This window comes from Talpa europaea (genome assembly GCF_964194135.1).
Source record: "Talpa europaea genome assembly, chromosome: 2".
Taxonomy (NCBI): Eukaryota; Metazoa; Chordata; class Mammalia; order Eulipotyphla; family Talpidae; genus Talpa; species Talpa europaea.
In genome coordinates, this window is record NC_140068.1 from 21567338 (window position 1) to 21689233 (window position 121896).

Consider the following 121896-nt stretch of genomic DNA (forward strand, 5'->3'; position numbering starts at 1 on the left):
GAACGTTCTCGGTGTGATGAAACAGTGGCTGGGCAAAGGGTCAGAGAGATTGGGCCCCTGTTCTACTTTGTTCCAATCTTTCATTTTTCAGGGCCCCAGTATCTTCGTTTGTATAGTGATTTTTTTTTTGTCCTAGATCTTCTGGCGGTTTGGGGTTTTTGTTGTGCTTTGCTTTGTTTTAATTGCAGCAGCAGTAAAGACTTTTTAAAAACTTAAATGGGAGGAGGGATGATAATAGATAAAAGGGAGCTGTCCTGTGGGAAGCGAGAGAATGGGCCAGAAGCTGGCCTCCTGATCATCCTGCTCCTCAGCAGCCCTTGAAGCCTTCATGGCTTGAAACCTGGGGTGGCTCCTGGGAATGTACTGTGAAACCATTCAACTAGGTCAGGGTTTCCTAAGCTTCAGGCATCCACATACCAACTTATGATCTTGGACAGAACCAGCATCTACTGTGTGCTATTTCTTCATTCCTCCACTCAACGGGGATCTATTGAGTCCCATTCTGTACTGGGGGTTCAGCAAAAACACAGCCCTTTCCCTGGGGGCAGGGAGGTGGTGATGGCATTCCAGACAGCCAAATCTCAGGCATTAAGGAGTCCAGACCTGAGTTGCAGGCAGATTCACGTTTGTCTGGCTGTAGATAGGTCTGCCCCTTATAATTGTGAATTTGGGCAAGTTATGCAAGTTTTCTTTGCTTCAAATCAGTTTCCTGTAAAATGAAATTCTACTTAGGACGATTATGGAGATGCAGTGAAGAACTTCCCACAAAGTACTGACTTCATACAAGAGTAGGCAAACAGAACTTGGTAATAGCTGCTATTTTTCTAAGGTACTTAGGTTTTTAACTTAAGTCATTTCTGGCCTCATTCTAACCAAATCAACTTAATCTATGAGTTGTGTATTTCCAACATATTGAAGATAAACACATGCAAATTCCATTTCAAAAGGTTCCTCACACCTACAGCCATTTCAGTACACATAGCCCATGTCACGTCTGTAACGCCTTGGAGAAACATCCCCATCTTCATTTCTTCCAGCCTGACCAGTCTGTTGAATGCAGTGGCAGGACTTCATTTCCCCTTGCTCTGCTGTCCTTCCCAACCATCCTCAGAAAGCAGTCATTAAGTGCATAATTGTTGCAGTGCTGCATATCTAGGGATGACCTCATCCATTTCTTCATCATGAGGATGATGATGCTCCCAAGCCACAAAGGTGTGATGCAAACACATATCACCCAGGTCATACAGGGACCTCAACAAAGACAATCAACCAATACACTGAAAGGTGATCAAACATTTAGAAATCACATCCAACAGGAGAAGGAGTTTTCAAGAATAAAATCAAGAGTGAAGTCCCGGAAGTTGGCAAGGGGAGCACCATGTTCAGACCACAAGTTACCTGTCTTCCCAGGAGCCCTGTCCCTCCCCAAGGGTGGGGCAGCTGCCCAGAGAAGGTTGGGATACTCCTTTCTCCTGTCTCCATTTCCCCTGAGACAGAGACTGGGAACTCTGGAAGGCCAAGGGCTCTGGGGAGCTTACTAGCCTCCCACCTAGTAGGCCAGAAGATAGACACAGCCTTTTTTGGCCACCAGACCTTTCCAACCCCACTTCTTCCAACTACACATAACTCTCAGTTACCATGAATTACCTGTCATTTGTTTATTGCAAGACTACTATGGCAACCACATAGAGGTGGAGAATCTCAGATGTGAAAGCAAAAATGTTCCAGTGAGTGGGCTGTGGTTGGCCCCTGAGCATTATATGAATGCTCCCTAAATATATCCAATTTATACTGCAATCTACACAGGGACCACCACACCCCACCCCCAGGTACAGCTTACACTCAGATTGCTGACCACATTGGAAGCAGTCAAAGATCTATGATCTGGCTCCGTTCTGCCAGTTACCAACTAATTGTGTGACACTAAGCAAGAGTCAGCCTCCCAGCCTTATTTCCCCTTTGGGAAAATCAGAGTGCTGGGTGGGAATTCTAAGCGATCCTCCATAAGTAGCATTTAGTCTGTCTGATTCCAACCATTTCTCTTTGCCATGACAGTCCTTCAAATATTTAACTGCAGCTTCACGTCATCTCTTTCCCAGCAAATGTTCTCCTTTCCTCCCACACATCCCTGTCCCTGTCGCGCCTGGTTTCCAGATCCCTCTCTGCTCTGGTCACCCTCCTCTGGAAGGGAGCCAGCTCATCAGTGCGGTTCAGATAAGGGGCACAGCAGAGCCTGCCTGGGACCTCTTCCAGAGCACCTGCTCATTGCCAGAACCAAGACTGTCTGCCTCAATTAGAACATCTGGTCACCTTCCCTTGTCCCCCTAATTCTATTGCAAAACCACTGGCTTCACAGATACAGAGGATTAGATTTAAAAGACTGGCTGTTAGGAAGTCAGAAAAGGTACCCACTAATGCATAACCTCCTATTTTCTCAACTGTTCGTTTAACAAAAACTCCTTGTAACTAGTCATGGGAAACTCCTCAACTCCTCTAAGAGTAGCTTGCTTTGGGAAGGATTAATGGGGAGCAAACCATTAATTCCACAGTTAAAGGAAAAGCGCCCACTTGGCCAAGAAGATACTGCTGCCACCTTGTGGTGGAAGTTGTATTGCATGTCTGTCCATCAACAGGGCATGGTGCTGAAAATAGGGCATGGACGCTAAAATATGGTAGGACTTCTGAGATAGAAGAAATTAATGGACATAGTCACGTAACAGAAACTTCCCCTAGTCATTCCCCTTTCTTCACTCCTCCACTCACCTTGTTTCTAGTCCTCTTTCCTATCAGGAACCAGATGAGCTTTGCTAATACCCAACAGCGTGATGCCCATCCGCCCTAGGAGAGTCAGGTGAGGCAGCATCTGCTCTGTGGTAGCAGACGTGGCAGTGACTGCCCAGCTCTGGCTCCCTCAGAATGTGGCAATTTCTGAGTCATAGTGACTTGCTCACTCTCGTTGACTTGCTCCTGCCTGAAAGGGGGGAAGCAGGGGCAGATTTCTCTCTCCTCTCCACATTCCTTCCAGCGACTAGAACCAGAGCAAATGTCTTTGTCCACAGTCTGCTAAGTGTGTCAAGGAAGCCCCTGGGGTCTGATTTCTATCTGTGCAGAGAAGGTGGGCTGTCTCCCCTCTTAGTACTGGTTGGTAGCATGCATGGTCTCCACCCCAAACTCTGCCTCAGGGCCTGCAGCTTGATGGGGGCTGTGGGATGCATGGCCATGGACTCCTATGGACAGTCCCTCCACATTCCAAGCTCCATGTGCCGGTCTCCACAAGGGTCAGCAATATCAGCTCCTCACTCAGCAAGGTGTTCCCGTTCTTCTCAAGTGTCTTTCTACAGGGCTATGGTCAAGAGGTCCAGGAGCAAGGATGACTGTGCATATTTGCCTAGCGATAATTCCCCAGGCTGATTTCAGGAAGCTTGTCGACCTTAAAATAACTTATTTTCCCCATCACTAGTTCACAGGTTTAGTAACTACACACACAAAAAAAGGTGCAAAAAGGAAGGTGGTAGTAAATTAATCAGTAGTGGGAGAGTGTGATATTAAGCTTATTTACAGCACAAACTGAAATTTACCTAAGGACCCTTTCCAGAGAGCTACAAAAAGAACTGTTGCTAACTTAGAGACAGAACTTGATGGTTCTGGTTAAAAAGTGATGAGAAGAAATCATGAAAAAAGGAGGGGATGGAAACAAGCAAAATGGAACATACCAAATAATTGCTGCATAGTCTGCTGGTGCACCAGGTCGAGAAGCCTCTGCACATCATAAGCCTATCGTTTATGAGGCAAAGGATTTGCAAACCAACCAGCTACCAAGTGGAGATGCGTAGCAACCAACCAGGTGTGGGGAGGTCATCATGTGTGGGGACAGGGTCCCTGCCTGAGAGCTCTGTTTTTGTACTTACAGTACAGCAGGGCACAATTAGCTGTATCATATACCTAGAAAAAGATCTGGAAAGATCCATGTGGAACCGCAACAATGGTTACCTTTGGAAGGTGCAGGTGGAAGAATAGGACTAGAGAAGAGTGGTGATGGGAATACTCACCTGAGACATATTTTTTATTTTTTGCCAAAAGAATGTATTCATTTATAACATGTGTGATTTAAAAAACATGTTAAGACATATTAACAAAAGTCCAATAGGAGGAGCATGGGCATTGGCAGCACCACTGGTTGCGGCGATAGCTGCACACACATCTCACTAGCATCGCATTTTGGGCAAGTCAATAGCACTTGCCCAATAGCCTCTGTTTCCTCATCTGTAAAATGACAGTGTTAACACATAACTCACATGGTTGTTGTGTCAATTGAGACTGTAGCAGGAAGTACCTGAAATTCAGTTGGTCCTCAATATTTACGAGCGAGATCATTACCCAGACAGGAATTGAGGCAGGCTGCTGAGGATGGTGGCAGACGAAGAAAAAGAAAAGAAAGATGGAGAAACATTGCAGACACATGAGAAAAAAAGATGACTTGCCAACAGGATTGAGGGATAGGACCTAAAGCCCCTTCCCTGCGCCCTTGATCACCACTAAGCTATCTTTCTGTCAACCTTTTCCCTTTCAGTCCACCAGAATGGTGCTATATGTGAGAATCTGAAGGAGACTGTGAGAAGAGAATGGAACAGGATGAATTTAAGACCAAATAAAGCTTGTAGTAATTCTTTTAAATATTTACATGTTGCAATACTACTTATGAAAGAATTTACAATGCCCCTGCTTCTGGAAATGAGTAGGCGCCCCCGAGAGAGATCCTAATCATTATATATCTCATCACTCCCTCTAAACACTCTCACTGGAGGTGTATCATCCCTAAGGAATCAAAGATTACTTCTTGAAGAACCAAAAAATGTTCATGTGTAAAAGACAGGTAAATGCATAATAGATACACAGATACAGAGAATTCTGTTGTATTACTTCATGGGGGACATTAGAAAGAATTCCTAAAAAAGGAATTCCTTCCTTGGGTGGAAGGTGACAATGAAATAAAAGTAGAAGGCCTGGGCAACTCTGGGGCCCAGGATTCTGAATTCGTGTGCATTGTGGAATCTCCACACTGAATAATAATAATACCCATGAATAATAACACCAACAGCAATACACTGAAGGGATGAAGGCAGAAGAAAGGCACCTGCCTCTATGCATCCTTTGTGGGCCACAAACAAGGGAAATCATCAATGGGCTTAAACAATAAACACCACTCACTGGTTCCATTGAGAGTTTAGCAGTAGGTAATGAGATGTGAAGGCAGGTCTCAGTTCTGGTCTCAGGAGGGAGGACATCCGGAAGCTCCCCGCAGAAGCCTCCAGTAGCCTTCCCCTCTCAGCTCAATTGCATGACTTTTCAGAGCCAATATAGACAAGGTGCAGGGGGCAGGCTCCACCCAAGACCTGTCAGGACCAGCCCTGAAGAAAGGGATGGTTTTGTTTCTGCTGAGACTGGGGATCTGCATGCTGGGAAGGAGGTCCACAGAAACCCAAACATAACTGAGGTCCTGAGAGGAAGAAAGATGAAATGGATGGACACTGGGCAAAGCATGGAGCCACTTAATTACTGGCTCAGATGTTCATGAGCCATTTTAAGACAAATGGGCTTCCTCCATGTTGGCCCCATGTTTTACTGTATAGCTCTTTGCAAACCAAACCATTTCTAAATTATCTTGATCACATTTACTCTGGCTAGCTATTTAGTGCAGACACATGCAATAAAGCTATATCTTTTCATGCTGTATGTACAATTAACAGTTCATTGTGGTTGCTTATTTAAGTGATGTAAGATATCTTTAGCTTAGGATTTTTCTGAGGGACAGAATATGGTAGTGTTACAGGGCAGGGAGAGGGGCACCCCAGACCCCACAAACCTGCCTGCTCTAAATAGGTTCTGCCATCCGCCACATCAACACAAAACATATGAGACGTTAATGGGAAGGAACTTTAACACAATTAGGAAACAATACAGAAAAGACAAAGAATATAGTTTCTAAATCAAGCACCCAAAGTTACCCGGCCCCTCGTGGGTAAAAGTCCATGCAAATGGGATTGGCCCAGACAAAGGCCCCAAAGCCTGCCACAGTCTAAAGCACCTTCCAGTGAGGACCCACAGAAAAGGATCAGAAACAACCAGACAAGTCTGGAAGGAAAAGAGCAAAATCAAAAGCAAGACAAAACTGCCATTGTCACCTCCCCACGGGTCTCTCACCCACATCTGTGTCAGCCAGTCCACGACCAAAAGGCAAGAGCAGTTTCTTCATGTGTGTCTTGGCTCCATGTGCCTCCTCCAGGTCTCCTTCTGGCTCTCCCTGCTTCCTTCCTACCTTAGTCTCCTCTGCAGCTTCTTCTCTCCCTGCTCAGCTCTACCCTCCCTTGGGTGGGGCAGGAAACCTGGAACCTCCCCCTTTCCTGGGGACCACCCTGTTACAGTGTCAGAACAGGCACATGGATCTGAGAAAGTGGAAAAGACAAAGATAGTGGCCTTAGTTAACTGTTCTGAGCTAAGTGGGTGACAATGGGCAAGTCTTCCTTCCTCCAAGCTTTGATTTTCTTACTTATAAATACGAAAAGATTACCAATGACCCTGCCATCCCTCAGATTCTGTGTTTTGAAACAGGCTTCTACTATATTATCGATTATAGAGGTTTGTGGCGTTTCCCTCCTATTGTTGCTTTTGCTAAATATTTTGGATCCAATTTATAATTTTTCTGTTATTTTAAACAGAAGCAAGCCCTTGATTACAATGATTTCTTGATAGGAAAATATAATTTATTTAACCATAAACCATGTCAGCTCACTGTTTCCAAGATGAAACATTTGTACCAACAAAAGAAGACTATTGTACATAGTTTCAGACAATCAAGCAAATTTTGGATGGATGCATGGATAGATGCATGGATGGATGGACAGATAGGTAATGAATAAATGTTCTCTCTAATATTAGGTATTATTCACAGGTGACACAGGAAATGAAGAGGCAGGTGCATGTCTTTCAGCATTTAAGGGTGCTGGACATGGGCCCTATTTTAATAATTGGCTTATGGATGGCTCTGCATCTTGTGTTCACATTCACAGCACATTCTATTTGCCAGCATCCCAAAGGACTTACTGGCATTTTCATTAGACTATCTGCTTTCTTTCTATTAACACACCTGAACTGAATGTTACCCTTGCTGAGGGGGACCACGTCGAGGACTAGATGGCAAGAATAATCTGTGGTGGCAACTGCTTTTCCTTTCTCCCTTTTTTCTATGGATTATGAGCTTATAAAATTGCTATAAAAGAGTCATAGTGTTTTCTTTGTATGTAATCTCTGATGTAAAAGTTAAATAATAATAATGAAAACACTACACTTTGAACCACTTACAAAGTCTCTAAAAAAAATAGATTATTAAGAGCAATGGCAAACTGTTGCTGTTTCTAAGAGGACATTTTAATCTAGAGGGACATTTTGGAAAGCACTTTTCCATTTTGTTCTAATAAATCTATATAATCAAATAGCTGTTATTTTTATTATTTAAATGTTCCTAGCTAGTACATAAAGGCTCCTTGACAGAAGCAAATTCTAATACTCAGACTCAGAGCCGCCAGGGCATATGCTTCCTCATGTTCCCCATTCAGTTGAAGTCCCACTGTCAACACTCCGGTGTGATTGTTGCTTTAGTAGCCACTTCCTGCAGCTGCCATCTGGCTGATTAGAAGGGGTAAGGCCTAGGGTGACAAGTCCTCAGGGCATTCCTCCAACCCTTTGGGAAGCAGAAGGAAATGCTTGGGACTCTAATTAGATACCCAGGAACCACTAATAAATAGCTCAAGCAGCCTTGGAGAGAAGAGGGTATGGGTCTGCAAGCTGATCCCTTCACGTGCTGTCTTCCACACACTCTGCATGCTCCCCTTTCATTTAAGGAGAATCTTTGTGTTTTGGGTCCCATTATTAGGAATAGAAGAATTTCCACTTTGCATCAGGGCTATGAGCTATAGAGACATTTATCTGTGAGTGTCCGTTATGCACCAGGTGTGGCATTAAATTCTGGGAATACAAGACAAGTAGATAAAATCCTGACCTGCAAGTGTTTAAAACAGTCAATTCCATACACCCTCCTACCCTTTCTTTACCTGTATCCCACACCCTGTGTTGCCGGTCTTTTTTTTTTTTCCATTGGTGTGCTTTAAATTTTGATCCAAAAAATAAATAAATAAATAAATAAATTTTGACCCATCTAGTCCATGAAGTACAGACTGTGAGCTCAGACTGGACTGGAGTCCCAGATCTACCTTTTATTAGGATGTGACTTGGCCAAGTTACTTAGTAATACCTCCAGATCTTGGTAGTCTACTCATCTCCAAAGTGAGGGAAAAGGATCACTTCTACTTTTTAGAGGTGCCAAGATGTTAAATGAATAGGACCTGTTAGCTATCATGAATAACACATCATTTTCTCTTGTGTTATCAACAGTGGGTGTTGTCTTATATTTCAATTCCTTAAAAAAATCATAACTGAGATCAGAAGACAGCAATGGCACAGTCATACAGTGTCAGAAGGAGCTGAAACACATCAGTTGGTTTTCTGATCATTGTTTATTAATAAAGAAGTTGAATGTTTCTTTACAGATTTTTTTTCTCCCTTGTGTCAGGGTCAGACTCTCAGAATCCCTGGATGTGAGTATTTCTTAGACATCTGGGGATACCCCAAACTATGTTTTTAGAGAACAAGAAGTTTGTGCTTTCTTTAAAAATGGAATTACTGTCTGTCACTGTTTCCTGTGATTATAAGACAAAAGCATGTTCATTATATAATTAAAGTCAGCAAAGTATAACAAAAATGCAAAAAAAAAATTCATTCAGTATCCCAACTGAAATAAACACTAGGGACATTTTCACATCTATCCCTCCATACACTTCATGCACATATATTTCATAAAATGGTAAAGATAAAGCCAACAATTGTTGAGAACTTACCATGTGCCAGATACTATTGTTAATGCTTTACATATATGTTCACAACCACCTTGTGAGATAGGTGGTAGATACCAATGCTACCCAAGTCCAGCTGAGGAAACCAAGCACAGAGATGGTAAGTAACTTAGTCAAAGTCATACAGCCTTGGGCCTCCCCGGTGGCACAGCGGGTTGAACACTGCTCTGTGAAGCTGTCCGCAGCCTCTGCAGCACGGGTTCAATTCCTTGCCGGCCAGGGAGATAGCCGCATGGCACGGCACGGCAGACCTCTCTTGCCTTGCTCACTGCTCCCCTCAGCAGTGTCTTCAGTCTGTCTGCCTGTTCTGTTACTCGCTCTGTCTCTGGTGAATTCTCTCACCCTTCCGTGCCTCTGACTGTACCCCAGTTCTTGTATAAATAAATAAATCTTTAAAAAAAAAAAAGTCACACAGCCTTTAAGGAATGGAGCTAGAAAGAGGCAGTCATGATTCAAAGCCACACAGTGTGGCTTCTGAATCCAGGTACTAAACCACAACATACTGCTTTCCCAAACAACACGTGCTTTTTTCACTTCAAAGTATAACATAAAATTCTTTCCAGGTTTTTAATATAAATCTATGATTTCATCACTTAATGATCCTAGTAGTAGTCTATCACTACATGTATTTATAAACATATTTATAGACTTCATTAATTTATTTCATAATAGTATTTATTATTTCTATCCTTACAAATATATACTTATATATTTAACTATTCCCCTTTTGTTGAATATTTAGGACCATATGCAATTTCTTGCCATTGGAAAGAAATGTTACCATCATCTTTATAAACATAGATATATCTGTGTCTTGTCATTTTCTCAGAATACCTCTAAATAAAATGCCAAAACAGTGAGTATCCACCTTTTAATACTTCTAACTGCTGGTGCCAAGTTGCCCTCCAGGAGGCCTTCCGGCAGCAAGGCAGGGGACATGTGTCCCCCACTTTTCCAACACTGATAAAATTTTTGTCAAACATAAAAGTGAAAACATCATTACTTTTCAAATTTTTGTTTCTTTTGAGTAATAGTTGAACATGTCTTTATTAGTTCAGGGCCAAGAAGCCTTCTTTTGAGAATTTCCTGGTGGAATTTTAACATGTGTCATATTGATTGTAATTTTATTTGATTATTAAATCTTTTGTCTGATATTACATGTTGATATAGTTAATGATCATGGTAGGGAAGAGTTTTTTACCCAATAAAAATTAGGAATCTCTATATAGATGACTGTAGGGTAAATGGTTATCAGACTTTTGCTCTCCTGCCATTAGGGTTGATGATGGATCTGCAGTCCTGAATGCATGTCTGATGGTGGACACCTGGAGTAGGGTGTGGGCATATGTAAGTGGGTACACCTGGGCTGAGAGACTGGCCTTAAAAGGGCAGCGTCATGGGGACGCCAGCAGAACAGAGCATTCCAAGAGCAGAACAGCAGAGAGCAAAAGAGAGGGAAAAGAGCAAAGAAGCAGAGGCCACGAGAGAACACCAGAGAGCCCAGAAAAGTGTGAAGATTCACTGGGGGCTAGGAGGCCTGCCAGCCTCCTGGCCCCCCAGCACCGCTGCCTGCCATGTACCTGGTAAACTCAATAAAAGCCTGAAAAACCCACTGAGGGCTCCAGGACTCTCCTTGACCAGATCTGCTTGGATCAGAGAGAACGAGCACTGGCGCTTCCTGCTGCTACAAGGACCTTTCAATCTATGATTAATGCCTTAATCACCACATAAAAATACTAATAAGTTGAAGCCCCGGCTTTTATAATAACATTAAAGGAAAATGTTAGAGGAAAAGCAAAACACCAGTGTAGGGTAAGGTAAAAAGTATCAGGCTTTTCTGCCCTCCCGCCGTTAGGATAGATGAGGGAACCCTGCGGTCCCGAATGCAGGCCTGACAGCGGGCACCTGCAGCAGGGTGTGGGCATAGGTAGATGGGATTCACCTGGGCTGAGACTGGGCATTTTTAAGGGCGGCGTCACGGGGATGACAGCAGAAGCCCAGAGAAGAGAAGCAGTAGAAGCTGAGAAGCAGAAAAGCAGAAGCAAAACCACGAGACAGCCCAGGCAGAGTAAGTAGTAGGCAGGTCTCCCAGGCCCCCAGCGCCCCTGCCTGCCATGTGCCTGGTAAATCCCAGTAAAAGCCTGCAAAAGCCACTGAGGACTCCAGGACTCTGACTTCTCTCTTACCCTGTCTGCTGGATCAGAAAACCTGCCCTGTGTCTTCCTGCCACCACAACCAGGTTGATAAACAATTTCACAGGCAAGGAGCTGCAAGCTTAGCACCTCGGCTACATCCTTTAACTTCTCTGAAACAACTGAGTCCACTTTTCCCAGTCCCCCAGCCCCAAGGTGCTTGCCTCACTGTGGCTTAACAGCCATCATGATTTCCTCCTTGTCCCTTCCTCTGGCCAGAGAAACTTTGGGTTCACCCGTGAGTGGCAGCCTCCTGGCCAGCGTGTTCTGGTCATCTGGGTAGCTGGTTTCGCTTGGGGCTTTTTGATGAGCATCAGGCTTCTGTGGTGTCACAAAGCCCTGGCTCAGGGCCAGCTACTTCATTTGCAAAAGGAAAATATGAGGCCCCTTGATTTAAAAAAAAAAAAAAAAAAACACAGAGAAAAAGTTTGACCCTTTTGATTAGTTTGTCTCCTGACCTTGGGTGGTGTTTCTTATTTGCTATTTAATGACACACCCCCACGAGCACAGGGACACTCACGGGGCCAGAACAGACGCTCTAAAGCGCGGGGACCTTGTCCCCCGACTTCGCGCACTAAACTGAGCGCAGCACCCTAAACTCCCGGAGCCCAGGCTCGGCCCAGGGTGGGGCATGGGGCGAGGAGAGGCGCCGGTTGAGACAGCCAGGGAAGCGAGGAGGCGACTGGAGGCACTCCACTGTCCCTTGGGACTTCACTTGAAATCATTCAGAATTGCAAAGGCGGCGACTGCAGAAATTGGGGGGTTCTGGGGGCTTCTGGCGTGCGGCCGTGGCGCGAGCGCTGGGGTGGCCGTCCACGCGCCTGGCCCGGCCTCGGCTCCCGGTCTTCGTCCGAGCTCCGCCTTCCTGCCCGAGCCCGGGTGTGCGTGCACGGTGCCACATTTATCTTACTTCCTCCGCCTCGCCACCACTGAGCTGGTTGAGATAAGCAAAAGCAGCCACAAGGAAAGACAAGATGCCCTTCTGTGTGAGATCGGTGAGAGCACGAGAAGTGCATTCCACTTAATTACCAGGAGAAATTCTCTGGAACTGCTTTCCATACTATTCCTGGAACCAATTAGCCAGAACCGTTCATTTAGATGCAACTTGAAGATGCAAAAACAAATAACTGTGGTACTGTATGTTAACAGCTTAAACAGCTCCATTTGTTTAGCTTAAACAGATGAATAGCTTTCCAGAAATACACAGAAGAGCACTTTGGGCCTGATGAATGCATAACAATGACAGCTGCAAAGTCACAAAGGAAGTACCATTTAGGTGGCATTTGCTAATGGGTTGTATTTGGGGAGAAAGAAAAATAAGTTGTTAAAATAATGTGAAGCCAAAGCCAAAATAGAAGCCATCTCTCCCTCTATTTTATTTTATGAATTAACAGCTGGATTACCAGTTTGGATTAGGACCTGGTGGAGAAGGATCATAGTATTTAATAAGAGGAGACTGTCTCTACTTTGAGTTCACATTTAAAGAAACCATATTCACAGCATACTTTTATAATTGTATGAATATAACATTTGCTTTTTCTTTTGTAAAGCTATATGCTAATGATGAGATAAATACTTATGCTTAGAGACATGTTTTTATAAATTCCTGCAGAATTTCTACAAATAGGCAGGTGACTTGCAATTCCATTGAACACAGATATAAGCAGTACTAAAAAAATGAAACTGGTTTGCAAATATTTTCTTCACTTTTAAAGGTGGGTGTTCAAAATAAGTTAGCAAAAGTGTTTGATAAACTTTCGTTGAAGGTTGTTAAAATTTTATTTCATCATTTTGTTTCATCTGTTTATTCAAAGATGATTTTTAAAAATTAACTTACTGTTTTTATACCTAAAGAGTCTAATCTTAATGCAGGTGATTGTGAATTATGTTGATGACAGTGTAAGCCTGATAGCAAACGTTTCTCTGAATTTATACAGACCTGTCAAGTTGTGGATGAATAGACCGACCAGAAAAACAGCCTGATTCTAAATCAACTTGAAATGTTCTTATATGTATTGCACGTAAGATAAGGTTTACACACAAAATAAAGACTCTTAGCAGTTTTGAAAGTGTGGAGAGGTAATATACTCTGGTTGAAAGATAACAACCACATTATTCCAGCTCTAAGGACATTTAAATTTAATTTGAGAAGAGTACGCAAGATCTGCTGCCAAAACAGTGCTAATGTCAAACCAGGAACATAGAATCAACCTGCCCAGTCTCTCTCCTAAGTCCTCTCTCCCTTCAAGTTGCATCCTGTCTCTCTTCTAATCTTGACCTGTTTTAAAAACTTCTCATTGTCATCTTAGCCTTCATTTTGTTGGGGGGAAAGGATGACCTGAATAAACTCCACAAATAGGTTTAATGGACTCCACCCCCACTCCAGACCAAAGAGAACCACGACACCAAGGACTACAAATCCCATAATGTCATCATCACCGAAGGGAGGATTGCTGGGAACTGAGGGTGGAGTTAAGCAGCCAGGTTTGTTAGAACACCAGACCATGGGGGTCTCTTGATTTTTCACCAGTTCTCAGTGTGCTATTGGGATTCCAGCTCAGCACAAATTTATCTCCTTCTCTTTCCCTCTGAATTACTCATTTCTTCACTTCCCCTTCTTTTGTAAATAAACCTTTTATTAACCTTTTTGTGTGAGCCTGCAGTTGAGTCCTGTTATAAGTCGCTTTTCAGTGCACAGGTGAGGACCCAAGTCAGGCCACCGATCTCATATCAGGGTTGCCCTCTAACAAATTCTCTTTTAATTGAAATCCTGAAAAAAAAAAATCAATCCATCCAACACACACAAGGCAAAAACTCTATGTTCTAGAGCTATGCTCATAAGGGTGAGTCAATGCCCAATTTACAACACAAAAGAGGAGCCAGTCATGGTCAAAACATGAATTAACTCTTCTCCTGCCATTTCAATTCACCCCTGGTGACTGGTGCTGCTTTCTTCCTCCCCATTCCTTCTCTACACCCCACTCGCACCCTTGCCCATCCCTGCTTTCAAGAGTGCTCATCACACGCTCATCAATGTCCAGCTTGCCCTATTCCAAGGGTTCAGGAAAGTGCTAAGGGAATGAGTTCCCAGGTCCTCCACATCTCTATTGGCCTTTTACTATAACCATTCTACTTGAGAAAGCACCTGTGGTCCACGTGTCCTTCTGGCTCTCTGCTCCCATCTCCTTTTTCACAGGCATCTCCCTTCTCTACCTAAAAAAACTGAAGGCACACCCTTCACCTATCCAAGACTTACTACTTTTAAAACCCCTTGAGGCGCTCACAATAAAGTCAATCTGAAATAATACTGTTGGTGTTGAGACTGCAAATGACTCTAACGACTGACCAACAAATATTTTTTTTTAAGATTTATTTATTTATTTATTTATACAAGCACTGGGTACAGTCAGAAGCGCAGGAGGGTGAGAGAATTCACCAGAGCCAGAGCGGGGAGCAGAGCAAGCAGAAGGACCAAAGCACACTGCTGAGGGGAGCAGCGGGCATCAGGAGAGGTCTGCGCGCCATGTGGGACCCTCCTCTGGTGACCGGGGAGCAGCTGGGGATCTAACCGGCGCTGAAGAGGCTGCGGGCAGCTTCGCCCCTGACCAACAAATTTTTGCAAGTGCTTTCCGATTCTTTTGAAAGAAAAGCTGATTGACCATAAAACGGATAGATAGATAGATAGATGATAGATAGATAGATAGATAGATAGATAGATAGATAGATAGATAGATAGATTTTCATGATAGATCACTATGTGACTTTGTTAGGATAGATCTTAAAAGAAATGAATTTCCTAAAACAACAGTAGTTTCATTAGCAACTACTCATTCAGTGATCAAAATGTCTCAATATAGCTATAAAAATGACAAATATAATGAGAACTGGAGCTGAATCCTGTCTCTTTCTGACCATTAGTAATATTCAACCATGAATACATGAAACATCTATTAAATGCCTCATTTATCTCATCATAGATACAGTTCTAATAGAACTATATTTTTAAATTTAGTAACTATTAACATTTGTAATGTAACGAGGACCTATTTGGTGCTACTAATAATTGTAATGATAATTTAATTCTGGAAGAAAATCTTTAAACACTGTGGATGTGGTCAAAAAATTAATTATAATTTATATGCATATTTTTGTTTCAGAAAAAACATTTAAGGCTTTCAAGCATAGAAAACACTAGGATAAAATTCTATCTGGGGGGCCTCCCCGGTGGCACAGCAGTTGAGCGCTGGGTTGCGAAGCTGCGCTGGTTCGATCCCCGGCTGTTCCCAGGCCACCAGAGGAGGGTCCCACATGGCGCGCAGACCTCTCCTGCCACCCGCTGCTCCCCTCAGCAGTGTGCTTCGGTCCTTCTGCCTGCTCTGCTCCCCGCTCTGGCTCTGGTGAATTCTCTCACCCTCCCGCGCTTCTGACTATACCCAGTGCATGTACAAACAAAAACAAACAAACAAGTAAATAAATAAAAACATGCCTCTATTAAAAAAAAAATCTTTAAAAAAAAAAAAATTCTATCTGGGAATGGGATATAAAGGCACCAGGTTGAGGCAGATGAAGAGCCCGGGATGCAAACCTTAAAACACTCACTTCCAGGTTCATGAAGCATCAACCTACACTGCATAAGTCTGAGGCTTTGCCTTCAAGGTTACACTCTATGTATTTCTTTTGCTTCACCTAGTCTTCTGATTTACTACTGAGGCATCTGTATATTATTTAGCTTCTCTGAACTTCAGTGAGCCTAGTAAAAAATGGGGGACACAATGCTGCTTTACAGACTTGCATGAAAGGATTGAAGTAGAGAACGTGCAGAGGAGTTAAAGTGCCCGCCTGTCGTCACTCATCAGTCAATGGCTCTGCTATTGTTTGACCCTGAGGATGGTATCTGATAAATAAATACAAAATCAGACAATAATCACTAAAATACATGAAGGATTATCATCCCCAGAATGTTTGATTTTAGAAGAGTTGTAAACAGGCCATATTTTATCACATGTATGCACACATGCCACAATCACACACATGTGCTCATGCATGCACACACATAGAGCAGGGTGTCTCACAGGTGGAAGTTTTCCCTGTTTTCCTTTCCCAATGCCTGTCATCTTTGCTGACACTGAGATGTGACCTCTCTGTGCTCAACAATGTCCGTGTTTTCCAAACAAACCTGCAAATGGCAGAGAACGTGCTTTCCCTTTGCAATAATCATAGCTATAAGCACTTAGTCATAATACTTTAAGCATAATACTTTAAGAGATGAGAAGACACAGTTTAAAACTGAGAGCATATATTTGATTTCCTCTTTTCACTGCTTACTTAATCTTTTCTAGTCTCACAACACCAAAACTGATATTTTTCTGTTTGTTGTTAATAATGTGCTGAGTCATGACCAGAGTCACAGCGAAACTGAATGTTCACCCAAACCTGCTGTGTAAGATAATTTTATTCACTCAAATATTTATTCATCCATAAATGTTTTGGAGTGCCAGGCAACTGTGGTGGGTGCAGAGGATACAGAAGAAACAAGTAGGAAAAAATTCTCTGCTCTCAAGATTTTTTTGAGACGAATAGGATAGATCAGTTTTCTTTCCATAGACTAAAACCCAAACTGTCAAGGCTTAGACAACCAGGGAGAGGCCAGCAGATCTCCTGAACCACCTGCTTCTTGGGCTTCTCTTGCTTCAACTATTTCTATCACCATTTACTTTGCCCCAAGGGATGAATCATCACCCCTTTACCTGTCTACAGAACAGGTGAACCAAAAACATCCTGTCAACTTTTTGTAAATAAAGTTTTATTGGAGCCCAATAAAACTCATTCATTTATATGTTGCCTGTGGCTTCTATTGAACTGCAACAGCAGAGTCGATGGTTGTGACATAGGTGATCTGGTCCCCAGGGACTAAAATATTTATTATTGATAGCAGATCAAATTGATAGCAGACCAAACTGTTAAGAGGGGGAAAAAAAGCCATGATATCCATTCTAAGGATTTGTGCCACCTACCCCGCCAGGCAAAGTAACCAGACTCTAGCGTGCTTGAAGGTCTTTAATCCGTAAGAGGTTCAAAGGAGAAAATGAGGTGGGGAGAGAAAGACATACTCCTAGTCTAACTCTGAAGTCACGCAGCCAAGGAGGCCAAGCCCAGAATGAGGTGGCTGAGGCAAAAGCTCACTCACCCACACTTCCCAGGAGGAAGGTAAGGTAGAACCCTGAGTTCTGGAAAAGAAGAGGAGCTAAAATGTACCACCCAAGATGAATTCATGAGTGAGCCAGAATGGTGGCTGCCATTGTCTCCAAAGAGAGCTGGGTCTTAATGCCAGCCAAAGCCCTAAAAACTCCCAGTGAAAAAAGACCGGAAGACTTGTCCTCCTCCACCCCATGTCTTCCTGTTCCTCTCCCTGTTCCACTTCGGCCAAGCCACTCCTTCCCAGAAGCACCCCCAGCCCCAATTTCAGGAAATCAGGTCCATAACATGCTGAGAGTTATAACACAATGTCTCTGGGATGCCTGCAGGCAGGAAATGGGGGTGGATTCGGGAAAGCTCCACCTTCACTACAACCTTCTCACCAGGCCTGTCTCTCCTAGCACTGTCTGTCTAATAATAATAAAGACCACACCTGGTCTAGAGGTGTGACCCCAGCCTGCACCATCCCTTAGCTCCTCTTAGAATAACTGAAAAAGGGTCATACTTTAAAAAAATATTTTACTAAATATTTTCAGAAAACAAACCAGAAATGAATAGAGAGAATAAAAAAGCATATAAACATTTTGACACTGGACTTTGGCATGGGACCCTGTCATAATTGTCTTAGCACAGCATGTTCCTTGTGTCATTAGTTTCTGTTTTCAAATCCAGCCCCAAATGCCAGGCCAGAGCTGCAAATTAATGAGCTCTTCTATTCCCAGTCTAGTTCTCTGTGGAGATCACCAACTTCAGATCCAACGTGTGAGAGCTGCTTTCTGGATAACTTGAGGCCCTTTGGTCAAAACCCCAACAGATTTCCAGTCTGGGTCCCTCCTAAACTCTTTTCTCTCAGCTTCAATAAATATCCAAGTGCTGCAGAATTTTCTCTAATGACTGAACCAACTATTGAACTCACCCTTCAGAAAAAAAGCATGCTTGACAAAGAAAATCCCACAGTATTAAAAATTAATGGTGTCGGGGCACAGGGGGAAATACACTGACCTCACTGGGGTTCCTCTGCAACTGGGCAGATGAACAAATTAATATCAGATAGGTTAGGGAAAAAATAACACGTTTGGAGAATTTGCATGGCTGTAATTCTAAAGAAAAATGAAGCAGACTAGTGATATTTATCCTCTGGTTAGGGACCTGGGGCACTCAGCAGGGGCAGGGAGACATAACAAGCAACAAGATCACCTCCTTTTTACTCTTGCAGTATAAATATTAGCTTCCCAGAGAGGACATATTTACTGATAAACCAACACCTGATGATACCCCCCCAAACTATATTCTTCTAGGTTTCAAAGGGGAAGCAATGACTGTTTGCTTCTTCAATTAGGAAAAGTGACAAAGGTCAAAAACCTTTTAGGGCCGTCACAGCTCTTAACTTAAAATAATCTGCCTTCTCTTAGTAGTGGTGATAGATTTCCCCAGGCTCCCAAGGTCTTTATGGACCTTTAGTTTTTATCAAGGTGACAGTTATTGGAAGAGACAGACCCATTCTGAAGATACTGACAAAAACCCATCTGACCTTTCCGGGAAGACCACCCCACAATGGTCAATACAATATCCTAAAGAAAGGGCCACCTTCATGAAGCAGCAGAAAGTTGACTCTATTTCTTAACTCCCAAATTAAGAAATCCTGTGTCCTAGAGAATATATAAATTACCCGAGGAAATCAAACTTACTGAAACACAATAATCTGAGAACACGAGAAAAGTGCATAAGTAAGTGTAGTTATCAAGGTAGCTAATGGAGGGCTATGAAACATGGTCAGAGGAGCTGGAGAGAGGGAAGGGGAAGACCCCTCTGAAGGGGTGAAGCTTGGATAAAATCTGAGAGGGGCGACCTGTATTATGACGAGGACCTCTCTGCTTCCACTCCCAATTTCTCCTCTTTCTATTTCCTCCCTGGTAAATTACCTCAACAACAGTTGCCCAGCAACTAAGGTATTAATTTTGCTCAAATAATCACACTTTTATTCCCATTTTACTAGTAAAGCATCCACTCAAAATGGAGGGAGTCTGACTAAATAGTAACTGTGAAAGGCTGTCTCTCACCTAGGCAAATGAATTTTTATAAGTCTAAGGTAGCTGCTTTCAGATATTGATTTCCACATAAGGCACAAAATTTCCTCAGTATTGCATACTCCCCACCCCCCCACCCACTCAATAACTATTTTTTAACTCAACAATTTCCCTTCATCACAGAGAATAAATATTCTTTTCCTTATAAATTAAGTTGATCTAGATTTTGATATAAAATAACCTGAAGAGACTTCTTAATAAAGATAAGATTACGTGTAATCATTTGCCTTTGGATTTTATCTTCTACTCTATATTAGCACTTTGAAGGGAAAACAGAGGAGGTAAAAACATTTTATAACTAGTATTTACTTCATTTCAAAAGAACAAAATCTTTGTTTCTATGGGATCATTCGCTGCTGTTTAGCATCCATTTCATTCTAATGGACACTTTGTTTTGTTTTACAATTTACATTTGAATTCCAAATATTTTACTTTGATGCATTTCCAAAGGAAAATTCAGACACTTTGTCTGGTTTTTTCTTTTAAGTGTAATATTAAAATCTCATTCTATGCTATTCCTCTAAGTGCCTCAATAAAATTTTCAAAAAGTCATCACCTTTGTTCTATCCATGGAGGTTTATTGAGGGGGGGGTGGGGATGTAAGAAGAAGATTAAGGGAATGTTTTCATCGCAGAATTGTTCCAGGATGAAAGACTCATAGGAATATAAAATGTGTTTCAGAAGAATTAGAAGGAAAAAGCAGAGGTTGGGAGGAGCCTGATGCTGTGGGTGTCAGACCCACAAGAGCCTGCTCACTCATGGCGCGCGCAGATCATCTGACACGGTCATGCGAGCAACAGAAACTTACATGGTTTTTAGTCTTCCAGGTAGCAGAGAAATGATAATGTGGGCGGATCAGGAAAAAATGAACTCATTTTTTTATTTAAATTACTTTTGAGCTAGTTCTAGACCGTGGGGGAGTTGATAAGCCACCTGGTTCACACACACTCACACCTCCCCACTCCTCCACAGCCAAACCAGTTTTTCACAGACTTCTGGTCAACACATCACTCATCAAATCACATTTATGGCGGAATCGATACATGGGGGTATTGTGTTATGGCCTGGAGCGACAGAGGAAAGAATGCATTTCCTGGCCCTAATGGAAAAACCAGAGAAGTGCACAAATAATCACAACCCAGGTGAGAAATCTACTGCTTGAGCGGGAGGCCCTGAGCCAGGCACCTAACCCCGCTGGGGATGCAGCGTGGGGAATGAGGGAAGCCTTCCCGGGGGAGGTGCCCCTGACTATGTTTTGAAAGATGCACAGGAGTCACCCAGGAAAGGGAAGGATGTCCCTGCCAATTCCACTTGCACAATCTGAGGACGTGAGACATGGAGTGGAAAAGCTGTTTGGAAAAGAAAGCAGGGACAATTTCACAGGGTCTTGGGGGCTATATGAAAAGTTCAAACTTCATCTGAAGTAGATGGGGAATGATGACGAGGACTGGTAAGAGGGGATGATCCGATTCACACGCCAGCATCATCACTGTATGTAGGCCGCACCTCCTCTTCAGGTGGCTCGATCAGGAAAACCAACTTGAACAGAAGGCAAGGCTAGAGCAGTGAGTGGGACAATAAAGAACCATGGGATTTCAAAATATTTGTAAGGAAGGGACATCTAGAATACTGGATGTGGTTAGTGAGTGAGAGCTAAGGTGACAGCAAAGATAGTGCAGTTTAGGGCAAAGGAATAAGAAGCTGCAGAGAAGGAGGCAGTGGTGTGAGTAGCAATGGTGAGCACAGTTGAGATGAGCTGAGTTTAATCCATGGAAATATTCCATGGTTAATTGATAAAGATAACTGACACTGGAAGACAAGGCAGGGTAGAAAGACACATTTGGATGCCATCCAGGGATTGGGAGACAGTCAAGGTGTAACAGGGTGGTCCCCAGGAAAGGGGGAGGTTCCAGGTTTCCTGCCCCACCCAAAAGGAGGGTGGAGCTGAGCAGAGAGAAGAAGCTTCAGAGGAGACTGAGGAAGGAAGGAAGCAGGATGGAGCCAGAAGGAGACCTGGAGGAGGCACATGGAGCCAAGACACACATGAAGAAACTGCGCTTGCCTTTTGGTCATGGACTGGGTGACACAGATGTAGGTGAGAGACCCGTGGGGAGGTGACAATGGTGGTTTTTGTCTTGCTTTTGATTTTGCTCTTTTCCTTCCAGACTTGACTGGTTGTTTCTGATCTTTTTCTGTGGGTCCCCACTGGAAGGTGCTTTAGACTTGTGGCAGGCTTTGGGGCCTTGCTCTGGGCCAATCCCATTTGCGTGGACTTTTACCCATGAGGGGACGGGTAACTTTGGGTGCTTGATTTAGAAACTATATTCTGTGTCTTTCCTGTATTGTTTCCTAATTGTGTTAAAGTTCCTTTTCATTAACGTCTCATATGTTTTGTGTTGATACGGCAGATGGCAGAACCTATTTAGAGCAGGCAGGTTTGCGGGGTCTGGGGTGCCCCTCTCCCTGCCCTGTAACAAAGGGGTCTTATGAAGCCCTGGAGAACACCTACATTTCAGGGCCCCTGAGAAAGTCTGAGAAGGAAATAGCAGGTGGATGGAATGAAGGCCGTTAGAGCCGTACACAACAAGGAGAGGAATGTGTCTGAGAGAGAGAGAGTAGTCAAAAGGAGCAGATGCCACAGAAAAGTAAGCACGGCATCTTTGAGGATCTCTGCAGGGCAGTTTTAGTGGAATGATCAGGTTGAACCCAGATCTCAAAGACAAACTAAATGAGAGTGAGAGATGGTTACACAAGAACAGCAATGCACATTTGAATTTCAAGAGGCCCGACATGGTAAGAAGAAGGGACAGAAAATAGAAGGATATGGACGTTATGGAAGGTTAGGGAGGGGAGGAGAAATAGAAGGGGAGAGGGAGAGAGAAAACATGAAATTGAAAGGGAGAAAGAGATTGGCAGAGAGTGAGAGTGGGGTAGAATGGGGAGTGAAAGAGAGGAGGGAGGAAACTTGAGTTTTGTTTTAAAAAGACATCATATTCTATTTCCTGCCTGGTGAGAACTCATACTAATCTAATCAAATTCTTGTGTCTTAAGTCCAAAAAGAATGATGTGTTTGGTACAGGAGTTAAGTATGGAACACATACTACATGTCAGAAGTTTTATGTCTTTGTTCTCTTTAATCATTCCAGAAGTTCCACAACATTTTTATACTGTCTCCCTTTGAATGATGGAGAAACTGAGCCACAAAAGCTCAGTGGTTTGCCCACCACCCCTGTAGGTGACAATCGAGCAGGAGTTTGGCCCCTGGCTCTCTAAAGCACTAAAGCTCTGGGAGTGAAAGAGTCAGCTACCTTCGGGTACTTTCAATTCTAGCATTCTGTTTCCTTCTCTGTGAAGTGAAAATTTGGACTGCAAGGTCACAATCACAACTTGTTTATTCCCCCTGGGGCGCCATGCAGTCAAGGCCCAACTGTTCCATTGAAGAGGCAAACCACTTGGTAAACAAAGCAAGTGAAAATTCATCTATTTATCTTCTTGCCATTTGAGCTCCCCTCTACACTTGAGCACACAATTCTATTATTTTCAAACTCTAATTTAAGTATAGGAAGAATTGAGTTAGTTTTAGCAGCGAAAGTGGCTGTCTCAGCATGCTGAAGACCCATTACATTAAACACAAATGCCCTTCCTGGGTAGTTTCAGAAGAGCTAGTCTGGTAAAAGAGATCTTTCTTTTTCCTCTTTATACCAGAATTCTTTATATATATATATATATATATAATATATAATATATATAATAAATAATATATATAATAAATATATAATATATATAATAAATATATATATAATAAAAAGAATTATATATATATAATTTCTTGAGAGAGAAAACTTCATTTTATATATATTATATATATATATAATTTTAACTTTTCATTGATATTTAACATAGTGCATATGCCCTAAATATTTAGCTTGGTGAATTTTCAAGATGAGCACATCCATATAATCAGCACCCAAATGGTTGACTCTTTTTAAAAATTATTTGTTCTTTGTTTCCACAGTTATAAAGCTTACTTGGTAATTCAACTCTCTACCTCACAGTGAATTTAGAAGGGCTAGCTAATTATAGCTTTAACTGTAAAACACTTTGACAAACTTGAAGTAGTTAGAGAGCTACTTAAATTGATTATAATGTCACATGGTTTCTACTTAAATTATTTCACCTGGGAGAATGTCAAACTGTCCTCATTAGCAGATCACGAAGGAGAGAGATTTGAAATTCAACTTAATGGAGACTTGAGAAATTTTTAAACTGTTGGTGGCTTGTTACCTGAAATATTCCTGTTTAAGGTTTGAGTCAAACTCCTTCCTCTTCCAAAACTCTAGCATTCCTTTTTCTGTAACAATGGGAAATTTTGTGTTTGAAAGTAATGGTGGTGCCCCAAACCTCCATGACTTATATGTTGGTGTAAGGTACATGAAGATTGCTCAGGCATTTGCGCGGTTGGCTTCTGTGGCTATTACCTGTGGCCTGATGCAGGAGGCATTTGGGAGCATGGCCTTGGGGTACGCATGCCTCAGGGTATACACCTGGAATATGGTGTGGGCATGCGTAAGAGGGCACACCTGAGCTGAGAGACTGAGGCTAAAAGGGCAGCGTCACAGAGAATGGTGTGTGGCAGAGGACAGTACACAGAGAGCAGTGAAGAGAGCATGAAAGAGAGTCAGGGAGAGCCCAGAGTGAAGATTCACCAGGGGCTGAGAGGCCTGCCAGTCTCCTGGCCCTCTGGACCCCCTGCCTGTCCTATACCTGATTGCTCACTACAAGTGGTGTAGAAAGATCATTAAAAGCCTGAAAAAGCCACTGAGGGCTCCAAGTCTCTCTACCCATCTGCCCGGATCCATAGAGAACCTTCCCTGTACCTTGCTGGCACCACAGTTGGTCATTGTCATTAGTTTTTACTGGTTCTCAGCCTCCTTCTCAATTCTTGGTTTTCAGGCATTGGAAATGATGTTTTATACAAAGCTCCATGCAGATTCCAATCTTCTACAGGCTTCTACAGGCTTGGATGGCCTTTCTGAGCCTGCTCTTGCTCTAGGTCTTTTCTAATGTAGAGAGGCACAGTGAGAAACAGCTGGATGTAGGAGCACTGAACAAGAAAACAACAGGCCTATTCTGGGGACTATGTTTCCACTGCTTCAAGAGATGAAACTTCTGGGCCTCCCCGTGGTGCAGCGATTGAGCGCCGGGTTGTGAAGCTGCCTGCTGCCTCTGCAGCACCGGTTCAATCCCCGGCTGCTCCCCAGCCACTGGAGGAGGGTGCCACATGGCATGCAGACCTCTCCTGGCGCCCGCTGCTCCCCTCAGCAGTGTACTTCAGTCCTTCTGCCTGCTCTGCTCCCTGCTCTGACTCTGGTGAATTCTCTCACCCTCCCGTGCTTCTGACTGTACCCAGTGCTTGTATGTATGTATGTATGTATGTATAAATAAATAAATAAATAAATCTTAAAAAAAAAAAAAGAGATGAAACTTCCGTGTGATAAGGACTCTGATGGTGAAATCTAGAGAATCCCAGAGTGAACAGCATGAAGAGAAGTCAACTACATTGGGCGATATTTTGATTCCAGAAAGTCTATAGCTCATCAGCCCTTGGAGTTATGCCCCCAGTGCTGTGAACTGAAAAATTGTGCTGCTTCCTGTGTCCCATGAACAAGGCTCTCATTAATAGTGTTTATATTTCCTCATGCTGTTTGTGTCCAATCATTCCAGCATGTCTGGGAATTGCTGGAATGTTAAGTCCCCTTCCCAATAGTTTGATAAAGCTAACACTTTTACATAATCTATATGGAATTAGTTATTCTTGCTACCTTTCCCCAAGATCTGGCTCCCAATCCAGGTTTGTACTCACTGTGGACAGATAGGTCTGGTGCCTTGTCTTCCATGTTTACAGACTTAACCAACTGAGTGAAATTTAGCCTAACTTGAGTAGTTACTTTATTTTTTCTTGGTACAAGAAAACTTGCTTGAAAACAAGTTAGTTTGCAAACTGAAAGTGTGTTGTTTCTTTTCTTTCTTTCTTTTTTTTTTTTTTTTTTTTTGCTTTTGGTACTGACCTGTGTACAATTTGGGATTGTTAGGTCATTTGTGTACATAAATCTTATCTCCCCAAGGAGAATGTTAGTGCCAAGGAACTAAGTCTAACACATAATCCAAAGTACCTAACAGTATAATGTGCAAGAAATATTTGTTAAATGGTTGGTTGGTCAAGGGAAAAGATCTAATAAGCCATATTAATATCTCATTTTTTAAAATTGAGGAATATGCTACCTGATTTTGATCTGTGATAGTACTGTATATATATTCAAGGAGTCTTTTTCACCTGTAAGTACAGCTTTAGACAAAAAAGCAAATCAGCCACTAGATAAGGTTGAGACCACTCAATAGCTTCCTTTAATAATTCTAATAATAGCTTCAGATGAGAACCAATCATAATACATTTTAGAAAAGGTAAGACTTCCCCCCTATGAGCAGCCCTCTAAAACCACCCCTCTAAGGCCACCACATAAAAAAAAAAAAGCTAAATGTTTTGCTACAAAGTATTTTAGATTATATTCTTATTCTCAGCTTTTCCCATTTGCACAATGTCAGGAAAACATCACTGAATATATCTCACAATGAAAATTATTTCTCAGCAAAGGGCAACACCTCTCTTAGGCAAATACACGAGAATGACATAAATGGAAGAAAATAAGAAAGGTAATTTAGGCTGCATATAAACAAGCAATGTATTAATTTCAGTGACCTTAGTGAAGACAGTCTTTATAAATCTTGAATAGTGGGATTATTATTAAATGCAAAATGTGGATATATCTGTTTTGCTAATTAAGATGTCTGTTCAACACAAGTATCGGGCATCCTCATTTAAATAATTATCTCTTAGGCTACACTTCTATGTTGTATATTAAAAGTGTTCAATCAGGAGAAATTCTAACCTGCTTAGGAATGTTTGTTAATGAAAATGTAATGTTAATGAAAAGATTTGGAGATTTAATTGGAACAGCTCCAGTTTTTTAGAAAAATCCTTAAAGTGAAGCCAAGTGTAATTATAACTCGTATTGTTCATCTAGAACTAATAACATGCTCTGGCAGGTATCTGAATGCATCCTCAGTGTACACAGAAGCAGATCCATCCAATGACCCACCTTTACTTACCCTCCCAAAGCTGGACTCTCTATTTGCTCCCACTTTGTTAGTCTCCCCAAATATCTACATCTATTCTGAACCTAAAACAAAACAGTTTGTAACTTTTCAGTTTACATAATAATGACTTGCCTAGGAGGCTTGAGGACAACAAAATTTGCAAGTAAGAGATGAATAGCCAACTTCACAAAAAGGGAAAAAGAATTAACTGGATATCTCTGGTATACTTGGTTTTAATATTTTGATGACAAAACAAAAGCAGGAAATTCAAGGAGGATCTTCAGTCTTTTCTCGTGGTCTGCCGCCATTGAAGGACCTGTGATCCCTGAGCAAAAAGATGAGTGGTTGCCCACGCCAGGGAAGGGATTAAATAGGCAGAATTCAGAGGATTTTTAGAGAAATACTCTGATTATATCATAATGATGAATATGTGTCATTATACATTTGGTCAAACCCATGGAATGTATAACAAGAGAGAACACTAATGTAAACTATGTTTGTGTCAATGCAGACTACTTACTTATAACAAATGAATCTTGGAAATTGGGGAGGTACTGCACGTGTGGGAGCAGGCACAGGAAATCTCTGTGCCTTCCTCTATGAACCTGAAATTGCTCTAAAAATGTTAACTTCGAGCTTTATGCTCCTTAAGCTTCTTCTGTGGCTCCTTCTCTCACTCATTTGTTTCACTTTCTTGTTGTCTTCTTTTTCTTAGTGTTGTCTGTGGATATTGCCCCACTTCTCTGCCATAACTCAGTAATAACTTAGCTGCAAACTGTTCTCTTAAGACTTACAGTTCTTAAAACTTGGGGGTGACTGGTATCCCACGATGTCTTTTATTGTGGGGCCTCATTAAGGAGACTATTGGTTTCCAAGGGGCTCAGTCATTTCCTGCTTATTAGTTATATTGATTACCGCCTCCAGAGAACTGTCAGAAATTCTGCACAGATATTAACTCCACAATACAGAGAAAATGTGTTCATTTGCCAAGAGTGATTCCAAACACTTCAAAAGATTAAAGTAAGCCCAGGACAACCTCACCCTTCATTTTTTTTGGTCTGACCTATTTCTACCTTCCCTGTCTGAACTGTTAACAATGTTCTATATTATTTTTTCATGACAAGCATCCAAGCCAAAAAAAAAAAGTTTTTAATGAACATTTTTATTGGATTGAGTCAAAGCAATCTCCTAAAACCTGACTGTGTAGAGCCCCAGGGCACCAAGAGTGCTCTTCTCACTGAGCAGACCTCCAAACAGCCCTCACCATGCCATCCTGTTTCTCTGCCTTTATGTAGAATGATTCTTCATCCAGCAAATTCAATTTATACCATTTTATTTTCCAAGAATGGCATTATATGGAAATCAGGCTTACCAAGTGAGCTATTTAAAAGGAGCTTATCATCCAGCACAGTTTCCCATTAAATGTAAAAACTGAAGCTGTGTTTTGATTTCAAGACTTTGATTTCTTTTTTTTTAAGTCGGTCAACAAACGTTTAGTGGTATGGTAGACCAGATTCCAGGCACAGTGTCGGGCAGTGGGGAAGAAGAGAGCAGATAAGCCAGAGGAATTCTTGCCTTTGTATGATGGCCTACTGTCTCTCTTTCTATAATCAGCACTCCACATAGTTATGGAATTAAAGGGGATGGTATTTGTTCACAAAGTCATTCATCAAATGAGAGAGGTCGTGCCAGCCTGCGATTGCAACAGGGCTCTGGAAGGCTTAGGTAATATTAGGCAAAGTGAATTTCCCTTTCTACCATTACAATGACAGTAAGTGACTATGGAAATGGCCACTTACCAAGTCAGTAATAGTGTCAATAAAATGTATTGCAAATTTTGGAAGACAGCCACCAGGTAAATTGCAAAATGTGGGAGTTTTCTTTATCTGCCTACCCAATTCATTTCAAAATTGGACATCATTCTTTAAGAAAAACAGAGAACTAGCAATTTGAGTTGGCTTCCTTATTATGGGTTGTTTTAAGTGTAACTGGGCATGGCTATTATTGACGAGAAAGACTGGTGACACTCTGGGGAATTGGGCAATCAGTGTGAGAGCTCCCCATGTATGCCTGGAGTTTTAAATTTCAGTCATGACCTCTGTAAACTCCCACTAATCCAAGACAGGGGTGCTACGTAGAAGAGATTTATAACTGGTGGTGTTTTACTAAATCAAACAATAGATTAGCACTCTAGACTCATTATAATTGTATGGAAAGTCCAAAAGCAACTCTCATTCATTAAAAGAACTTTAATACAAGGAGACACACAAAGACAGATACACACATACGCACATACACACACTCTCATTTACTCACTCAGTGTCTGCATAAGCCAAATAGCCCAACTAAAAGCAAGAAATTAGGCCACTGTCCAGATATCTCTAAATTGGGTACTCTGCATTGAGACACAAAAATATCAGGATGATCAGAGTTTTGGAAATTTTTCAAGCAGGTGTTTTGGCATTAAATGGTTACATTCAAGCTTCCTCTCTTCCATCACACCAGAGAAGAAAGTTGGCCCCGAGGCAGGAAGGGATCAAACATGTTTGGAATGACATCATGTTGGAGGAACAAAACTCAAACACAAGCCTTTTGTTTTTTTAATAAGTAATGCTTCTTTCTTTTGCATCAAGTTTATTTTGCAGATTATTTTCAGAACATATGACTGAGATTAATTTGCTATTACACTCTTGTGAGCTTTGAAGATCTATCCAATTAGTTTGCAATAAAGGAGACACTTGAGAATAACAATGGTTTCTATCCTTTTGTTGTCACATTCTAAATTGCTTTCTGTAGTGAAATAAAAGGAACAAATAACAAATGAACGTGACTCAGAGAGGAAAAAACTGGTTTTGTTCTTCTAAACATAGTTGATACATTCAACTGACCCTCTGTTGGCATAAGGCACGTACTATTTCTTACTTGAGTTCTACTTTAGTGTGTTGTCCTCATTGAAACTATCAGCTGTTGATGAAATCAATTTAAGAAATTGCTTGATGGCATCTTAACTTATATACAGTTGTGTGCTTTGGGGAGTTCTGCAAATTAAAAGTGAAATTACACAGCAGATACAGAGGATGTGGAGTCCTGGACTAATCCTGGTTGTAAATTGAGAACTGGCAGGATGTGGGAGGAAGGAGTAGAAACAAGAAGACAGGAAGAAGTTCCCCATTCCTGTCTCTTGCTTTGCAAAATCATTGTCTTCTCACTGTGAGAAGTGAGCTTGGGACACTAGCTAAGCTGCTGAACTCAGATTAACCCTGAGCACGAAAGCTCCATAGACGCATGTGCCTTTCTCTCTCAGGAGTCTGAAAGTAGGGGTAGGGCCTGAAAAGCAGAAAGCCTCACTCACAGGATTAGTGAGGCTCCCAGTTTTCTTCTGTCTATGTTTTGACGTTCCCAAGCTCTGTCACAGCCGGGTCAAATGTGCCCACAGCTGAGCCCTGAGGCTAAAAAGAAAGGGAGGGAAGGGCGAGCAGGTATCTTTAATGTTTTTTTAAACAGCTTTAGTGCCAGGCAATTCACATACCATACAATCACTCATTTGAAGTATGCAATTCAATGGATTTGGCGATTACATTATAAATCTCTTAAATAAAAATATAGCCATAGGACCTGTATGTGCCCTCCTCTCTCCCTTTCCCATGTCCATGATGCCTTAATCCCCAGTGTGGTGTTTGGAGGTGGGTTTTTGGGTGGATTGAATTAGGATCAGGTCAAGGGAGTGAAGCCCAGGATGGGGTCGGTGCACATATAAGGGGAAAAAATAGAGCAGATCACTGCGTTGACCATGAAGGGATAGCAAGCGGGTGGCTATGTCAAGCCAGGAAGAGCCTCTCACCAGAACCCCGCCATGCTGGCGCCCTGATCTTGGACTTTCAGTCTCCAGGACTATGGAAATAAATGTTTGCCGCTGAAGCCATCCAGTTTATGGCATTTTGTTACAGCAGTCTGAGCAGACTAAGAGATATATTTATCACAGAATTTGCCATTTTAATCATTTTTATGTCTACAATTCAACGACACTAATCACATTCAATGTTATGCAGCCATCACTACTATCTTTTCCCAAAACTTTTTCATCAATGAGCGAGCTTCTTTTAGGCAGTGATATGGACATTGTCAACATCCTGTCCATCCACCTTTCCTGGCTGCAACTAACTGTGGGGAGACTTGGGAGCAGAGGCCGAGGTAGGCAGGTGGGAGCAGAGCTCCCTAGAGCACAGGGCAGTCTAGGAAGAAGGGAAAAGGTGCACCTGGGGAAATCTGCAGTTCCCACTGGAGACACTCGTTGAAAACAAGTTCTTTGTCTTAGCCTGAGATTTTTGGGCTGGTTTCACAAAATACCACAGAATAGATAGCTTAAAAATGACAGAAATTTATCTCTCACAACGCAGGAGTCTCAAAGTCCAAGGTCATGGCACTGATGTCTTCGGGTAAGAGCTCCCTTCCTGGTGGCAGATTTTTCACAGGGCAGGAGGCATAAGGGATCACTGTGGGGTCTCTTGTATAAAAACAGCAATTCATTCATGAAGACTCCCCCCCCCTTCCTCACTTAAACACCTTCCAATGGCCTCACCCACTAATACCATCACAACTGGCATAGATTTCAACATTTGAATTTGGTGGGGAAGGAGTACAGACTTACAGATGCTAGCAGTGGTGTAGGGCACAATCACATATTTTGGATAATATTCTATAAATTTGTTTATCCTCTATAGATTTTGGGGGCGGGCTATATTAAGGAGTCACCAAGCCCTTGGTGTCTTTATTAGTGGGTTATCATACTCAACAGCAGCAAAAAATATACCATATTTATCAAGAACTCTTGGAAAAAGGAATTTGGGAAAAACAGAGGCTTTGTTCTTCTCATGAAAGAATGTAATCATAAGCTATTATTCTGATTTTGAAGAGGCAGTTCACAAGACAGAATCCATGATACCAAAGTGCACACAGTATCTTCCTCTGACCCCTGACTCAGCCCCTGACTCCCCTCCACTGTGACAACCATTAGTGCCAATTCCTTGTGCAGTCTTCCAAAGATATTCTACACGTATAAAAGGATGTCATCCTTTTCTATAGATACATGGTAAGATACAATATGTACGTTTATATATACTTTTTCTTAACATATTTTGAAGATCATCCCCAAACAGAATGTTGTCTTTGTTTCTGAATAGCAGATTTAAGCTAGACCATAAATTATTTAACCAGTATCCTTTGAATAAAAATTTAGGAATTTTGTAAATTTTGGTAGGGCAAACAATGGATTGTGCCTTTTACATACATTGTTTTGCCCACATGCAATTCTATCTCTGAGAAAAATTCCTAGAATTAATTGTTGGATAAAATGTGTCTGGGTTTGGCTGTTATGCCAGAACACCATAAATGGGGTGGTTTAAACAACAGAGTTTCTGGCTCATTTTTAAAACTTTGGTGAATACAAATACATTGTCAGGTATGGGTTTTCAGACAAATACTGAAAGATAAACCTCAGAGCTTATATTGCACTTTCAAAAATGTTTCACTGGTTTTAACTGCCAAGCCAGCATTTTTGAACATAACCTTTCACGTATATAAATCACTAGTTACATTAACTATAAAGAAATATTAAAAAGACAACAAACCACTCAGAAGTTGACACATTATGCATACTTAATGTTTGTTGAATCAATTAATAAATAACAATGGATGGATGAGTGAACACTGGTGTTGCAATTTAAAAAAATTTTGCTTTTCAAGTATATTTTCTTTTTGAAGCAAAATTAATTTTCAAATTTCAAATTTAAAGGACAGTTTGTTTCAATTGGAAGAAAAACAATGCTAAACTAAAGGTGACATGAGAACAGGAATTCAGTCTCTCTTGCTCTGCCAGAGAGAATGAGGTGGGCAGCCCCAGGCTTGTTCCCTCAGCAGCACGATGAAGGAAGGAGAATACAAGTTCTTTCCCTCCTCCTTGGTTGCCATCAGCATATGGTTGTTCATCCTTAGGATTGGCCATTCATGGCTGCAAAGCAGCTGCTGTCATTTCAGACATCACATCCTCGCCAAGTGTGTGTAAAGGCAAGACAAAGGGAGTCTCTTCTGAAGAGCTTCTTGCTGTCATAGAGAATGTGCCAGAACCCTCTCCTAGCACACTTACTCATCTCATTTACTGGGTGAGTCACAAGCTCATCCCTAAACATCACTCGCATGATGGCATACAGGTCCACCACAACTGCTTTAGAAAAATGATGATTAATCAACGAGTGAACCTGCCCACCTTCCCTGAAGGCACTGCTGCTTATATCTGTGCAGGGCAGAGTCGGGGATGGGTGTGGGGATGGCGGGTGTGCCACCAACCAACCTTGTACTAGTTATAAAATTTTCAAGAAATTTCAGAAAAGGTGATGTTTTAATAATTGTGACTTTCCATATTCTAGGACGTGGTAAAGATTATTATTGGAGAACAACTATTCCTTTGTTAGAGAACCTTTCTGTTCACTTCTTGAGAGTATGAGGAACAGAGGGACTTGAGTGCTAGAGCCAGGGAGATGGGAAAGAGAGTCTCCTGACGTGGAGCAGGCCTTGCCAGGTCGCAGGAAAAAGGAACATGTAGAGCCTCTGAAGGCGGGGATGTATGACCTTGGCTTTCAAGTTTTCCATTTTACATGGCCATGCCCTTATAATAGGTGGCTTCAAGAACCTGATAAATCTTGTCAAACACATCCTACTGTCAACTTTTCATTAACAATACCTTATGTAAGAAAAGGGAGTACAGGAGGAAGAGCTGAAAAAGCAATTGCAGAATAGCGAGAAGCAATGAGTCCAGAAAAGACAAAGACTTAGACCCAGAGGGCAGATTAGTGTTTGCCAGGTGCAGGTACAATGGGGAAAATGGATAATGACTCCTAATAGGAACAAGATCTCTTTAGGGGATGATGGAAATGTTCTGCAACTAGATGGTGACAATGGTAGCACAGTTGTGTAAATATACTAAACATATTAAAGACTAATGAGCACTTAAAATGAGGGAATTTATGGCAAGTAAATTATATTCTAATAAAGCTGTTGTTTTCAATTGACCAGCATAGGAGTCACAGCAGGAAGTAATTAGCAACACACAGCATGAAGGGTGAATCCTCAGAACTACTAGTAAAGGTCTGTACTCCCAAAGGCTGTAGAAGGAGAAAGAGTTAAATTATTTTATTTGAATATTAGAGGAGAGATTAACCCAAAAGCCTGGAGAGCTTGAGGGTACTTGGTATATAGTACTTTATAATACTACAAACAATAATAATTAAATAAATATAATAAAGGGTCCTTTATAATAGTAATTCACCCCTTCCTCTACTCTGCTTTTCATGGTACCTCAACTGCTGTCTCCATCCCTTAGTGCTCACAAACAGAACTATGCACACACACACACACACACACACACAGCTTGCTTCTGAGGACATAAAGTATTAGCCAGGATTGGCTCACTGATTTGCAGGATTAATAAATACTGGAAATGCCTACCTCTGCTCCCACAATCTCCAGCTTTATGATATCAGAGGAAAGGCATCTCATGAAAGGATAGTAGTAGAACAGAAGGGCACTGGGGCCAGACTATCTGTGTTAAATCGCACCCCAGATCTACAGGTTACCAGCTTCAAGACTCAGACAAGTTATTTAACATCTTCGTATCTTGTTTTATCCTGTGTGTGATTGGGATAATATTAATACTAATCTATATGAATGCTTTGAAAATTAAATGAATTAGTTCATGTAAAACATAACTGCACCTTGCAATAGAAACACTCTTAATAGTAAACATCAGATATTATTAGTTATAATAATATGAAATACAAAGCATTTCTCCCATTTCTAGTGAACTTGTGAAGCCTGAATGTGGGAATCAACTGATTTTTGAGCTGAAGAGAAAGGTGACAGGTAAAAACCATGGTTGTTTAGACCATAGGTGATACCTGCTACATGGTAATTTGCTAGAGACCAGAAAGGCCTATCTAGCTGAAATACAAAAGGAAATCTTCAATCAGTCAAGCACTTATAAGTCTCACCCAGCTTGGTCCTCATGAAATAGTGCTATTTATTGCACAGACTATGTGCCCTTCTGACAATAAGTAACAACTTTTATAGGACAGTTTCATCTCTGCTTAGCAAGCCACAGTAACATGCCCACACCCTCTCACCTGCACAGCTCTGGACAATCATTTGCCCCAATGTTTCTGACTGGTCTATGCTCAATTAACAACAGAGGGCTAGGCGACATTTAGAGCTAGGACTGCAGCTGGGCCAGCACTGAGATCTATCTGACATCATGCTGTGCTGAAAAGGTGAGAAAAGGCAGGTGAACACGAGCCAGGCCTTCATCTTGAAGAACTGATACAGGAACAGATTGTCAAGGCAGGAACCCAACACCTAGCTGGGTACAGAGTAGGAGTATAATCTCAGGTGTGTGGGAGAATCTGAGCTGTCAGCTTGACTGGCTGGTCAAGCAATAGTGGAGACTACCCTCCTGCAGTGATGTGGTAGAGGCAGAAATTTCCATTCTGCTCAACTTAAGGTCTGGCTGAAGTCCAGAGGTCGGGGTGGTCCTGAGTCCATATCTGGGCTCAAGTTCTGCTGGCAATGGAAGGAGGTAGAAACCAGGCAAGGCTTGTGACCTGCTCATGCCTTCTCTGACTGATTCCTAGGCAATCACAGCCTGCCCTGCAGGTTTACTTTCTTGCCCCATGCCAAGACCCCCACATCTTGCTCAAATCGGTGGATGTGACAGAGCTTTCACTTTTGATCTTCCTGAGTTCTTCTCATTCTTTCATACTCATACTGTGCCTTCTTACCATAGGTTCCTGTGGTTACTTTTATGTGGCAACATGGCTAGACTGGGACATCCAGTTGTCTGGTCAAATAGTAGTCTACATGTTGCTGTGAAGGGGATTTTAATGTGATTAATATTTACAAAGTAGACTATGAGTAAAAGGGATTGCTCTCTAGAATGATGGTAGGCCTTATCCAATCCATTGAAGGCCTAATGAAGAAAAGACTGAGTTTTGCAGACAAAAGAGGCAATTCTGCCTCACACTGAAAACATGAAAACTCTGCCTGAGTTCCCCACCCGCCAGTCTGCCCTACAGATATTAGATTTGTCAACTCCCATAATGGCCAATTTCTTAAAATCCCAATCTCTCTCTGAGATCCATATACATATATGCATACCTATATCTGATAGCTATCCCTTTCTATCTATAATCTATCATCTATTCATTCACATATATCTTGTTTCTCTAGAGAATTCCAAATCTCTACAGGAGCTAATTTTTGGCAGCAAATGCAAACACATTTTTAACCAAACAGGAATTTTTTCAGTGAAAAACATTCTATCCATTTATCTGACAGAGTTATTTAAAAATATATACTTTGTTCAACTTTGCTGCTTTTCATTAATTTGCAGCTTCACAGGTTTGCAACAGGGTCTTGCTTTCTGGTACGCTGACATTAAAATGAATGTTTACTTTTAAAGAAGTCATTACATCCCTAGCCAACCATTGCTAACTGCAGCCATTCCAGGTCTCCTACATCTTAAATGGCTCAAAGAGGTACCTATGGAAACAATCAATCGCCCATTAAAACCAGTCACCGGGACCTGTGCAAACCAGAATAATTGCACTTGTTCATCAGCTTGTGATGCCCAACTGAGGGAGCCGGAATTTCATTTTTACTTCTGCTTTTTCTTAGTTTTGGCTTTTGGAAAATACAGAAAAACATAGGATGCTACCATCAGCCTCAGGAACATGCTGCAAATCCTAGAGCATCTTCACTTTCAAAGAACCTCTCCCAGAGGGATTTGAAAGCCAGGCATCTCCTTTGTGTACCCTACTTCACACCCCAAACTCCAGGCTAAGGAGTGGCAGCTGGGGGTGGTTTTCAGGCTAAAGCACAAGGCAGGGTTTTCCTTCCTTGGAAAATGAGAGTGTTTTGTTGTTTTAAACTTCACGTCCATGCTCACATAGGACACTTCCCTTGCCTGCCTCCCAGACAGTGGGCACATTGAAGGCAAACATAAACTAAACTTAAACGCCTATGAAACAAATTTCTAATGACCACCCTTTAGTAGATAGACTCATACTTTATTTTGACAAAATTAGGATAGAAAAATACCACAATGTGAATATAACCTTGGCTCTTTTTGTAACATGGGTTGTGATGTGCAGGGCGACATGGAACAGATTGTTTCTGTCTGGGCTTCAGTTCACACTGAAGTAGAGCTCAGTCACTGCGTTTGCTTGAGCGACTATTGGACATAGCAAAACTGGTTTTAGACAGGGCTGTGGCATTCAATAATATATATGACAAACCAGTGAACCCAAAAAAGCTTTTTAAACAGCTTTATAATGACTAAAAGTCAACTTCTTGATTAAAGCTACTTAGATTTTCAAAATAGCTTTAACACACTAATAAATATGTAAGAATAATAGAGCACATATTGAAAAACAAGTGAAAATCATAGTAAACATGATATATCAATGACTATAAACAGTAAACATTGATTCAGTGTGTAGATAGATGTCATTTCAAGAATCTACTCTTTACCCAGCTGGCCATAAAAACTGCAGTTCTAACTATCATCAAAATGCACCCTGTATGTAACCTCTGAGCTTATTTCAAGCTGTCATTTCTATACTCCATCTTTGGAAAGAGGGGCGCTTAGTACATGCAGATATTTGATTATGGTTATACGGACAAAATAAAATGTGCCAGGAGTCTGCAGCTCAAACTGCTGCCTTACATTGTGAAGCACCTGCACATTCTTTTGTCTCCGTGATGCTTCAGGTAAACTCATGCTAAATAATTCATGTCAGTGCTAATTTTGTTGCTGTAGTCCCTTTGAGCTTCTATCTTTGCTTCCTTTCCCCACTCCTCAAAGAATAAAATCGGATGGCTCCTCATTAAAATACGTCATCTGTAACATATAAAATAAGTGTATGTACATATATACATTATATGCATTTCCTTTTCAAGGACTGGGTAACTCCTCATTTTCTATCAAATATTCCTTCTTCATATACTTGGTTCCCCTAACTAACCTCCACACTTCGAGGTAGGCGTCCTTCAAGGACTTCTTGCTCATTTCTTCTGAGGTCTGAGAGCTCCTAACGGCCAGCGGGACTCCGCTGGGGCTGCCCCCTGCCTCTCGCCTGCCCTGCTGAGAGGAGCCACCTGCTGCCTTCCCACCTTCTGACCCACCATTTCCACCCTCTGCTGGCAGCTCCTCCATGACAAACGGCAGCTGGTCTCCACTTGGCTGAGCCTCCTCTCCCCTGGGCTGCGTCTCCAAGTCCTCGTACTTGCTTTGCTTTCTGGTCTCCAAGAACTTGGCCACACAGTAAATGATGGAGCCCAGGGTGTTCACCACGACGCCGGCAATGAAGAGAGAGGTGGGCTCCACGTCGCTGAAGGCCACCATGCCCACGGTGATGGTGGCGATGCTCTTCACCACGCCCACGAAGCTGGTGGTCACGGCGGAGTTGATGTAGGTGCAGTGCAAGGTGGTGAAATTCATGGCGCAGCCGATCAGGATGCAGGCCAAGAAGATGCAGACCATGGCCGGGTCCTTCCAGCCCGGGAAGGTCCAGGCGTGGATAGAGTCGGTGCTAGCGAAGGAAAAGACTATCAGCAGCGGGGTGGCAGAGACCGCGATGACATACTGCGCGGTGAGCGGCCCGTGCTCGGTGTCGGCGCTCGCCTTCTGGATGAGCACCAGGTAGGCGGCGTGCACCAGCACCGCCAGCACGCCCGTCACATACCCGATGGGGTCGCCGGTCAGGTCGCCAGCTCCTGGAGCGCGCAGGAAGACGAACACCCAGGCAGGGAGGAGAAAGAGAAGACAGCGAGTTGAGGGGTGGGGGTATCTACTGCGGGCAAGGCATAGGCTTGGAGAGTGGCCCTGGTTCGCGCCCCTGTTCTGCCCACTAGTCAAAATCGGGAATGCAAGCCCAGTCAATGCCCAGCGCAAGGCAGGAGAAGAGGCGCCTTCTTTGCCCTGTCCTCGGGGCACCCTGCCTAGCTCTGGCCGCAACAAGCCCCCCCCCCCCAGAGAGCAAATGCCCTCGGGGCAGGTGCGTGGCTTCTCGGGGCTGGCACAAAGGTCCATGAAGGGCCCGTGGGACCCCGATACCCCCTTCCCGTCGGGGGACGCCGGAAGGAAGAGGGAGCCCCAGCTAGTGGCTTCTAAGCGCGCAGGGCTGACCGAGGTTGAACAAGCCCCCCGTCACCCCGCCTCGGAAAGGTTCCCCACCCGCGGGCTTCCATCTCCCTCAGTTTCGCCCAACCCCGAGCGCAGGTGGGTCTCAGTTCGCCCCCTTCTGCCTCGCGCCGCCACCCGCACCCCCGCGCGGGACGAGGGACCCCAAACTAGCTCGGGCGTCCCAAGCCGTGTTCCCTCCCCCCAACTCACACCAGCCCCGCGTGACCCCAGGAAGTTCGCGGCCCCCCTCCTTCCGGCTCGGGCTAGGTTCGAGCCGGGAGGACTCCGGCCCGGGCTCGGGCGCGCTCGCCACCTCTCTCCGAGGAGGACGGAGTGTCGGGGGGTGCGGGAGTAGAGCGGGACGGGGAAGGGGTCCGCGGTGCGGCTGGGGTGCGGGTGGAAGCCTGGCCCCGGGTCGGGGAGGAGGCCAGAGTGCCGGGAAGGCTCGGCTGGGTCCCACACGTGCCGTTGGCGAGCCGCGCGTTCAAAGCTCTCCGCCTCTGCGCCTCCGTCTCCCCTTCTGGAAGTGAGGGCGTTGTCCTAAGTGCCCCCCGCGGTCTCTGCCCGGTGGGGAGGGGTGGGCCGGGGGTCGGCGCGGGTTCCGCTCACCTGCCAGCGCCGCGCCGCAGGTGGTGATGAGCACGGCGGCGAGCACCCCCGGCGAGGGCGCGCCGTTCTTGAGCACCAGGACGCCGATGAGCATGGTGACCAGGGGCAGGCAGCGCTTGAAGACCACGTACATGGGCAGGCTGAGGCCGCGCAGGGACCAGAGCGTGAGGCTGGACTGCAGCGTGGAGAGCACCGCCACCCCGGCGAAAGAGCGCGCCAGCCTCAGGCCGAAGGGGGGCACGGCGATGAAGCCCAGGCGCCGCAGCAGCTCCAGGCTCAGCGCCGCGGTGGAGCTGGTCAGGCACTGCACCAGGGTCAGGAAGGTGAACTGGTAGCGGCTGATGAGGAACTTGAGCAGGATGTTCAGGGAGCCCGAGAAAACCCCGTGCGCGATGGCCACCGAGATACCCAGCACGCGCCCCCGGCACAGCCGCCGCATCGCGCCGGCCCCGCGGCCCCCGGCGGTGGCGAAGCTCGGGGATCTGCGGGCGGGAGCGCAGAGGGGAGCCGGGAGACGCCGAGCGAGGGCGGCGGGGGTGCCCGCCCCACGCCGCGGCGAAGGGCAGGGGGCGCCGGCTCGGCCGCGGAGGGCAGCTCCAGCCGGGCGTCCTCGCTGCCAGGCGGCTCCGCGTCCGACTACCCCGCGGCGCGCGGGAGGCAGTGACGGGGGCGGGGGACTCCGAAAAGTGGCAGGGGTGGGGGGGCTGGTCTGAGAGGAGTGGCGGGAATCCTAGCGACAGCGATTTGTAAGTAGGTGACGAGCCACGATGGGTTGTGTCCCGCGCGGCTGCACCGTCAGGGAGGCGCCCTGCGCAGGGAAGCTCCGACGACCGCTGCGCGCGGGCCGGACCCCGCTCCCGCCACGCCAAGCGCGCTCCTTGGCCGGCTCTCGGGGCAGCCCGGTGCTCCAACAGCGCCGGCAACCCTTGCTTGCTCCCCTTCCTTCTGTTTCTGAGTCGAGGGGCGCGTTGGTTGGCGGGGTGGAGAGAATCCCCGCCATAGCTAAAGATTTTAGAAACCAAAGCGCTCCTGGGACAAGCACATGTATTAGCCGCAACCAGGCAGTGCCCCCAGCCTCCCTCCTCCGAGTTGGTCTTGCAACCCACGGTTCCTCCCGCCACCCCTAGTCCAGCTGCCAGGGGAGGGAAAACGCTGGTGCCGGGAGAGCTGAGCTGCCGGGCGTGTTCCTGATTCCGGCGCCAGCGCCGGGACGTTGAAGGAGCCCACGGTCCCGGGCGTGCACGGGCGCAAAGGCCAGCCCCATAGTGTCGCCAGCACAGGGCGCCCCTGTCCTAGAGCCTTCTAGGAAGGAGCCTGGGATTACGCCCCGCCGCTCCGGGGGAGCCCCCCGGGACGCCAGGGGCTGGTGGGGTTGCGGAGCCTGGGGGTGGCTGCAGACGCAGACGCTTGAAGTGCGGCAAGGATGGGAAATAAGCAAAAGGGCAGAGACCACGGTCTGGACTGAGGAGCCTCCACGGTCCCGGAGTTCCAGAGCAGCGCTGCCGGCCGGGGAGTGAGCCCGGAGGAACTGGCGGCGTCGCGGGGCGGGGGGAAGCAGGAGAGGCGGGTGTGGCCGGGGTAGGAACTCCCGGCCTAGACGGTGTAGACTCGGGGCAGCGGTCTCCACATCCTCGGAAACCTAACGCAGGCTCCAGGGCCGTCGTGGGTCGACTTGGGGGGCAGGACAACCCCTGCTGGGAAGGGGTTGACAACCTTCCTCTGGCTAGGGCACGTCTGCGCCCCATTTTACTTCCCATTTAGCTAAGAGAGCAGCTCCAGCCAGGCGGAGCTCAAGACTTCGGTGACCCTTTCTTTGATCTGAATATCGTTCCCTAGAACGCAACGCCCGGATCCGTAAATTCAGCATCAGCAACGGGGTTCCATCAGCCGAGGTCACCGCCAGAGCTACAGTTTCGTGCTACCTAAAATTTGGGGGAGAGTTATGAGGGGGAGAGATATGAGGGAGAGAGTTGGAGAGTTGGAAATAACAATTTCCAACAGGGATGGCAGCATAACTGTTGCCTTTCTTCCCGGCCAGCTTGGTAGCTGCTGGTTGCACTCTTTAGCGACCAACCCGCCAGCTCGTGTGCAGAGCGCCAGGCAGGTCCACTTCCCTGTCCCTGACTGGTGGGCATTAAAGAAAATGCTTTGGAATTGGCCCACAGTGCCAGCTTTCCAGGAATGACACGGAAAGCATCCTGAAAACCCATGCTTCCCTTTCCACAGGGAATCATGGTTTTTGTTGCTAAAAGCTGTAATTGCACACGATTGACTATTCCGGGGACTCTTTTTTCAAGTGTTGATGTTCTTCCTTTAGGAGATAATGAAATCTGAAGAAACAATTGTAATTATGTGTATGTAAGTGTGGTGTGAACATACATTTAAAATATACTCACAAAAACCTTGAAAATGAACTTTTTAAAGACATCAGCAAATAACGTATCTGCTTCTGGGGATCATTCCAATTAGAGCCATCCTAAGTGACTATTATAAAGAACTGTCTGCACAGACCTAGTTTTGGAGTGATTCATTTCTACCAGTAATTATAATTGCTTCCATTTGTGATACTAACATTAAGTAAAAGATTTGGGGCTGATTCAGCTCTCTTACCCTTCTCATTTAGGCAAGAAATTTAGCTTAATATTTGAAACCTACACTGGCATAAAAGAGTACATTTTCTATATTTTATTGCATATAATTTTTTCCCATTAGGGCTTTATTTAAAAAAAAGTTAATACTTTCTCCCACACCAGTTACTAGATAAGTTCCTAGGGAAAAATCAGAAAAATAAAGATACTATGTTTAGCAAGATTAATGGAACAAGAAGATAGACATGACGGTTAAAAAGCTATTTGATCTACAGGCAACAAGATACTAAGGGTCTACACTCAAGCTCCATTATCTTTGGAGCTACTCAGTAAATCTGGATGGTATTCAATAAATCATTTAGTTCATTCATCCAGCAGAGCAAGTACTTTGTGCCAGGCAGTGTGTTAGCCACAGAGGATTCCAAGATAAGCACACATCTTAATTGTTAAGGGTTCACAGTGGAGGTGAGATGACTTGATGAGCTCACTGGGGTCTTGTAGCAGAAAAGGGAACAGCAAGGATAGCAATAAAACCATCTTGAGGGGCTACAGAGGAGGTTTCCTGGACAAGCACATGCATTGCAGCTAGGTTATCTCATTCAAATAAAGGCCTATTAAATAAGAAATTATTGAGTTCATTTTTGAATGAGCCAAATTATAGTCAAGACTTACAGTTGAAAAGGTGCCAAAGCCAGAAGGGACTGCTGGCTCTCAGTCTGGATCTTCTGGGACCTGTGGTAAGGTCACTTACTTTTTAGCTCTGTAGACTTGGAAACTCAATTTTATTAATACTCTTAGGAATGATCAGGATCTAGTCACCAGAGTTCCACATCTTTACTAGCCCTCAGTGGATCAACTTTTATTGTTTCTAAGAAAAGGAGGCCTTGTGGCATGGCATAGGTTTACTCACTCACACAGATTTCAAATGCCAGCTCCATTACTTCCCAGATATTGTAACTCCTTAGAGGCTGTTTCCTTGTCTGGAAAAGTGGGTAGGCTTCCTTGCAAGCATATTATAAAGATGAAAAGGGGTATCATGGGCCTCTCTGGTGGCGCAGGGGCTAGAGACAGAGCTGTGAAGCTCTCACCAGCCAGTGCAACATGAGTTCGATCCCTGGTCAGCCAGCCAGGGAGCAACCCTCATGGTGCAGCAGACCTCTCCTGTCTCCCCACTGAGCCCCTCATCTGTGTATTTCAGGCAATCAGCCTGTTCTGCTCCCCATTCTGTCTCTGGTGAATCCTCTCATTCCCCGCATCTCTGGTCTATACCCCAGTTCTTGTATGCACAAATAAATAAATCTTAAAAAAAATAAAAAGGGATAACATGCAAAAAGCATCTCACAGGGAGTCCAGACCCCAGAAGATGCTCAGGGCTGTAAGACCCTTGCAGATGGGGGAAGAACTGGGAAGATGACAGGAGAGAGCTCAGAACTCAGCAGCCTGGAGATTAAGGCTGGTTTTCCAATCTGGAGGGAATGACTGGTTGTCCTCTTAAAAGTCCAGAGGCTGCTTATGAACTACCAATATTAAAAACCTTGATCATTCTCTTTCAGGATCATATCCATTTCCCTTTTTTCTAGTTTCTCAACCTTAGCTCCAGGGAACCCAGTGAGTAAGTGTTCACTCACACTCTTTCACATTGATAGACTTTAAGAACTTGAATTAAGTATTATGAAGTTAATATCTCCAAACATCTCTGTCTGAAAAAGAGGGAAAAAATAAATCAAGGAGATACTAGTTTTTAAGTCACAAATATTTGTTTCAAAGCATATATGATAGGTTATTTTGTTAATAAAATCTCTTGCATTCTAAAAAGAAAATGTTATTTTGTTTCATTGTAAATATGATCTGGGTTAAGTATTTTAAAAGATCTATTAGAAATCCCATGATACAGAGAACACCCACTGTGAACCTGCTTTTACTGAACTGCACTGGGGGTGATGCCACCAGTTCACATGGAGGGAAACAACAGAAACAGCTCTAGGAACCCATCATTGTGACAGCTCTAAGGATATGGTGAGATCCTTGTTCCTTACAATATACTATTGTTAAGAAGTGTTTTATTTTGGAGGGTTTCTAAATAACAATTAAAATTGATGACCTCAGAACTAAAAAGAATTGCATTTTCCCTAAGATTATTCATTTATTCATTCAAAAAATATTTATTGAGCACCAATATGTGCTCATGTGCTCCAAAGGTGCTAGGGCCATGCCTGTTTGGCTCTAGGACAAAGTCCTCAACTTCAGGTCTGGGTATGAACTCTGTGCCTCACCAAGCATCCCAATTAACCTGCCAGTAGCCACTTTCTAGGACTCTGAGGCCTATATTTTCAAACCTCACTCCCAGCTCTACTTCATGTCTCCTGTTCTATTTTTTATAATGATTATTTTTGTACTTTCTCTTAATTGTTTCTAGAACAAATAAAGAGGTATATAATATGCAATTTTCTTCGTTCTGATTAAAATTCTCAAAAACTTGTTAAAAATTTAATAATTTATGTTATTTTTCACAGTGACTAGTCTTTAAAAAGTATGATAGAAAGGTGAGAAAAAATATAAATATAGGGTTCTGGGTAGAATATCTAAAAAGCTTTGAATAACTACGTATGCTCTTAACTTATCTTAAAGAATGGCACCACGTTCTTGAATCATCAGTTTTTCTGTCAAGCATATAGTAGATGCTCAGTGAATAACTGCTAAGTAAAGTAAATTTATACTAGAGTCTTGTGTTCATACCTATACTATATTTTAAAAGTAATCTTGTTGGGGATGCCACAAAATGATAAATGATTAAGAGATGTAGTTTATTTTTCTCAATAGCAGTTATTATGATTTACATAAAAATGACAAATTAAAAATGAAATATTTCACTATCAATATAATCTGTGGGTCTTCCATAATTTAATCCATTTTACAATACAGAGATTAACAGACACTACAAGATAAACCATAACATTAATTATTTCTTAGGATTTTAAGACGTATGGCTTAAGTATCAGGCTTAAATAGTGAAGAAAGTCTTTATCAGCTGCCTCAAAATGGATTGCAGAACAAGTTTTTAAAATTTTAAATCTGAATAGCACATAAAAGCATTATGTCTCTATTATCAATAGTTAATTTATTTCCTGTAAAGTAGTTTCTTCAGTCAATAAGCCTCGTTTCTTTGTTTCTTATAATGTATCTCAGACAGGCATACTGAGACAAACAGGGTCATATATCTTTATCGTTTCATCCCAAGCACAGTCAGCCACCTAGAAAACAAACAGAAGAAAGAAACATAACCGACAGCCACTCATTACAAGAATTATTCAATGCCAAAGGGATAACTTTATACAAAATATATAGTCATTCTTCATATAAATTTTTTTTTTTAAAATACCGACCTTCAAATAAACCAAAACATAAGATTTAATCTATAGTTTTCTGCAGGCTTTCTGCAGCTGGTTCCCAAGCTTTAGCGGGCGTTAGAATCACCTGGCGGGCAGAAGGCGGTCCCAGTCTTCACAGTATCAGCGTGACTGGTATCACCTAAGGCTGATCTACAACCTGGGCTCTTTAAACCATCGCACACAGACAGGAGTCAGAAAATCCATTAATGAAACATTTTGTACACATATTCATTTTGGGAAGAGTCAAGAAAGAATAATATCCTTCAGATTTATCAATTCCCAAACTCCCCCAAAGTTAACCTAGAGCATTTACGAACTGTGAAATATAATCACCTAGGGAACTTTCTAATACGCAGCCAGAATCGAAAGAGAACCTTTTATAAAAAATTTTTTGATATATTTCAATTTTCTCAACTGGACTTTTGTTACATGCACTACGCTGGAGAATTTTTGAAGTATTTTAGGTGCAGCAATATTTTTGCTGTTGACTAGTAAGAAATTTAAAATTTAGCAGGATCCAAGTATTCTCCTTTAAGAATGAGGGGAAGGAGAGACATTTGTCCATCAATATAATGAAAAATACGTTGTGCCATATTTTCACATTTTTATTTAAAACCTAAGTTTCAAATCTGGTAGACTGCTACGTGGTAGGAAAAGAGCATGAGAAAAGAACTAAAAGAGATGAAATATAACAGAGCCATCCTTTAAGAAAACTACTACCCCTACCTGAAGTATTACAAAACCAAAAGTTTAGTTTCTTGATTCTATTCTACTAAGTCATGTATCCAAAATTTCTACCTAAAATACATGAAAAGAATTTATTAAGCTGTTTATTAATTTATTAATCATTTAAGCTGTATTTAGTAACTATTTTATTTGAGATTTGCATGCTGCTGAGTTCCAAATAGCCTGAAGTGGTTTGTAGGTTAACCCACAGGATCAAATAAAGCAAGTTACAGATTAAAAAAAAAAATCTCTTCTAAAAGGAACAAATGAAACTAAAGCTTCTGATGCTCAGCATCAGAACTGAGCATATTATCATACTCAAATAGTAACTGGGCCCTACACTGTATGATAACTAAAGAGAGGACAAAAGCAAGCTGGGTTCTATAGCTGTTTTCTAACAACAGACACATATGGATGTAACCACTTTCGTATACCTAAATCTGGACAGGATCTTCTCTTTTAGAGTCAGGGATTATATCTTGATCAAATCTATACTGTTTTATAAACAGAAAACCTTTAATAAATGCTTGCTGAATGAGATAATCCATGTATGAACAGTTTTTTTCCTTCCTTACTAGGGCTAGTTGAATAGAGCCTTGTTGATAAACAGCACCTAAATGGGTGTGTGGTCAGAAATCTGGGTCAAGGCAACAGGTTTTACAGGACTTTCGCATGTCATGAACATTAGAGAGGCTTCAGAGAGCTTTATTCTATATCAAATATTCCTCTATACTAAAAGCTAGTTTAAATGTAATTTAAAACAAAATTCGTAGATAGATACATCTTTATATTCAGTCACTTATTCAACAAATATTAACTGAGCGCCTCCTTGTAGCGTAAGGTAAAAGTATCAGGCTTTTCTGCCCTCCTGCCATTAGGATAGATGAGGGAACCCTGTGGTCCTAAACACATGCCTGATGGCGGGCACCTGAAGTGGGTACACCTGGGCTGAGAGGCTGAGTTTATAAGGGCGGCATCACAGGGACTCCAGCAGAAGCCAAGAATGAACGGAAGCAGGAGAGCAGAGAAGCAGAGAGAACACGAGAGAAGGCCAGAGAGCCCAGATAGAGTGAAGACTTGCTGGGGGCTGGGAGGCCTGCCAGCCTCCCGGCCCCCCAGCACCCCTGCCTGCCATATGCCTGGTAAATCTAAATAAAAAACCTGCAAAAGCCACTGAGGGCTCCAGGACTCCTCCTTTACCCGGTCTGCATGGGATCCTGGAAAACCTGCCCTGTGTCATTCCTGCCTCTACACTCCTTTATGTCAGATGTATGCTGAGGATTGTCCTCAATCCTGTATGCTGGTCTCTGTCCCGACAGATCTTGGCTCTAGGGGAGAGACGGATACAGTGCAAAGTGATGAATATGATCACAGGGGTATTATGGTATGGGGTCCGGCAAAAGCATGTAAGTGGTCATTATAGCCAAATGGGAGTAAAATGCATGCTTTCAGAAGGAATTATTATCCAAACTGTACCTTAAATAAGGAGTGTGCCTTTGACAGCAAATATTTGTTGTTACTATTTGTGGGGTGGGGACATGATAAGGAGAAGGAAAGTCTTCTAGCCAGTGGAATAAAGGTAAATGAAGAACTAATAAGTTCTAGCTGTAGGACAACTAAACTGCATTGTAACTCCTCTGATGAAACAATCTTTCGAGAGAAGGCTTTTTTTCTAACTTCTGTCTAGGGTTTCTTGAAGACTGGTGGCCAAGGAACATCTTGTTTGAAGCTCTTCCCTTACAGTAAGTGTGCAAGTGGCTCTACCTCATTCCAGATTCTACCTCTTTGGCCTAAGGATATTCAGGTAGAAAATTTCTTAACCTTCAAGCCCCATTTGTAGTACACTTCATCCCTGTGCCTATTTGGCTTCCTTTAATCTAAAATTAAAATGCAAATCTTTTCATTAAAACTCAAAAGTAAAAAAATCAACATTAGAAGAAAAAAATAGTTTGTGAAAATGTTATATTTCTTTACTTAATGTAAAACTCAGGGAAATCAATCTTCTTCATTATTATTTTTAAAACTGTCATCTTCTAGAGTAGTGAAAAATAACAGGTTAAGATTCCATAGATGTTTTAGTTATTTCATTTTGATTTTTTAATAGCAAAATAGATCTAAGTTTTAAGAATCAGTGTACTAATTAGAAGTAGACTTTTTTTCTATTGTATTAATGTGTCAATTTCTTTAAAACATAATGAAGCATTCTTTCTTGAAAAACTGAGTAGAAATTGATTATCTACCAATATATGGCCTATTAATGTCTAAATATGGCTATGGCATATACACCATTACAACATCCTACATGGAATGCTTAAGAGTGACTGTATTGACACAACAGACTAACACCCAGTGATCAAAAAAGATAAACTCATGCCATTTGTGGCAACATGGATGGAGCTGGAAGGGATTATGCTAAGTGAAATAAGTCAAAAGGAGAAAGATAAATATCGAATGGTTTCACTTACATGTGGTTATAGAGAAACAGACAAAACTTGTAAGCAGACCATAGATCTGAGGTATACAGCAAGGGAAGGGGAGAAAGAGGGATCAAAACAGGACAGGGAAGAGCACAAGGCACTATGGTGATGGGAGAACTATGGGGACTACACTTGAGGGGAGAAATCAAATACTGTACAAGAATGAACAACATGGGCCTCCCCGGTGGTGCAGCGGGTTGAGCGCAGTGCTGTGATGCTGTCCGCAACCTCTGCAGCAGGGGTTGATTCCCAGCCGGCCAGGGAGATTCCCACATGGCGCAGCAGACCTCTCCTGTCGCACCTGCTGCTCCCCTCAGCAGTGTATTTCGGTCATCTGCCTGTTCTGTTCCCCACTTTGTCTCTGGTGGATACTCTCACCCCCCACATCTCTGGCCTGTACCCTAGCTCTTGTATAAAAATAAATAAATCTTAAAAAAAAAAAAAGAACAACAATGTAATAAAAACATTTAAAAACAACAACAAAAAAGAGCAACTGTATTAAATAAATATTTCAGCATTTGCTATGTGCAAGGTACTGAGCTAGATCCCATCACAGACCCAAGATTACTAAAGAAACAAATCCAGTCAATAAGTAGTTTATTATAAGAATTTATCATTAGTGGAGCCAAAAAACTTGTTTATAAAACATCATCAATGATAAAGGTCTTAATAAATGCAAATTTTGGAAAAGGAAGCACTTCATAATGAAATACTAAATGTTAATACATCTACAATTTATAAAATCATATTCCTTAATCTTATCAATTCTTTTCATTTTATTAAAATGTATACACATGCCACGAATAAGGTTAATTATCAAGATTGATTTACTGTGGCTGTTAATATAACAAAGAATTCCTACTGACTCATTAAGAGATTTATTTTTTTAATATTTTATTTTATATAATTCTTGTATCATTTTTCATTTTTGCGCAATGTATGCATTTTCATTTTGGTTATATTCCCCGTACAATTGCCACCCCCCTTATTTTGGCCCCGATCCCTCCTCTTCTCCCGGCTCCCCCCCCCCCCATTAGTCTGTCTCTGGTTTATAGTTGCTTGTTGATTTTGATTTTTTCTTTATTATAATTAGTCTTTTTCCTGGTCCCTTATTTAGGTTTTCTAAATTCCTGCTATGAGTGAGATCATCCGATAGTTTTCTTTTTCTTTCTGGCTTATTTTGCTGAGCATGATCCCTTCCAGCTCCATCCATGTTGCTGCAAATTGCATAAGTTTATCTTTTTTGATTGCTGAGTAATATTCCATGGTGTATATGTACCACATCTTCTTGATCCAGTCATCTATTTTTGGGCATTTGGATTGTTTCCATAGCTTAGCTATTGTAAATAGTGCTGCTATAAACATAGGGGTGCAGGTGCCCTTTGGAATTAATGTTTCTGTGTCCTTTGGGTAAATACCTAGGAGTGGAATTGCTGGATCATATGGAAGCTCTATCTTTGGTAAGTTGAGGAACCTCCAGACAGCTTTCCATAGTGGTTGGACCAGTTTGCACTCCCACCAGCAGTGCAGGAGAGTTCCTTTTTCTCCACATCTTCGCCAACATTTGTTGTTGCTAGTTTTTTTAATATGTGCCATTCTCACTGGTGTAAGATGGTATCTCATTGTAGTTTTGATGTGCATTTCCCTGATTACAAGTGATATTGAACATTTTTTTCATATGCCTGTTGGCCATTTGCATTTCCTCTTCAGAGAAGTTTCTTTTTAGCTCTTCTGCCCATTTTCTGACTGGATTATTTATTTTGTTTTTGTTGAATCTCATCAGCTCTTTGTAGATTTTTGTGATCAGTCCTTTATCATTAGTGTTGTGTGCAAAAATTTTCTCCCAGTCGGTGGGGTTTCTCTTTGTTTTGGTTATTGTTTCTGTTGCTGTGCAGAAGCTCTTTAATTTGATGTATTCCCAGCTGTTTATCTTTGCCTTCACTATCATTGCTTTCGGTGATGCATCTGTAAAGATGTCTTTGAGGTGCATGTCATGTAGTGTTTCACCTATATTTCCTTCCATATATTTTATAGTTTCAGGTCTTATGGCTAGTTCTTTAATCCATTTTGAGTTGGATTTTGTGCATGGTGTGTTAAGAGATTTACTTTACTGACAAGTTTTCTAATTCCTATTTATCATTATATGCTTTTCTCTTCTTGGACAACTGCTTTTGTTCTTGGGAAACAATCTGTTGTAATAATCTGTATGACATTTGGCCACTGTAACTAGAAAAATAGGCAGAAAGATGTAGAAAGAATGAAAGAAATCACTAGTAGTTAATTTCTAAATTTCTAATTCTGAAAAAGCAACCCAGTAATTATGTTACAGTTGCGGTATAGATTAAAGAAAAGACATGTTTTACTGATTCAACCAGCTTACAATAGAAAGTGAATATAGAGGAGGACATGGTTTATTATGTTACTCAATGAAGCTTATGTAAAGATACAAGTTGATCAGTATACTAAAAAGTCCTTTACATTCATTCACTCAATATTTATTTAATTGATATATATCAGGTAGTTTGTATTAATCCACAATTTATGCAGCTCCTGCTACATAGTTGGCACTCAAATATTTACTGAATAAAAAAACAGGAGGGAAAAATTTGTCCTGAACTTTGAAAATCTAGGACTTTATACAGGCAGAGGTGAAGGACAGTAAGAGAAACAGCCAAAAAATCAAAAAGACTTCAAAGCAAAGTCGAGTAGGAACCAAGAGCCCAAATTAGGTTTTTTTTTTTTTTTAGATAATAAATTTTATTGTTATATTCCCCATACAATTGCAGCCCCCACATTCTGACCCCAATCCCTCCCCTCCCGCCCCCGCCCCCCTAAAAGTGTCTCTGGTTCATAGTTTTTTGTTGATTTTGATTTTCACTTTCTTATAGTTATTCATTTTCCTGGTCCCTTATTTAAGTTTTCTAAATTCCTGCTATGAGTGAGACCATCCGGTATTTTTCTTTTTCTTTTTGGCTTATTTCACTGAGCATGATCCCTTCCAGCGCCATCCATGTTGCTGCAAATTGCATGTGTTTATCTTTTTTGAATGCTGAGTAATATTCCATGGTATATATGGACCACATCTTCTTGATCCAGTCATCTATTTTTGGGCATTTGGGCTGTTTCCAAAGCTTAGCTATTGTAAATAGTGCTGCTATAAACATAGGGGTGCAGGTGTTCTTTGGAATTGATGTTTCTGTGTCCTTTGGGTAAATACCTAGGAGTGGAATTGCTGGATCATATGGAAGCTCTATGTTTAGTAGGTCCAGAAATCTCCACACAGCTCTCCATGGTGGTTGGACCAGTTTGCACTCCCACCAACAGTGTAGAAGAGTTCCTTTTTCTCCACACCCTCACCAACATTTGTTGTTGCTAGTTTTTTTTAATATGTGCCATTCTCACTGGTGTAAGATGGTATCTCTTGGTAGTTTTGATTTGCATTTCCCTGATGACAAGTGATGTTGAACATTTTTTCATATGCCTGTGGCCATTTGCATTTCCTCTTCAGAGAAGTTTCTTTTTAGCTCTTCTGCCCATTTTTTGACTGGATTATTTTCTTTGTTGTTGTTGAGTCTCATCAGCTCTTTGCAGATTTTTGTGATCAGTCCTTTATCATCAGTGTTGGGTGCAAAAATGTTCTCCCAGTTGGTGGGGTTTCTCTTTGTTTTTGTTATTGTCTCTTTTGCTGTGCAGAAGCTCTTTAATTTGATGTAGTCCCAGCTGTTTATCTTTGCCTTCACTATCATTGCTTTGGGTGATGTGTCTGTAAAGATGTCTTTGATGTGCAAATCACGTGTTTCGCCTATATTTCCTTCTATATATTTTATGGTTTCAGGTCTTATGTCTAGTTCTTTAATCCATTTTGAGTTGATTCCAAATTAGGTTTTTTTAAAAAGTAGTTTATGGTATGTAAATCAGCTTTTTAAATTGATTTGCAGAAGCAAATATATTTTCTCTATATTCTTGCTATATTCAAATCCATATACTCTATATTCTAAAGCAAGGAACATGAATGAGAAAATAGATTACTCAGTAATGGAAGCCCAGAGACAAAGGCTTAGTTGCATAAATCTGGAAGCTCTCAATGCAAGAGTGTTCCACAGAGTACAGAGGTAAAAATTACACAATTATGAAAGCATCAAGAAGGAAACAGCAGAGACTAATGCCTGAGGACATTGGATGCTTCTGGCACATGTTCTTTCAACACTAGGCTGTGACAGATGCAGAAGATATCACCTCAGATAAAAGGTGAACAGGATACAGTTATCCTAACTACCAATAATGCTAGTCCTCTTCTAAAATCTAATCTTCCAACCTCATATTAAGAATTTTTAAATACTTTTATTAACTATAATTGTATAATTTTTACCTTAAAATTATATAAGTACTTGTTTTCTCCTAGCCATAACATTCCCCAGACACAGCTCTGAAGGGTCGGAGTGTGCTCCTAAGATGGGTGTGTTAGCCTGCGTCTACTTCCCTCTGTACTCTGGACAACACTTTCTAAAATAGTGGTATAGGTAAATCTTTACTCCTTCTTCTAATTTCCCAATTTAATCATGGGAAAACAATAAACTTTATTAAATATATAAAGGTTATATAATGGGATAAACTAATAATATCTATTTTGAAACTAATAATATCTATTTTGAAATAACAATCTCCCAGGGCCTCCCCGGTGGCACAGCGGTTGAGCGCTGGGCTGCAAAGCTGCCTGCTGCCTCTGCAGCGCAGGTTCGCTCCCCGGCCACCGGCAAGGGTCCCACATGGTGTGACAGACCTCTCCTGTCGCGCCCACTGTACCCCTCAGCAGTGTATTTCAGTCAGTGTGCCTGTTCTGTTCCCCACTCTGGCTCTGGTGAATTCTCTCACCCTCCGGCACTTCTGACTGTACCCAGTGCTTATATAAATAAATAAATAAATCTTAAAAAAAAATAAAAAAATAACAATCTCCCAGAAGGAATATATAAAGATATGTAAGCCAATACCCAATTTATAAATGCTTAACTAAACATCAATGAGCATTTGAAAAAGTAGAGTTGATACTGCAGAGCACAAAGTCAGGAATTCTAAAAATACAATAATATGGAAAATCCCATTATATAAATGGGTATATCTCAGGTCCTGATGCATAAAACTAAAAACAGAATAAAAGGTATCCAATTTAGAAATAGCAAGGATAAGAGGAAATGCCATGACTATACAAATCATGATCAGAGGGGCAAAAAAATCAAAGAAAAAAATTTTTCTAAAGTGAAAGGTAAGGTTAGTCTGGTTAACAAAAGTGGGCACAGAGTATTTCTCAGCAATTACCCTTAAAGAATGACCCCAGACACTTATTTGTCAAGTTTTAAACCTTTAAAGATAAGATCTTACATTTTGTCAAGAAGAAAGGAGGTATAATAAGAAAGCTTTTGGATCTCATTTTTCAGATCTTTAAGAAGGAGAAAGTTAAAAAGAAAAAGAATTATAAATATAAGAACTCAGATAAATCTCTTTTAAGGCAGAGAATATATTAAGATACAGAAGCCCTAAAATAACGTCAGCAAAGACCTGCAGCTATTAACATCACCACAAAATCAACAGGTTTTTGAAAGCTGATGAAAAGGCACTTTCCAAGAGATGAGAGAAAGAAACATTCTAAGAGAAAAAAACTATGAACGAGGGTGAAATTAAATTAATATGCAACCAGTAACTTGACTACATAACATGTGAATGAAGGATAAATATGTTAAAAATAACTTAAAATTACCAGCTCTCCAACAAAAGATTAGTATGGTAGATTTCTAATGATCACAAATTCTTTGCAGCTACTCCCATCAAGAGGTATCCATCTTTCTCACTCTTAGAATCTGGGCAGGCCTCATGACTTACTTTGCAACAGAAAAGATGCCATGTGATGGCCAGCTCTAGTCCTAAAGACACCTTGCAGCGTTTGTCCCTACCCTCTTGGAAACCTACAGCCACTAAGTGCGAATCCTGGGCTCATGAAGTCAAAGAGCACCTTACCTTAGACATGAGAGGCCATCTTGGATTACCCAGCTCCAGTGAAGCTACCAGATAAGTGAGCCAGAGGCACATTGAGTAACCCCAAGCAAGACCAACAGAAGAACTGCTCAGCTGAGTCCAGTGCAAATGGCTGACTCACAGAACCGTGAACAAGTAAAATTGCTTAGGCCGTTATGTTGTAGGGTAGTTAGTTATATAGCAGTCGATAACTAGAGAAAAATAAATGAGAAAAGTAGGGAGATACCCCAAGAACTTCATTCTTATCTCCTTCAAAAGGAGCTTAATGTTACTTGATATAAACATGTTAATACAAAGTTTGTATTAAAATGTGTTGAGGATATGTAAAAAATAACCAAAATTTTTGTTTTGAGATTATCATCTTAGTTTAAAAGGTAAGAAGAAAGTTTAAAGTTCAAACCAGAGGGGCCTCCCTGGTGACGCAAGGGGTTAAGTCTCAGCACTATGAAGCTATCCGCAGCCACTGCAACATGAGTTTGATCCCCTGACCTCTACTGTCTTGCCTACTGCTCCCCGCAGCAGTGTATTTCAGTAAATCCGCCTGTTCTGCTCTCCACTCTGTCTCTGGTGAATCCTTCTTTTTTTTTTTTTTTTTTTATAAATTTTATTGTTATATTCCCCATACAATTGCAGCCCCCCCATTCTGACCCCAATCCCTCCCCTCCCGCCCCCGCCCCCCTAAAAGTGTCTCTGGTTCATAGTGTTTTGTTGATTTTGATTTTCACTTTCTTATAGTTATTCATTTTCCTGGTCCCTTATTTAAGTTTTCTAGATTCCTGCTATGAGTGAGACCATCCGGTATTTTTCTTTTTCTTTTTGGCTTATTTCGCTGAGCATGAACCCTTCCAGCGCCATCCATGTTGCTGCAAATTGCATGTGTTTATCTTTTTTGAATGCTGAGTAATATTCCATGGTATATATGTACCACATCTTCTTGATCCAGTCATCTATTTTTGGGCATTTGGGTTGTTTCCAAAGCTTAGCTATTGTAAACAGTGCTGCTATAAACATAGGGGTGCAGGTGTTCTATGGAATTGATGTTTCTGTGTCCTTTGGGTAAATACCTAGGAGTGGAATTGCTGGATCATATGGAAGCTCTATGTTTAGTAGGTCCAGAAATCTCCACACAGCTCTCCACAGTGGTTGGACCAGTTTGCACTCCCACCAACAGTGCAGAAGAGTTCCTTTTTCTCCACACCCTCGCCAGCATTTGTTGTTGCTAGTTTTTTTTAATATGTGCCATTCTCACTGGTGTAAGATGGTATCTCATGGTAGTTTTGATTTGCATTTCCCTGATGACAAGTGATGTTGAACATTTTTTCATATGCCTGTTGGCCATTTGCATTTCCTCTTCAGAGAAGTTTCTTTTTAGCTCTTCTGCCCATTTTTTGACTGGATTATTTTCTTTGTTGTTGTTGAGTCTCATCAGCTCTTTGCAGATTTTTGTGATCAGTCCTTTATCATTAGTGTTGGGTGCAAAAATGTTCTCCCAGTTGGTGGGGTTTCTCTTTGTTTTTGTTATTGTCTCTTTTGCTGTGCAGAAGCTCTTTAATTTGATGTAGTCCCAGCTGTTTATCTTTGCCTTCACTATCACTGCTTTGGGTGATGTGTCTGTAAAGATGTCTTTGATGTGCAGATCACGTAGTGTTTCGCCTATATTTCCTTCTATATATTTTATGGTTTCAGGTGTTATGTCTAGTTCTTTAATCCATTTTGAGTTGACTTTTGTGTATGGTGTGAGGTAGTGGTCAAGCTTCATTCTTTTGCATGTAGCGACCCAGTTTTCCCAGCACCATTTATTGAACAAACTTTCTTTGCTCCAATGCATATTCTTTGCTCCTTTCTTTTTAGAATTCCTGACTTTGTGCTCTGCAGTATCAACTCTACCTTTTCAAATGCCCCCATCTCTGGTCTGCACTCCAGCTCTTGTATGCATAAATAAATCTTTGGAAAAAAAAAAGTTCAAACGAGAATATAAATAAAATGGAGAAAAAAAGATAAACTTTTAGAAAAAAAATCTACGGGGAGAATAGTAAAAACTCATCATTGAAAACAAAAAGTAGATCCAAAGACTCAGATTTACAAAACCCTTTCTTCAAATAGGTCCCAAATCTAAGAGGTCACAAAATCTTGATCTAGTGACCCTCGATCACATATCTATCACTTTTAATCTGTTTTTTAATTTGTGTGTTTTGACCATTTACTTTTTATATAATTGTTGAAATGACTGGATTTAAAGGTTTCTACATATTAAGATCATGTCATTTGTAAACACAAATTTTTACTTCTTCCTTTCCAATTTATTTAGATCCCTTTTATTTCTTTTTCTTGCCTACCTGCTCTGGCTAAAACTTCCAATATGATATTGAATAGAAGTGGTGAAAGAAAATATCCTTGTTTTTATTCCCAGTTTTAGGGAAAAAAAAACACAACTTTCAGTTTTTCACCATTGAGTACAGTTGGCTGTGAGTTTTTTCTATATGGTCTTTATTACATTGAGGTAATTGATTACTTTTTATAATAATCTCCACTACTGGCATATTAGTTATACCTCTTTTACTGTAACTTATTAGTAGCTATTATATGTGTTATAATATACATCTTGAATTTATCAAAATCTGCCTTCATATAAAGCTACATAACTTCACATGCAGTAGTAATTTTACAGTCTAATTCTCCCCTCCCCCTTCTATTATTGTTATACATTTTACTTTTGCATATATTATACAATCTCTTTTCACCCTAGGTATTTATTTTTTAAAGTGATAAAATTAAGTTCTCTCTCTCTCTCTCTCTCTCTCTCTCTCTCTCCCCCAAAAACTTCCTTTAACATCTCTTGTAGCAGAGTTGTGCTCTCAGCACAACTTGCTTATGTCCAAAAATGTCCTCATTCTTTATTTGCTAAATGAGGGCACATCAAAAACTGCCTATTACATATACTCCCTAGATAAAAAATGAACTTCAATTACTAAAAAAAGTCTCTAAGTCTCTTCCAGGCCCTATAGGCTTTGCAAAGAGCTTAACTTGGTCATCCATACTTATGAAATGTTACCCTGGCTTATACCAACTTATAGTCTAAGAGCCAAAATAAACTGTAAAAATTCCTTAGATTTCTCAGGAAAAAAATTGATCAAATAAATGTTCTTATATTAAGAATGATCCCCCAGAGCCATCTTTGACATCTTCCTCAAAATTATAGACAGAAAAAAAAATTAACAATGCACTCAAAGATCTGAAAAGAATGTGCTTGATTGATTTAAAAAAAATTAAACAATATTCAGGTATAATCATGTAAGCTATAGTAACTTTTCCCTGTTCAATTCTTCCTTTGATTAATGGGCTAGAGGAAGAATTTGCTCTTTTAGTGACATGGCACCAACTTAACTACATCACCCAGGCAACTCATGATCAGGTGAATTTGATTGAACAACTCTGTAAAGCCCTTCAAAAAGCTACCAAGAAGATGATGACACAAGCTCAAAATGTACAAATCTAGGCAAGACAAATTCAAATGCAGCAATTAACGAGTAAATTACCCTTTCAAAAGGACATATTTCCAAGCTCATTATAACAATAGTGCTGTTCCAAGGAAATACAGGCAGAACTTACTGCTTTAACCCTTGTCTGTTACTTGGCTGAAGAATAGGTTGCTAATATTTATACATTTATACTGATAGCAGATATGCCTATGGAGTTATTCATGACGTTGGAATGCTTTGAAAACACAGGGGGGGCGGGTTTAATCTCTTCCAGGCAACTAATAAAAAAGACCTATAAAGTCCATTGGACTTTATGGCTCTTGGGAATACAAAAATATTATCAAAAATAATATCACAAGAAATAGTATCAAACAATATTATTGGAAACCACCTCCCCAAATTGCCCATAGGTTTATCACAGGTGCTTTATCTGTCCACAACATAATCTGGGTAAGCCAATTCATCTCTGTGGGCCACTTTCCCTTACCAACAAGCTAAACTGAGAGATGGCAATCGGATTTAACCAACAGCTACCTCTGAAAGGGTAGAAATGAATAAAAGGGTCTACATATTTTCTCACTGGGTTGAAGCATCCCTGTCTTCAGAGTGACAGCACACAGAGTGATTAAAATACACTTTAGGGATTTCCTTTAAGCTTCATAATGACTCATTTTACAGGTCAAATCATACAATTTGTTTGGAAAATCAACTAATCTCACAACATTTTAACATTTTTGTTGCATTTTTCCATCCTTAATCTTCTGCATTGGTCAAAAGAAGAAATGGAATTTTAAAGACTCAACTGGTAAAACTGATTGAATCCTTCAGCCTCCCCATGCCAAATACTCTGCCTCTGGTTTTGCTTACCCTTAGACCAACACATTCTGGCAAATATAGACTATCATTGTTTGAAATAATTATAGGCAGGACTGTGAAATTAGATCAAGGCCTATGCAACCAATCCTTATAAAAGGGGCTATTCTAACTGACTGCAAAGAACACATCTGAGCACTTAAAAAAGTAATTTGAATTTGGCAACACAGTCATTCCACAGTGCATACCTGGGAGAGGAAGACCACCGCCATCATGTCCTCCAGCCAAGAGACTTCATATACTGGAAAAGACATCTTCAATTCCTTTTGGAAGGGACCCTACCAGGTATTGCTGACAAATCCTTGTGTGCTAAATCAATAAGTACTGACTCATAGATTCAAGTTTTTCATCTTAAAAAGAATCCTCCCCCAAATGGATCTCTCAGGTTTTGGACCCACTAAAACTAAATTCATTACCAACAGAGCTCCTCATGGAAAGGAAGCAGATGACTTCTGATAGAGACAGCTAGCCCAAGACTCTGGACCAGGCCTGCATATCTTTCTTTCTCTACAATGAAATGCCTCCCTGAAACCCTTAGGCTTCTCGTCTAATAATTGGAATACTCTTACTTTTAGTATTACTTCCCACTACGGATAAATTATCCTGATGGTTTTACTAATAATACCTTTGAGACCTCATTAACCCTCCCCCTCATTTCACTTTACTCTTGGTGCTCATAGTAATTGATCCTCTAATAAGAACTGACAATTTTTCTGAACTAAACTGTTCATTCTTCACATTAAAAACTGCACTGATGTCATTTGGTCTTTTCCTGAATTCAAAGCACAAGTCACTATTTATTCTTTAAGATATATACTTTTAATTTTATTTTTATGTATGAATCATTCACTTTTGTCTTATTTTTCATACCATCATCCCTTACATCTCTTTAACCCTTTTTCTTTCCTCTTCCCTCTTAAGCTCAAAAATCTCAATTTGTTTATTAGCACCCACAAGTTACTCTTTAAATCAACTATCTCAAATTTTCTAACTCTGTCTCAGAAATTTCTTACTTTTATATTTAGTGCTATTGTAATACAGAACTGCTTTGTCTGAAGGTAAAAAATTGCCTTTGTTCAAATAGCCCCCAATTTGGCTCAGGCAAGGAACCTAATTGCTGGATATGACACATATCCCTGACAACTAGTGAAAAGCCTACTTTTGATCCTATTTTCACCCTTGTCCCAGATTTCCCTTCTTAATCACCAATACATGTGCCCTTCATCATTTCTCTCCTATCAAGTAAAATTATACCAACCCAGGCAGCCTTTACCTTGCCTTTACTTAACTCCCCATGTAGACTAATAACTATGGCATTTAATTCCGACTATAATGACACAAATGTTTATAACCATAATTTCCCCATCCTTCCGAATAGTGGAAAGATCCACTTACTATCCTCCTCCATCTTTGTTTTCCTGCTTCTCTTCCAACATGAGGGTGACAATACTGAGAGGGAAATTAGTCCATCGTAGCATCCCAACTACTTAGCAGGAGCTGAATCTCAGACTACATGCTCTAGAAGTGTATCAACCATTTCATTCTTCAACTGTCACCCTTTCCATGGGGCAAGGTCAATGTGAAAACTTCAACATGTTAGGCACAATACTTTTGGGAAAGGTTCATTGAAAAGCCAATCTTTCATGAGAAGAGAGACAGGGCCAAGATTCTGGATACCTTTTTGCTCCTAGTATTTCAAATGCTCAAGTTCATATAATAAGAGAGATCAGACTGATTAATGTACACTGTTCTACCCTAAAGCTAACAATATTATTCATAAAAACAACAATGCCATACGGATGGCTACTTGTGAACTGTATGGGTTAAAAAAAAATCAGGTGATCACACACATTACCTGAGTAGGACTCTGAAGACTAAAATCTAAACCACAAGTAAACTCTGTATGATGTTCCACTGTTTCAAGAAGAGGATCAGGATTTGAAAAGTTCCAGAATCTGTAGAGACAAAAAGAAATAATTTAAGCTAAAACTGCTTAAAATATTTGGTCAAAACAGGTTCAGTCAATTCATAAATGCAGAGCCCCACTATCCTATAGGAAAAATCTAGTAAAACTACTGGATTATGTAAAAAATGAAATTATTAGTCAATCTACCATTATAAGAGATTATTATATCCCCATCAGTTTACCTTATAGGATGATAGCTTAATAGCTTTAGGTACATTTTTTAAAAAAATACACTGCACAAGTCATTTGAGATGAGAGACACTAGGCTTTTGTAGCAATGTCTTATGGCACTCATGACCATAAAATAAAGATATTAGATTACATAAACTCTAACATTTTATAGTTTCAAATACTACTTCATTTCTCAATGCTGACATGAAAAGACCTTGGGTTTTATTTACATTTCAACACCAATTCAATTCTTTAAAAAGAATCTGTTTTCTCATGAAAATCTCTTTAATGCTAAAACTTTTTTGAGGCACTGCCTCTCTTATAGATTCCAGTTACTATAATTCCTAGAGTCAAGAGATACTGAAATACGTTTTCCTGGGCCAATATTAAGTGTCCTATTTATCTCCTAGAGGCTGGGGGTTGTAATATTTACCACAATATATTTCTGATTTCTACTATACAGAGAAGAATTTGATGATATTTTCAACACACAAATGAGTATTTTATTTCTAAAGCTTATTTGCTCATCAACTTTTTTACCTGACTCCAAACACACCATAAAAATGGCACATTCAGAATCAGAGTCACACCCCAATTCAGATTCTCAAATGATCTATGACATGGAACTGAAGGTTTAGCAGATCTCTTTGAAAGAGTAAACACACAAAGCCAACAGTCACAGTTTGTTTAACCTGGTGGTATTATTTCCCTAATAAACACAGAGTTGGCATTATTAAGTTAGAAAAGGACTGTTGCTATGGATAATCCACTATGTGGGTACCAGAGAAACAATAAAATGAGTAATTTGCTGATCATTTAAACTGAAATTTACAAAATATTTAAGAGTGACTTTACTTTTCAAATAGATGAGGTCAAACAGATGAGGGAACAAGCTGCTGTCCTCAGAAGTCATAACAGTGGTCTCCACTATGTTTGTGTATTTGTTCCTTTGGATCTAGAGACAGTGAACTGTACTGAAATCTAATTTTCTAGATCTTGATAATGTTTATATAAGCAAAAGTAAACTGTAATTGTGTAATTTCATTTCTAAAATATGGTTATTCATTTGCATTATCTAAAACCACCCAATGATTTTGCATATAACCATTATGTTGCCCAAAATACTCAAAATAGTTTTTAAAATATGTATTTAATACAGAAAAAAATTAAAGAAAAAAAAAAGAGTAGAAAAGTAAGTCTGAACCTGTAATGAGATTTGTCAATAAAAATATATTCTATGGGGCCTCCCCTGTGGCGCAGCGGTTGAGCGCTGGGTTTTGAAGCTGCCCGCAGCATCTGCGGCGCCGGTTCGATCCCCCGGCTGCTCCCCGGCCACCGGAGGAGGGTCCCACATGGCGCGCAGACCTCTCCTGCCGCCCGCTGCTCCCCTCAGCAGTGTACTTTGGTCCTTCTGCCTGCTCTGCTCCCTGCTCTGGCTCTGGTGAATTCTCTCACCCTCCACGCTTCTGACTGTACCCAGTGCATGTATAAACAAAAACAAACAAACAAATAAATAAGTAAGTAAAAGCATGCCTCTATAAATATATATATATATATATATATATATATATATATATATATTCTATGAAGCTATATACACTGGGCAGGGGAAGGACCTGAGACAATAAGCTTTCCACAAGCAAAGGAAAAGGGAGATGTGATCAAGTTCTGAACTAGTAGTGTCCATAGCCAAGTTGTTCCTGGGGCTCAGAATGAAATTCACCTGTGGGAGTTCATGGAGAACCACCTTATGCTTATGATGAAGAGCATCTTCCACATCTCTTCAGGAGACATAGTAATGTTTCTTGGGCTGCTCTTCATCAGTCAATGGTGTCTCCCCCAAAGGGCAGGTTATTAGAAATCATTCTATGAGAAGGTCAATTTGATGCAATCCAGGTATTTGGTTCTCTGACTTCATTAGGGATTCAGACTTTATTTCAGTAAAATTCAGGAGCTAAATACATTTTAGACAAACCATAAAAATTGGTTTCTTTCAGTAGAACTTTCTAAAGATAATAAAAAAGATTTGTTTATACACTCCTGATAAATTATTGGAATACGGAGTCTTTTTTTTTAATGGAAGGTCTTATGGAAAATTAGGATGGCTAACAAAGACACATGTGAAATCATCTAATTTTAGTCTGAATGTGTGATAAGGGAAGTAACACATGCAGAAGGGCTAAAATTTTATAAAAGTTACTTTGAATTTTCTCTAGCATGTAGCTAAGCCTGCAGTCAAAGTTCCACATGGTTTCATGCCACAAAGTCACACTCATCATCATTTTAACTGGGAAAAACCCTCAAGTATTTATCTGCATCCTGCAAAACAACTTCATCACACAAAATTCATGCTTTGTAAAACTCTAGGCAGTGAATAGAGGGTTTATCTAAAGGATGAAATAAAAATGCTATTATTGGCTATTAAACTACTCACTTATGTAGGACACCAAGTGTATATCATGGTAAAAAAATTATGAGATTTATCTCCAGGAGAATGACTAAGTAACCAGACCAACATCCTTGCTGGAGACAACTAAAATGTCTAGATAAAACAAAATCAAACAAACCACTAGCACAAAAATTTCATTACAGTTATCAATGAAAAACATTCAGGTGAAGCCAAAGTGAAGACAAACCCAGAACAGTAAATGAAACCATGAAGTCAGATTTTGCCCCGCTAAGATTTTTTTAAACAGGGAGATTAAACTTCAATTTTCTTAATCTCAAGGGGAGAAATAGCCAGGAAAATCAGAAGAATTACTATTACTATTCATCACTTAAAATTAGTTTTCAGAAAACTGAATGATCAAAAACAAACTAAATACAGTAAGTTACACAACTTATAGAGTTTCTAAATACAGTGATTTCTAATGTAAGTTGAGAAGACCAAAGGCTAAGCAATTTATCTGTTACAATTTTTAAACTGCTAATAGTATTTTTAATAACCAAAGAAATATATGTATTTCTTCCCTCACTCTCGGATGGCAACCATTGTAAACAGTTTGATATATATACTTCCAGAATTTTTCTGTGTATCTCCATCTAAGTTCCATGGGAAGCGGTGAGTTATAAGGAGAAGATGACAGGGGGAAAGTAGGCAGTTCAGCAGATTTTCTTATATTAAGAAAGTGGGCAAGGTCTCTCTTTGCAATTTTCCCTGAATTTCAGGGTCCTATGATTCCTATATATCCCAGTGTCTTTAGCATCTATCACACAAGTAAAATGGCTCCTTTTTATTGAAAGAATTTAGGCTACATAGATCATTAAGTGGTCAAATAAGGCATATTATTTTTAAGTGAAATGTTTGTTATGGCTAGCATACATACTTCTTGGTGCCTTTTTGTCTCTTCGCTGATGAAATCACTGACTATTTAAGCCCTCTCATGGGAAGTAAATATACTGGACAGGCTTCCAATGATTAAAAATATTACAGAACTGTAGGAACATTTTTCATTTAAATTGGAGATGGAGAGAAAAATTAATCATAGTACTATGTCTTGGTTGAGTCCCTTCTGCCTTCTGACTCCACAATTCTTTAACAAAGCAAATATGCAGCACTGTGTTAAACAAAACATTAACACGATTTCAAAAATTAAGTTGAAATTACACTGACTAAAAGGTAATTTGAAATCTCTATACTAATGCTTTTGAAATGTAGCCAATAGATGAATTTAACAGAATGTTTAAGATATATATTAAAGTTCTTCCTTTCCTTTCCTGTTCTCAACTTATGAGTTAGTCAATAATTCTATCACAGTCTTTCCTAAAAGCAAGAAAAAGATGGGGGGAATGTTCTGTCTACTTTTAATGCCTTCTGAGTACCTTGATTTTAGTTGGTTTTTAAATTTAATTTTAAGCATATCAGTTATACTTTCCTATATCTGCATGACAGCGATGAGAAAAAAATGTTACATTTTCTTTTCCTGTCATTTACTCATTCATTCATTCCAAGTACATGCCAAGTATTCTCAGAACACCAGAAGGAAGAGAGACATGGTGTCAACCCCTCTACAGTTTACAGAGTGGTGCAATAGACTGATTTTTCTTTAAAATAATCACAAAAACACAAATGTAATTTCAATTGGCAAGTGCCCCAAAGACAACAAAGGATGATGTAACAATGATGTCTTGAGGAAGTAACAGTGAACTGAAATATGAAGGTGAGGAATTAGCTGTGGAGGGAGCAAAGAAAGCACTCTGCACTTTGTCAGCCAGGAGCCTGATGAAGTGTGAGAGAGAGCCCCAAGCCACTGGGGCAGGAGATGGATAGGCAAGCAGGACCAGATCACACGGGTCTTTCAGGCCAAGTGAAGAATCTAGCATTTTCTCTGAAGTGTTCAAAAACAAAACCCAAAAACACCTACACCTTAAGGGTTTTAAATAGGAGATTTCTGTACCCAGTAATACCTTTTTCAAAAATTTTTAAATAAACTTTTTAGAATACTTTTAAATGTACAGAAAAACTGTGATGATAGTAGAGAATTCCATATTTATGGCTTCTATAATAATACTTAAAACACTTTCATGTATTTATTTGTTTATAGACCTATTTTTCTCGTAATAGCCCCTTGATGTCAAGAACAGCACCTATTCTTTGTATTTCTTGCATGTACAAAAGTGTTTGACACATGGCATCCAAAGAATGTTTCATGTATGAGTAAATAAATTATAAATGCCTTTATTAAAAGATAAAGATAAATATATAACAAAGGCCACTTCATAATAAGACAACTTTTAAATCACCCAAAATATTTGGTTTCCAAATAATGGACCCAAGACTCATTATATTAGACATTCAGAAAATACACATCCCTCAGCTTTGCTTAGGATGGTTTTCCCCCTGAACATTCTGATTGAGTAGGTCTGTATGGAATCCAGAAATCTATTCCCAGGAAATGTTAAAATTTAACCAGCTAGGTTGGGAATCACCAACAGATATAAATTTGATAAAATTACCTTTTTTTTTATTTTAGAAGATGATGAAATTAAAGTAAAAGCTAATAGGGCAATGATCTTCAACACTGACTACATTGGAATCAACTGAGAAACATTTAAAAAAATACTGACATGTGAATGCTATCCCGAGAATTCTGATTTAACTGGAAAGTTCAAACATATTTCAGGGGATTGTAATATACAGCCAACATTGATACCTCTGCCTTGGTGCAAGGCATTATCCATTAATTGAGAATCACTGATCTACGCCAGCAGTTCCTAAACCTAGGTTACATCATAATCACCCAAAGGGATTGTGTTTTAAAAACATATTCATAAGATTTGGATTGAGGATCTGCTTTAGAAATAAGTTCCCAGGTGATGCCAATATTGTCACTGGTCATAGAACCACACTTTGAGAACCACAAATCCAGACAGTTGTTACTGGTAAGAATTTATGCATACATTGCAGATCTATTAGTGAAGGCAAAACTCTGGGAGAGGGTACAAATGATAAGCAAAGATCTTCATAGGAAAAGTAATTTCCATATAATTGCTACAGAATTTTATAAAAGTATTAGCTCATATAATTTGATTAACAAAGCAGTCCAGGTATAAAAGGCTGCTGTGTCCTTTACGGCTGAAAAACAACGAAAATACCTACTGATATGTTGGCTCTAGCTTCCCAATAATAATGAACAAAAATGGCCTAAAACTGAGTCTCTCACTTCTCCCAATCCACCCATGGCAAGAAAGATTTCAGTTTTCAACATTTTATCTTACACTGCTTTTGATCAGCACAAAAACATCTTCAAGGTAAATACAAAGGGCATTATTCACATTTCAGAAGAATATGCTCACAGAAATGAAACAATCATGGTGACATAGTTAATAAATGGCAGCCCCAAAGCAGAGAATTCTCTATAATACTCATTAATTTTTATACTGCAAGAAGCTGCGACTCACTTTTGTTCCATAGCTGGGGCATGACAGAGAACGGGAATATTTGTGGGGAGGATCTGGGATTTTTCAGTTAGTTTCCCATAAAAACCTGGAAGCTCAAATGGACCTTAACCAAATCAGGCACCCTCCCCAAATCCTTAAATTGTAAAGAAAATAAGATGAAGCCCACACCAACACTCCATTAGTCTACTACCATACACTCAAAATCAAAACCCTAAAAATTACAAATTCAAATAAATCTGTGCTCTTGTGGAAAAGAGTGTAGGGATAGTCCTTTCTCTATTCTATACTTTCTTGTATATACTTACTGCATCCCCTCATCTTCCTTGCTGTCTTTTCCTACCTTAGGTATCACTCAATTGACCAATTCTTTGTGTAACCTCACAGATTGCAATCCTTTTGAAGTGAATTTCCAAGAAAATATGGACCTATGGACTTATTATTTTATTATGTGTATAGCTCTTGGAGAGGGATAAAAAAATAGAAATTGTAGACTAGCAAAATAATATTATAAAGAGTTAAGGTTTCATTCATTAACTCAAAAACACTTATTGGGTACTGTAGGGTAAGGTAAAAATACATCAGGCTTTTTTTGCCTTCCCACCATTAGGATTGATGATGGATCCTTGCGGTCCTGAATGCATGCCTGATGGCGGGCACCTGGAGTAGGGCGTGGGCAAATGTAGATGGGATTCACCTGGGCTAAGGCAGGGCTTATAAAGGCGGCATCACGGCATCATGGGACGCCAGAAGAAGCAGAGAGTAGAGAAGCAGAAGCCACAAGAGAAGCAGAGAACAAAGTCACCAGAGAATGCCGAAGATCCCAGACAAAGTGAAGACTTGCTGGGGGCTGGGAGGATGGCAGACTGGCACCCCTTGCCAGCCATGTACCTGGTAAATCCCAATAAAAGCCTGAAAAGCCACTGAGGGCTCCAGGACTCTCCTCCTCCACCCATCTGCTCGGATCATACAGATCCTGCTCCGTGTCCTTCTGCTGTTACAGGTACAAATGTTCATTTATTTGCAAGATTAGAGAATTGTTTTGGAACTGGTAATAAAAAATAAAATTTAATACAGAAAGGCACTAATTGCTTGTTAAATAAGAATATGATTACTTTTCAAGGGTTACTGAATAATTTTCAAAGATGTCTTTTAGCATATTCAATAACAAATATCAAAAAACTATAGCATATTTACAAACTTTTATGGTTAAATATGATAAAATTCAAGACTTAAAATTTCTCTCAAATACATTAATTGTAATATTTTGATTAAAACATTAATTAGATGTGTATTTTAGATAGGCTGACTCCACTTCATCACAATCAACATTAAGTCTGGCAACCACATGTCACAAAGTCTGAAGAACTCTGACAAATTAAAGGAAAGCATTAGCTGATGGAGGGTCTGCTCTGACAGTATTTATGGCCACAATCTATAAGGATGCAGGATGATTTTTTAAAGAATGCCACATCTCAACAAGAGGAGATTCAGGAAAAAGAAAACCAACCGTAGTGTTTACTGCCTACTGGTACACATTAAAGAACCATGAAATAATTCTGCAATATTTTCAAACAAATAACTGACTAGAAAATAAAATGGTAAGAATTCTATCTACTCACAAAATAGCTATCAATATCTTAGGAATAAGAATAGACTACACATATCTGAAACCGTATGTAACTGGAACAAAAATGTAACTACCTAAAGCAAAAATGAGCATCTCACAGTACAAATGATAAGGAAACAAATGAGGTTGCAGTAAAACTTCATTCCACAACTAAATGCTGAAGTAAATTAAACTTACAGCAGCCACCTGCTGTGCTTTGGTCATTAATTAGCTATATCAGCATGAAATACTTAATGTCATTATTTCTGCAGCTTAGCATTTATTAATAAACCCACTTGGTTTTCAGGTTGTGGAATGGCTGCACCTCTTGTAAGGATCTCCTTTATTTAAACAACTCTCCTCAACTGGATAAAACAATGGTGGTAAAGGGGAGAAGCCAGATACCAACAAAGGTAGGTAGAGGAAAACCGAAAGAGCACATTAAATAACTGTTTCTGTTCTGTGACAAGGTATGAAAACTAAGGGGGAAGGAGATAAAAAGTCAGTCTGTAGAAAGAAAAGGAATGATGAAGTAGGCACTTAGTCAAGCATTTTCAGTGTCTTCCTTACGATTGTTATATTTCTGCCCATGGACTCTGCTGGATCCCATATCCTGTGAAACATTTTCCCTCTTCTATTCAAACTAATTCAAGATGGTTTCTATTTTATACAGGAATGTGCATTCAAGAGAATGTGTATGTGTGCATGCACACACAAACACACACACACTAAATGATACAGTAGAGTAAGGTACTAAATGATACAGTAAGATAAGGAATTCTTGTGTATTCTGTTTAAGATGAAAACAGATAATTGCTTCTTTATTCTCTCTATTGTTCACTCCATTAGGTCAAATCAAATATCCCAAGATTTGAATATTTAGTTTGCCACATTTTAGACTAAGGATTGAGAACAGACGTCAGGGGTGAATTACTTATCCCTGAGTTCTTATGGGACAGAGCCAACTACTAACAGCTGACAGGTAGTACTGAATTGTCTAAATAGGCTTAGTATATGTGCAAATTACCAAGAAAGGGGAAAATGAGGTTTTCTGCTCAATTACCTTTTTCTTCAAAACTATACATATACAAATTAGATGCAGTAATCCTAAAGGCTATACAAAGAACAGTAGCCTCTCACCTCATACCCTTAATCTTTCTTTTTTTTTTTTAAGATTTTTTTTTTTAATAGAGGCATGTTTTATTTATTTATTTGTTTGTTTGTTTTGTTTATACATGCACCAGGTACAGTCAGAAGCGCGGGAGGGTGAGAGAATTCACCAGAGCCAGAGTGGGTTGCAGAACAGGCAGAAGGACCGAAGCACACTGCTGAGGGGAGCAGCGGGCGGCAGGAGAGGTCTGCGCGCCATGCGGGACCCTCCTCCGGTGGCCGGGGAGCAGCCGGGGATCGAACCGGCGCCGCAGAGGCCGCGAGCAGCCTCACAACCCAGCGCTCAACCGCTGCGCCACCGGGGAGGCCCCCCTTAATCTTTCACCTCCGAGGCTCACTTTAAATTTTTTCAGCTGTTCCTTCAGATACTTTGTATTTCTAAATAATGTGCTCATGACTTCATTGGGTTGTTTTCATTTTCAGATATTATCTTTTGATTTCCTACTATGGATGATGAGGCAAAGTAATATCTGCATTAGAAAATAAAAATATATACAACAAAATCCACTCAGTTGCCTTATTGAAGTGGCACAACAGAATTTTTTAATTATAATGCAAATTAACTGACAAAATCCTTAAATTTTCTGATGGAACTAATCAGCACAATTCAAAGTTCAAAGCAATGACTTATGCTGCACTAAACTGAGACTTAACATTCCTCACTCCTTTAAATCTATTTCTTCATGTGTTTGTCTTAGATTATGAATTAGATGTGGATTTGGGTTGATTCTTAAAGAAAAATGTTAGTACTAAATCCTGAAAACGTTCTGCAGTTATAAATCAGGGTATTTAAAAATCAAAAGTCTTACAAGTTTCTTTCTAATTAATGTATGTTGTTTCATTTTCGAGGAAATTATTTTCATTTTTCACCTGGCATTTAACTTGCAAAATTATACTTCACTTCATCAAAAGATCTTTCCAGTGTGACAATAATTAACACAAGAATATTCTGATTTAAGTAAGTCAAATGGAAACACTCTTTTAGGACTTATTAAAAAAACATTTCAGCAAGCCCAGGAGTTATCCTTTACACATACAAAATAAATATCTTAACAATTAGATATGTAAAGCTCAAAGAGATTTATCAGTAAATGGTATATTAAAATTGATTGTAGGAAAAAACAAAAATTTATCTCTAACAATCAGAATACAGTCATTCTAAGTTTGTTAAATCATAAAACTTTTCAAATTAATCAGTACTAAAAACAAGCAAGCTTTCTCTTTGAAAAATAACATTTTCTTATGTCAACAGTACTTTACACTTTAAATTCAGTTTTATTAATGACTAACTTAAACATAATTAAAGTGAAAACCATAAATACAATACCAATAAATACAAATAAATATTGGTAAATACAAATACCAATAAAATTATAATGGTTTGCAGGCTTTTACATTCTGAGTGATCAAAGATATCATTTCTTATACAACTTAAATTTACTTACACTTATAAACATTTACTTAGTATATCTATGTCTCAGGTACTGCAGTATGGACAAAACAACAAAACAGACAACCCTACCCCTGTAACCAGGTAATGTGTTTTATTAACACAAAATATATTCAATACTAAAACATCCTTATAAGAAATATGTAATGCAAATATTCTCATTCTTTAAAAGAATTCAAAGACAACATTAAGTTTTTCTAATATCAATGGTGAAGTTTGGTGAACGAACCTTTGTTGCAAAGCGAAAAATGTGATAGAGATACAAAGACATTTATCCCTAAGATATCTGAAAAGCACAGAACATTAAACAACTCTTTGATCATTTTAAGAATTCAATTACAGTTCCTGCAAATGCTAATTAGCATCATATCATTAGACACATTGTGTCTTTGGGGTATGATGAACAAATGTGGAGAAATTAAAAACTATTTTAAAAGATGAGGTAAAATGATCATCTGAAGCCACATTTGAGCTCGATTCAACCACATTTCTCATCTGTTTACTCTGACTGACCTTTTTTTGTGGGTAAGGGGGCTAGGTAAAGTTGAAATGAAAGGTTTGTGAGACAGAGTACATATTCAGCTATACTATCTGTTTACTTTGGCTGACCTTTTTTTGTGGGTAAGGGAAAGAAAGAAAAGTATCTGCCCATGGAAATCTCTGTGCTAATAAACATAAGGATAAAAAAGCCCATCAACCACATCAAAGTTAAGACACTTACTATATAAAGGTAAATCCCACCAGAGTAAATATGACAAAGATAAAAGGTATTTCTGTATCTGCTGCTTTGTTAGAAGTCTAAGTTTACTACATTCCAATTAAAGATCTTTTCCCCACTCATGCCATATAATGAAGTTGTTGATCTTATTTTACAATTAAACAATATTAAATACCACATTTACTAAAAGGCATTAACAAGAAACAATTTCAGTGTCTTATTTTACATGAGCAAATAGCTTATTTTTTCTCAAATGTTTTTAATTTAAAAACTAGTAACCCACAGAAAAATTCAAAGAATAATATAATGAGCACCCATAAACCCTTCACCTAGGTTAACCAACTGTTAAAACCACATTTGGGGACTTAAGAAGAACATGGCGGCGAGGAGACGCTGCAAGTAAGATCTCCCATTAAAAAAAGTTAATAGGGAGGAAAAGCGGCAGGTCCCAGTGAGAACTGGGACACGGAAGATAAACGGACGACTCCAGCAAACTGCCCAAAGAAGAAAGTTGCCATAAAAGAGGACGAGAAGGGAGGGAAGCGCAGAACCCTGCTCCCCTCCCCCGCCCACAGAGGCGGCACTCTCCGACCGGCAGAGAGGAGGAAAACAACAAACCAAAACGGCCAACAAGAAAAACGGACGCAGCAAGTGGGACTGTGAGTGGAAAGGAACTATTTCAGCCACCACACCCCGTGAACGGGAGCTGAGGCGAACCCTGCAGGATCCGCCGCGGAGGTGAGCTCCAGGCGCCATTAAAGAGAGCCCCGCCCCCCAGGAGGAGACCAGCACCAGCACACAGCCCTGGCCGCCCGGTAAGCTTGCGCGAAAGCGGCGCTCGGATTGCAGCTGCCCAGGTCCCCGCGCCTGCGACCTAGGCTTGGGGGAGACGGCGGAGGCCCTCCCTGAGTGAGCAGGAACAAGGTGCCCAGGCAGGGGAGCGGGATTCAAAAGGCGCCATTCCCACACCACTGATCTGGGCTACAGCCCGCATCCTGGAACTGAGGGCTTTGGAACTGAGACCCGGGCGGAGGCCCTCCCTGAGTGAGCAGGAACAAGGCGCCCAGGCAGGGGAGCGGGATTCAAAAGGCGCCATTCCCGCGCCACTGATCTGGGCTACAGCCCGCATCCTGGAACTGAGGGCTTTGGAACTGAGACCCGGGGCACGAAATTAGGGGCGTGGGTTCCCCACGACGGTGGGGCACAAGGCAGACACAGCACCCCAAAGCCGTTGAGGTGTACCCTACCATCCCCGCTCTGCTCCCTGTCCCACGGGGTGGAAAATCCCCAAGGGCTCTAGGAGAGATCTCTGGCGCCACCTAGCGACTTGACCCCAGCACAGGCTACTGAAGGAGCTAGTGGCCAGCTGGGGAGTTAGCCCACACCGGGCCCCTTCCGAACAAGTAGTCTGAGCCCACAGGGAGAGCGAGCACCCACAGCCGGGGCAGACCAGGCGCGCAGAAGAGTGTGCCTGAGACCAGAAGCGCAGGGAGTGTGTCCCACATCACCATTTTAGAACAGGGACATTTCTTCAGTAAAGACTACCTGCAGAAGGCTTCCTCAGGAGCCAGAGGTGAGCGGGGTAAGTTCGCCCACGCCAGACCCCCTCTGGCCTGCAGTCCAAGCCCAGAGGGGAGCAGGAACCCACCGCTGGGGCAGACCAGGCGCACAGGGGAGTGTGTCCACACATCGGCATTTTAGAACAGGGACCTTTCTCCAGTAAAGGCTGCTTGAAACTGACAGATGACTCCTGGAAGAACCAGAGGGGAACAGAGAAGCCCACCCAAGATGCCGGCCAGTCCCAACAACACAGTGTCCCAACGCATACGGCAAATTAGAAAACAGACAGTAGGGAGGAGAAGAACCACACGCAACCTAGCAACTCTCCAGAGAAAAAGCACACCACAAAAAGAAAGCCAGCCCCCAGATTGCAACGACAATAACTTGGAAGAATTTCTGAGCCTTCCAGAAAGAGAATTTAAAATTGCCGTGATTAAAAAACTGACAGAAGTCATAAAGGAAAACAATGATAAGGGAAAAATAATCAACGATCAGAAGAATGCAATTGAGTCCCTAGAGAGGGAAAACAATGGTCAGAAGAAAGAAATTGAGTCCCTAAAGAGGGAAGTAAAAGAACTGCAGGAGATCAAAGAATTAATGGAAGAACTAAAGAATTCTGGGAAAAGCAATGAAAGCAGAATAGATGAAATGGAAGAACGAATAAGTAATCTTGAAGACACAGAAATAAAAAGAACCAAAACAGAGAAGGAAAGAGAAGTACGAAGGAAAAAGAACGAAGAAAGACTTCGGGAACTATCTGACTCCATGAGGAAAGGAAATATAAGAGTTATAGGAATACCAGAAGGAGAGGAGAGAGATGTAGGAACAGAGAAAATATTCAAAGAGATAATTGAAGAGAACTTCCCAAATGTGAAGAAGGAGCTGAAAATTGATATACAAGAAGCAAGAAGAACACCAAACTTCCACGACGAAAGGAAAAATACAGCAAGACACATAATAGTAAAGCTCCCAAGAATCCAGGACAAGGAAAAAATAATGAAGCTGGCAAGAGGGAAGAAACAGATAACATTCAAAGGAAAACCAATCAGGCTGACATCAGACTTCTCCGAAGAAACACTACGGGCAAGGAGAGAGTGGAGGGACATAGTCAACAGACTCCAAGAAAACAGATGCCAACCAAGAATACTCTATCCCGCAAAGCTCTCCTTCCTCTTTGAAGAAAGAATATGGACCTTCCCAGACAAACAGAAACTCCGGAATTTCATTGCAACTAAACCCCCACTCCAAAAAATACTACAAGGAGTCCTAAAGCCAGAACCTCAGAGCGACGAATAACAATGAAAGAAGGCCAAAAAAAAAAAAAAAGTTATTAAAAGAATAAATAAATAAAATCAAAGGAAAGACAAACACAATGGCAAATACAGATGTTAACATATCAATATTAACTCTAAATGTAAATGGACTAAACTCTTCAATAAAAAGACACAGAGTTGCAGCCTGGATTAAGAAACAAAACCCAACCTTTTGCTGTCTCCAGGAAACACATTTAGCTACAAAAGATAAAAATAGGCTCAAAGTTAAAGGATGGAAAACAATCCTACAAGCAAATGGACCAAAAAAGAAAGCAGGAACAGCTATACTTATATCAGATAAAACAGATTTCAAACTCAAAAAGATAAAAAGAGACCCCAATGGTCACTACATTATGATCAAGGGGACAATACTTCAAGAAGAAATAACACTCATTAACATATACTCACCAAACGAAGGAGCACCAAAATATATCAGACAACTGTTGTCCTCTCTGAAAACAGACATCAGAGAAAACACATACGTAGTGGGAGACTTCAACACACCACTATCAACAATGGATAGATCAACAAGACAAAAAATAAGTAAAGAAACCAAAGCTCTAAATAAAGACCTAGAGCAATTGGGCTTAACAGACATCTATAGAACACTAAACCCCAAAAAAACGGAGTACACATTTTTCTCAAGCGCACACGGATCATTCTCCAGGATCGATCACATACTGGGGCACAAGACAAACATCAACAGATACACCAAGATTGAAATCATATCAACCATCTTTTCTGACCATGAAGGCATCAAACTAGAAATAAACCATAAAAAGAAGGCAAGGAACTTTCCTACCTCATGGAGATTAAAAACCACACTACTGGAAGACCATTGGACTAATGAGGAGATCAAAGAAGAAATTAAAAAATTTTTTGAATTGAACGACAAGGAGGACACCAATATCCTAAATGTATGGGATGCAGCAAAAGCAGTAATAAGAGGAAAATATATAGCAATAGAAGCTCACATCAAGAAACAAGAAAGAACGCAAAGAAACAACCTAATCTCGAAGCTCAAAGATCTAGAAAAAGAACAACAAAAAAACCCCAAAACCAGTAGAAGAAAAGAAATAATAAAAACCAAAGCAGAAATAAATGAAATTGAAACTAAAAAAACAATCCAAAAGATCAATGAAACCAAGAGCTGGTTCTTTGAAAAAATCAATAAAATAGACAAACCCCTAGCCAGGCTCACAAAGGAAAAAAGGGAGAAAGCACAAATAAACAGGATCATCAATGAAAGAGGAGAAATCACAATGGACACAGCAGAAATCAAAAGAATAATCAGTAACTACTATGAACAGTTATATGGAAACAAGTTTAACAATCTAGAGGAGATGGACAAATTCCTACAACTCTACAATCACCCAAAGCTAGATAAAGAAGAAATAGAACACCTAAACAGACCAATTACAATTAGCGAAATTGAAATGGTAATCAAAAACCTCCCCAAAAACAAAAGCCCAGGACCTGATGGATTTACAAATGAATTCTACCAAACATTCAGAGACGAATTAGTGCCTATCCTTCACAAACTCTTCCAAAAAATTGAGAAGGAAGGGACAATACCAAACACGTTCTATGAAGCCAACATTACACTAATACCAAAACCGAACAAGGACAACACAAAAAAGGAAAACTACAGGCCAATCTCCCTAATGAACACTGATGCAAAAATCCTCAATAAAATTTTAGCCATCAGAATCCAACAATGTATCCATAAGATAATTCACCACGACCAAGTAGGATTCATTCCAGGGGCACAAGGATGGTTTAACATCCGAAAATCAATCAACATTATCCAACACATCAACAAAAAGAAATATAAAAAACATATGATAATATCAATAGATGCTGAGAAAGCTTTCGACAAAGTGCAACACCCATTCATGATAAAAGCCCTTGAAATTCTTGGGATACAAGGAACATACCTCAACATCATAAAGGCCATCTATGACAAGCCAACAGCCAGTATCATTCTCAATGGTGAAAAGCTGAAAGCAATTCCATTAAGATCTGGAACAAGACAAGGATGTCCACTCTCACCACTGCTTTTCAATATAATACTGGAAGTCCTAGCCAGGGCAATAAGACAAGAGAAAGACATCCAAGGAATCCAAATAGGAAAAGAAGAAGTCAAACTATCACTATTTGCAGACGATATGATATTATACATAGAGAACCCCAAAAACTCCACAGAAAAGCTAATTCAACTCATCAATCAGTTCAGTAAAGTGGCAGGATACAAAATCAACACGCAAAAGTCAGTAGCCTTCCTATACACAAACAATAAATCTGAAGAAGAAGAAATCAAAAAGACCATCCCTTTTGTTATTGAAACAAAAAAAATCAAATATTTGGGAATAAATCTAACAAAAGAGGTAAAGGACCTATACAAAGAAAACTATAAAACACTGTTAAAAGAAATAGAAGAAGACACAAAGAAATGGAGAGACATCCCCTGCTCATGGATTGGAAGAATAAACATTATTAAAATGGCCATCCTTCCAAAAGCAATATACAGATTCAATGCTATTCCAATCAAAATTTCAATGTCATTCTTCAAAGAAATAGAACAATTATTGATGAAATTCATATGGAATCACAAAAAGCCCCGAATAGCCAAAGCTCTCCTGAAAAAAAAAGAAGGGAATGGAGGCATCACACTCCCAGACTTCAAACTATACTACAAAGCCATAATCATCAAAACTGCATGGTATTGGAACAAGAACAGACATACAGACCAATGGAATCGAATAGAAAATCCAGAAATAAACCCACAGATTTATGGTCAACTAATCTTTGACAAAGGAGCAAAGAATATGCATTGGAGCAAAGAAAGTTTGTTCAATAAATGGTGCTGGGAAAACTGGGTCGCTACATGCAAAAGAATGAAACTTGACCACCACCTCACACCATACACAAAAATCAACTCAAAATGGATTAAAGAACTAGACATAAGACCTGAAACCATAAAATATATAGAAGGAAATATAGGCGAAACACTACGTGATCTGCACATCAAAGACATCTTTACAGACACATCACCCAAAGCAATGATAGTGAAGGCAAAGATAAACAGCTGGGACTACATCAAATTAAAGAGCTTTTGCACAGCAAAAGAGACAATAACAAAAACAAAGAGAAACCCCACCAACTGGGAGAACATTTTTGCACCCAACACTAATGATAAAGGACTGATCACAAAAATCTGCAAAGAGCTGATGAGACTCAACAACAACAAAGAAAATAATCCAGTCAAAAAATGGGCAGAAGAGCTTAAAAGAAACTTCTCTGAAGAGGAAATGCAAATGGCCAACAGGCATATGAAAAAATGTTCAACATCACTTGTCATCAGGGAAATGCAAATCAAAACTACCATGAGATACCATCTTACACCAGTGAGAATGGCACATATTAAAAAAACTAGCAACAACAAATGTTGGCGAGGGTGTGGAGAAAAAGGAACTCTTCTGCACTGTTGGTGGGAGTGCAAACTGGTCCAACCACTGTGGAAAGCTGTGTGGAGATTTCTGGACCTACTAAACATAGAGCTTCCATATGATCCAGCAATTCCACTCCTAGGTATTTACCCAAAGGACACAGAAACATCAATTCCAAAGAACACCTGCACCCCTATGTTTATAGCAGCACTGTTTACAATAGCTAAGCTTTGGAAACAACCCAAATGCCCAAAAATAGATGACTGGATCAAGAAGATGTGGTACATATATACCATGGAATATTACTCAGCATTCAAAAAAGATAAACACATGCAATTTGCAGCAACATGGATGGCGCTGGAAGGGATCATGCTCAGCGAAATAAGCCAGAAAGAAAAAGAAAAATACCGGATGGTCTCACTCATAGCAGGAATCTAGAAAACTTAAATAAGGGACCAGGAAAATGAATAACTATAAGAAAGTGAAAATCAAAATCAACAAAAAACTATGAACCAGAGACACTTTTAGGGGGGCGGGAGGGGAGGGATTGGGGTCAGAATGGGGGGCTGCAATTGTATGGGGAATATAACAATAAAATTTATAAAAAAAAAAAAAAGAGGACTTAAGAAACAAACACTTAATAGCAGGGCTTAGAAATATATAAACCCCAAACTGACAGTATTACACAATGAAATTAAAATTTCAACATTTTAATCAAAAAAAAAAAAAAACCACATTTGCCTCTCTCCCTCTCTATACACAGACATATCAAATAATATGTTTGCTGAGCACTTTAGAAATAAACTGCGGACATCATGACTTAAATGACTTTTTGTGATTCTGCTTCTTTTAGCAATTTTGAACAGAAATATAAAAGCATATATCTATAGTGGAATACAAAGTAAATACAAAGTTTGGGGAACACATATGTGAATAAAAAAGAGAAGAAAATTTATAGTGCACTTGACATGTGCCAGGAACTATGTGAACAGCCTTGCATATATTGGTATTTAAGTCTCATAAGATTTTATGAGTAAGGAAACATTGGCTCAGGGAGGTTAAGTAACTTAGAAACTAAATGTACCAAGAGCTACAGAGGGCAAATCTAGGGTTTTAATCTCTATCTTTATTTTCTATGATATTATGCTCCCTACCAAAGAAATTATTTTATTTTATTTTTAAAGATTTATTTATGTATATAAGAACTGGGGTACAGGCCAGAGGTGTGGGCGGTGAGAAGATTCACCAGAGACAGAGTAGGGAACAGAACAGGCAGACTGACTGAAATACACTGCAGAGGGGAGCAGTGGGCGAGTCAGGAGAGTTCTGCTGCGCCATGTGGGTTGCTGGCTGGCTGGCTAGGGATGGAACTCGTGCTGCAGTGGCTACGGATAGCTTCATAAGTGGCATCTTAACCCCTTGTTGTGTCACCAGGGAGGCCCCCAAAGAAATAATTTTACTAAACAAGAATCAGAAATTCTGTAACATGAGTTAACATTATATTAGAGTTATCCTCCAATGCAACTAGATAAATCAATTAGAAGCATCAGAATTGGAACGGACAATGTAAAACTATTTTTATTTGTAAGTGATATATGATCCTATAACTGAAAAACCCTAAAAAATCACTGATCTTCAGGTGGCAGACAAAAAAAAGACACTCTCAAACATTGCTATTTATAATGGAAATTGGTATATTCCTTATGAATGGGAATTTGGTAATATCAAATATCAAAACTACGTATTTACATTTTAACCTAGCAGTCCCACTTTTAAGAATATACTCGTTAATTTTCTAGCAATGTGAACATACATATAAGGTTATTATCCACTATGCCATAGTTTATTTTAAAAATATTTGAAAAAAAGCTAAGTACTCATATGTAGGAGTAGTTGAATAAGCAATATAATATAGTCACTTCATGGAATGTTATGCAGAATGAGAAAGATCTTTATAAACTGATAATCAACTGATTTCCAAGATACATTTTAAGTAAAAAAAAAATATCCAGAGTACTCTACTTTTTGTGTATGAAAGGGGGAAATAAGTAAATATACACGTCCATTATCTGATCGATACTCATTATCTATAGGGTGTGGGGCCCTAAGAATGGATTGGAGAGAACAGAGGAAATATATCTTTAGGTATATCTTGACTTTTGAAACAGTGCTAATGTTTTGCTGCAATAAATCAATGAATCAATTCAAATCAGTAAGGTTAGGAGGAAAACCCTAAAACTGAATACACACAGGAACAAATGTCTCAAACCAAGTTTCAAATGAAGAGCAGAACTAACTTAAACAACTTTTAAAAACAGCATTTGGAATAAATGAAAGAGCTAAACAAATGCTGAACTCTAATTAGTGAGATTCTCTTTTCAGATGCATGGCTTTAAAACTTGGAAACCGCTTTCCAAGCAAATCAAGAGCTATAAATTTTGGGGAAAAATAGAGTGTGGGAGGGAGAGAGCTACACATGCATACATATTCATACATAGATACATGTATACACACATATACTTACATTTACATACACGTTCACAATCATTCATATATTGATAGGATTTTTTCATCACTTTATATGAACTAATGATGTGAACATAATTAAACTTGAAGAACGAAATTTCACAGATATGAAAAAACTAAATTTAAAAGATATTGGCTATGCAATCTGTAACATGTTGGGTTGTCAGAAAAGCCATGATGCATTTTCGCAACAAAAAACAGAAAAAATACTTCATGACTTTTCTGACAGCCCAATAGAAAGGCATTACCACAGAAACAACTGACAGAAAAATGATAGTTTGTTTTTTGAGTAGGGGAATAGAAATTGTGTTAGGTGACAGAGATTAAAGGTTAAGAATAAGATAGCAAGATGGAGTTAGACAGAACTGAGTTATGAGTTGGAAAAAAAAGACTTTTAAGCAGAGCAGTGAGGCAGATTTTAAAATAGCAAAGAATCTATATATATGGCTAGATAATAAAAACAGGAAAAATATAATATTAATCCTAGTGGCCAATATTCATATGTGCCCAGCTCAGATTATGTTATTAATAAGAATAAACACATTACCTTTCATAAAATTGCAAAGATGCAAATGCTACTTGGTATTTCACAATGAAACTTATCAAAAAGCCACTGTACCTTACAGTAAAATCATAGGAGCAAGAGGCCAACACAGAAGCATGAAATGGTGAAAACTACAAAAAAGAAAAGACAATTTGAGGTTAATTGTAATTATAACATGCTACTTCATATGGTCATTACCTGGAATAGTATAATAAGATTAAAGTTAGTCAGGACTATCACAATTATACTTTTCTGTACCTAATATGCTTTAATTCAAGACAAATAACCTTATGGCTTTATAGAGTATCCATCTATTGGAAAATACATCTTTTTTACATTCTCCAAAGAAAGTCATCCTTCAAGCTTTAGATTTATTTAGAATAAAATGTTCCCCAAATGTTGCTATTCTGGAAAAATCAAACGCAATTTCCTATCAGTATCCAAAAAAAATTTCTACAAATATAAGGGATTTAATTTAATATATGATAGTACATACATAATTATATATTTTACTAACTTATGAATATATACTATGATGTATGATAAAATGAATACATATCCTATATATAAGCACAAGTATCAAATAAACATCAAAATGTAATGTAACTTAAAAATATCTTTTAAATAATTTTTGTGTTATTTATATATCACAGCTAATGAAGATCAAAACCAAAATTATAAAGACCAATAATGTCTTTTAGATAGGAATATATATGCTTTAATAGGCTGTCCTTTGCAATGATTTCAGTCTTTTCCTTATTAGTACTTTATAAACTATATACAAATGACAACTACACTTGAATATAGCTTACAGCTTACAAAATTCTTTATTACATTACCCTATTTAATTAGAAAATATCTTTCAACTATTAAGCCCTGTGGGCCAACACTGTATTTCATCTGCTGCATTGTAGACTATAGAAGTTAAAATATTAACTTAAATTTAGAATTTTAAAAATAGTAATATAGTTATCTTATTGAAAAGAGCAATAAGGCATTTTTTACCTTTCATGTAAAAAACAAAGAATGAAATTAGAAGATGTCATTTAATAAGATGTGTTCCACTGTGACTTAGTAAAATCTACCTAACTAAAAGTAGGGAGGCTAACAAGTAAATTTATAGCTGGAACCCACTGAAGGAAAATTATGAAGACTAAACACAAAAAGTAAATTACCACAGCTAAAAAATACCAAAAGGAATAGATTGAGGATGACAGCATGAGGAAGACATTTGCTGGCTCATTCCTCTGAGATGCAGTTTGGAGCTGCCTCCCTACTCCCCACCAGGCCAAAATGCCACCATCCAGTCATGTTCAACACCCCTCTGATGGCTGGTGTCCAATCAGTGCTCCTGAAGGGGTGGGACCATCTCCACTGCCAGCCTAAGAAATAAAGCTAGAGCAGCACTGTAGTCGCATGGAGCATTTTCACCGTACACAGTGTGCACTCACTACATCCTAGCACCCTGCTGAGTGCCTTATTTGCATTACCACAGCAGCTGGAGGGTGACTGTGCTATCACACCCTTCTTCCAGGTGAGAAAACAGAGCCACAGGCAAGCTGAGGTCAAGAAGGTCAGAACAAAACCATTAGGGTATGTCCTGGGTGATATTTTTATTCACATCAAGAAAAGCCACTCAGAACACCCAGGAAACTTGCAACACTCAGGATTTCAAGAAAAGATGGGGATTTTCAAACTGATTGCTGGCTGGCAACCACTTTCAAAAGACTGACCAAAAGTGCCCAAGGCCAAAGACCTGGCACGAGACAGCAGGGTAGGGAGCCCAGGCAATCTGAATCCAGAGATGGGGTTCTGAGTCACTTGTCTCTAAGGGTTCCCAAATGCATGAGCTCCTTTTTTAAGTACTGATTGTCTACATTGCACCAGTTCGTTTAGTTACTTAAAATATTGTACCTAATTTTAGCTTTCAATGTTCATTATCATTAACTGAGAAACAAAAACATGCACAAAAAAGGTATCAATAATCACAATCCTCATGCACATTTCTATATATACTTCATTGATTATATTTTAATTTTTGTTCTAGATACACAAAGAAAAGACAGGAACTTACTTTCACTCTCCTAATAGCATAGGTGTGACCAAGAAGTTCAAACACTGGTTGTCTTACATTCCTCAAGTCCCAGCCTCTCAAACTACAGTCAACTGCCCCTGTCACCAGCAAATTCTGAAAACAATTCAGAGAAAAGTAAACTGTGACATCTATGCAGCTAAGTAGTCCTCATGCTTCTACTAAGAACAAAATCTGTATTTTGCTAATTAATTAATCCAAACACAGGTGTATATATAAAAAGCATAGAAAGGAATCAAAATGCACATGAAAAAGCAAAAATTCACATGATTTGAAAGAAAAGGAACTTTATGTGCTTAATGTGTTCGATGGAACTCTGTATACAACAGAAAAAGCCATAGTCCCAAATAGCATTGTGCATTCTACAATCCACCTTTAGTAGTAGTAAGTACCTAAGGTCTAAAAATTATATCTGACAAATGAGTCCTCCTTTCTCTTCAGCACACACTTTGAGGTTTTACCAGGCATTAAAAGGCAAGATGCCTATTAGTTTAGGAATATTTAAAAGAACAAACGATTATAAATTAAATATTTATGTTTTTCTAAATTTAAATCACTCATTGTCCCCAACACTCAAGGGCTACCTCTTTAACATCTATCTAATCATATCTGGCAATCTATGAAAACAGCTGTAAGTCTCGTATCCAATAAGTTTTATAAACCCTGCTATGGAGAGCCCAAGGTGAAGCCAGAGCTCCCAACGAACAGGCCCATCCTATTCAAGTAGAATAGTAATTCACTGTCTGAATATGCTGGGCTTCAGTCTAAGCTCATTTGAGGAAAGTTTCAATAATTTAAAGAACTTTTTTTTAAACAACTCTCAAGCATATACTGGCACCTCCTTAGAAGTATCACAAGTATTATAATCCATATTTTCATTTTCCTACATGGGAAATTATTACAGAGATTTGAACTGTAATCAACACTGAAATTTTTATTTAAGTATGATTGAATAAGTTCAATAATTTTTTAAAATCTATTTTATTTTTATTTAAAAGGCTCTGCCAGTACAATGTTCTCTTAACTTTGATGAATTAACTTAAAACTCAGAAAAAACAAGGATAAGTTTTTCCTATTTGTCACAGTCAACAGACCATTTCGGGTACATAAACATACATGATAGTATAGCAATATATATTTAATCCATTTCTATGTCTACTTCATATGCTCATGTGGCTAACTAAAGCTTTGCTTAAAGTTACACATGGACACTGCTCTTAATAGTAGCATGAAGATTGGTTAAGCTTATTTATTTATTTATATATATGAATATCTATACATGTAAACTACAGTAACTGATTTTGGAGAAAACCAGTTCAGCCTCATGAAAATTATATGGTATATGGTGTGATGTCAGTCATGGTCTTGAGTTTCACTTAGTCATCGTGTGGCCCTGCATGCATTATATAATATCTCTGAGATGAAACAAAATTTTAAAAACTGATGGACTGTCAAATTAAAAATCAAGTTACAAATAGTTCAGTAGCCTATGAGCAGCAAAGTGAACAAAAAATGAAAGGAAAAGATGACCCAAATTATTGGGGTTAAGAGCAATAAAGGAAAAAAATACACAATACTAGAAAAAATTACATAAACTGTACAGCAGTTACCCAAATAAACAAGTAAGGCTGCACTATTGAACTTTCAGAATTTCTGTTCTTCTTATGCTTTTTTTATGTGCACTTAAATACAATTAATGCTAATGCAGGTCACTTACTGTCACCAATTATAAATGAAAGGGACTGAATTTAACTTAATGGTCTGTAAACACAAACAAAATCCACACAAACAAAAATAAAACGAAATCTGGAAATTTCACTATTCAAGAAGAGCTCAGCAGCCTAGGACAAAGTAAGACAGGGTACCTCATTGTATTTACACCAATCACAACTCAAAATTTCTGCCTGATGTGCTGGAATCACAATTCTGACTCCTGCCGCCTTCATATCCCAGATTCTCAGAGTCTGGTCACCTGGTGAAAGAAAAGACTTGATCACTTTCATCACAGTGTTGGGATATTCAGTGACATATGGTGCTCATGATGATGGGTGAAGAGAAAATACACTACTCTCACTATTGGAATACTGCCATCTATCCATCACAGAAAACATGTATTATTTTAAACTATAATATTGCATAAGAACGACCAAAAACGAAGATCTACAGAAGGTAGTATATTATGATAATATTTTTAGATCTATTCAAAGCAGGAGAATCTGAATCTCACACTGATGTAAGCACAGCGATGAATAAATACACACTTTTTTTTTTTTCAGGATAGGAAATGGCCCTAAAAATCAAGCCTCTGTAACAGAATATTCTACAAAATCCAAATATCAAGGGCCTCCCTGGTGGTGCAGGGGCTAAAGTCTCAGCACTATCAACTATCCCCAGCCCCTGCAGCATGAGTTCAATCCAGGGCCAGGAAGCTAACCCGGATGGCGTAGCAGGCCTCTCCTGTCTCACCTGCTGCTCCCCTTAGCAATATATTTCAGTAGATCTGTCTGTTCTGCTCCCCTCTCTGTCTCTGGCAAATCCTCTCACCCCTTGTACCTCTGGCCTATACCTCAGTTCTTGTATGCATAAATAACAAATATTTTTTAAAAAAATCAATAATAACAATTTAACTGTTAAATGTGGGCAAAGTCTACCAAACCAAAATGGAGAATTTTTAAATCTTAGCTTTTACATTTACTACATTTTAATGGTCTAGAAGAATATTCTTCTCCTTGGGAAAAGGTTGGAAAAAAAATATGAGGATTATATTTTGCATTATTATAGAAATGGTTTACACTGCTTAGTTGCAGTCACCCCTGATTAAATAGTTCATATGTTATTTGTCTTCAATTCTTGGAAACTACAAGGAAATAAAAATATGGCCAGATGAATAAAAAACAGAATATATAAATACATTTATTTATTTATATATGAATATCTATACATGTAAACTACAGTAACTGATTTTGGAGAAAACCAGTTTAGCCTCATGAAAATTATATGGTGTATGGTGTGATGTCAGTCATGGTCTTGAGTTTCACTTAGTCATCGTGTGGCCCTGCATGCATTATATAATATCTCTGAGATGAAACTTTTATTTCTAAAAAAGAAATAGAATGCTCACATGAAGGTTGGTACAAGAATTTAGTGTAGTAGAGCTTCTGTAATGTGCCTAATAGTAAACACCTACTACCATGGTAGATACTTTAAAAATGCTAAATGTTAAAATTATCCTTTACTTGCTTACATCTATTTTCCTATATTCCTGATTTATGTGGAAGCTGCTTAAGAAACAAGAATGAAGTTTTTGGTAGTAATGAAATGCAGAGGTTATTACAAAAGGGGGCTTTGGCGTTCCAAAGCCTGGTTCTAATCCTGCTCTATCATTTGGTAGCTGTTGATATTTAATTAAGTTATTTAACTTGTCCAGTTTTCAGTGTCCTTATCTATGTTAAAATATCTGCCTTATAAAGTTAAAGTGAGGTTAGGTTTAAAACAAACAAAAAAATAAAACAAACCCATAATAGACACTCCTGTCCCTATATAACAACCCACATAATTGCTAAATTTTAGTTAGTGCTTACTATGTGCCAGATGTTCTAAGCATTTTATATGTGTTAACATTTATATACATCACAGCAAATGAGACAGAAATTTTAATATGAAAATAAATTTTTGTAGTAATTGACAAATGAGAAATCAGAAACACATAAAGATGAAATAAGTCACTCAAGACAGGAAGTGACACATTGGGACTTGGAACTGGCATGTCACCCTCTGGGTTTCCAGTCTGTATGCTCCACAACTACATTCTGCTACTTTCTAATGCCGCTGGAGAAGTGTCATACAGTCAACCTAAGATATTGTTTTTTTGTTAATTCTGTAAATTTGACAGAAAACATTAAATCACACACACGTTTAACACATTAAGGTACATTGACCCCAGAGTTATTTCAGAAATTAAAATAATAAAATAAAACAGGAAAGGGCAAAACCTCTATTATATTTCCACTCACATTCCCCATCCTGCTAACCACAGAGCTTTACCACAATCATGTATTTGGAAAGCACCCCATTGGTCTGTTTTTATAGATACATAAATTATACATTATTACTTGTGTGAGGGGTTTAAAAATGATTTTATTTATAACCACCATGCCCCTATTTTACAAAAGGCTGAAAACTGCTCTTATAGAAGAGAGTAAGGATTAATTAGGGATGAGCAAGAATGAAAAATTTGAAAAAACCAAATGGTAACTGTTTAAAATTGCTACAGACTAGAGCTTCAAATATCTTTAAGGACCGTTAATCACTGTCTATAATCTAGGCAACATCCAGTAGAATTTGTTTCAAAATTCTAAATAGCATTAATAAAATCATCTTTTGTAATTTTTTGTAGCCTTTGAAATATCAAGCAGGGCTGCAAGGATGTCTAGTGTTCTGTCTGCCAGCAACACCCATTTAGGAAGAGTGTCCTCCCCTCACCATGCAATTCTAGAAAGACCTGTACTAAACACAGTTGACCAGACAGGGACAGGTCCAAGAAAGACGAATCATAGCATATCATTTCCATCCCTGACCACAGTTAACAGGCCATAGGTAGTAACTGTGATTTTTGTGAAGTATAACTGAAAAGATAATGTCATTCCCTCTTTTATGATAGAATTTACAGGGTATTACACTGAAAAGCTGCTAGTGGCTACACTGTCTCAAAGTATGGAGAAAGCCAAGCTGCAGAATCAAGTAAACAAACTGAGAAAAGACCAAATTAAGGACACAAAATATCCTAGGGCTAGTCAAGCATCCCTTCTTCCTTTTCTGGGGGTAGCTTTTCTTTTCTTTTTTTTTTTTTAAAGATTTATTTATTTATACAAGCATTGGGTACAGTCAGAAGCATGGGAGGGTGAGAGAATTCACCAGAGCCAGAGCGGGGAACAGAACAGGCAGACTGACGAAATACACTGCTGTGGGGAGCAGCAGGTGCAACAGGAGAGGTCTGTCGCACCATGTGGGACCCTCGCCGGTGTGGCCGGGGATCGAACCGGCGCTGCAGAGGCTGTGGGCAGCTTCACAGCTCAGTGCTCAACCACTGCGCCACCAGGGGAGGCCCTCTGGGGGAAGCTTTTCAATAAATCTGGCAAAGAGCTAAACAGTTGAAGTTCTATGATCTGTAGGTAAAGAAGATCCCTTATCCTCATGGAGGGAATTAACCTAAAACCTCAGTCACTAAAAGACCCACTTCCCCCATCAAAAAAAGATTTGATTCAGCACAAGGCTCCCACTAAAATAAAGGAAATATTTAAATGATGTATACTAGCCTTCAGAAGTTTATACTTAATATCAGGTCTATACTATCAAGCCTATAATGTGTGTTATAGCCACAACTAAAGCATTCTTTGTGTGTGAATGATGTATAGTACTAAACTGCAATGAATGTTGATTAGGAGATTAAGAAGTAACAGTTATTCTAGAAACAATATGGATGACTCTCACAAAATGTTGGGCAAAATAAACCAGAAACAAAAGTATAAAACAGGCAACATTAGTCTATGGGAAGATGTGGCAGGACAGTGATCACCCTAGAGTGGGATGGTGGGAATTAAGGTAATGCCTGATAAAGTCTAAAAAGAAGGTTGTAAGAGAGAACTCTCAGAATGTTGTTTCTTGATTTGGGTGCTGGTACACAGATGTGTTCATTGAGAAAATCCTTGCATTTTACACTTAAGATTGTGCACAGTTTGTGCACAGTTACACTTCAATAAATTAAAACAACAAAGGCTAGGTGGATGGTTATTCCAAATTTTTCTGGCACAACATTTTGAGCCTTCATTATATTCAAGCAATATTAAAAAAAAAGGTCATAGCTTAGGTTGTCCATTCTTCCAGTTAGACACCAAAAAAGAGAGAAATACTCTGAAGGAGTTAAAAATTCCACTTCCTTGACTATTGCTTCTGATGCACACATTTGGCACTACTCCTCATCACATGGCTTTGCAGGTAATGGTACAATGACTCATTCAACTCTTCTAGACACCAGGAAATCTGTATTTCTATTGTATTTTAATTGTGTTTTCCAGACAACTGGGCTTTCATTATCAGCTAGACATTTATCAGGGGCCTGTGATGGTGCCACAGACCCACCTGAATTACCAGCTTCTCTTATCAGCTGCAGACCTGCCACTGACAGCAGAACCAGTTAGCTCAATGCATGATATAGGATAGGAAGTACTGGCTCTACTATGTCTAATTTCAAAGGGTGGCGGGTAAGAGGAAGTGGGGCAAGAAGAATGAGCGAAAATACTGAGTATGAAACTGTGAAGTGATCTGAGTCACAAAAGGATGCACGCTGGCCAAAAAATTTAATTGAAATGCCAGATGCCCATCAGATGCAATGTGACTTTTTTCTTAGAACAGAATGAGAATTTTTTAACTACTAGAGCCCACATGTTCAGGCATGGCTATGACTTATGCAATTACATGGAGCCTGTAATAGCAGTAATTAAGTTTTCATAATTCAAAAGAAAAATTTATTTCATATTAATCGCTTTATGTAAAGAGATCAAATATTCTTCCTTTCTATCCCATATACTTTAGAAACTGGAGTTCTGTATTAATATCACTGTCATGAACTAGACAAAACATAGTGTCCTCAGAGAACTGCGCTATAGACGGTAAATCTAGATCAAAATCTCAAGAAATTTCCCTCCTTTTGGGCCTGACTTAGCCAATGATAACAAATTTAGTCTTTATTTGTAAATCCCATACAACTTTGGAAGTAACTAAATTCATGGAATAATTTAAATATTATATTCCCAGATACCTTAAAATATAAATCACTATAGCAGCTGAATGACATAACTGTGTGCCACAGGATTAGACATAAATACATTTTGATCGCCTATACATTGGATTGCCTGTAAGCTTCTGTCATTAAAAACAACTATTTTATAATTTTGTGTTCCATTAACTGAACTTTTTTATGCAAATTGCTTTATTTTTTATATATTTTTTTTATTTTTTTACATCATTGTTCATTTTTAAACCATTTTTTGCTTCCCCCACCCCCTCAAGTATAGTTCCCATAGCGTTTCCTTCCCCAAGGCACCCGTGCACCATCACCTCAGTCCCCTGTGCTCCTCCCTCCCTCCCTCTGATCCCTCTCCCACCTCCTCCTCCCAGGATGTCTCTGATTTATAATTTTCTGGTTTTGTTTTGTTGTGTTTTATATTGTCATTATTTTTTTACACTGATGTCTTATTTGGGTCCCCAGAATAGAGTATGTTTTATAGCCTATGCCTGTATGTAAGCATGAAGACAAACTTTCTCTCTGAATTCAGCAATCAAGCGATTCTGTGAATTTTAAAAAGGGATGAGTATATTTCTATTAAAACAAACATGTAATTCCTATTATGTCAACAGAAATATACCATTCATTTGGTATCTCAAGCAGAACTATACCATAGACTGGTAGACTTTCCAAATCAGGCTAATCACTAGGTTCAGCTGAGGTAATTAAAAAATCTATCTCCCAGGGGGGCTTTTGATTCAGTAAAATAAGATAAGAGCCCAGAATTGGTTTGTTTAGGTTTTTTTTTCCAGCTCACCCAATGATTCTGATGATAGGCATGTTTTAGGGTCCCTAGACTAGTATGTTATTATACAAGCATGCATTTCAGATACCACCTCAAGCAAGTTACCCCAAAATTCTGTTCTTAATTTTAGTTCTCAGATAACCAGTGACTAGTCATTCTCACAGCACACAGGCATGCAAAGGCCATTCAGATGTTCATACATGTCCTGTTCTCGCCAACGTCTATCCTTTGCTTCTGTTTCATCTCCTAACTCTTACGTGTTCATAAGGTAACACCTTCAACACTACCCTTCTGACACTACCCCTTCTGTAACCAGCCAAACATGAGCAGTTCAGGAATCTTTGGCTATGTTTAACAGAATCCGGGGCATACATGTTAATAAAACACAACATTTATATAGCTCTTACTCTGTGGCAGGCATTGTTCTAAGTCTTTTGTTTAGGTTCATTTAATCCTGATCAAGACACCATGATATGGATACTGTCATCACCTTATTTTTCAAATGAGAAGAAGAGTCAGATTAAGTAGCATGAGCACAGTCATGCAGTGGTAGTGAAAGCGGACTGTGATCCCAGGCAGCCAGCTTGAGTCCATGCTCCTAATCACTGCTGCTAGCTCTCCCTCAAAGAACTTCACAACCCTTATCATTTGACCTGTTGCTAGTTTTTTCTTGGCATCTCTCCCACTGGACTATATGCTCCAGGAGAACAGAAACCCTGTTTTGTTCCTCACTGTATCTTCAGTGGGGGACATTCAATAAATACCCAACTGACTGACTAACAGTATCACGCTCAGCAATTAAAATTAACCTCGGGTATGTTTTGTTTTTTTATTCTAATAAGATGCTTACTCTCCTATCTTATAATAAAAGTATTTTTAGTGTTTGGCTGTGTAAGACACTTAACTATATAAAAGAATATCACTACAGGAAATGCATAAAAACAGGTTGGGCAAAGAAAATATGCAAAGTTTGCCTACTAATGTATAGTACATAGCTTGGCAAGCAAATTTTCTTGACTTACTTGAAGTGGAAAAGGCACAGTGAGAGCTTCAGAGCTTATACTAACCTTTACTTTACCATAACCCCTTCAAGTATTTTTGCAGAATGGAAGAAAAACTAAATCTTTTCAACTTTATTAAGCAGGCTAATATTTAAAAAGTATCACAAAGGAAACTATCAAATGCTTGATAAACAAACCATCTAATGAGTTTACAAAATCATTTAACCTAGCAGAAACTGGTTTTACCATATCCAGTTTCCCCTACAAAGGAACTTACTTCATAGTCCACAGGTCCAGTTGATTTTTATCAACTCCCTCTGACATTCTTTAATCTTTGGAAGGACAACTATTTTAATAATTGCTGGACCCCAAGAATCTATCCATGCCCAACTAATCAGGATTCACTTTTTCCATTCTTAGTGTATGTACTTTGAATACCACCCTCTCTCATTTCCTATTTCCAGGTACACAAGCTAAGCCAGGCCTAACCCAACCAATATATTACATGTGCCTGCCAAGGTATAGTGAGTAGTTTAGGAATATTCACACAATCTTCAAAGGCAGTAAGAGAAAATGATACTTTCCTAGATGTCTATGAAGGAACCTGTCACTTTTTTCTATTGGATGGACTCCAGAAAGGATGTGGGGGTTAAAGCAACTGCCCTCTTGCTATCACATTTTATCTGACACTGAAACACTCAACAGAAAATATAACAAACAAAATGGCATGAAAATCCATCTTTGACCTCTCCATCCATCTATGTCTATAAAGGCAGATCAATTCTGGACTTTTCAACTACATGAGCAAAAAAATTATCTTCTTTAAAGTGATTAGGGCCAGGCCTCCCTGGTGGCGCAGCGGTTGAGCGCTGGGTTGCGAAGTTGCCCGCAGCCTCTGGGGCGCCGGTTCGATCCCCGGCTGCTCCCCGGCCACCAGAGGAGGGTCCCACATGGCGCGCAGACCTCTCCTACCACCCGCTGCTGCCCTCAGCAGTGTGCTTCGGTTGTTCTGCCTGCTCTGCTACCCACTCTGGCTCTGGTGAATTCTCTCACCCTCCCGTGCTTCTGACTGTACCCAGTGCTTGTATAAATAAATAAATAAATCTTTAAAAATAAAAAATAAAGTGATTAGGGCCAAAATTTCTCTGACCTTCAACCAAAGAAGTCCTAGCTGATATGACCATTATTTGTGTTCATTTCTTTTTTTTTTTAAAGATTTATTTATGCATACAAGAGCTGGGGTACAGACCAGAGATGCGGAGGATGGGTGAGAGGATTCACCAGAGACAGAGTGGAGAACAGAACAGGCTGGCAGACTGACTGAAATACAATGCTGAGGGGAGCAGCAGGCGAGTCAGTAGAGGTCTGCTGCGCCATGTGGGTTGCCCCCTGGCCGGCCAGGGATCAAACTCGTGCTGCAGAGGCTGCGGACTGCTTCATAGTGCGGTGCTTAAGCCCTTGCGCCACAAGGGAGCCCCCTATTTGTGTTCATTTCTAATGTAACGGATGAAGGCAATGTCATTAAACAGATGCTCTTTCTCTGTGAGTGAGCAAGTGGCCATTCTGTTAACAAAAGATGACTTTTATATACTACCTATTTACAATATACAATCAGTTTCAAAAGCTAAGTTTTGAAATTATATTACTAACCCTCTATAAAATCTTTTTCTGCTATTCTATTCAGTTTCAATACTGAATATTCTATAGAGAGCAACCAGAGTCAATATTACACACACACACTGCAACACAAAAGGCCCATGTAAAAGAAAGAGATGTATGTGACTCAATCCAAATAAAGGACTAATATACACAATTCTGCCTGATATTTAAATAAATGCAGCTGTATTAGTTCACAATTTTGTCACTGCCAGATTTTACATTAAGTCACGGGCATAAAAAGAACAGTGATTAAAAACAAACGAAGACAATTTTAGAATCTTAAATAATATAAATTAACAAAACTACATTCAATAGCAAGGTAAAGAAATGTTTCAAAAGCAATCTGCTCAGGAAGTTTTATTTACTAACACTTTTCCAAACATGCAAAAGTATACACATAATTAATATTAGTTTTTATTAATTTTAGTTTTAACAAAGCTCCCAGAAGACATATCTTCACTGTTTCACTAGAAGGAAAGCAAATTTCACTTCATTCTGTAGATAGATCTATCATATACCACTAATACTATCGAGAGTTTGAAATTAAACTGTAGATGATAAGGCCAAGGAGCATCCCTACCCTAAGAAAATTATGCTAATGTCAACCTAATTCACATTCTTACAAGAATTTTAATTCAACTTGTACTAATACTCTACAAAGTAGGGCTTTTCACCAGCAGGAAAATTAAAAAATGGTAAATGTATAACCATTATGCTGAACTGTGGTCATCTTACAATTTGACTCATTATCAGCATGAAACTTACTAGCATTTACATTACCTTAAAGCATAAAAGACAACGAACCCAAGTTATACAAGCAGGATAAAGGGTCAGTTAATTCAAACAAGTGTGTTAATATAGCTATTATTTACTTAACATACATCTAATCTTATGATTAACTGTGCCATAGAAAGAAAAAAGATCAAAGAAAAAATTTAGGCTTCACAAAGGAGATGTGATAATAAAAAATATTACACTGTCCCATTTCCAAAAGACTTGATTATGGGGAGGAAAAATTGACTTAAAAAACATAGGAATTTTAAAAATAATGATAATAACTTTAAGTTTACAGAATATATGGTTCTTTATTCTATAAAACAATGCTGCTAATTTTAATCAGCAAATAAAACATTAAGTGTACCTTTATACAAAGATGTCATTATTATCCTTTATTATTTCAGGATCTGAAAAAATTTCTTAAGCATGGGGTGGTAGCATACATTCAAAGAAGTATGAACCTATACTCCTAAAACATATACGCTGTTACTAACCAACACTGCCTCAAAGGAAAACTGTTTTTAATTCGTATTATTTAAATGGGCATATCTGGAGACTCAGCAACAACAAAGAAAATAACCCAGTCAAAAAATGGGCAGAAGAGCTAAAAAGAAACTTCTCTGAAGAGGAAATGCAAATGGCCAACAGACATATGAAAAAATGTTCAACATCACTTGTAATCAGGGAAATGCAAATCAAAACTACCATGAGATACCATCTTACACCAGTGAGAATGGCACGTATTAAAAAAACTAGCAACAACAGGGCCTCCCAGGTGGCGCAGCGGTTGAGCGCTGGGTTGCGAAGCTGCCCGCGGCTGCAGCGCCGGTTCGATCCCCGGCTGCTCCCCGGCCACCAGAGGAGGGTCCCACATGGCGAGCAAACCTCTCCTGCCGCCCGCTGCTCCCCTCAGCAGTGTACTTCGGTCCTTCTGCCTGCTCTGCTCCCTGCTCTGGCTCTGGTGAATTCTCTCACCCTCCCGCGCTTCTGACTGTACCCAGTGCATGTATAAACAAAACAAACAAACAAACAAAATAAATAAATGAAAAACATGCCTCTATTAAAAAAAAAAACAAACTAGCAACAACAAATGTTGGCGAGGGTGTGGAGAAAAAGGAACTCTCCTGCACTGTTGGTGGGAGTGCAAACTGGTCCAACCACCATGGAGAGCTGTGTGGAGATTTCTGGACCTGCTAAACATAGAGCTTCCATATGATCCAGCAATTCCACTCCTAGGTATTTACCCAAAGGACACAGAAACATCAATTCCAAAGAACACCTGCACCCCTATGTTTATAGCAGCACTGTTTACAATAGCTAAGCTTTGGAAACAGCCCAAATGCCCAAAAATAGATGACTGGATCAAGAAGATGTGGTACATATATACCATGGAATATTACTCAGCATTCAAAAAAGATAAACACATGCAATTCGCAGCAACATGGATGGCGCTGGAAGGAATCATGCTCAGCGAAATAAGCCAAAAAGAAAAAAAAAAAAAATACCGGATGGTCTCACTCATAGCAGGAATTTAGAAAACTTAAATAAGGGACCAGGAAAATGAATAACTATAAGAAAGTGAAAATCAAAATCAACAAAAAACTATGAACCAGAGACACTTTTGGGGGGCTAGGGGCCGGGAGGGGAGGGATTGGGGTCAGAATGGGGCATTTGCAATTGTATGGGGGAATATAAAAATAAAATTTATTATTTCAAAAAAAAATAAAATAAAAAAATAAATGGGCATATCTGTCTGTAGGTAAGTTACTTAGCTGAAGGTTTTCACATCTGAATGTCTTCAACCTAATACGTGCAGAATTCAGGGACATTTGGTTATTTTTAATTTTAGAATTAGAATTTTTAGAAATTAAAAATAATTTTTAGAATTAAAATAATAAACATAAAAAGTCATCACTCTTCCTAGTAATCAAACATGCAAATCAAAACAACAATTAGATATCATCTTTCATGCATCAAATTGGCTAACATTTAAAAGACTGAGGAGGGCCTCCCCGGTGGCGCAGCAGTTGAGCACTGGGTTGCGAAGCTCCCCGCAGCCTCTGCAGCACTGGTTCGATTCCCAGCTGCTTCCTGGCCACAGGAGGAGAGTCCCACATGGCATGCAGATCTCTCCTGCCGCCCGCTGCTCCCCTCATCAGTGTACTTCTGCCTGTTCTGCTCCCTGCTCTGGCTCTGGTGAATTCTCTCACCCTCCCGCACTTCTGACTGTATCCAGTGCTTGTATAAATAAATAAATAAATCTTTAAAAAATAAATAAACGACTGAGGAGGTACATCTGCTTACCATTTCAAGATCCAAATCTTAAAATAGTTGTTACCTTAACACTTTCAATATTCTCATTATTATAATTAATTCCTATCACCTAAACTGGGAAGGTCGTTGTTACTACTTTGTTTAATCTGTAATGTGTAATACACTAAAACTAGCTTACAAAATCATTTAGAATTTTAAATTAAAATTTGCAAAGGTATAAAACCAGTGTTTTTAAGTAAGCACATTTGAAGATGATTAGCATTATACCCATTATATTTATGTATACCTTCCCCAAATGATTTAATTTTAATAACTCCTCACCCTGGAATACTCTGCGCAGACATTGGCTTCTTTTCATGAACCTTTCAGGAATTTAACAGATGGTTAACTATTTATGTGATTCTTTGTTACTTATTTTTTATTGAGGTAACATTGGTTTATACCATTGTATATGATTAAGAGGTATAGGTCCACACCTCCTCAGATATATGTTACGACATCACAGCTACCACAAAAGCATCCATAATCCTTTGCCACAGTCCACTGGCTCTCTTCTCCTGCCTTTCTCCCATGGGAGGCTTTTACTTTCCATCTGGCATATTTCTGTGCTCTTTCATTTTCTTTTTTTTTTTAATTAATTTATTCATTTATACAAGCACTGGGCACAGTCAGAAGCGCGGGAGGGCCCCCCCCGCAGCCTCTGCAGCGCTGGTTCGATCCCTGGCCACAGGCGAGGGTCCCACATGGCGGCAGAATTCTCCTGCCGCCCGCTGCTCCCCTCAGCAGTGTATTTCGGTCCATCTTCCTGTTCTGTTCCCCGCTCTAGCTCTGGTGAATTCTCTCACCCTCCCGCGCTTCTAACTGTACCCAGTGCTTGTATAAATAAATAAATCTTAAAAAAAAAAGTACTATTTATATAAAAAAAAAATAACATGTTAAGTCAAATGATTAGACTCACTGAAAGGTAATCAAACTTGGCTAATTCCTATCTAGAGGTTGGTAAAAAAAAAATGAAAAAGTCTAAAGAGCATCAAGAATAGTAATGCAGACTCTTATAGCTCAGAATCTAAGGTACATGGCGCCACCTACTGGGAAAGGCAAGGTCAACATTCACTACAAGTATTGCTTTGGGTAACACTCAAATTATTTACCTGAGGCTGAAGCAAAGCAACCAGGGATGTGGGGAGACCAGATTGTGCTATAAATAACACTTTCATGGCCTCTAAAGGTGCACAGAGACTTTCCAACAGTTGGATCCCACTAAAAATAAATGAATAGATTAATAATATTTAATGGTTAATTCGAATTTCTGCTTTTACATATATAATATATATACTATGTATATTTTTGTGCAATATACATATGCAATACACACATATAAAAAATTTTTAAAGTCTATTTTTACATAAAGCAAGATGGCATTTAAGGGATCAAATGACAAATGCTGAGTTAATCATTAGTTTGCAGACAAAAGATTAGAAAATTTTTAATTCTAATAAATGTTTTAATATATTTTTTAAAGAAAATTAGTCATCCAATTGAAAATTTACAGAAGCATGTTCTAGAAAAGAAAAAAGTTAAGGGGAAGCTTTGGGAAAGAGAACATTTGCTTTTAAATAGTGCAAAGCTGACATACCAGTTTCACAGTTTGATCCCATGAGCCAGATACCACAAGCTGTTCACCTCTGGTTTGGCTCCAGTCAACACTATATACCTAAAGACATTTTAAAGGGTCATTTAGACTATAAAAGATAATCAAGTTCTATATTACATTTTATCTCTTTATAAAAGTGATAACCAGTTAGAACAATTAATTCCATTTGTTGAAACATCAAATAAAGTCTTACAAATCCCAAAATGGTGTCTGAGAAATGGAAAGGTTATTTTGTCCATTGCTTCAGATTCATTCCTTACAGATAAAACTCCACTGTACTTTAACAGAATTCTACAGAATATTTTCAAACCTTCTTTACTAAAACAAATTATACATACTTTTAACCTACCAACAAATCACTGTTTGCAGCACACTGAAGAAATGTCAAAGCAGATTAGAAGTTGGTCATCTAAAAAACCTTGCCAGGTCAATGTTTATCAGAAAGCATTAAAATTCAATTAATATCCCTATTTGGCCTTTCTTAGAAAAAGCTTGTAGAGACCAGGTGATCCTTTCAGATCTCTTGGTAAACAGTTTTCGTTATCCAATGCTGCCATTCTATGCTTCACTGCTCTCCGTGAACTACTTCAAATGAACCCTTTGAAAATTCATAGAAATATTTTTCATTTTGTCATTTTATATAACAGATTATATACAGATCACTAGTGCAAGCTAAGTTCAAAAAGATGTGCATAAAAATATTTATATGAAAGTAGTACTGATGTGGACTTTAGTATGCATGATTAAATGAGACCAGCCAACAGGTTATTTTGAATTTTAAAATTCTACCCCATTTATCTAGGAAATATGAGTGTTTATGGTTTATTGTGGCTTAAGTATGGGATACCTTTTCTCTGGTGCTTAGTGCAATGCTTAACCATGCTGGAGCCTGAATTTAAAAAAAAAAAAATCAGTAATATTGATCTAGTCAAGCCAGAAACTGTGTTCAAAAAATGAAAAAAGAACTACAGAAATAAGGATAAAAGCAATGTCAGGAAGGAAACTCAGTTTGATGCCCCAAAGAGAAGGACTCAAGGGGGGCCTTGAAGGCTGGCTAAATGTCTGTAGTACAAAGCAGAGTGAAAACAGTGACCACAAACTCCCCTAAAGACAGAAAGAGATATGGAAAGTACCCTAGGGATGAGGACTAGTGAGCATTGCATGATAACACCAATGGTTTTGTGCCTTGGGTCTGAGTGATGGTGGCATTAACAGAACTGGAAGACTGGAGGAAAGAAGATAATGTGTAATTTTAGACATACTGAGTCTGAACTGACAGCAAGATAGTCAAATAGACATGTCTACTAAGAACAGGGTTTGGGCATTAACCTCAAGGTCAGAAAAAAGTTTACAGCCAGAGAAATGTTCAGGAAACAGCTGAAAAGAGAGGACTGGATTTCATATCCCAACTCCAAGTCAATTCACTAATGTGTTCAGCAAGTACTTATGAAGCACCTTCTATAGACACAGCTGGGGATATGACACTAGACAAGACAAAGTTCTATCCCTCAGAATCTAATGCTTTAGCAGGTTATAAATAAATATGTGTAATATCAGGTTGTGATTTGGAAAGAAAAACTTATAAAACAAAACAAAGCAAAGAAAGGAAACAGACACAATGACAAAGACGGAGGGAGGGTCATTCCATGCTAGAGGAGTCAAGGAAGATTTGTCTGAGCAGAGACCTCAGTACAGTAGAAGACACCATTGAAGATTTGAGAGGAAAATCTTCTAAAAGAAGAACAGAGAAAGACTCTGAAGCAGGAAACAAACCTGCACGTTTGACTAAGAGTGAGGTCAAGCAGTTAGGAGACAAGATCCTAAAGGGCCATGGTTACAAGTACGTACATAATTTCTCCTAAGCTTGAGACTCATTATGCTGTTGCTATTTCCCAATGGGCAAAATCACGCAAAGTCATACATGATTTAGGGGAATATATTTACATAGTGAAAATATAGAAAATATAAACTGAAAATGCAGGATAGTGACTAGTCCTGGGTAGAAAGGAAGGAAAAAGGACGGAGACAGGAAGGACAGGATCAGAAGGGAGTAACCAATGGAATAGGTAATGGTTTATTTCTTAGACTCAGAGGTGAATATGTGATGTTCATTATATTACTTTTATTTATTATATTTCATGTATATTTTAGACACATGAAATATTTCATTGCGATTTGTTTAAAATCAATGTCTTCCCACTGATCTTAGTGTAAACTAACTGCTGTAAACACTAACTGCTCCAGGCATATTTTGTTTTCTTTCCTTCAGTCATGTACTTTTCTTTGCTCCAATCCTATTCCTCTGGCCTCTTCACCTGAATAGCTCATTCCTACTCTCCTTTCAGGGATGCCCCGTGCCTTCCCCCAGACAAGACCTTCCCCTCTCTTAGTGCTTAGTACATCCACAGCACCCACCACATTATAAATTAGATAACCAGCAGCCTACACTTTTCTCCCTTAGAGAGAGCAAGGCTCTCAAAAGGGCAAACACCATGCTCTTCATCTTGTGCATCTTTCCAGCCAGACCTAGTACAGGTCCTTGCAGACAGTAGAGATAATCAAAGTTTTTGGAATGAATGAAGGAACAGAGAAATGAATCTACGTGGAAAGTACCTATCACACTGGTCTCTCACATCTTTTTCCTAGTCCCAATTTCCCCCTTTACTCCTACTCAAACGTTGGATATGGTTAAATCAAGCATGAAAAAAGAAGCAAGAGATGTAGTTATGCTTTAAAAGCAAGGTCCTCGAAAGGCCTATTTTATGAACTTATTCTTGGCAGTGGCAAAGAATTAATTGGGAAACTGCAAAAAGGAAAAAAAAAGGTGAACAATATTTTGTGCTGCTTTATGAAATCTGAACCTCATCAAAATCAGAGTTTGAGAGGACAAATTTTATTACTGAAACCAATTCCCAAAGAGTACATTTTTAATGTACTGTACGGTACTGCCCTTTTTAAGTTGGTCTTTTTAATTAAAAATCATCAAATAAAAACTATGTCCGGAATGTCCATGCTTATCTGTATCAATACAAAGGAAAGGGACACTGACTTTTAATTACAGAGCTACTGGAAAAGGCTACATGTTTCTTTTAATGTAAAACTTAAATTTTTTTCATTATATAAATTTTAAAATATGCACACAGTGTTTTCTTCACATTAGAAAATTAAAGGTTTCAAACATCTTGATTGCCAGAGCACTGTGCTTTTACCAGTTTAGCTAGGAAGCAACAACAGCACTGTTTAAAGAAAAAATGCAAAAAGAGAACACACACAGAGGGATGTGGGGCTACTTTTTAAATATTGATAACAGGGGCCATGCTGTCCATTACCATCACCTCGTAGTTGCAAAAAGTCTGAGATGTAATGATAGTGTAATCACTTTGAATAGTATGCATTACTATATCAAGGAATTGATTGCCTTGCATGAATGCTCTATTATATGTTTAGTTACCCTAAGCTACTCCCGCTGTGAAGTAGAAGTGTGTGTAGAAAAAACTTTTTGCTATATGAAAGTTTACAGTACTTCTGAAAACAATTCCTTCAGTTTTATGCAGAATGCAATATTTCTTCAGGTATCATCTGAAATTCCTCATAGATAAGAATTTCAACCACATTAGGTGTTGGCTTCAGACTAATCATCTGAAATTGTTGCTTTAAATTGCTTTCAGAGTTTTTACATTGTCACCTCAAATTTCTAGAATGCATCCTCTGCTCATGTTATTGAAACCACTTCCTACTTCATACAGATGTTTTTGCAACAGCAATTAAAGTTATTCTTCCATGAGTCAAGTTCTCTTAAGAAAATAACTGCAGTTGTCCATTTAGTGTATTGCTATTATAAGTTATTGCTTTCTGAAATTCAATTCCTTTTATTTTTTTATATCTACATTTTGAATCTGTAGCCCCTAAATATTAGATAAAATACATATCTATTCATTAAGCGAATGTCTATTAAGGCTGCAACTTTAAACACTGTTGTATACTGGATCTATTGGGGAATCTTTAGGTAATTCTAATATGTAGTAAAGTTTAGGGTAAAAATAAGTATTCATCTTATTTTACATTTTCATTTCAAACATCTAAATTTATAGTCTAGTCCTACCTAACATATAAAAAAGTGGATTAAGTAGAAAACAGGTAAAACCTGTCTATCCTGTCCTGTTTTCTGCCCACAATGTGTGGCTCAAGATCTACACAATTCCTCCCTCTCCTAAACATTCAAAGCACAAAGTTCGATCCCCAGCAAGGCATTCGGGGCCTGCCAGATATGCTCCTTGCCCACTTCTCCTATCTCATCTCTGTGTATCTTCCATCAATACCAAAAGGATAAATAATTCTGTTTAAATAAATAAGACCTTAAGCATACAGCACAACTTTACTATAAAATGTATATTGTTAAATGCATTTTCTCCACAAGATACTAATAGTTTCATATGTAGTTTAAAGATAAGTTTTTTATAAACAATGATCAGAAACGAAATGAATTAAATCTTTCTCAATAACTTCAGCAAACTGAAAAGCCTCATTGTTTGACATGAAGACCATGCCACCACATACACTCTGCCTCAGCCACAACAAAGAATTTGTGGCCTCCTGAACAGGTCATGCTCCTCACAAGTCTGAAGCTTCGCCGTGTGCTTCCCCATGAGAAATGCTCTTTTCTTTTGGGCTGCCTAGCAAACTCCTACTAATTGCCCAAGTCTCAGCTCAGATAGCACCTCTTTTGTAATAGTACTTGGTTCCCCTCTCTGTGTATCTTCTACACGTGGGTTTTCAACATTTACCACATTTTATTAAACAGTTGCTTGAATGTACCAGAGCTCTCACCAGAGGTTAGCACCTGAGTCTTATTCAATATGCATCTGCAGTGAGGCATCTAGCACAGGCCTAGTACACACATGTGCCCGCAGTAGAGACTGAAAGACAGCTCTTTCAGTCCAAGTCCAAGCTCAAAAATACTAAACAAAGCAAAAAAACAAACAAAAAAACTGAATGCTTTTACAACATGAGGATTGAAAAATGACACTGCATCCTATCAGTGGTAAAATCCAAAAAGAAAGAATTGAATTGATTCAACTGACACATAATTAGAAACTATGCTTCTCTATATAATTTTAATTTTACAGTTATAATTTCAGGGCTAAAGTTTTGAACTGATATTTTAAATTGCTCAGGAGCCTACTCAAATGAATGGCTAGCATGACTAAATATGGAAAAATAAATATATCAAGTTCAACTGCATTCTCAATTTTGAAAAGAAAGGGAAGGAGGAAGGAGGAGAGAGAAAAGAAAAAATATCCCTTAATTGACAAATATGTTGTGCAATTTTCAACCTAAATGCATTTCTAAAGAGAACGAACTGGTGTTAAATGCATGATTGGCTGCCATTCTGCATATATATTTTTATAGGCATTCATCATCATAAACTTTTCAGCCACTGTCATTATCAAATAGGGTAAATGATAGATTCTTTGTTTAAATAAAATCTTAACCATATGACACATTTTTACTATAAAATATAGAGTTAAATACATTTTTTTCCACAAGATACTAATAGTTGTTCAAAGATAAGATAAGCAATGATGGAAAACTTTAAATGGATTAAATATTTTTAATAACTTCAGCAAACTGATAAGCCTCACTGACAATGAAGACAAAATTTAACTATTTTTTAACAGGTAACAAGCACACTACAATTAGATCTGGAAATAGATATTAAATTGACTCTGTCATCTTTAAAGTTGCTTTTAACTCACTCCAAAGAGTACAGTGCTGTAAATCATGAAGAAAGAAAATTCTCAATTCACCCTCTCTTTTTCCTCCATCTTGCTTAATCTTTTCAAATGTTCCCATTCCTATTGTATCCCTATTATATATTCAGCAGCAGGTTAAGCTAAAGGCATTTTATGGGGTTCAAAAGACATAATAGTCTCCACAGACACCAGTTAAGCACTATAAAGAATCTGATTCCTGCTTTGATGCTAAGTTTAGAAGCTACGCATATGGATAATATCCATGTTTTTCTTTCTTTTCTTTTCATCAAGATCTTCATTCCACAAGGCCGAAAATGTATTTTGGTCTGAAACTTCTTTTTGCTTCAGTACCTACTTATCTAACTATCTGAAAACATTGTTGAACATTTCTCAGTCATCAAATAATAAAATGGGTAGTTGGAGGATACCTAACCTGTTTCACATTTTTCTAACCCTGTTGTAAGAAAAACAAGTGATTGCTCATATTTACTAAGTTCTGGTTCTTTTCTAAGTACTCACAGCAACCCTATGACACAGACTACTATTATCCTCAGTTCACAAACAAAGAAACTAAGTTTTAGGAAAAATGAGTGGCTTGCCCAAGGTCACAAGGCAGGTAAGTTACAGAGCTTCGACTCAACTCAAGCCTGTCTGAAACTATGCTGTTCATCTTTATACTAACTGTCTCCACTGGGAGAAAATGACTCATTGTTTGCTATTCTGACACATAATGTGGTGTGTCAGAAAAGCAAAAAGAATAGCTTCTCTAAACATGGTGTGAAAGAAAAATAGGAATCTGCCACACCCAATCACTTATTAAATAATTCAGCAAATATTTATTACCTGTCAAAACTCTTGTTTGATCTTAAATCCTTTCAAGTGTTTCTAAGTATTTGGTATAGAGACACTTTGAATAAATGCTGTATTTTTCTTTAATGAAAAGGGTCAAACATTTGGTATTATAATACTGACCACCAGAAATTCTTTCTCTTAACAATCTCATGGAGGATGGCCTTTATGAGATTGCTGCCATTCTCTACTCATCACCTTGCTTGGTGCAGCTTGATTTTCACAAACAAGTGGTGAGAAAGACAAGGAGTAATGTTGGAAAACACAGTGATGGCTGGCTCTCCCACAGTCAATCCCTTTTCTTCCTTGCTTATAAAACCCCAGTTCTGACCTTTAGGGAAAGAAACTCTGTCTGCTCCCTGTCCCAGAGCTGACTTTTGTTTAGGTGAAGACAGGAGGAGTGGCTTGCTTCCCTCACAAGTGGCAATGTTAGGACCGGACACATAATGCTCCTCGGGCTCTGAGGTGTATGCTGTAGGGTGTTGAGGAAGTTTTTTTCTCACTCATATAAGGAGTCCCAACACAAGGACGTTGATTTTTTTTTCTCGTTGACCAAGCAAGGTGATGAGATGACACTTCAATCTACAAAAAGTACAACAGTAAAAGAACCCCTCCCTCCACCCCCAGAGGGTAATAGCAGAAAGGCAGGAGACCGAGGGTCCTCTCTTTAGAGCTTGTCAAGCCCCAAATTAACCAAGCCTGGACCCATTCTACTTCCACATACTTGGCTGCATGAAATAATAAATTCTGATTATTGAAGCCATTTTTAGTTGGGTTTTCCATTACATTCACAGCTGACTAGGCATCCTGATACAAATACTCATTAAAAACTGTTTTTGAAACAAAGTAAGGAAGGGCAATCTAGAATAATCATCTGCCAACCCCAAAACAACAAGGCAGTCTTCAGTTCAAAATAGCCACTGGCAGAATTATAGACTTACATACTCATTTAATAGTAGTTCAAATAACAAAAACCCAGGTGCTCACTAGTGAACTCAAAGAAACCCCACACTGTGACATGGTGGTGGAAATGCACAGCCATGCTGGGTAACAATATTAAAACGAGAGGTTCAAGATCATAGTGACAAAGTACTATAAAGTGCAGCCTGATCATCCCATATCTGCAATAAATTAGGTATACAACATTAAAAGCAACATTGAAGAGCAACATCCAAATGAGTTTACCAAGAAGGTGAGGGATGTAGAGATCATGGAATCTGGGGAGAGGCTGATAGAATTACAAATGCACCGTCTAGAATAAGGAAAACTAAAGGGGGCATACAGATGATTTTCAAGAGTTCTCCTAACCAACAGAAACTGGACTTAAACTCACCAATTCAAAGAAAAGTATTTGATGCAACAGTTGATTGGTATAGAAGGTAGTTTTGGGCTTCAGAAAAGTTATTTTCTAACCATCAAAGCAATCCAAAAGTCATTAAATAAGTCCTCTCACAAGATAGCGAAATTCATTTTCACTGAGATGAAGTGAAGACTTAGTGATCATTCATGAGGAACATTTTAGAAGATGATTTCCCACTGAGTAGTACATGCACTGCTGATTGCACAAGAGAGGATTTTCATTGCTATATATATTCCTAATTTTATTCTTTATATTTTTAACATATACTTTATATATTTAACATATTAACATACACTAAAAACTAAACAAATTATCAATCCTATGATTTCATGAGTATTACTATTTTAGGATAAATGAAGCAACAATGTAAAGTTGATTTAAAGAAAACCACTAAATCAATGTACTCATTTAAGGAAAGTAGATACAGTATTTTAAGATATGTTGGTTATTACTCTAGAATTTATATAGATAAGCAATAAAAGTAAAAAAAGAAGACAATAGCCTTTTAAGGGAAAGACATTTTAAAAAATTAAGTTAATAATATAAGTGATTTAAGAAGCTGCCAAAAATCATGAGGCTCCCCAAAATGTCTGTTTTTAGATATGCTGCTCTGTGGGGATTCTTGCATTGAACATCCTAAAATTTAAGTTCCTCTTCTACCAAAGATGTCTTAGTATTCAGTGATTCTCTGAAAACAAGATTTATAACTACATTTATTCAAAGAGCCTTCACAATAGAGAAATTATAATTTTTTATCCTTTCAGTTACAGTCTTAAAAATAATGACTTTTACTAGCTGTAAGTATAAAATGATGTCTAGAAAGACCAATACTCTCGCATCTAGTAGCACTCACAGAGGGCCTTCTATGAGCCTGCATGAAACACAAACTTGAAAGTAAATTTGCAAGTTTTCAAGTTTGAAGACTATTGCTAACGTGAGGTAAATTTTAAAACATTAAGGTAAACACCGAAAGAAAATATCTTTACCAACATGTTCATTAAAACTATGTAAGTACGTTAGTATGACTAAAGTCCAAACTATTTTCTATGCTACCCATACATACATACACAAAATCTAGACAAATGAACTAGATTTAGATTTTGAATTTCTTGAGTAGGCTCTGCTTTAGAGTCAGCATTTGATGCTCTTGCTCCAATATGTTCTGAAAATCTCTAGGAATCTTACTGAGTCCCTAAGGACAATCTTGTTATGTCTTTGTGAAAAGCCCCCCTACCTCTACCTTAAGGCAGTGCATGACCAGCATAGCCTCACAGCATAAAGAAAGCAAGGGGTCTCCTGGAAGAAATGGGCCAAGTACACTTACTACTGCAGGCATTTCTAATGACTAATGAGAAGTCTGACCTTTTCTTCTTTTCCCAGCTCCTTAGGCTAAAAAGTACTTTATGTTTGAACAGTCAAATAACATGTGACATCTAACATGTACAATAAACACTAAAGCTTAAACTTCTTGTTCCCTGAAAACTTCCCCTTATGATTCCATCCTCAAATGGCTTTCTTTTTTTTTTTTTTTTTTGAAGATTTATTTTATTTATACAAGTGCTGGGGTATAGGCCAGATGTGCGGGAGGGTGAGAGGATTCACCAGAGACAGAGCAGGGAGCAGAACAGGCAGATTGAATGAAATACACCGCTGAGGGGGAGCAGCAGGCACGACAGGAGAGGTCTGCTGCACCATGTAGGATTCTCGTGGGCGGACAGGATTGAACCGGCACTGCAGAGGCTGTGGACAGCCTCACAGTGCAGTGCTCAACCGCCTGTGCCAACAGGGAGGCCCCTCAAATGGATTTCATCCAGAGAAAAACAATCATCCCAGAAAGATTCCCTTCCTACCTCCTGAGTATGCTCCTTGTAGACTTGCAGTGGCCCTGTGGCTTTGGCAGTGTCCCAGAGCTGCAGAGAGCCATCACCACTACAGGTGATCAGGACGTGTTCATTGTTCTCACTCCAGGTGACATCAAATAAACCATCATTCCAGTCAAAGCTACACCAGAAAAATCAAACAAAAAAAAAATCTAGTTAGATATGATAGCTGAACAACAATCATAGTTTCACAGTTCTGTTTTTTAGCTTATTACATAGTCTAACACATCTCATTTCATCTTCACAGTATAGGAAATAAGTAGAGCAGGTACTTGACAGATACAGAAACAAGTTCAGAGAGGTCGCAAGAACCTTAATTATTAAGCCGGGGGGTAGACTTTAGCAGAAGGCAGAACTGGGTTAAATGAGGTCTCCGGAGTAGAGATAGGGTGTGATTTACAAGAGGGTGTGCTGTCCCACCTGGGTGCTCACTGTTTTTTTGTGGCTCATAAGAGGGGTTAGCAAGCACTGGAAAATACTAATTTAGAAATCAATAATTTCAACTTTTCTTACAAATTGTTCACATGAGCAATGAGCAAGTAGTTATTTTCTAACAGAATTTCCCTTTCTTCCTCTACTTCTGACTAACTCTAATGGGGGTGATAATGAGTCCAACAGTCACACAAGGCATGACTGCAATGTAAAGAAGAAAGGAAAAGAAGCACTAGCTAAGTCCTAAAATGGATAATTAGCTCCTGAATAAGAAAAAAGCAAAGACAGGCCATGTCACACAGTTTATCATCAAGTTCCCTTTTTTAATGTTTAAGTATTATAATTTATAAATGGACTCAAAGAGGCAAATGCTTTAGAAGGGATATAATCCCAATTTTATGGCCAAAATGAGTTCCATACTGTGCATCTTATTGAACACAAAGATTCAAAACCTAATTCTAATAGTTTTCATAGCAACAGAGGATATATACAAGTTTACCAGTCACCTTACCTTCTAAAAATCCTAAGCCCAGATTCATTTTGATCCAATATGAGCAGGGTTCCACAGCCTAAAGAGAAAAAAAAATACAGATTGTGTTGTTGAACCTGGGGAGAGGCTAGCTACGGTTAAGGACGCATCAAGCACTGAATAGCTAATTTGACTACTACAAATGTCTCCCTACAGTGAATGAGACCATGTATATAAAAAGATCAGGACTGTGCTCTCCATTTCTGTCTTCCCAAATTGTGCTTTGGTCATTAAATATTAGACATATCATCTCACTTATAACTGGAAATAGATACAGCCCAAACAGAAGGCAGAAGTATTTGAGTGCAGGGTGCCAGGCACACGAACTTCCCCAAGAGGTATTTTCATCATTATTCACACATGAAAAAACTCAAATCTACAGGTTTCAAGGATGCTCCTTTACTACATCACACTGCCACCCAATAAATCGAAAGTACATGGAATTGGGGATTTTTAAGCAAAATACCTGGTGGAATTTACCATATACTTGGTGGCAGGTGCTGAACACAAAATATTCTAGAAGATGAACTATTTTATTGAAACAGCATATTTAAAAGTTTTGTTATAGGGATGGGCAGACCACTTCTACTTAACTATAACTGCCTTCAGGGGCCTCCCTGGTGGCACAAGGGGTTAAGCACCGCACTCCGAAGCAATCCAAAGCCTCCGCAGCACAAGCTCGATTCCCGGCAGGCCAGGGAGCAACCCACACAGCGCAGCAGACCTCTCCTGTCTCACCCACTGCTCCCCTCAGCAGTGTATTTCAGTCAGTCTGCCTGTTCTGTTCCCCGCTCTGTCTCTGGTGAATCCTCTCACTCCCCACATCTCTGGCCTGTACCCCTGTTCTTGTATGCATAAATAAATACATCTTCTAAAAAAAGAAATGTAACTGCCTTTTTAAAAATATTAACTTCTTTTGGGACATACTTAAAATATTATAAACGAGTCTTCAGCCTAATTGAACTTTTTAAGTACTGTAAATCTGGTTGTCAAATATTGTAAATTGCAAGCACGAAGAGCTAATGGGGGGGGGGGGAAAGGCAAAACTTCGCCTGAGTTTTAGAAACTACCCCACCCCCGTTGCTATAGGACCAAACAAAATCTACTGAGATTTGACATGCAATGACTTGTTTCATAGAACCTCCGTGCATAAACGGTAGCAAGGATATAAAATCAAGAATGGCGAGTTGGCCTTTCCATGTGCTGAGACTTATTTGAACCCCAAATATACGTCTTCTTCCTGATGAGACAACAGAAAGTGAGGTCAAACTTGACAAAATCCCTGATGGCACTGCCGGGAAACTCCCAGTCCGCTCGGGAGGACCCTTCTCCCTTCAGCAGGCCGAGTGTCAACAGTGGGAACTTGGGCTAAGGAGCAAACACTGGGGTGACGCTGCAGACTGTCTCCCCTGTGCTGCTGGTCCCATCAGACCGGGGGAGGGGACCATGCAAGCTCTACTGGCGGTGGACAGAGTGAACCCGGGGGGGGGCGTCAGGTGTCGGTGGCGTCTGTGCGCCCTGAAACCCAGCACCTTCCACAGGCTACTTCGCCCTGCAAGTGGGGAAGGTGTAGACACTGCTCCACTCCAGCTCCCACAGCGGACAGAGGTCACGGGAGGCAGCGGTCGCTCTGCCGCCCCCTGGCGTCCACCTGCGGCGCCGGCTCCTGTCGGAAGCGCGTTCCCCCCGCTGGGAGAAGCTGCGGCTCGGCGGGCACCCGCCCCCGCCCCGCTGGCGCGGCGCGTCCGGGCCTCACCCGCGATGCCGTAGTGCTGCGCGGCGGCGCAGGCCAGGCGGCCCGGCAGGTACGGGGAGAACTCGGCGGCGTAGCCGTGGCGGCCCGGCACCCGCAGCGTCCGTGCCGCTCCGCCGCGCGCTGCGCTCATCCCGCCCGCAGCCTCCGAGCCCCACCGCCCGGGCCACGGAACCCCTTCCGCGTTGGAGGCCGACGGACCGAACTCGCCAAAGTTAGGGCACCCAGGAAGGCGAGGCGGAAGTGAGGACACTGTGGCTCGGAGTGCTGGGTTTCTATTGGTCGGCAGAGGAAGGGCACAGACGCCCAAAGGAGCCATTTTTGTTTTGGGCATAACAAACTGATTTGCGCCAGTTTTGACAAGTTAGATGAAAAAGGGCCGCAGTTCTAGGATTAATGGTTCTGACAACTTTCGTTCTCGCGTATTAATTCCGAAACCATGCGGCGAGTCCGAAAGGCAGTTGAGTACTGCGTTGCTGTAGGAAATGCAGTCAAGTCGGGGTGAAGCCAACGACTGAATTAGTTTTTTTCTTTTAATTCTCACTATATATGTTATAATAAGTGCTAGGATGCTGAGGCTAATGAAAGAAAACTAAGACTCGTTCAAGTCAAACATTTATGGAGTATGTACTAGTTGGAGGATGGCCGTATAGAACTTATCTGCCACACAAGGCAGCTTTGAGAGGTTAAGAAGGGGTGAAGCTAATAATTAAGCAAGGTCGTCGAGTGTAAACCTAGTCATGTGGTCAGCTTAACTATACTCCAAGTATACTGGCAGGCATTTGAGATTCAAATGATGACTAAAATATAGTTATGCCATCAAGAGATAAGTCTAGTAGACATGTAATTAGTTAAGTGAATCAAAATATTGTAGTACCGTGAGAAATAAAGTGGCAATTCTAAATTTTTTCCAATGACCTTTTTTATATTTATTTATATTTAACATCATTGTTCATTTTTAAACAATGTTTGCTTCCCCCCCCCCCCCACCGCAGGTGTAGTCCCAATAGAATTTCCTCCACCAGTTCATCCATGCACAATCACCACAGTGCCCTGAGCCCCTCCCTCTCTCCTTCCTATCTTTCACCTTCCCTCTCCCCCAGGATGACTCTGGTTAATAATTGTCTGTTAGTTTTTGTTTTGTTGTGTTGTATTTCGTATTGTTATTATTTTCCCCCGATGTCTTATTTGGTTCTCCTATATTCCTCCTATTAAGTGAAACCATCCAATATTTTTCTTTTCCTTCGGACTTATTTCACTGAGCATATTTCCTTCTAGCGCCATCCATGTTGCTGTGAATGGCATGAGTTTATCTTTTTTGATTGCTGAATAGGATTCCATTGTGTATATATATCACATCTTCTTGATCCAGTCATCTATTTTTGGCCATTTGTTTTTTTCCAGGTTTTACCTATTTATAAATAGGTCTGCAATAAACATAGGGGTGCAGGTATTCTTTTGAATCAATGTTTTTGTGTCCTTTGGGTAGATCACTAGGAATGGAATTGCTGGGTCATATGGTAGCTCCATTTTTAATAGGCTGAGGAACCTCCAGACAGCTTTCCATAGCAGTTGGACCAGTTTGCACACCCACCAGCAAGGTAGGAGAGTTCCTTTTTCACCACATCCTCACCAACATTTGTTGTTGCTAGTTGTTTTGATACGTGCTGAAAATGGCAAATTTTTAAAGGAAATTGTCAGTGCTGGAGGCTGGAGGCAGGGAGAGCTTCACAAAGGAGGTGATCTTTATGGTGAATGCACACAGATGAGTAGGTTTTTTTTTTTTAAATAAACAAGATGGTGGAGGTCATTATAGGAACAAAAATAACATGAGAAAACCAGATGGGGTTGCCAGGACTCAGTCTCACCAGATGGAAGAGATATGGTGAAGAAAATATTGGGTGGAAGGACTAGAGTGTTGTATTGGGGCTGGATCATTAGGGCAGAAGAGTCTCGTGTGTCATTCCAAAGGAATCAGATTTCTCCTGCAGTTCAAATAATTGGGAATCATCAAGGTTTTCAAAAATGAGAAACGACTGTATTTTCACTTTTAAAGGTCTTCTGGCAACACTAATCTGGAGGACAGAAGTTGGAATTGAAAGCAGTTTAAAACACTTAATCAGTAGTTCAAGCAAAAGATGATAAGAACTGAAACAAAGATGGTAATGAGAATGGAGAGTAAGAGCTAGATAAAATTTTAAGGCAGTAACACAAAACACATGATATATAAGGAATAGAGAGGAGACAAAATGACTCCTAGATTTCTGACTTAGGTGCGTGGAGGGAGGCAAGGAATCCATCACTGAAATAGGGCCTATGGAAAGAGCTCAGGACAGAAATCTTATTTTGCATGTAGATATCATTTAATCTGTGGAAAGGACTTTCCTCCTGAGTGTAGAAGCAGACATATGCTATATATGCCTCCTCTCATCCCTAACCCTCATAAGCCTCAAATTCTTACCATCACCATGAACCTAAGATGGTACATAGATGCCTCACTACCTGGGCAGCGTTCCTCACATTTCAAATCCCTGCCTCAGAATCTCACGGGGTAATTTTTATAATGTTGATTCTTAGAGCATATCACAGATATATTCATTCAAAATCCTGGGGTGGGGGGAGGCACCTGGAAATAAGCCTTTTAGTTGGCTCCTCTGGGTGATTCTCACATGTTGGCTAAAGCACAGAGAAGAAATGCACTTTTGCAGAGAAGTGATCAGTGCTGACAGACACAATTTGGGCAATGAAAGCATATACTAGTAGCTTAGGAGGGAATGTGCTCCAGGCAAAACAAACCAGAGTTCTTGAAATGTTCGAAGAGGTAACATCCTGCACAACTGACACCTTATTTGAAGACCTAATTATTGTGAGGTTTCTTCCCTCCTGCACCTGAAGGAAACCACATGAGATGAATTACTCTCTCAGCAAAATGGTTACCAATACAGGTTCTGGAACTAGGCTCGTGTTGAATTATTATAGAGTATATCTGAGAATTGAATTTCAACTATATACTGGTCAAATCTGGACCAACTGAAATATTGACAGATACAGAGTATAGCCTATTGAACAAAACAATAATCTATGAAATGACACTAATATAAATAAATAATGGGGGAAAGGCAAAATTTTTCCTTACAGAAGAGTTCCCAAAATACATTGCAACTAATACAACAAGTGAATTAGTTGCTGGGGTACAGGAAGATTTCCTTTTCCTATGAAGGACTTTAGAGGACTATGGAAAGTTTTAGAAAGCTCTGTAGATAAGTTAATAGTTTTGTATTAATTCTAATTTCCTGGCTTGAGATCACTGTATTTTGTTTATGTGATACAGTGTTCTTGTTTTTAGAAAATAGATATCTTAAGCACTTAAAAAAAATAGGTAGGGGGCCTCCCCGGTGGCGCAGCGGTTGAGCGCTGGGTTGCGAAGCTGCCCGCAGACTCTGTGGTGCCGGTTCGATCCCCGGCTGCTCCCGGGCCACCGAAGGAGGGTCCCACATGGCGCGCAGACCTCTCCTGCCGCCCGCTGCTCCCCTCAGCAGTGTACTTCGGTCCTTCTGCCTGCTCTGCTCTCCACTCTGGCTCTGGTGAATTCTCTCACCCACCTGTGCTTCTGACTGTACCCAGTGCTTGTATAAATAAATAAATAAATAAATAAATCTTAAAAAAAAAAAACTTTCAAAAAAAATAGGTAGGTAGATAGATAAAACAAATGTGATAAGATGTTCCTACTTGGGAATCTGTATGAAGGGTATGAACTATTTTTGTAACTTCTGTAAACCTGTAATTATTTAAATTTAAGTTTTTTTAAAAGCTGAAATTGTGGTTTTTAGTTCTCCAAGTCTACTTGAAGATACTACTATATCCTAACAAGTAAAAAGATGAATTGATTGAAAATTAATGAATCTCCTTGGACCTGTAAGAGAGGTGAATACATAATGCTAATCTCTGCCCTCAAGATTAAAGAGGCCATGAATACATGGAGTCGTGGCTTACTTACAAGAACAGAGACTCTCATGCAGAAGCTGCCACAGAAACCAGTGGGCAAAACTAAGAATTAAAATCATCAAGGGGACCCAGACACAGAGGCAGACCCACAATATTGTGAGATTTACCTCAGACCTTTAACCAGGTCTCCACAGTAAATATTCCAGAAAAATCACCTTCAGGTCTCATGGAGGGAGAGGGAAGAAACCCTTTTGAAATATGCCAGAACACTGTTCTTCATAACAAGGCCTGCTCTCAGGAGAAGCTAGTAAACTAGAACGCAACCTGCCCAGATTTTATCAGTGTCTAAATGACTGGAGGAAAGGAAATACCCAACTCCAGCCTGTTCTAGACATCCTCCCTTGCCTAAGGAGAGAGGAATGCAGGAATACTGAGAAATACTTGTGAATTTCACAGTGCAGAGAGGTAGGTTCACTAAGGACTGAGTTGTAATCATAGGAATATAGAATTCTATTCCTAAAAACCTGTGTATTGTAATTCCTTTTCATCAGGTACATCATGTCTAGCAATCACGAAAAAATAATTACAAAGCACACCACAATTTAAAGAGAAAGTGTAAACGTTAGAACCAGACAAGGAGGGAAGTTAGAATCACCAGATAGGGAATTTAAAACAACCATTATTACTATGCTTAAGGTCTCTAATGGATAAAGTAGAGAGCATGCAAAAATGGATGGGCAATATAAACAGTGATGGAAAGTCTGAATACCAAAAAGAAGTACTAGAGATCAAAACACTGTAACAGAAATAAGGAACACCTTAGAAGGACTCATTAATAGACTGGACACATCTGAGAAAAGATCTTTACTCTAGAAGATACATCAATAGAATCTTTGAAGAACAGAAAGCAAAGAGAACAAAGACTGAAAAAAAACAGGATATCCAAGGACTATGGGACAACCACAAAAGGTGTATGGAACATACCAATAATAGGAATTCCAGAAGAAAGAAAGGAACAGAAAAAAAATACTTGAAATCATAATGATTAAGGATTTCTCCAAACTAATGTCAAAACCACAGATGCAGGGAGCTCAGAGAATAACCGCAGGATAAAAACTTAAAAACTCCACATAGGCAGAAAATCAAAGATAAATAAAAATCATTGAAAGATGTCAGAGGGGAGAGAAACACCTACCAAAGAGGAACAAAGATTACACAAGTCTTCTCAGAATGCATGCATGCTAAAAGAGCTCGTGCTGTAAAACAGGGGAAAACCAACCTAGAATTCTGTATCCTGAGTTGTTTTTTTCCAACAGTGAAAGAGAAATAGAATTCCTCAGAAAAGCAAAGAGTTAGGGAATTCACTGCCAGTAGAATTGCTTATAGGAAATGTTAAAAAAAGTTATTTCGAGATGGGGGGGGATAATGGAAGTGGATTTGATCTGAAAGTCGTATTTGCACCAAACACTACAGCTTTCTTTGATTTGCACCTCATGTATTCCTTTCTAGACAGAATTTCAGGTTTCTCAAACTAAAACAGGACAGGAATGTTGTTGTAGAGAGAATTTCTCAATCTCTTGCCTCAGAATACCTATTAATATCTCACAGGATGCTTGTGTTTTGTAGAATATGCTTTGGGAATGTCTGTCATGCAGTATTATCCATGGACAGTTTACCTGGTACTACTATATCCAATCTCTAGGTAAATAAAGGGAGAAGCAAGTAATACATAAAAAAATATTTAGATATTTTTATATATTATATATTATATAATTTTATATAATATATTTATTTTTATATATATTTATATTTATTATATTTTTATATATTATATATTATATATATCCTAAATATTTATTTAGAGAGAAGCAAGTAATACATAAAAAAAAAAGCCAAAGCTTGGATGTACATAAAGTGAGGAAGAGCATAGAAGAAAAAAAGTGAACGTAAAAAAACTTAAATCTCTTATTCCTAAGTGATCTAACCTGTAAAATTTTGTTCAAAATAACCTACCAACAATGACATTAATTATGTGTGTTTACATATAAATGACATGACTATCAGTATTTACTGAAATAATCACCATTGTGTAGCAAGTCAAAGAGAAATTTATTGAAGACATTCAGAGCAAACTGAGGATTTCAACCTAGGTGACTGTGTCACATTTCTTTGACTACTGGTCCCCCCTTCAAATATTCTCATCTCAGTTATATAAGGTTTGTACAGGTGGACTATGTGCACAGAAGGAAGTACATAATTCTTCTAGAACAGAAATAAAAGAGGCATCTGATTACATTCTGTTTAATGGGAAAAGGAGGAATGTTATGTATAATACCAAATGTGATCACTTATTCTGCAGAGTCAGACTTTGTGGGACTAGCTCATGAATTGAGGCTTAAAAAGTTTTCTTTCTATCCTAGAGGGTGTTTGATAGCAGAGTGTCAAACTATCTGAAACAAAAGTTAATAAAACTGTAAAGAGAATTAGATGAATCTACTGTCACTTCAGCACTCCTTTATCAGAAAAGAACAGGTTCAGCAGACAGAAAATCAGCAAGAACATAGCTGAACTCAGCAACACCATCAATCAGCTGGAAATAACTGCTGTCTACAGACATCTTCATCCAACAACAGCAGAATATGTATTCTCTAGTTCACATGAAACTTTCACAAGAGGTGATATTCTGGGTCATAAAATACACTGTCATAAATTTAAGATAATAGAAATAATACAATGTCTGCTCTCAGACCATAATGGACTTAAATTAGGAAATAGTAACAGAAAGATAACTGTTGAGATTAAAGAGCACTCTTCCACACTAGAGTCTAACTGGCTGGGTGGGGAATTAGCAGAGTCCAACAGAACTAACTAGGCCTGAGAAGAAATATCAAGAGAAATTTCTAAATATTTTGAACAAAATGGTAATGAAAATGCAGCTTTTTAAAACTCATGGAATGCAGCAAAAGTAGGTAGTATAGGAAAAACAAAAACTGAATGAAATAGAAAAGATGTAAAATCAATTATCTAACTTTTCACATTGGAAAAATTAAAAAAAAAGGAAATTAATTCCAGAGTAAGCAGAAGAAAATATATAATAAGAATTGAATAGCAGGAATCTAGAAAGCTTAAATAAGGGACCAGGAAAAAGAATAAGTATAAGAAAGTAAAAATCAAAATCAACAAACAACTATGAACCAGAGACACTCTATGGGGGGTGAGGGGCGGGGAGGGGAGGGATTGGGGTCAAAATAAGGGGGTCACAATTGTATGGGGAATATAAAAATAACATTTATAATAAAAAAAAGAAAAGAAAATTTTTAAAAAATTGAGAAAACTCTTAGAATTCAATGTGGGGGCGGGGAGGGACATACAATCAGTTGAAACATGGGCAGATGATTTGAACAGACATTTTCCCAAAGAAGACATACAGATCATTAACATGTACATGGAGAGACTTTCAACATCACCAATCACCAAGGACCAAATCATAACCACAACTTACACTTGTTAGAATGTTATTATCAAAAAGACAAGAATTAACAAGTGTTGGCTAGGATGTGTAGAAAAGGGAATGTAAATGTAAACTATCTGCTGGAATGTAAATTGGTGCTGTCACTATGGAAAACAGTATGGCAGCGCCTCAAAAAATTAATAGAACTAACTACCCTATAATCCAGCCATTTAACTTGATTCACCTGGTTATTTAAAATAACCAAGATATGGACACAACCTAAGTGTCTTTCAAAGGGTGAATGGATAAAGTCGTCATATAACTTACACCATTAAATACTTTTCCCACATAAAAAAAAGGAGAGCTTGTCATTTGCAACAAGATGAATGACCCCTCAGAGCATTATGTTAAGTGAAATAAATCAGAGAGTAACACATACCACGTGATCTTATATTTATAAGTGGGATAATAAAACAAACAAGCAACAACAACAACAATAAAGAAGTTCATAAATACAGAGAACAGATTCATGGTTGCCGCAGGCGTAGGGGCTGGGTGGGTGTTAGTGGGGGGATGGGTTAAGAAAGTCAAAAAGTACAAATTTTCAGTTATAAGCCACAAGTGATGAGGATATAAAGTCTTAATTTTAAAAAAGCTGGTTCACTGAAAACAAACCTTGGCAATTAATGTTCTTGAATAAACTAGAAAGTTTTAGAATTTAGCTTTATTTTCCACTATCCTTCAGAGAGATGTTCAAGAAACTAAAAATCAAATAAAATCCCCCTTTCCCCATCTCACTAACTCCGATTGTCTACAGATTTCTTCTGAAAGATTCTTTTGTTCCCTACACCCACAGACCTCTCTGGGTGTTCTTTAATGCTGCCCCCTACGCAGAAGTTTTTGCCTTTTTGTCCCACAAGCCAACCCTGTCCTCTTTCCCTCAAGGTTGACTAGTTCCAGATATTCTAACTTTTCCCTACAACTTTACTTCCAAATTTGAAAATGCATGTATCTAATATAGTTCCTAAGAATCACCATTGCTTTTCTTATTTTTCCCTTTTTGGGAAGATTTACAGGTCAGGTCCTTTGTGTGGCAAATTTAATGAACAAGATATTACAGGTAATGATTGTCAAGGTATATCTTTAATGGAGGAAGCAGTGAACTGAGTGTTAGGAGTCCCTCCTTTGTGTTTGGGGCATGTGATTTATTATTTTGGTCTCTGTTTTTCTCATCTGTGAAATGAGTGTGCTAAATTAAGATCCCTTTATCTCATATGAAGCCTCCAAGATTTGTTATGAAGAAATTGTTGTACTTAAGGTTATTTTTACTCAAATGAAGACCACCAGGTGTTAGCCAACCTTTATCTCAAAACTTGAATTCCAAATTTCAAGGGCAGCAAAGAAGTTTTAGTGGATTGGTGGTATCAGAACCCAAAGTTCAATTCCAAAAGTGTTTTTGAAAACCTTGATACTCAAGAAATGCAACGTTAATGGTCCCCCAGCATTAAAAGAGAAGTTGATTGACTTGAATTGACTTTCTTTAAAATCTTACTATGAGTTTTGAAATATTAAGAATGTGTAGTTATATGTCAGTTATGCTTCAGTTTGGAAAAAAAATATGTGGAAGCTTTCTTGTGGGTATGTTTTATGATAGAACAAATTAATACATTGATTTTTAAAATTAACTTTAAATTAATACATTAATACACATGGTTTAAAATACTCAAAGGAGTTTATCTGGGCAGCAAGTGTCCTTCTCACTCTACACCCCTAAATTTTCAGTTACTTTATGTAACTATCAGTTAACATTTTTCACAGTATCACTTAGAGATTGCTCCATATCCACACATAGTTCTAGCTCATGCTTTTTAACAATACAAGTTCTTATCTGTTTGAAAACTCCTCATACTCTGTTTCACCCATGGACTTCTAGCCTCTAGAACTGTGACAAAATAAATTTTCTGCTCTTTTTTTTTTTTTTTAAAGACTTATTATTCATGCATGCAAGAGCTGCGGCACAGGCCAGAAATGCTGGGGGTGAGAGGATCCACCAGAGACAGAGCAGGGAGCAGAACAGGCAGATCGACCAAAATACACTGCTAAGGGGAGCAGCAGGCGAGATAGGAGAGGTCTGCCTCACCATGTGGGTTGTTCCCTAGCTGGCCGGGAATCGAACTTGTGCTGCAGAGGCTGTGGATTGCTTCATAGTGCGGTATTTAACTCCTTGCACCACCATGGAGGCCCAATGTCTGCTCTTAATGCTGCCCAGTCTGTAGTATTTTGTATGGCAGCCTGGAGGAAATCCCTCCTCTGTCAGAACAGCTGGGGAATGTGCTGATGCTTTTGTTACTATATGTGCTTTTTTAAAAATCAAAATTTGTTCTAAGCTAAAAAAAAGATATAGACAATACAAATTCAAAAACCTTTCAAGAAGTTAGTGACTACTCTAGCGGTTAGGTGAACTGCAGTGACGGTAACTGAATTTAGTCAGCATGTTTTGCAAATTAGCAAACTAAGTCCAAAGAAACAACATCAGCTCCTCCAAGACAAGATGGAATCAGGTCCCAGTGCTCTTACCATTACACCCGCTGCATTATAGCCACAGGATTTTTCCATTCCTGGAATTTTAAGGAGGAAAGGAGGGAGAGGATTTCAACACTCACCTCCCTGCCTTGTCTCTAAGATACCAAGGGTTTAGGGACTCAGAGTATTTTCCCTGAAACCAAAACAGGATCTGTCAGAGAAGTCTTTTTTCCCCTCTTATTTATAGGAAATTAGTGGACATCTTTTTGGTTCAGTTTCCGAATACATTAAGAAATGTGCAAACTATTTTGAGAGCCAAGAATAATGGATTTCACTCAGTGAAGTAAGAGCTAGCCCCAAACCCACATTCTTTAAACAATAACAGTTTAGATGGGATAACCAGTACTCTAAAAATTTAAATTTGGGTAGAAGTCTTTTATTTAAAGTTAGAGTTTTTAATGGTGCAGCAGACCTTTCCTGACTCGCCTGCTGCTCCCCTCAATCGGCCTGTTCTGTTCCCCACTCTGTCTCTAGTGACTCCTCTCACCCCCAGTGCACCTCTGGCCTACCCCCCAGCTCTTGTTGAATGCATAAATCAAGGAAATAAATCTTTAAAAAAAATTTTAAAACCTAAGTTGTGGTTGCATATATGTGCTCAGTTTTAAAACTACCTTGCAGACTCCCTGGCAGATAACCCTTCCCTAGGTGGACATGGTTGGTTTCTAGGAAGGCTATTTTAGAAGAGTCAACTAGCATGCTGGCATATCCTTTTGTCTTGCCCTCATTCCACTGCTTGGAACATGAACATGGTGTCTGGACTATTATACAACAGCCGTTCTCTGATCATGTGATGACACGAAGGATAAAACCATGAGATAGAGCCAAGAAAAGAGAAATAGTGAAGAAATCATAATCCTTGGTGCTCTGGATTAAGCCCGGACTTACTTTATATAAGAGATACTTCTATTTTTTGAACCTTAATTATTTTTTATTTTTATTGTATGTAGTG

At 39.5% G+C, this 121896-nt stretch overlaps 2 protein-coding genes across 2 annotated transcripts; both read right to left on the reverse strand.

Moving 5' to 3' along the window:
• Nucleotides 1-37594: 37594 nt before the first annotated feature.
• On the reverse strand, nucleotides 37595-40082 carry SLC35D3 (solute carrier family 35 member D3; the record flags this gene model as incomplete). Its single annotated transcript, XM_084227690.1, has 2 exons — nucleotides 39434-40082; nucleotides 37595-38415 (listed from the first exon to the last, which is right to left on the reverse strand). Exons 1-2 carry the CDS (start codon nucleotides 39870-39872, stop codon nucleotides 37595-37597), a joined length of 1260 nt encoding a protein of 419 aa, XP_084083816.1. The 5' UTR covers nucleotides 39873-40082.
• A 474-nt stretch (nucleotides 40083-40556) lies between these two features.
• PEX7 (peroxisomal biogenesis factor 7) lies at nucleotides 40557-111101 on the reverse strand (the record flags this gene model as incomplete). The annotated part of the gene is made up of 12 exons (XM_084257987.1): nucleotides 40557-41072; nucleotides 41184-41351; nucleotides 45210-45272; nucleotides 60848-60947; nucleotides 81442-81497; nucleotides 83441-83554; nucleotides 85324-85430; nucleotides 97910-98018; nucleotides 98395-98472; nucleotides 108225-108375; nucleotides 109198-109255; nucleotides 110972-111101. The coding sequence occupies 12 exons, from the start codon at nucleotides 111099-111101 to the stop codon at nucleotides 40557-40559; spliced, it is 1650 nt and encodes a 549-aa protein (XP_084114113.1).
• Between the last annotated feature and the right edge of the window lie 10795 nt (nucleotides 111102-121896).